The sequence below is a fragment of the Gymnodraco acuticeps genome, unplaced genomic scaffold (assembly GCF_902827175.1).
Source record: "Gymnodraco acuticeps unplaced genomic scaffold, fGymAcu1.1, whole genome shotgun sequence".
In the NCBI taxonomy this organism is placed as follows: Eukaryota; Metazoa; Chordata; class Actinopteri; order Perciformes; family Bathydraconidae; genus Gymnodraco; species Gymnodraco acuticeps.
In genome coordinates this window covers 1,693,829-1,827,581 of record NW_022992232.1, presented here as the reverse complement: position 1 = coordinate 1,827,581, position 133,753 = coordinate 1,693,829, and the positions used below count along the sequence as shown (strand labels likewise).

Genomic DNA, 133,753 nt, shown 5'->3' with positions numbered 1-133,753 from the left:
TTTCTAAAAAAATCATCTGTAATTGTTAATAACACAACAATACTTACATACGATGCGATCAAAGCATTAAGACGTATGCAGATGTAGCTGGATTTCTAACAAACAATAACACATTGCTCACAGAGCCATGCTTTGCCTATTTCCTCTCTAATTATCACCTGACACACCCATCTGATGATGTCATCCTGATTCTTAAAGGGACCACGACTAGGCACAATAGGCACACAAAGAATAGCCCAGAAAATGCAAACAAGAGTAAACTTAGCTGTAACAGAACAGTTTTGTTAAACTTCTTAAGATGTTTTTGATAACCTTCTTAAGATGTTTTTGATAACATTATGCCCTACTGTTCTTAAAACGTTTTCAGCGGGACGTTTTATTTTGGTTCCAGAATGTTCTTCTGAAAGGTAGGATAACGTTCTCTAAAAACATTCTTAACATTTGTGGTGATAACTTTCTTAAGATGTATGAGCGCATTGAGAAAATGAATAGGACGTATAAAAACGAATGTATGTGTAAAGGGTTAAACCAGTTCATTGTTAAAAAAAAATAAGTTAAGTTAAAAAAGTGTCACCCCCATATTGTTTATTGTTGTCTCTTTAGAAGTTGTCATTAAACTTACATTGCAACTGTGTGGCGGACTGATCACTAGAGGGCGATACCACTCGGGAGGATCTAAAACCCTGCAAGGGCAGAAACCTGCAGATGAAATCCTGCAGTTGAGCTACAAACAAGCTAACATTTCTGCCTCGTGTGTTTTTCATAATACAGGTGGGTTCTAAGTCCTTCAAATGACACCATAGTGTCCCAGTATAGGGGTATAATTGTTATGAGTGTGTTGTGATTGAGTGTGATATGTCTAATCGTTGTTTTAGGCAGTTATGTATAGTTATGTGCAATGTGACGCAAGTGGAACTAACGGCTAGCGGAGCTAACGCTAAGGTTACACAGTAGCCTACTATGTAGACACGTGTTGCTTGGTGTAGATAGAGGTAGATTGTGTTTATGCATATAGGTTGTATATGTTTCTTTGAAGTGTGTGTATTGTATTGGAATTTGAGTGTGAGGATAACAGTGAGTTCTGAGTGTGACGATTTTATTGTACATTTCTGTTGTATTTTTACCATGATGTCATCGTTGTTATGTGGATGCTGTTGCCTTATTGTTCTATTTTGTATATGGTTTCGCCCTCTAAGGCTATCGCTATTGGGTTATCCCTCTGCGCCCCCGCGCAGCACTGAAACACTTGTAGTCCACGCCCACCCGCTAGGTGGGCCCCACCCTCGGGCTTCCTTCCGGTATAAATAGGAAGGAGGCCCGGCAATCTGCTCCCTCTTTTCCTCAGCAAACCAGCACAGTTACTGAAGCACAGCCTACCTGGGTCAGAGCACGCATACGCGGCTTAATAAACCCATGAGCGCCGTTATAACGCCTCATGTGGGCAGCACTGCACACACCGCCGATCCATCCCCTGAGCGTGTACGCGCCTCATGATGAGAGTCGGAGTGAGACGCAGCGTGTGGAGGCCCCGCGCAGCCCTTTCGCTCTAGGTCCACCTTGGGTTGCCTCACGGGCAGCGGCGGCGAGGGCTCTGGCGTGGCTCGTCGTCATGACGACCACAACACATCTCGAGCATGTGCGCCCGCTCTCAGAGTGTTTCTCTCGGAGTGGCAGCGCGTGTGTCTGATGGACAGATGGAGGAGCAGGCTGATCAGCAGAGGGTACACCCTGCAGTTCGCCTCCCCCCCCCCCACAGTTCAACGGGATACAGGAGACACGCCTGTCATCCCGAGAACAGTGGCTTGCGCTCCAAGCAGAGCTACGGGAACTCCTGTTGAAAGAGGCTATTTCCAGGGTTCCCCAAGAGGAAGAAAATCAGGGCCAGCTGCCTCCAATCTGTTGATTAGTAGGCAGCAGGGTTCGCTGCAGAGGCCTGGTGGTTATGACTTTTCGGTTATTAAACCACAGACCTCGCGGCATTCCTCTGTCCGAGATACGCCACCTACACACGGTCACAATAAGCCCATGAGCGCCGTGGTAACGCCTCATGTGGATGTCACTGCACACACCTCCACTCATCCTCTGAGCGTGTACGTGTCTCATGATGAGAGTCGGAGTGAAATGCAGCGTGTGGAGGCCTCCTCACAGCCCTTTCGCTCTAGGCCAGGGGTGCCCAACCAGTCGATCGCGATCGACCGGTCGATCGCGGGGAGATTCCCAGTCGATCGCGAGATGTGTCTAAAAATAGAACAACAATATTCTGTTTTATCGTTAATGTCCTATAACATAATCTTCCTGTGCCAGAATAATGCACTTGAACGCATCAAAGCTTTGTGATTGGCCGGCGTGACTTGTCGGGGCGCGGCTGGTGGGCAGTGCACTAGTTCGCTAATGTTGTCCATGTCAACAGGAGTGACAGTCCGCACACAAGCAAAACATATATAATTCTCACTCCGAGTGGGAGGATGATTATGTTTGTATCTATTCCAATTCAAAGTCCATCTGTCTCATCTGCAATGCGAGCGTGGCTTTATCGAAGAAGGGTAATTTAGGAGCGGCATTTCAAAACAGTGCACAAACGCTACGAGACGGAATTCCTTCCTAATTCTGCCCTACGCTCCAAAAGGGGAGGGGCCTGAAAGGACAGCTAAATGCACAGCAGTCCATTTTCACCAGGCCCAACAACAAGAGCAAGGCTGCTACCATAGCATCTTATCGTGTCAGTCACGTTCTTGCGAAACACATGAAGTCTTTCAAAGATGGCGAAGTTGTGAAAGAAGCTTTCCTGGAGGCTGCCGATGCGTAATAAAAATAACAGTAGCATTTCAACAGGTTTTTGATATGATAAAAACTCAAGTTAGATACCGTTATTAATCAGCTGTAAGTTTGAGTTTGTTTGAACTTATTCATTATAATTATTGTACAAAATGGTATAATAATGCAAACTTAAATTGATTATAATCTATCAATTCAGGTTAAGAAACTAGTGTTGCTTGCATCCTATTTTAAATGCATTTATTTTTATACTCTACTAAAATGCAACAAAAAAAGGGTTTGATTCTATTAATTTAGTCTTTTTTATTGTACTTTGGCAGCAGATTCCTGTGTAGCTTCAGATCTGAGTTGTCTTATTAGTAAGCCTAATTTATACTTTTTTAGCAACACTAATTTTATATAAGGACAAAGAAAGGGTTCAGAGTCTTTTATTTTGTTCCTGTGTCATATGTGGCAGCACTGTTCAATGTTTCTTGAAAACATTACCCACTGTAGTGACGTGTGAATAAACTCCAACTCTGTATCAACAACACTGTTGTGTAACTTCAGTTAAATACTTGTATGTGTGTAGATTAGAAAGAGGTAAAATAAAGGATCTGCAGTATTTTATGGAGTATTAATCGTACAAAGGTCAGATTTATACAAGAAGAAGTGTGTATTTATCTGGTAGCAGGCTGTCAGTAATGGCTACGCCTCTCTATTTGGACTGGTAGATCTCGGCAGACTGGCAACTTTAAAAGTAGCTCTCGGTTCAAAAAAGGTTGGGCACCCCTGCTCTAGGCCCACCTTGGGTTGCCTCACGGGCAGCGGCGGCGAGGGCTCTGGCGTGGCTCGTCGTCATGACGACCACAACACATCTCGAGCATGTGCACCCGCTCTCAGAGTGTTTCTCGGGGTGGCAGCGCGTGTGTCTGATGGTCAGATGGCTGAGCAGGCTGATCAGCAGAGGGGACACCCTGCAGTTCGCCTCTCCCCCCCCCACAGTTCAATGGGATACAGGAAACACTCCTGTCCTCCCAGAAGCTATGTCTTGCGCTCCAATCCGAGCCGCTGGAACTCCTGTTGAAAGAGGATATTTCCAGGGTTCCTCAAAGGGAGGAAAATCAGGGGTTTTCACCCGTTAATTTTCTAATCCCGAAAAAGACTGGGGCAATGAGACATCCTCGATCTGTCAGTATTCCACATGCTGACGATCAAACAAGTGCTGGAATGTGTTCACCAGGACGACTGGTTCACTTCCACCTGAAGGATGCATACTTCCACGTACCCCTCATCCCAAAACACAGGAAATTCCTGCGGTTTCTCATTTCAGGGAATATCAGACCAGACAATCGTCTGCCGTTCGGATATTTCCTGGCTCCTCCCATTTTTGTGTAGAGAAGGCTGGAGCCGCTACACAGAGGAGGGATGAGAGGTGGTTTCCTCTGGACGACCTGCTATTTGCTGGCTCGCTCCAGGGAGGAAGTCGCTTTACAGACGGTACATCTCTTGTATCGCATCTGTCAAAGCCTGGGTTTCATAATAAATTGGAAGAAGAGCTGTCCTCTTCCCTCTCAGACAAACGGTTATCTGGAGTGGAATTAAACTCAGCCAGCAGAGCGCGGCTCTCGCGCAGCGAGTGGAGAAACTGACAGCTCTCCTCCGGCATGTCACAACCCACACAGCCCTCTCCGTGACGCAGCTGCTCGGCGTTGGCGTCAGCTGGTCACGTGGTGATCCCCTTGGGTCTCTTCCAAAAGGGGACACTCCAGAGGTGGTTCATTCGCTGCAGAAGCCTGCTGTTTTTAACCTATTGGTTTATAAACTGCAGAGTTCGCGGCATTCCTCTGTCCCAGATATGCCTCCTACACACGGTCATAATAAATCCACGAGCACCGTTATAACGCCTCGTGTGGACAGCATACACACACCTCTCATCCTCTGGGCGTGTACGCGCTCATGATGAGAGACGGAGTGAAATGCAGCGTGTGGAAACTCCCTCGCAGCCCTTTTGCCTCACAGGCAGCGATGGCGTGGCACGTCACCATGACGACCATTACGGCACATCACAGAGAAGCCTCTCCCCCAGCAGTTCCATGGGATACAAGAAACACCGTCTTCTTTTAGGTCAAGAGTGATCACCCTGGCTGGCTTATTCCCCCCTCCTTACAGGTCGGAGGAAGAAGCCACGTCTCATCTCCTCTGTCCTGTGCGCGCGCTGTCCTGCTATGTGGCGCGCACGGCGGCCTGGCGCCGTTCTCAGCGCCTGTTTGTGCACTATAGAGAGCGCTCGATCGGGCAACCTCTGTCTGCACAACGGCTGTCACACTGGCTGTGTGAGGCTGTGTCACAGGCATATGTCTCCTCTGGGGTGGAGCCCCCGGAGAGTATCAAGGCGCACTCCACCAGAGGACTTTCCTCCTCCACGGCGTTGCACGGAGGAATGTCAGTGGAAGATATTTGCACGGCTGCATCTTGGTCTTCCCCCTGTTCCTTTATTCAATTTTATTTGAGGGAGGTCTCCCATTCCTCTCTGACGCACCCTGTACTGGGTGTCCTGTCGGAGTGAGTGACGTCAGGGATTCAGCGGTGCGCCTCTCTCCTGCCTCTCGGCACGCGGAGAGCGGCCCTTTTCCCCTCGTATGAGAGGGATGTTCCCTTTACTCTGACACACTTCGTACGGAGTGCCTGGTCAGAGTGAGTGACGTCAGGGATCCAGCTGTGCGCTCTCCTACCTGTCTGACACGGAGAGAGCGGCTGTTCCCCCTCTATGATCGCAGGACAAGGTGGGACCTTCGTCTCTACTTTCTCACAGCGGCCGGTATGTATTGTTCCCAGCCTTCACCCCGTCGGGAAGATAGGCATGTTTTGCTATGTTCCAGGGACGGTGATGCGCCATTACGCATGGCACAACAGGCAGGGGGTGTTATTGAGCAGGTGTGTCTGTGCTTCTAGTGCTGGGCGGACCCAGTGGGTGCAGACTACATCATGCTTCGCCCTTAACCCAATAGCGATAGCCTTAGAGGGAGAAGCCATATGTGACCCGCTCTATCGAAATCAGTCGGAAGTCGCAACGGCTCATTTCAAAATAAACGTGGATTTGCGTAAAAAACTATTTTTTCGGGGTTCGGGTGTTTTGTTTGATTTTAAATAAACAAAGTCTTGGCTTTCAGAATATGAAACTTTTATTTCCAAATCACAAGATAAATACATTTTTGAAGCTTGTAAAGGGAAGATGACAGGCACCTCTCATTCACAATCTGCTCTTCCCAGCGCTGCCCCCCCTCCCTCCGGCTGACATTATGAATGTACGCGTATAGTAATCATAAATAACACGGCAGGGTCCGTTACAGTTTGTTTTCATCTGATTTCAATTAACCAAAGTCTTGGCTTTCAGAATATTAAACTTGTTTCGGCAAATTCAGATGATAAATACAACTTTGAAGCTTGTAACGGCATAATTACAAGCGGAGAACGGAGTAACTTAACGTCACAGCAGGCATAACAACAGCCGGTGTTTCTCGTGAGGTTTTCTCCGGGAAACAAACACAATACACACAAATGCAAAATTACCCAAACACACACACGCGTATACACACACACACACTCGCGAGCTTCCCCCAGACCAGTAATCCAAACGAAAATATCTTCCCTCCGTAGTATTTTGATCATTTGCTCCGCTAATAATCAATCAGATCGATGGATTCTAGGGCTGTCCCGAATACCATTTTTCGGGCTCCGGATATTCGGTAGTAATCAGCAGCAAATATTCTAATATTCGGTGCGGAGAGATTTTATTTTATTTTTTTAAATGTCCTAACACGCTCCGAGACAACTGACAACACGCCGTGAAGCAGAAGCGCAGAAAGAGCATACTATTACGATTTATATTTATTTATTGCCTCAGTACTCGCATACATTAAAACCACAGTCTATGATTAAAACTAAATGTGTCCTCTGCATTTAACCCAGCCGCAGTGCAGCGCTCTGGGACCAAATCTGGTTCCAAATTCCGTCTATATCGTTTTACAACCTGAAGATACAAAACACATATTTCTGTTATAACAACAATACTTTTAATAACATAGCCGTAACAGTAGGCCTAACAGTGTAATACTTGTTACAGATACAGTAAACAGTATTTAAATAAATGAATAACGAAAATAAATGAACAAACTGTATGCCAATAATTGCCTTAGCCCCAGATGTTCCCACATTGCTCCTATTATTTTCACTATTCGGATAAAATTGAAAAACTAATATAAAAAAACAATTCGGTTGCTTGCTTGCAACTATTTTCCAAGCAAAGTAAGTGCACGATTTTATCATGTGTAACGTTACTGTTTAAACGGCGGATAAAGCAGCTTCATCATGGCAACTTGACAACAGCTAAGCTAAGCTAGGCTACTACTTACAGCATCCGGTGACTTTTCAGAGTTGTTTGCCACCGTGGTAGGCCAGTTTCTTGTCGCATATTTGGCACACTGCCTTCTTCTTACCGTCGTCCAATTTAAAATGGTCCCACACAGCTGAAGTCTTCGGCATTTTGTGTTCAGGTGTGTGAAACGAGGTGAAGCGAGGTGAAGCGTGCCGTTTGCGTTCGTGACTGTGAGTGAACGCGATGTCAGGAGCACAGGCTGAGATTGTATATATTTCCGCATTTTAACAGTGCAATTCAAAAGTAAAAATATAGTATAAGAATATGGCAATTCGCCTTTATTGATAGCATACATTTAGGAAAATAAAAAATAAAAAATTTAAAAACGAATATCCGAATAATGAAATTGAAACCCGAATAGTTGGCCAACGAACGAATATTCGAATATTCGGGTACAGCCCTAATGGATTCCAGAGAAGAAAAAACTTTGAAGGCCTTTTTCTCAAAGTGATGACTCGGTGACAGTCATTATATAATGTGACATATTTCGCTTAATATTTGGAGTACAAAAACAATCCTGATATCATTAGAAAGCTAGGAATCTCCTCTTTCCAACATACAACTCAAAATGTGTCTTCGGGTCAATGCGACTGATTTCGATAGAGCAGGTCACATATACGAAATAGAACTGAGGTTACCTACTGTAACCCAGCTTCTATGAGTAAATGGCGCAGCCCTCTAAGCGCTGGGCCCCACTGGCTCTACGAATAGCTGAAGAAAAGTTATTTTGTATGGGAGCAGATTGCCGGGCCTCCTTCCTAATTATACCGGAAGGAAGCCCGAGGGTGGGGCCCACCTAGCGGGTGGGCGTGGACTACAAGTGTTTCCGTGCTGCGCGGGGGCGCAGAGGGATAACCCAATAGCGATAGCCTTAGAGGGCTGCGCCATTTACTCATAGAAGCTGGGTTACAGTAGGTAACCTCAGATCTCTGGTGTTGTTGCCTCATGGAAATGAGCATAGATAAATGCTTTTGTTGTGGATTGTTTCCAAATGAGCAGATTAAATCCTGCAGTTGAGCTACAAAAACAAGATAACATTTCTGCCTTGTGTTTTTCATATACAGAGGTAGAGTCTGCTGCTGGCCCAGGTACCCCTAGGCCTGAGGCCAGTAACATATGCATGCCAATATTCACTCACATGCACTTATCACACTAAGGTATGTAGGCCCACAGTATTCATAATATCATGTGTAAAATATCAGAAAATAATCACACTTTTTTCTGACTATAAAGGTTGTGTCTCGTATGTAGGTTCTAACTGTTAGATAAGCTATCTGGCTGTGTGTGGTTTGTGAGGGCTGTGTAAACAGTGTCCGCTGTTTATTACATTACATTACATTTAGCTGACGCTTTTATCCAAAGCGACTTACAATAAGTTTATGCATATTGGATACAAATCGTTATTGCACCCTTTAGATTTGAGACCGACAGACATATAGAGGAACGGACCAACTGTCACTGCCCGTCCCTGAAACCCCTATTAGTGTTTGTATGTGTTTGTTTCTACTGTCTCTTCTCTCTCTCTCTCTCTCTCTCTCTCTCTCTTCTCTCTCTCTCTCTCTCTCTCTCTCTCTCTCTCTCTCTCTCTCTCTCCCCCCCCCCCCTCTGCCTGCTGGTCTGCTCAACACTGCTGGGAGGAATCTCCAATCAACCACACCTGCAACCTGCTCATCAGCCACACTATGAAAGCCTGCAGCCTGCACTCATTCCCTGCCGGATTGTTACCGTGAACGGATTGTTGCTGTGAATGGTTTGTTGCGTGCAGCTCTAGCTTTTTACCAGCATATTCTTTGACAACTTTGCCTGCTTTTGCCTCACACTCATTTTGATGTCTCTCTCAGGAGGAATCCAAGGCCTTCCACACTCCCAAGACCAGCCAGGCCTCTCCACCCTGGAATAACTGTTTCCCACTGCTGCCATAACCAACCTCCACTCCCAGATCCCCTTTTCTAATAAACAAATGTTACTTTCACCAGCTGATTCCGATTCATCCTTTTACATGTGTTAATAGTCAAATTCCAATAATTAAGTAAACTATCAAAATCATCCTAATAACCACAGTGGTCAGTCCACTTACTCAGGAATTTTGAGTTGAACAATTACAGGAATATGATGTCTTTATGTTCTAATAATTTAAACATATGTTAGTAAATTGTTACCACAGAACATTTGCATAATATTTTAAACATAAAGCATGTTATCCTTCTCTAAAATAATAACATTCTGGCAACATAAACAAATCTAACTTGCAGCTGAAAACATTTTAAGAACAGTAGGGCATTACAATGTTATCAATAACATTTTACCAATGTTTTTAGAGAACGTTATCCTACCTTTCAGAAGAACGTTCTGGGAACCAAAAGAAAACTTCCCACTGAAAACATTCTTAGAACAATGAATGTAACATTCTCAGAATGTTTTTAGAACCAAACATTTCTAGCTGGGTAGCTACCTAGCTAGGAGCTAGCACGTTAGTTAGCATTACAGCCTTGTCATTTGTATTAGCCTTAATATGAAGTAACATTAAGTAACCCAAAATGTTAAACAGTAAGAGTAGTAGTCATATTTCGTAAACCCTTTGAAGTGTACTGTCACCGGTGTGATCATTCTATAATAAACAATTTAAGCCCGGGGGAGAAATCCTAACGCTAGCATCGCCGATATTTTCTACTTCATGCTATCTGCACAAATGGTTGACATTAAACATTAAAAAGAACAGGCAGTTCAGAGAGAATCAAAGGAAGGCAGGCAGGCAGCTTTGTATGACATTCTTCTGGACGTGTTTCATTGTGGTGATAGTGAGGGTAGTCAATCGTTTTGTTGACAAGACAGTAGTGTCGGCCATCTTGGTGACGTGTGTTGTTCTGCGAGACCAGAGATGTAGTTCATTGAGCGTTTCACACAAACAAATGTGTTACTTCACAATTTTACGACACATTTTTTTTTTTTTGACTTGCAAAATATCTTTTAAATTGACAAACATCATATGTGTAATTTGTGGCACAATTCAAACGGGATCGAAAGAAATCTTTCTCTCTCCATTGACTTCAATACATAATTTTTTCGAAATAAGGTCCCATGGAGGTCCACCGGTAGGGGAGGGACTTCGCCTCTCTATATATAAATGCACGTAGGGTCCGTGACGTCACCCATAGGATTCTGCAGAGTTTGCCGAGAAGCCCTTAGTAGGCGGAGTCAGCCACTAACGGCTCGACCAGTGACATCAGAGTTCAACTCCCGCCTGTTCCAAATAAGGGCAAAGAGGCGGAGCCGAGGCTGGACCTCCTGCCACGGAGCTGGAAGTTCCAGAGCTAGCTGAAGCTACCTAAGCTAAGCTAACATGCTCCCCATCTGCACACTGCCGTCGCATTTTTCGTTTCTCAGGTAAGCGGACATGAAACTATTCAGCAAAACTATGAATAATAATCTAAGTTATTTGAGTTTTTAGCATAATACTTCAGAATCTTAAAATCCCTTAACGTGTGTATGCAATTGTGCTAAATTCAACACTGGAATCAAGCAAATATTAATATGTTTGCATGACATTAGTTATTTATATTTTGATATCACTTAATTATACGTTTAATACATTTAAGTCAAGCTAAGGTACATGTGATGGAAGCTAGTTAGTGCTCTTACCTGTGAGGCCTCCTCCAAACAGCATAATAACCAGACTGTATCATTAAAACTTAGTACCAGTTCTAGATCCTTGACTTTAGACAAACAATTCAAAAGACAAAATGTATTTAAAGACCAATCTTTATTTGAATGTGCCTCTTAACCTGAGATATTAGTTATACAGTAATAGTATTGACAATCTAAAAAAACTGAGCAACTCAACAGTCAACTTTATATTTCTACTCTAAAGCATTTATTATTTTTCGTTTTCCCCCTCTCATATTCAGTGTGGACGGGTTTGAGACAGCGTGGTGTCCAGAGAGCTGCTGAGACTTCAGGGAGAAACCTCCGTGTGATGGACGTCCTGTCTGTTAGTTTGGAGAGGACTGAGGGGCTTTCCTCAGCGAGGAGGACCAGGCCTGATGGAGGAGCTGATACCATAGCTGATACCAACTGCACAGGCCTAGTCTGTCACTTTATTTGACTAAATGTGTTTACTTATACATTTAATAGGTTTACACCTTCTGTCCATTATGTGCTTTTTATTTAAAACATGTTTGATTAACTTTTGGTTCACATTTCAATACATTGTATTTGTATTTGCAATCCTTTCGTCCATTATTCTTACTGAAAATGTTAGATTACACATTCACATCTGACTGAAGATTGGCCCCATTTATTTGTGACGTTGCAAATGTTGCAGTACAAGGCACAAGTGATGTGAAGCTCATAAAGTGAGGGCAAATAGAAATAATCAGCTGATGGAGTGTAGATGTGGAAATAGGGGCATTCGATCAGCTGACTGTGTTTTCACAATAAAGTAGTTTCTTAGTGAATGTCCTGTACTGGTCTTACAATCTCATAACATCAGCTTTTAATGTTCCTCTTGGATGTTCTTCTTGACCCTCAGAGAAGGAGAAAAATGTTGTGTCTTTCAGGCATGTCCTTTCCTAACAAAATTACAGGAAACATAAATATATTATTGCAGAACAAGTGTGTTATTTATGAAAGCGGTGTTGTGTTTGTGTGTTTAGGGGCTGTAGATATAATTATTTTGTAATTGTAATGGTTTTTTTTTCAACAGTGAGCTACAAAGACAATCAGATTATGAATGAACAGTATGACATTCATCAACATTGAAATATATTTGATTATCAAAATAATATTTAACTGTTATAACGTAGTGCAACTGTAGAAGCTTGCTCTGTTGTCTCACTGAAAGAATAACTTTTACCACGTTTTTTACAGACAATATTACATTACATTGCATTTAGCTGACGCTTTTATCCAAAGCGACTTACAATAAGTACATTCGACCAGGAAGACACAACCTTGAAGAAAACAGAATCATATAAGTACATAAGGTTTCATAGAGCCAAACATTTCATGTGCTACTCAACTGGCTATAGATAAGCCAGTCCTTTATTAGTATATAAGTGCTCTGTTAGCAGTTTTTTTGTAGTAATTCTATCGCTCGAAGTGGAGTCGAAGAGATGAGTTTTCAGTCCTGCGCCGGAAGATGTGCAGGCCACCTGCGTGGCTTTCTGGGTCAGCTGATGTTGTAAAGTGTGTATCTGCAGCAGAGGGTTGTAGCAGCAATGTTTGCAGTGAAGGACAGGTTGTTATCTAGGATCACACCCAGATTCCTTGCAGTCTGAGTCGGGGAAACAACAGAGGTGCCGATGTTGATTGTCAGGTCAAGAGTGGGACAATCTTTTCCCGGAAGGAAAAGCAGTTCAATCTTGTCAAGGTTGAGCTTGAGGGTGATGAGCAGACATCCACTGAGAGATGTCAGCTAGACAAGCAGAGATGCGTGCGACGGACCTGGGTCTCTGAGCGGGGAAAGGACAGAATTAATTGGGTGTCGTCAGCGTAGCAGTGGTATGAAAAACCATGCGGGCTAATGACTTGATCCGAGCGAGTTTGTGTACAGGGAGAAGAGGAGGGGACCAAGAACAGAGCCCTAAGGGACCACTGTAGTTAATTGACAAGGGTCGGAACTCGGACCCTCTCCAAGTTACCCTGTAGGTACGGTCTTTGAGGTATGAGGTGAGGAGAAAAAGTGCAGAGCCTGAAACTCCAAGTTTTTGGAGAGTGCGAAGGAGGATCTGATGATTCACCGTGTCGAATGCAGCAGACAGGTCCAACAGGATGATGACAGAGGAGAGGGATGCTGCTTTGGCAGTGTGCAGTTCCTCAGAGACAGCAATGAGAGCAGTTTCTGTGGAGTGACCTGCCTTGAAAACCAGACTGGTGCGGATCGAGAAGGTTGTTCTGATGGAGATAACAGGAGAGTTGTTTAAAGACAGCGCGTTCAAGTGTTTTAGACAGGAACAGGAGGAGAGAGACAGGCCTGTAGTTTATAACATCAGACGGGTTGAGAGTGGGTTTCTTTAGGAGAGGGTTTACTCTTGCCTCCTTAAGGACTATTTGGAAAGTGACCAGAAGTTAGAGAAGTGTTGATTGAAATGGGTGAGAAACTGTAGAATATCAGGAGCGATAGTCTGAGGAGTTTGAGGGGATAGGGTCCAGAGGACAGGTGGTAGGGCGGGCCAGAGGTAATGAGGGTAAGAACCGCTCTTGGAGAGAGAGGGGGAAAGGAGGTTAGTGTGTGAGTGAAAGGAGGGTCTGGTGACCAGCGGTGAGTAAAGGTGAGTCAGAAAAAGAAGAGCGAATATCATCAACCTTTTTTTCAAAGTGGTTAACAAGTCGCTTGACAGAAGGGAGGGGGGGAAGGGGCTTTGGGGGGTCCAAGAGGGTGGAAAGATTGAAAATAGTTGTTTGGGATTGGAATAGGAAGATTGGATCTTATCTTGAAAGAAAGTGCTTTTTGCCTGAGAGATCGAATCAGAGAAAGAGGAGAGGAGAGCCTGATAGGTTAGGAGGTCGTCATGGTGTTTGGATTTCCACTGTTTCCGCTCTGCTGCCCTAAGGATGGTTCTATTAGCACGCAGTGCGTTATTTAGCCCGGGTGCAGGAGGGGACTTGACGAGGCCTGCCGAGATGTGAGAGGACAGAGAGAGTCCAGAGAGGATGAGAGAGTAGAGAGGAGAGTTTCTGCAGCAGAGTTTGGAGGCAGAAGTTGGAACGAGTAGAGGACGGGAGGGCTGAGAGCACCGATGAGGCAACAGGTAGAGGGGGAGAGGGAACGAATGTTACGGCGGACAGGTGCAGGATGAGAAGAGATTAGTTTGTTATGTTTGGAAAGGGGTAGAGAGAATGAAATGAAGAAGTGATCGGATGTGTGGAGCGGGTTTACAGAGAGGTTAGAAGTAGTGCAGTTCCTTGAGAATATGAGATCAAGGACATTGCCAGTTTATGAGTTGGTAGGGATGGAGACAGTGAGAAGCAAAGGTGGTTAACAGAGATGTTAGTATCTTCCTGTCTGGAGGTTGAAGTCTCCGAGAAGTACAGCGGGAGGACAGTTTCAGTGATGTGTGAGAGGAGATGATCCTAATTCCTCCAAGAAGTCCCCCCAAGATGCCTGGTGGACGGTAGCGAACAACAAGGTTAATTGTATAGGATGGGTTACTGTGACGGCATGGAAGTTCAAGGTGGAAGGATGTGAAGTTAGGTAGCTTGAAGAGGGAAAAGCTCCATTTGGGAGAGAGCAGGAGACCAGTGCCACCTCCTCTGCCAGTGGGTCTGGGTGTATGGGAGAAGGAATATGCTGTGGAGTGAGCTGCTGGGGTGGATGTGTTTGATGGAGTATCCAGGGGCCGTACTACGAAGCTGGTCAAACCTAACCTGGATATGTTTGAGTTAGCGGTTGGCCTAATCCAAAACATACGCGCTCTCGCTAAACGGTACTACAACGCGGGTTATCAAGTGGATCACTCAAGCCAGCCGTTGTCCTATCTAGTAGGTGCGCGTTCACATGAAAAGGGGTGGTATTTGGAGCATTCGACCAATCACAAACATGGAGAAGCATACTGACAGCGCAGCGTCATACTTCCTGAATGAAAAGTAAACTATAATATTAGACATATGAAGAAGTTAAACTTTAAACATCCATGACTTAAACACTTTATCCAGGATAAAAGCTACATACATGCTTCACCTGCAAGGTGAATGCAGCTGGTAAAAGAAAAAGTCTTTGAACGCGTACATTAACAGGTTTATGATATCACTGCCCCGTTCAAAACACGACTTGATCTGACTTTAATTACATTGTCTCGAGTGTTTCGTCAACTTAAGTGTTGCTTAAAATAATACTTCTGCATACAGTATGTGACACTGTGAGTGTTGCACGGCCAGATACGGCTTCAGCTGACTCAGATAAGGAATATATGATACATTATGAAGGTGATATGCCGCAGACTGTACTTAATGTTACTCTGATCCGGTTACTTATGTTGTGCAGATATTTAAGTAAGCTTTCTTAACGCTAATGTTATAATAGTCAGATTGCTCTGAAGATGGGAGGTGATTATTCTATTAATGTTCACGTTCACACAGTCGGTGATTTTTTGCCGGCCGTCTTTCCTGCAACGGCAGCTTTTCTGTATTTCCTTTCTCCTGTAATATGACTTGATCGCTTTAAACTCTGCACACTGAGCTCTGATTGGTCAGCAGGCAGTGCTTTCACTGAGTTGAACTCTTAGCCTGCAACCTAACCTGGTCCCGACCCAGGTTAGCCCGCACAGCATAAGTTACCATGGAGATCTAGCCTGCTAAAACGAGAACCAGCTTCGTAGGACCGGAAACCCCAAGTTTTCCCTGAAGTTAGCTGGCTAAGCGAAAAAATCCTGCCTCGTAGTATAACCCCAGGTCTCAGTGAGAGCAAGGAAATCCAGGGACTGCAGGGAGCGTAGCCAGAGATGAAGTCAGCCTTAGGATCAGCTGACTGGCAGTTCCACAGGCCACCTGAAACTAGATGTTGGATCTCAGTGGAGCATGTGGGATAGACGAGAGCAGGGCGTTTATAGCGATTAGGAGATACACAGGGCCAGTGATAATTGCGAGAAGACACATGAAACAGGAATGGAGAAATAACATGATTATAGCCTGAGGGGTTGAGAGATAAATAGTAGCAGTTCTCACTATGTGTTAAATATCTTTGCCTTCAATACATTAAATGAGAAAGCTGACAAAATCATATTGCTTGTTAACATCTAAATGTAACTTTTTGCATGGAAAAAACCCTCAACTTAACTGATGTGTAGGTGATCTAGTATTTAGTATTGTTTATGTTATGACCGGCCCGTTGGCCACAACAGAAAACCAGGAGAGACGCTCAAAGTTTCCAATAATCACAGCACTTATTCGGAAACACAAAAAAACAGCAGAGGGTGGACGAGGGGAAAGGATCACGGTGAGTTCCTCCGCAGCAGGCTTGGAGAGAGTCATGCCGGGCATGTGACTCCGGGCAGGCTGGGCTTAAGTAGCACCTCCGGCCAGGTTGTCCCCGATCTCGCTGATTGGCCTCTTCAGCTCCACCCCATCGCAGGACCTGCAACATTCACACCCTCACAGGCCCCAGGCTCTGGGGCCGTCACAGTTTAATGGAATGTATATCAGTGTATTCAAGTCAATACTTCATTCATTTAAACCAATATCTTTCTTGATTCTTTGTACAGTATGAAAAAGATGTCTTTATACCTGTGCTGAAGTTCACTGCTGTGAGGAGTCCAGTTCTGTCTCTCACTCTCTGGTCCAGCCTGTCTGCATCACCTGGACACTTTAAACAAACAGATATATATATATGTAAAGTACCATGTGTACAAACAATATAACTGATTATCTTCTGTTGAACATGTGGATTGTGTATTGTCCGAGTCAGGTCCTTTTTATTTTACTGTAACTTTGGAAGTTGTGTTACCAATGCTTACTGTTTATTTGATACCAATTTGGTAATGCAATTAATAAAACAACAAGGTTTGGGTTCGTTCTTCAGATGACTGTGACGTTAACGTTTAAGCTCAATAATGAACTCCAGCTCAACCAACCATATTGTAATATCTAAGTAATCATCTTGAAATATGACATTAATAATTGTAATATACACACATCTTATTGTGAGGTTGATTTCACATACACTACTTCGACATTAGCTTGTCTACATACTCGAGCATAGCGAATTTAAATTAACCTTAGCGATGCATACAGTTCCTACCTAAATAATAAAATATCTCTCTAAGTTACAAGGATTGTAACCTTATTTGATCAACCTCAACAGAAGCCGTTTGTTCTACAGTTTTATCCCACTTAACACTTAACACTTCGTTTCAACCTTTATATATACAGTCTATTATTTTAACTTCGAGGCTACGATTAGCATCGTTAGCACCGATGTAGCTACCACTCGCTTACACGCTAACCCAAGCCTTAACATTCATTACGTAGCTGATTAAAATCATTAACACATAAATAAGTACTCGAATTTCACTTACCGCAAAACCGCATTCATGCACCGTCTGTTTCAACCACAGAACGAGTCACAATAGTCCGATATATAAGCATGAAGAACAAACAAACACGGCCGGGGTCAAGTTGTGTTTCCTGGATGAGCTGAGCAGGCAGAGTCCCCGTAGCTTCACGGAGCAGCTAGCAGAGAGACAAGAAGCTAACAGCAGCAGTCACTTGAGAGAGCCGTCACTCAATGTGACCACGCCCTAATGTATGCAACAACTTTAAGACCTAATATAAATAAAAGGGTTGTGTTAGAAAACAATTCACTCACATATTCATAATCATGAAGGTGGAATCTAACTAAATTTATAATAATATGTATTGCAGCCAGGGTAGAAACATGTTTTTTTCTGCTGTAAAATTGGGCATTTTAACATGGGGGTCTATGGAAATTGCTCCTTTCTGCAGTCATCGCCTATCGGCCAATATATGCACTGCAATGTGTGGCACTTCCGTATAGAGAGGCGAAGTCCCTCCCCTTCCGAAAGCCTCCATGGGACCCCGGAAGCGGAAAATTATACATTGAAGTCAATGGAGAGAGAAAGGTTATCTTTTGATCCCGTTTGAATTGTGCCACGAATGACACATATGATGTTTGTCAATTTAAAAGAACATTTTGCAAGTCAAAAAAATAAAAATGTGTCGTAAAACTGTGAAGTTACACATTTTGGTCGTGTGAAACCGCTCAGTGAACTACAGGTCTCTCGTCTCGCACAATACGCGTCACCAACATAAAGATGGCCGTCACGTTAGCACATTTCACCACATTCTTTCAGAATGAGAATAAAAGTATTTTACGAGGTGAAAATCACTACAAGTCTGGGCACGTTGAGAGCTGTACCTATATGAAAGGGGAGTTAGTCGGTTCTGTAGAGCCAGCATGCGGGACCGGCTTTACAAGGTTTCGGTGAGTAATATGAGTGCAATGTGTAACGTTAATGTCAGCTAGCTAACATTAGCTAACAAGGTACACTAACGTGTTTTGTTTTAGCAACTAGTTTTCTCCTTAAGAACTTCGTGGTCTCTGTGTATGCTGTGGATAACATTAGTGTTCACAAGAACAAGGTACACTCCCGTGTTTTGTTTTAGTTGCTCTTCAGATTGAAGCGGCCAGTTTTATATCGACTATACTGTATGTGTGATCTCCTTTTTCTCGTTGTGTCATTTGAGTTTATTTGCTGTGTGTCGATTCAAGGATTTTGGTTATCTAGTCACAGCTGTGTGTGACTCCCTCTGGTACACCGGTATGTGTTTTCCTAATGTAGAGAGCATTGATTAATTAATAAACTACACACTGAGTCTAGATTCCTGACCAAATCCTTTTTTATTGTTGATCAAATGTTTTCAAAAATGTATTCATACACATTTAGAAAAATACAATGTACAATCACAACCAATACAACACAAATTACAAAAAATACAGAAAAAACAAACAATAACAACAGACAAGAGGACAAAACTATGGAAAAATAAACCCTCCACCCCCAGATCCGGACCATCCTTGTATTATTGCTCATTCAATCTATTATAGCATGCTAACAAATGGTACTTACTTTATTTTTACAGATCTGCATGGGAGACGCAGAGCGCTGTCTGTGATTGTGCACAGGAGATGTACAAATGCAGCCACGCTGCAGCATTGGCAATATTTGCCATGTGGCAGATCAGCTCCACAGATGTTGAGTGCCAGTGGAGGGAAGCCTGGCACTTCCAAAGTAGTCCAGCCGGTTGTCTCAACTTTACCATCAGCGAGAGGAGAATACAACCCACTGGCCAGAGACATCGCCAACTGTCAACTGGGGGGTTGTAAACGAGGCCGAAGGGGTGAAGGCTTTTGTGGAGGCCTATCAAGTGACAGTGTTCGAATCGAGTCTGGTCTCTTTGTGAGTGAGTCGGGTGTGTTCTGGGAGCATCACCCTTGTGCAGCCATCTGCCCTGCTGGAGGTGAAGTGTCCACACAGCCAGAGGAACATGACCATCACGGAGGCCAGTCCAGTTACCATCCTTCTGTCTCCGTGAGGAGGGTGGGTCATATATTCTCAAGGAGAATCACCCATACTGGCATCAGGTCCAAGGGCAGCTGCACATCACAGACCGGAGTCTCTGCTACTTTGTTGTGTGGACCACGAAGGAGGCGATCATCATCCCCATCCCCCAAAGACCCTGCATGGCATGGAAATCTCCTCCTCCTGGAACAATTCTACACCCCAGCATATGCTCCCTGTGTTGGCCAGTAGAGAGGAGGACATTTAAATAAACATACTCTTAACACCCTCGGACTCTGCGTTGTGTTTCGTATGTGTGATGGGGTGTTATGCAGAGGGGAGGAAAACAGGACACAGCAGATTGGGATTGTGGTGGAGATGCTGAGCAGTTATTTAATTGTTGCATGTAATTATTATTATACTGCGTGCTTCTTAGTTATTCCATCTTTTGCTGTAACATGGATCTGTATGTAACTCTATATTTACTTGTTATCTACCACACTTCCTTCTACATCATACACCATCATTATACATGATGGTGTATATAGGATATATATATTTGTATACATATCTGTAATTGTATAATTTTATTTAAACGTCTTTTTGATCTCTCAAACTGAGTAAGATTGACAATAAAGTTGACTTTGAAAAATATATATATTCTTTATGAAAATAGTTGACTGTTGTCAAATGAATCCAAATGAAACGTTGGACTGAACTACAACTACGCCTTTAAATCTCTACGGACTGTTTTTCAGTGGGATGGCAAGTTCCTATCTTTAAACATTTATTAGTTTTTCTCAGAACAGATTTGATTTTCTGAAGTTAATTTAACTTTGCCGACCATGTAAGGTCATCATTAAAAGGTACAATCAATTTGTTTAGGGTTGACTAAAATAATGAAAAACATTCATTTGGATAATTTACTGACAGAATAATAAACTCAATGATGCTCTACTCACCTGTTCCCTTTTTATAAAGTGAAACAGTTGAAACGATAGATTTTAGTAAACTTAAAAACAACCTTCTCCAAAAGCTATCAAGGAATATACCGAATACTTGTTTTAGAACTTTATTACATATTTTTATATAAATAGTTTGAATGATCCATAATTGACAGAAGCTTGTGTTTACACTGACCTGTTACTCATATATTAATGTCTTTGTAACTTCAGTAAACCACTACCTCACTAATTTTCTTTCATTCATCACGGTTCAGTAAACTAAGTGATACATGAACCAGTTTAATCATTATAATAACGTAGGATTGCAACTCTTTGAAAATGTATGTGGCTCTTAAAAGAGCTGTTGTGTTTGGGTGTGCTGGTCTCAGGTCAGTCTAAGCCCTCTCTCCGCGGATGCGGCGGGCCAGCTGGATGTCCTTGGGCATGATGGGGACCCTCTTTGCTTGGTTCATCTTACTGGGGGGCAGCTACATGGATGTCGGTGCAGTCCACAATCATTGCGCAGTTGAAGGCAGAATGAATTTATTATTGACTCCGAATGAAGCACAACTTCATGTCATACAATACAATGACTTTATTTGTAATTGTGTAAAAAATATGAGCATTGATTAGCAAGCAGGACCTGCAGGAACAGAGAATGGTGATGGAGCTGGGAAGAGAGAAGAATAAAGAAAACAGATCAACTTTATTATCGGATATTAAAAATTCAATTTCAAAACAAGTTGCCGCTCCTACAGTTTTCTAGTATGTAAAGATGATTTCACATGACCTATGCAACATATCACACTCAATACATGTGTGTCTCTGGGGGGTGCATTGTGCCTTTGATGTATATAAATAATATACCATAACCAAATACTATTACGTACAGTGGAAATCAGGTTGCCAGAGCAGGTCAGTGTGCATGTTCCTCAACGTCTCAGCAGTTACAGGTGAGGTAAAGAAAATAAAAGAGAAAAAGGTCAGTAACAACACTTTAAAGTAACAACACTTTGAATAATTATCTCTTCTAACAATTTTCTCTCAATAAGCACACAACGACTGTCTTTCCAACAAACAGATTGTCATCACAATGAAACACGTCCAGAAGAATGTCATGTAAAGCTCCATGCCTGCCTTCGACTCTCCCTGAACTGCTTCCTTAGTACCCGGTGGAGGGCGCAGTAGGCTACTCTTCAAAAGTTTCACGAAATACTTACCATCATGTTTGGTTACTGTTTAACATTTTGGTTTACTTCATGTAATAAAATAATAACTTCATGGTAAGGCTACTAAAAATGACAAGGCTAAGTAATGTAATGCTAACTAACGTGCTCGCTACTCGTCGCTACTAGCTAGGTAGCTAACTTGACTATGTTCCATGCACAACATGTATATTACCTATGATATTACCTGATATGTCTGATCCAGCGACTCCTGGTCCTTTCATCAGACGGGAATCGATAGAAGGAGCAAGTGGTATGATCACTTTTATGACTACAACCTGGTACAAAGCACAGAGGCATCTTGTAAAAGTGAATTTATTTTTAGCGATCTATAATTTATTGGAGGGAATAAATCAGTTATGAGATCTTCTTCTTCTTCGCTTTAATTACGAGTCTTATTATAAATCACCGAGCATGCCTGTGACATCACTTACGCGACCCAGAATGGGATTTGGGATTTGTAGTCTTTGTAGTAGCGTATTTTTCATAGTCTTATATTTCAGCAGTTTTACGACAAAATGTGACTTTTTTGACATGGAAATGATTGTTTAAGATTGACAAACATCATATCTGTAGTTCGTGGCACAATTCAAACGGGATCAAAAGATACGTGTTCTCTCTCCATTGAATTCAATGTAAATTTTTCGCTTCCGGGGTCCCATGGTCCGGAAGTAGATGGGCGTGACTTCGCCTCTCCATTGGCGTCCCGGCTCTTCCCCGAGTTTGCCGCTTGGTCGTAACTTGCTGCTGAACAATCAACCTATATGGTCGTTTTTTGTAGGAGGACAGGCTGAAAGAACATCCTATTGATATTTAATGTCTCTTGCATTTATTTGCATTGTATTTGACACTGTGGTAATCCAAAAGTAACAGAAAGTAATCAAGTGGCATTCCTTTTATATTTTTATAATCAGATTAGGCTACTGATTACATAATTTTACGGGTAGCTACTAGCTAGTAATTGTAACAGATTATATTTTTAAAGTTACCCTCCCAACCCTGCTTATCATGAAAAGAACGAACGCAGAAAAAGAGCAATCGCTGCGCCCAAGGATTATTCCTTTCATTACAGAGGTCCAAGGCTTCTGTTGAAAACAAACACTTGCCCCGGCATTCAATTTGAAGTTGGGTTGCAGCAGAGGTGGAATGAGTTTAGCACCACAATCTTAGCTAAACAAGACAAATGCACTGTTTTCGACAATTTACAGCCTTTAATGGAGTCTCCCCCCGATCATTAGTGCTGCACAAGTGAATGAAAAGGAGGAAATCATCAAGGCCTCCTCTCCTAATCTTTTATCACATCACTTTTTCCCTCAGAATCACACACACCAGCATGATAAGGATGCATCGTTACAAGTAGTTTCTCCTTTTTGCATGAATACAATCTTTTTAATGTTTTTTGATTCGACGTATAGAGCTCAAATACATCCGTTTGCTACGATGTCACTAAACTGCAATTTTATTTGACACCCATCTCTGATGGCCAGATGTCTCATAAATACTTGTTGTGCGTCAAAAACACCTGCGATGGTGTGATGTACTCACACACACACACACACACACACACACACACACACACACACACACACACACACACACACACACATACACACACACACACACACACACACACACACACACACACACACCAAAGTCTGCTTCTGTTTAATATTCACTTTGCAATTATTTATCTCCTCTGAGGAACTCTCTGCAACTTTTCCCTCCTTCCCTTCTGCATCAAGGTTGTTTACCATGAATTCAAACGTTTTGACAAATATGCTGAAAGTTTTAATTTCCCCTGACCCTCTTTGCATTCTTTAGGAATACATTTAGTATTTAAGGTGTAAATCATTCGGTCGCTCGGTTTCAAATTAAGAGCGAATCCAAAAACCCCCCTCTATGCATCAAAGAGCAGTGAGGTATGTGAAATAAAGACATATTCCAGGAATTAAGGCACCAAAAGGTCTCTGGCTGCTAAATAATTTCAGATTGAGCATCTTTATTCAAAAGTGAAGCTTTTATTAAGTTTCCCACATCAAAGCAACTCCATGTAACCACACACTGCAAGCATGACAAGTGCTATGGAAACAGGTAATAGTTGTTTTGAAAGATTAGACCCTCGTCTTTGATTTACGGGTTTATTTTTTTAAAGGATGCTGCGTCTTGAAAATAAAACCAACTGCACGGTACACAACTGCTAAAACATATGGTATCTGTATCTTTAAAGCAATGTGGAACACCTCCAAAAGAGGATGAAAAAGCAGTACACTTTGTTTTATTTAAGAGACATATTGGATTTATCAGCTGGCTTTTTGTTTCATTATTGATCCAAAAGGCTTGATAGGCAGGAATGCAGTGCATTGTTTGATTTTCAAAGTCAAGCATCTTGTTAGTGGATATTAGTCTCTACTAATGTCCTTGTCACCAATATGTCCCTGTTGTTTATTTCACTACGACCTCCAATGCATGCTGGGAGGTTTACAAAGGAGGTCAAGTGTGAAGCAGCAACATTAACCCTTCCCCTTTTTAATTTTCAAGCATCAATTTAACACATTTTATATACACTTGAAGAGGACATGTTATCCTTATTTTGAGGTTCATATTTACTGTGTGCGTCTACTGTGACATGTCTCCATGCTCTAATGTTCAAGAATCTCTTTATTTTGTGCTGCAGCACCTCTTTTCACCCTCTGTCTGAAACCAAAGACCAGTCTGCTCCGATTGGTGAGCTGGCCGACTATGTTGTGATTGGTCAATTGCTTAGAGATGTCTAAGATATTTAAGTCATTAATATACATGAATGTATATTGTTTGTACCAAATCAAGCAAACACTCCTTGGAAAGAAATATAAAGGGTTAATTGATGGTGTTAATTTATGGTATTAATATAACACGGTTTCCAGCTGCATCAAGAACACCAATAAAACTTCATCATTAGTCTCCTCAAATTGACAAAAACCCTCTAGGGTGTGAGGAGCACTCTCCATGAAAGAAATGGCAATAATTTACCATTTACATAATATTTGTTAAATAATTCAGGATCTCTCCCCGATGGGACTAAAAGTCGTGGTGACAGGTGAGTTAGTAGAGTTGAACAAGCTCTGTCAAAGTGCACCGACACCCTGTCATCATTCTGAATATAATCTGTAAACTGCAATATTTTGTTCTGCCTCAAGAGACTCTTGTAATTAATAAATAACATTTTGCAATTAAAATTGTCAATCAAAACCCATTTTTTTCTCTCCCCACTGTGCAAAAAGCTGTTGTAACTCTGTGCAAATGTTTTTGCATATTTCTCGGGAGAAGCCAACACTGAAATGCTATTTTTTTTAATAGTTAAAAAAATGGTTGATTAAAGATTAAATTAGTTCCTTCTCATTTTAAATACATACATGAAAACGCATTAAACATATGGATAAATTGTGTCAAATGAAAAATAAATGAACGAACTACATGGAGAATTGTTGGAGACATTTTCAGAATGTAATTATAATAATGAAATATATAATGACATTTTCGATTTCATAAATCTTATTGTTATCTTAGAGTGTTATTGGATATCATTTTATTTCATGATTTTATTGATCATTTAAAATAGTGTGAGCGTTGACGGACAGTAGCGCTGCAAGACACTCTGGGGCCCCCAGGCAGAAGACATGCCCCCCAACACGCGGAGCGGAGATTACGAAACTGAAATTATAAAGCAGCTTTTGAAGGCTTAAGGGGGTTTCCCGACATGTCACTGCGGTAAATTAAAGGGGGTTTCATGTTGTCGTTGCTGTGGACCAATTTAATCGACCTTCTTTGGGGGCCCCATTCTGGTCCGGGGCGCCGTTTGCCGGAAGGCAACACAGGCAACTCACAGCGGGAAAACTGTGGAGCACTACATTTGCGCACAAGATGTATTGCACCGCATTTGCGCACAAGATGAGGCCCCCTCCACAAGATGAGGCCCCACGCACTCCGCGTGATCTGCCTGTAGGGAGGGCCGGCCCTGCTTCACTGTAATGTTGAATATTAAAACGAGCTCACAAACTAGACTGGCTACTTGGCTAGCTAGCTAGATATAGAGCTGCTAAATACACAGTGAAATACAGTTATTTGTTCATTGTAGAATCATAGTTGGAACTTCCACCACAACTTCACCTTCTTACAATGTGCATGGATAAGATTGTGAATGGTTTAATAATGCAACAAGTGTATAGAGAACAACTTTGTGAGTGTTGACTGAAGCTTCTTAGACAAAGTAGTTTAAACTGATTTAGCGCAAATGGGATTCGAATATACAACAAAATATTGTACAAAATGGTTACATGCCAGCAAAACAATGACCCTCAGCCGAGTTTATATTGTGAAACAAGCCAACTTTTCCACAGGTCAACAAAGTTAAGCCGAACTCCTGTAGGCTTGTAGATCCACAGGTGCATAGGAGAATACAAAAAGTTGATAATTGTGGGACTTTAAGAGGACACTATCCAGGAGCCATGTTGTTAGACATAAACCAAACCAATTAATGATCCCACTTAAGAAAATATTTAACTTTATACAGTTTGACCTTCTACTGAAAAATGTTACTGCTTTGTAAGATCTGACGTGGACGATCTGAACAACTAAAACTGTTTTTATAATTTATTTTTGCCAAAAAAAGGAATCACTCTAATTAATGTGTGACTTTATAATTGATTTATTTAATATTAAACCCTTAGGGCTTACTGACTTTTTTGTTCCCAAATGAACCTCTCTCTTATTATTGGTCTGATGCTCATACCTTTTAACAACATAATATGTTTTATATTCTGTTTACTTCCCAATGGAGGCTTTTCTGCAGGCCTAATGTGAAGTAGCCTATAGAAGTATTTTATGTCCTGTATGTCTTTCAGTCTCGAGGCAAAGTATAGGGTATCGGAAGCAACAAGGCCCAGAGAATTCCAATAGTGCGGCCCCTTTATTGATTCACAGTCAAACCAAAATGGTGGTCAGATTCAATTTGCATGCAGTGGTGAGCTTTTGAAGCATGGCGAGACTGCCTGGCTCATTAACAAAGTCTATAGAAACGGACTCTTGAACAGGGCCCGGTGTCAGAGGAGAGCAATTCCCCTCTGCACCAGAACTGGGGCAGACATTTTGGTTGGTGCTCTGAGCTAAGCCAAATCAAGACCCACATAAAAGAATCCCTGATTGAAAGACAAAATATAGACCAACTAGATACTAGAGAGAGAATGTGGGGCAAATATCCTTGATGCTAATCAACGGGACAATTACAAGGCGAGGTGCGTTCAAGAGCTTTCCCACAGCGCTCTTAAGAGCTGTATTATCTTCCCCATGTGATTGTTTTGTGCTGTTGGCGTGGAAAGCCGCCTCTGAGCTCCAGATCTCTTTGCTTCATTCATTATTTCATTGTTCTGAGGAAATATGGTCTCATTATTCTTCAGCCAATGTCGACCCCGCCGTTACCTGTCAGCGCTTTTTGCTGAGGCCAGCTTTGCACACTCAGAGCTGTTAAACACTAATGGACAATCGCTCTTCCCTTTGTGCTCAACATGCCATCTGATGTGCCATTTTGACTGACAGAGGAACGGAGGGCCAATTTGCAAAGGCTGACTTCCAGAGCATCCAGTGTGGAAAGACATTCATCAAAACCTCCATGCCCTTTTTCTTGCCTCCTTGTCATATTATCTGTTCAGCGCTGTCAGAGGCACCGTGGAGTTGATCACACTTTATTTCTGAGGCCTGCGTGAGAAGATCACATGGCTGCGGTAAAGTATAGTTGGGCAATTAATGTCCACTTCCTCTTCTGTCTGGGGGTGTGAAATTAGCAGTGCGAGATAAAGTACAACTAAAGTCCAGAAGTAAAAGGATAAATCAGCCAGGAATCAGGATGACTTTTTAAACCATCTGTTTAATATAAAAAACGCTGTAATATCATAACTTTTAATGACCAATTTAAGTCGCTATAATCGTTCCTATGTCTGCAGTATTTGAGTCACAGTGGTATATTGGCTACAGAAGGACTTAAACAATCGTTCACAACTGTTTTGGAGAAAATAAGTAACCCTTAATACAAAATATGTTAACTTTTAACTCCTTATCAAAGTTGACACATTTATATTAGCTATCGTACTTCAAACTAGAAAAGAGATTTTATTAGAATGATGACTAACAATAAAAGATTCATAGTTATTGAGTATAATGTTTCACAAATGTATTCATCTTTTATGTATGATTGATAGTTGTCGTCATAGCTATTGGCAAGATTGCAGTTGTCATCTTCATTGTCGTTGGCATTGTCATCGCAGTCTCAGGGTAAGTGCTAAAGTGTCCAATTGGTGTTCCTTTTATACCTAATTCCCTTTGGATGACACATCTCCTCATCATCTCATCTGGGTGAGCTTTCTTTGTTGGTTGTATTTGTGCTCGCCAAACATAGTATAACTATCTACCAGTCAACATGCTTTAGGACATTTTGAACTCATGCTGTACAGCCTTGCGATTTAGTGATAGTACTAAAGCTTCTTAAAAAAAGAAGATATCTAAATTATAATAAGTGTCTTTTCCTGAAATAACCCACAAGATAAAATATGTTTTTGGGAATGGTGTAGTCATATCAAACATGAAGTATTGGGTTTTAATATTTCCCTCTGTGAAGACATCATGAGGCTTGAACAAGGAGGAGAAACAAGATAAAACTGAATATATATATATATATATATTTATATATATATATGTATATATGAAACTTTGAGACAGTCTGGAATTGGGGAAAAGATGGTTTTAAAAACTGTAAAGCTACTGAAGGGGAACATATATTCTGCAGAATATGTTCGGGTGTGAAGTACTGAGAGAACTCCTTATCTTTAAGACAATCACATGCAACCTGCCTCCAAAGCAAGCTCTGCCGCTGCCATCGGATTTCACTGTTGCAATGTTGGGTTATGTCTTGAGCTAGTTCTCGAGGCTACTTTTTTCTGTTTCCACAAAGGAAAAGTTAAGTTATATTACAATAAATAGGCTTTTCATACTATCAGTAACTTCGATAAGGTCGGTGTTGCAGAGAACAATACATATAATTACATTGTGCCAAGGGGGCTACATCAAACCTACGCGCCATAAAAATTAATAACAGCAGACCTTGGTCAAACAGCATTCACCTTGATCAAACAGCACTCAGGCCGGCTAAGACAAATACATCTGGGCAGTGGTTTGAGTCTGCACACCAGATGGATGAGCTTTGACACGTCGGGTAATAACTGAGTGAATGAGGACAGGGGAGCTGAAGCAATGAAAGCAAAGTATTTGAAAGTCAATTTGACATGGTTTCCTTTTTCACTGTCAAATTACCTGCCTGGTATTTTTAATGTTCTCATTTACACCATCTGGTACAACCAGATTTACCGGGTTCAAACTCATTTGTGAATACTATTAAACCTCTTTCAATATGAAAAATAACTATACCTCTCTTTCAATCCCAAGGTTCTCCTTCTAAATGCCCTTGTGAGATAGACCTTCAAATTAAGGAACAAACATACAAATGAATTGAATGTTGAGGTCGGATTAAACAAGAGGACGTGTTCAATGTACATTTATTTTGTACAGATAACCTGAGTTCTTCAATTAAACCCACGATTTGTGAATAACTTTGGAGATTCAAGTGACGTTTAAGATTAAAGTTTAGAGTTCTAGATATGGTGAAAATCTTAGAAAGAAATCGCAGGATGAAAACAAATCCTGTAAAAAGGTTAGAACATCATAAAGTTACTTCAAGGTGGGGTATGTAATTTATTTCAGAAACACTTTGTGTTATATTCCATGGAATGCTCAACATCCCGATAGCAATGAATATCTTAAGTGCTTTGACAACAAATCCATAAAAAAATGTAATCCGTGGAAGCCGTAGTAGCCTACTGTAAAAAGCACGACCAATCATCTGAGCCGGCCCGGCTAAAATAACTGGATGGCCTACCTGCCTGTCAGCCTTCCATCTGTGCACAAACTTATCTCGTGCCCTTATTGGTCATGTGCGCGTTTGTGTGTGTTGGAGGAGGGGCTCTGTAAGGAAGTTGGGAGGAAGTGGCACATTTTTTTCGGCTGCGTACTTTCAAATTCTAGCGCACCCGAGCTGCTTTCTCCGAAATGACATAGGCCTAACCCACTTTTAAATAATAATAATAATATAATAAAGTACAATTTCAAACTCAAGGTTATACATCTTAGACCAAAAACAGAGAATCGAGAGATGATGGGAACAACCTTTAATTGCAAAATAAATGACTCTGACCTTTAAATCAGACTTTTCAGAATAACTTTATTTTGATTGGATCCTTAAATATGTGACTGATTTCCAAAACCATGAAAAAAATATCAGCACTCATATCAGCACTTCTCCACTATTGCTCTTCATATAGTAACTTTTTACTTTGAATGTCACAAAGAAAAACAAAATGTGCACCATTACATTTTAAGCAACCAAATCCCTTGCAGCGCTCACTCTGCACTGCATGGCATTTGATGTATAGTTCTAAAAGTCAACCAATGTACACATTTGCCCACACATACACACGCACCGAGAACGTGATTGGTGACTTGTGAGTGGATGCAGCTTGTGTGCGCACTGATGCGTGAATGTACACCAACAGCAGGGCCTCGCCTCTTACAGACAACTTCTAATACACTGTTATCTTTCTGCTTTTTACCGCGAGTTATCGAGGGAAGCAGCACAAGACCAAAGCATGGTGGGGGGAGAGATGCCGATTGATAATTAACTGAGGTATCTGAATCTGTGACGTGCGTGGAGGGTAGAGGGCGACGATGGAGAGAGAGAGAGAGAGAGAGAGAGAGAGAGAGAGAGGAGAGAGAGAGAGAGAGAGAGAGAGAGAGAGAGAGAGAGAGGAGAGAGAGAGAGAGAGAGAGAGAGAGAGAGAGAGAGAGAGAGAGAGAGAGAGAGAGGCGGGCCGGAGAGGAGAGAGAGAGAGGCGGGCCGGAGAGGAGAGAGAGGTCTTGCCTCTTGTCTTGCCGAGGCTCTTTGATTCAGTGGCAGTGGCTGAGACAACCCCGTTACCGGCCACCGTCAACCCGGTAAGTCTTCTTCATATTCTCCCTTTCTCTCTTTTTTATTTGAGTATTTAATGTGTTATCTCTTAAGAAATTAAATAGAAGTTAATGCTCCGTTTCCACACTGGAAGTCGGATAAAAGAAAGTTGATGCGTACAATAAAGGCGAATGAGACGAAACAACGCTCCACGGCAGAATATGTGTAGTTCCTGTGCAAACCAGGAACCCTGACTGTGTCTATCACTTACTTAAACAACCTGTGTAATGTTTAAAGTCTAAATAAACTTGAAAATGATTTACTTTTTGACGCTGAAGCGCATCCAAAAAGCCACATGGAAACTCGGACGCTGTCCGAGGTGCTGAGTGTGCTTAGCTCTACAATGAGTCCAGTTTGTAGCAATTACGGATCCAAATTCGTATTTTTTTATAATGCCAGCTTGCTAAAAAAGTTCCTCATGGATACTTTACCTATCATATAGTCCTATTTGATCAACTAAATCCCTCTGTACATGCTTTTCTTCTCACAGGGTAACTACGACCCTCGATACTCAAGCTCAACAGCTCATGGTGAAGATTTCTCAGAGGACATTGCGTCTTCATCGCGTCTCTGCAGCCCCTATTTGAAGAGAACATTTGGCAATAGCGAACTTTTATTTAAGAAAACAGATTTACACTGGATGACAAAGTCAGAAGATGCTTTGTGTGTCTAAAGAGCGCAAATTATATCACATCAAAGCATATAAAAGCGTCAGTGACAGCTTGGCACATACAGGAGTACCTGCGATGAAGAAGCCCGCAAGAAGCTCCACGCGGTAAGAAGTGGAAGAGTGATACTGAGAGCAGACAGAAGTGCGTGGAGGCCAAAGAACAGACACCAGCGAGTCCTCAAATGATGGGGATAAAACACCTTCTGCTTCTTTTGATTTACTTAGACCCGCTGAATGTCCTGTGCACCGCCACCAACAACAAAAGAAGCAAAACCCCGACAAATAGGAAGCCAAAGGTGAAGGACCTGAACGGCAGCACCACCGCGGTCCCGCTGGCCGCGGCCGTCCCGGGGAAGATCACCCAGGTCCAGGCTCCCACGGTGCAGCACGACACCTGCCTGGGCTACTACGACGTGAGCGGGCAGTTAGACAAAGAGTTCAGCTGCAACAACACCGACCACCGCTTCTGTTGCGGCAGCTGCTTCTTACGCTTCTGCTGCGCGGACCGGGGGAAGCGGCTGGAGCAGAAAATCTGCACCAACATCAACACCCCGGACTGGATCAAAACCCAGCCCCCCTCCCCGGCGCCAACAGGTGATACCTACGACCCGGAGCTAGACCAGACCAACACCACGGTGTACATCACCTGCGGAGTCGTAGCGCTCATCATTGCGATTGGGATAACTGCTAAAGTTGCCTATGATAAAGCCACCAAGCCCCCTCAGGAAATGAACGTGCACAGGTAAGAATTTGCAATATTTATTGATTTTTGGAAAAAGCTGAAAAAAACCTTATACAAGGTCTATACAGAGCATGATGTCACAACATAAAGGTAACCAGTGTATTTGCACTTGTAATTATTTTTACAATAAAACGAAATGCTATTATCTGAGAAAAATACTGTCACACAATAGTGTATTTATATATTTATATATATATATATATATATATATATATATACTGTTCAGCACTCATTTGACCAGTGAGTTGATCCCATTTTGCTCTGAGTGTAAAAACAATAGCCATAAAGTAGAGATTCATCCTCAACTGCAGCCTAAATAACTTACAGCCTCAATATCATGGGTTCATTGAAGCTCATGACCTTTAACACATACCATTACTCTGCTCCCCAGAGCCTACCCATCAAAAATGTCAAGATACCTTTCCATGATACACAACCCACTCTGTGTCAATCCCAGGAGGGAGAGCGGGGGCTATTCTGTGTCCGTTCAACCCTAGAGGGATAGAGTAAATGCTACTGAAAGCCATATGAGTGATCACATTCATCCTGATGGGAGTGGTCTCTTCTGTCTATATATCTAAATCCTCAAGGCACCAGTAGTGGTCAGTGAATTGCTTGATAAGCGTTAAAGCAACATAAAAACCCATCCTGTGGCCATTTCAGGCACCAGCTGAACAAATTGCTACATAATGATGTAGAGAGCAGACTCCAGGCAACATATCTCCACCACCATCAGAACACAAAATGGTTTCTTAATGTTGGCAATTATATGCGTTATCTGCACTTGTGTCCTGAAACAAAACACCCGGGAGAGCCTTGTGAGTTAAGATTGGATTGTTTCTCTATAGATTTATGCTGCAACTTCATTGCTTGCCAAAGAAACATCAAATCACTGCTCTTCGAAGCTGTTGATAAGCTTCATGGAAGAATAAAGGATTTCATGACACTACAAATGATGCCAGGAGATTTCATGAGTTATTGCTGCATGCAGGCAGTTATTGTAAAACTTGGTATGAAATCCAAAGTAATTTCTTAAGAACTGTGTGGGCTTGGTTTGATTGACAGAAGGCTTACTGTACAATAAGCAAGCAACCGCCTAACTGTACATTTTTTTGATCGAAATGGTGCAGAATCTGATCGGTGTGCATAACTTTCCCATTTTAGCCACGCCCACTTCAAACCAGAGAAAAAAGCGCAAAAAACTTAAAATATTTTAGAGGCTTTAAAGGTGGATGAATATTGTCATTGAGCTATATCAAATACTTGTAATTTTTTCCACTAAAACCATTTGCTGGTTTTAAGTTCCCAAATGTGAGTATGTTATGCTTTTAATGTATCTTTTACAATAGCCGAAATGTATTAGGTCGACCAAAGCAATTCAAAGATGGCCAGCTTTCTTGTATCTTTTACAACAAATGCCAGTACCTTTTCTGGCATTGAGTTGTGTGTAATGTGTAGAAAAGCCTATGGCATGGTTTGTGTTTGGTTTATACCATTATTTGTGTGGGCTTATACATTTTCAGGGTGGCTCACATGTTTTCATCCTGTTGCCTTTGGTGTCTTCGTGCAGTTTAAAGACATGCACTGCTTCTCTATGCTGTACAACACTGGGCCTTAACTGCCCAGGCTGTCGTGTGTGTGATGCACGCTGGGATACGATCCACCCACACCAAAGCAGACATTGAAAATATTTAAAAGATTAAATGGGTTTTAGATTTTGATTATGTCTGACTCCAATTTGCCACCCGCTGGTAAAGGACAAAATCACAGTCACTTAGTCATTGCCCTTATCAAAGAGTCACTTGAGTCACCTGCCATTAGCCAGACTGTATTCTTGGCCAGAGGAGGACGTCTTGCGTAGATTTAAGGATATAAAGATAATTGAGCATTGTTATGCCGCGGTCATTATTTTGACACCTGCTGCTTTGAAAAAATGTCTAGAAGGATTACTCAGCTTTCTGAGAAACAAAATCACACGGTCCTGATGATAAGAAAGGAAAGCTGTCCAAATTCTAACCTAACACAAAGGAGCTCCTTTAGTAAATCACACATAGATTAAATTCAAGCTCCAGTGATCGCTCTGAGTGTCTTTTCAGAAGTTGGCACAGTCAACTTTTAATATCCTTATGGAAGCATGAGACTTTATAATACAGTATTTCATTTGAAACAATAAAAAAGAAACGACAAAGCTCATGATGCAGAGCTTTTTTAAATTCTGCTCTGAAGAGATGGTGAAGTTTATGACTTCTTACTGAGCTACAATCCTTGCAGGGCATACTTTCAAGTGGATCTGCTTATGATCCCGCTTCACTATGAGAAGAAGCCATAAGGGTTTGGAGAGAGGTTGTTTAAATGAGAAGGCATGGCTTGCTGAGTGTTCAATAGTGTTTATTATTTTTCCTTTTTATGATTATTTTTATATCACCTACCGTTTGGCACATAGAGCTGTCATAATGATTTCTGCTGGAATAGACCTCAGAGACATTCATGCTGTGACCAAGAAGAAGTAGTGGAACATGGGATTTGCTTTCTATTTGGCAAGGGTCTGCTCCTAAAAGTGGTTGCTTCTCCATTGTAATTTAGACTCTTACCTCTGCGTCTGAGTGAGGACTGTGAGCAGAATACTGAGCTGTTGGCAGACCTTTGCGGTTTCGGTCTGTGACCTTCACCGAGAACAAGAAATGCAGAGTGAGAGCTAAAACCAGTGGTTTGAACAGGCTCTATTGATCACTCTCCACAGATGCAATTTATGTGGGCTAGGTGGTGTGAATAATGCTTTGTTCTCTGATTGCAGGACTGAAAAACTGAGATAAAAGGCAAGACGAAAATGACTGAAAGTTCATTGCATAAGAGCAACAAAGCCCAAAGATTGTATTAGTACATTATGCTTTAATACCCGCTGATTTAAGCTTACATTGGTAGTACACCGGTATCACCAAAGGATAGATGTTAGAGCATCGATGTCTTCCATTTCATTAAATAATCTTTCCACAAAGTAAGGATAGGTTTTATTTTTCTGATCTTTTCATTAGATTGAATAATATGTTGGCCTTATCTTAAAAGGTTGGAAGTACATTTTTTTGGTCAATAAATCCCATAAAGGAACAAAACCAACAACGTCTGTCTGTGATTTCCCAACCCACAGTACCAAGCCATGGTCCCAACTCAGACATGAGAAATAAACCCTAGCAAACGTTTCATCAACATAGAATTCATTCACTCATTTCGAATTGCTTGGCACTGTCATGTAAGCGGATGTTAATCAAACAGGATGAGAGTGAATTTGTTTGGGGACTATTTTCAGCGGCTAATTAATCCACATTGGGTGCTTTTGAAACATTTGAATTGGCCATTATGCTGTCAAAGATGGTATAATAACTTTGAAAATATGTATTAGTGTTGACCCCAAAAATACAGTAGTGATCAGGATTATAAAGTTGTTTGTACTTATTTGGTTTCATTACTCGGCCAAATGAGTTGGTCCTGTTTCTGCAAACAACTGTAGCTCTTGCTGCACACGACGTAGCAGCCAACTGGGACGATGCTAAATCAGGTCGCCCCTGTCTGCGGAAAAGAAACGGCTAAAGTGAGCTCATCCTGGAAGGAAAATGCTATTTATATACTGCATATCTCCCAAAGTCACAGAGTTAAGGAAAACTATGTGTGGTTGCTTTAGGTTGACTTTGACACAGTTACATTATCCTTTCATTTCCTTTAAGAAAACTCAGAAACTCTATCACACAGGCTGACACTGTGCCTTCAAAAGTTGGAATTGGGATTGGTAAAATATTGCTTTTGCTGTATTTGCTGGCCCCAAAGAAGAGACACTGACTTGACTCCCAATAAATGTGCCCTGAGCGCGAGGCCGGCTCACATAATGGGACTCTCCTGTACCTTGTGTACCGCACTATTGAACATTTAACTCTCTTGTGACTCTGGTTATAATTAAGATGTTCTCTAAGCCTTTCTTCATTCCTCTATGATTCAAATTGGATCCGTAGCTAAATAAATTAGGAAGACCTTTAGGGGAACATGATGAAAAAAGTGTAAGGTAAATGGAAAAGGGAAACATTTCAGTGTACAAAGATTTTTTTTAAATTATAATTAAACATTTTATATTTGTTTGATTGCTTTCCAGAGCCCTGGCAGACATTCTGAGGCAACAAGGACCAGTTCCAATATCTCAGTATGAACACGAGAACATTGCAGCGATGGACGAGTCACCTAAAGACGAGACGCCGGTCAGAACCTCGAAGAATCACTACACACCTGTTCACGCCAAGGCACCGAACCACGGTAGGTGACCCTGCTCAGGTCTTATACAGATGTTTTAAAGGCCAAGTGACCTGTCTTGTATGTGGCTTTTACTGCATTCCCGTAAAAAAAGGAATCCAACTTTATTTTTTGCGATAATAAAGCCCCCCTTCGCTTTGATTGACATCCATGGATATAGCTGGACGGGCTGTCCTCTCAATCTTTTTTTAAAAGGAAACACATAAGGAAGTACTAGGAGAATTAAAGGCAAGGCTGTGGCTACATTCTCATCTCCTATAAGCCTACTCAGCACTGGCTCAAAATTTAGATGTAATCTTCTGCGGGAGACGCAAGCTTTTGTGCAATGCTAATTCTGTCCTGCGATGTTCCTCTTATTTTATCCGGTCGGGCTCCGGATCCCTGCTCTAGGAATCAAGTCGTTTGCTAAGTGCCCTAGTATGGTGTCCCAGATTCAACAGTGTTGTGTTTCACTCTTGTGTCACCCGGCCTGCCTCCACCCTCCTCTCCACCACCACCATGGAGGGAATGTGTCAGTGGAGAGCTACAGACTGTACTGAACTGCAGGATGTGAGACACTTTCCTCACTTTTCTGCAGCCGAGTGACTTTTAAAACATTTGTAATCAAGCTGCCCAATCCAGTAGATCACCTCATTCTTGGTCAACGATCTGTTTTTTTAACATTGCCCAGGTTCAAAATGTCAAATGAGAAATGGGAGGAACTATTTTGAGATTATGGGAAGTTTCTTTAAAACCTCTTATATCCAACCGTTATTGATGGTGAATGTAGGCAATTTAAGCGATGTGTTTTTTAGTGCACGCTGTATGGGCCGTGAAAGCTGTGCTCCGTTGCTCCTCCTGGTGGTAATGTATTGTTTTTATTGCACATTAGTTTTTGTAAGCCTGGACCATAATGCAAATGATGAACTAAAGTGATGGGGACCTCATAACATGTTGTATTACTTGTTGTTAAAGGCCGTCTTTGAGACTGGTGGGTCCTCGAGATATAACATCGAAATGACTCTATTTTGAGAGCATATGCTATAATACTAGATCAAGTTGTGGTGGGAGGCTTTGGGGGTGTCAATGAAGACCCACAGCTCATCGCTCCCCCCAACACATAAAAGAAGGACGATGTCAGCTTACTGCCCAAAGTGATTGGCAGCCAATTTAATGGAAAGACATTTGAAGAAACATCATATACGTAAATGTTCAGCAACCAAATGTAAATAGCCAATACCAAATAACATGTTACCAGTTTGCAATCACACCCCCTCCAAATCATCCACATATAAGCATGTAGAAAATACATTGTAATGAGCTGTAATTTGTCGCCTAGACTTTTAGTATTACAGCATATGGGGTTTCAGGAAAGGAACAGGCTATTTTATTCAAAGTGCATGGCCTTTTAGATTTGTGTAAACAGCGCTTTTGCCTGGTTCTCATTTCTGTGTAGTCTGTGTAACTTCAGTGTAATAATTAATTCCTTACATTTATTATAGCGCTTTTTCAATGACTCAAAGCGCTTTACATATACACACATTACACATATATCATACATGCAATGGTCAGATACTGTGGACAATACCCACAGGAGCAAGTTCAGGTGAAGTGTCTTGCCCAAGGACACACCGGCTCTACAGACGCAGCAGCGGCGGGTTTCACCCCTTGATCATTGCACAGCGCACTGCGCCACACCGTCCATCTTCACGCCTCGAGGTCATCGAGGCGCTTTTACAAGTACACATTAGTATCATACATGTACTGTGGACAATACCCACAGGAGCAAATCCGGGTGAAGTGTCTTGCCCAAGGACACAACGGCCTGACGCAGTGGCGGCAGGAGCGGGTTTTGAACTGGAGTTCCCCAGCACTCCCCCTTGATCTGATGATCGGATGCACAGACCACTGCGCCACCCGTCCCCCGAGCATGTAGTGTAGAGCATAGTGCCTGGAGAATAAGCAAACATCGTCACCCTGTGTGATTCACAAAGCCACACATCATTGTTTTGGATATAGCGCCCACAGAAAAGATGTCTTAATTGTCCAATCTTTGTCATGTCAGCCTGCTATTGTTTGCTGCATGCACAGTAGGATGTCACATTGCAGGGGTGAACGCTTTTGAACAGAGAACCCTTCAGAAAGGAAGGGATGGAGGCACTACAGGGAGGACGTGAGTCAGATTTTGTGACCAATTCCTGACTGTGATGTTCATTTAATAATGGAGATGACAGTTTCTTTCAGTGGGGAAATGGTTAAAGCATTCAAATGACAATGTATGGGTATTAAATAACCGTTGTTTTGGCTTCTCTTAGTAGATGTCAGTGTACTTCTAAAATGTTCTTACATTTAGTCAATCTTTCACTTTGAATGCCCATTCAGTTTAAACTCTGTTTTAAAACTAAGGTTGGAATCAAGGTAAGGTTAAGGTTAGGGGTGAGCAGTAGTGGAACAAGTTCAGAAAGATTCAGATTCTTTACTTGAGTAAAAGTACTAATACCACATTGTAAACATACTCAATTTCCAGCGAATTACTGCATCGAGAATGGTACTTAAGTATTAAGTATGATTAGGATAATGTATTTAAGAGTAAAAGTACTCATTGCAGACAAAACTAAAATAATATTTAAATATTTGAAAAAAAAGCAGCAAATCTTCACATTTAAGAAGCTGGAAACTTTTCAACCAAAAATTACTCCAATTAATTTTCTGTTAACCCACTCATGGTGTTAATGTCTTATATATAATGGTGGATGGTTAATCCATATCAAATAATCATATTTTCAAAGTTTACCCTTAGTATTGTGTGTTAAAATCTGGATTAATAAAGATACTACTAAATAATTATAGTTATTTTGCATAAAGTATTCTTAAATGAAAATACTCTGGTAAAGTATAAGTACCTTAAATGTGTACTTAAGTACAGTACTTGAGTGAATGTACTTTCTTCAACTGGTGGTAAGTGAAGAATGATGACAACATGTCCTATAGTCAAAGCAGAAGACTAACCCCCAGCCCTTCAGAGCAGGGAGTTACAATATGCAGAGGATGTCTCTTTTTTTCAAAGTAAGTACATTTTAAAAGCAGAATAGATGAATAGCACAATGTAGACGTTTCTGTTAAACAGCTTCTACTTTATTATGCAGTACCAATATTTTCGTGTTTTTGTTTTCAGCAACATAAATGAAGCACAGCTGGCCATAACAACAAAAAAAGTGTGGCATTTTGTAATTTAAGGCTCGAGGTGAATTTACCGTCAGTATTTTCTTTGCCCTCAAGGTTTTCATTAAATAGAAAGGTTTGGTAATAAAGGGATTAAATATATATTTAATAAATGTGTTTCCAATCAATATTTCATGTTTAAATCCTTTTGTGAAAGGTGCAGTTCACCTCGCTGGGTGGCCTTTATGAGGGGAGCCGGCGGCTACATTGATTCCTTGGTTTGAAAACACCTCTTGGGTCACACCAACAGATCCCATTTACTGTAATAGAAGAAAAATGTTAGATTTGAATAGATTTTTTAACATAGCAGAATAAAGCAAAATAAAATATATTGGTTCTGTCACAAGCTCACTTAATTGATGGTGTCCTATACAGTTAGTATCCTTTTTATTACTGAAAACTGAAGTGCTCCAGATTTAGCCAAAATGCTATTTTGTAACTGTAGTCCCTGGACAGTTCTCTAGTCACCCTAAAAACAAATTATTTAAAATAACAAGTCAATAAATTTATTATAAACCTGCAACATAGAGGTTCACACAACTGCAAAAAAAGAGTCTCACTCTTGAAGGGGAGAGAGACACTCCCTCTTCAATGGAATTATGGGATTTTAGATTTTGTATGCTATTTACATGCACAGAAATATAACACATAACAGGGAAGGGAAAACCCCCACAAGCTTAAAAGGGCCTCTTTAAAGATAAACCTTTTTATGTTTAATACACAAACACTTTCACATAAACTCCTTCCCTGCATGACTTTTGAGCAGATTTATCTCTTAACTGTTTACTTTCCCTAAAGGCCAATTCCAATATTACTTCATAAATTTAACTTTTATCCAGAGATTTGCGTTTTATCTCCCTTCGCCCTTCATGTGTGATGAAAAACTTTAATAGCGTGGTTATGCTCTATAAGAAAATGTGGGATATTCTTTCATTTTGAAGTGTGGATAATGCGATTTGGAGGAACATTTGCAGAGATAATAAGGGGGCAATAGGTTTATGTACGGCGGTGTAGGATCAATTTATATCACAATCAGTGTCTGCAGCTACCTGCTCTCAGCTCCACGCTACTGTCCTTGGAGTATGCAGAGGTTATATAGCATCTGTATTTCACACCGGGAGCCATCATACATACTGTATAAGCCCTATACTGCATCATGTACATAGATACTGCCCTGTACCGTTCTTCTCATGTTTCTTTCGAAGGTCCCGCATTAGCCGAGTTGAGTTCGTAGTCATCCCTTGGGTTTGATGAAAAGGAACAAATGAGCTGTGGGGCTCAGGCCTGAGTGCCAAACTGGGATGTGATGAAGACCATCTCTAATGGTCCCAGGTGTTTCTTCTCATTATGATAATTTGAAATGCTGTTCAATATCGGCTTCCCAAGGCCCACAGGTCTGAGTGATGTTATTGACTTTGAAGTGGTTCCTTTGAGAAAGAGGCATTTCACTGTTCACTAGTTAATGTAGAGAGGGGAAAACGGAGAGAAAGAGAGGAGAGGTTTGAAAGAGCAACCTTTCTTTGTTGCTGTTATCACCGACACTACATTCCTTCATTTCTTCGTAACACTTGTACCGTGATTGACAGGACAATTGAACGTTTTAGGGGTGCTAGCAGGCACCTTGTCTCCCTGCTTTGTGTTCAGACCACACTCTCAATTACCGCACTGGTTCAGAGTGGAGTTAGCAGTGATGTGGTACAAATTGCATTACGGAGTGGTCTTTTAACACAGGAGGAATCCAAAATGGTGTAGCGGCATCCTGAAAGACTTTGGGTTTAATCCTTTCTAAAACAAAGTGTATCGGACCACAATTATCTTGCCTTTGAGGAGACAAAGGCGCTGCTATTTTATTTTTCAATTATGTTTAATACTTTGCTTTCTGTGAGGAGAGGAGTGTTTGAGAAATTGGGTAATGAAAACCCTAAAACCTGCAGATTGCATCTCTTGCATCCTTAAGTGATAAATATTGACAAGAAGATCCCACAGGAGAGTCGCTCTGGTGCCATTTCAGCCCTGTTTAGTATTCTCCTCGTCGATGGCTACTCCTTTATATCATGGAAGATATGACCAGAGAATTGAGTACAGATTCTTGTCAGTGCTGAGGCCCAGTCATTCAAGATTATCAATTGGTGACATTTCTTTGTGAATTCCTTGTGACGAAACGATCATCATTGCTCATGTTGCTGAAGTGAATCCATCTTTACATTGAGTTTAACAATGCGTTGCGTGGTGTTTTTTACAAATTCTGTGTGACCACTTTTCTGTTAGAAAATATCTTTAATGATACAAAGAAACTTGGGGCTCTCCAGGACTTTGTTCAATCAAATAGCCTTCATGTTCTAGCTATCGGTTTTAATTACCTCAGTTTGCCTCTAACAGGGTTATTCCTAACCCTTACATATGAATGTATAGAAAGAGAACTGGATACAGCGTCGGAGACCGGTCCCCATTCATTCCAAGGAGAGTTAGTCAGTGGCGCATGAAGCCAAAATGGAAGCCTGACTCTCGAGAACTAAAATACCCGGGTCATCTCTTGATCTTCTGGCAATTGTCTTAAGTGGTTAATTCACCTAAAAACATGTATCCACTGATTTATAAGCATCTGTTTCCCAATGTAAGTCAATGTTAAAAAGTATTTTTCGGCCCAATGACAATTGGCTGACATGGAAGTTCTTGTACTACTGTTTTAGCTTCAACACGCAGCACTCTTCATCTTACGGCCCGTCCACACAGCGGCTTTGGAAAAAGCTTGTCGGCGGGCGTGTCTGAAGCTCGACCAACAACCAATCACATGAATCTCCCGCCCCTGACACACAAGCAGCGGTTTGATTGGCTAGAGCTTGTACTGGCATATGATTTGATTGGCTGACGCTTCCACCGAAAGCTTCAGAAGCTTCAAAAGTTGAACATTGCTCAACTTTTGCTGCCTGAAACGCCAGGAAAGCTCCGCTCTGCTTCCCACAATGCAGTTCGGCGAAAAGTGACGTCACCCCATTCAAAGTGAATGGGCAGAAGCGTTGGAAGAAGCTTCCCACGCCGCTGTGTGGACGGGCCGTTACTGGCTTGAATGTTAGCCATCTGCTTGCCAGATATGGTTCACTAACTATCCGATATTATAAATGTGTCACCAAGTCTCAAACACCAGTCATATCCCAAGGACACTTATGGTTTTCTCTGTCCTCGCAGTGTTGGGGAAGTTACTTTTAAAAAGTAGTGTTTGCTCCTTACTCATTACTTCTTTAAAAAAGTAATCCCTTACTTTACTTAGTTACCCTCCAAGAAAAGTAACTTTTTACGTTACTCGTTACTTTTACGTTACTTTTATGTTGCTCGACTTTGGGCAGAACCCCATCTCTGTTCCTAAATGTGTAGGCTTACATAAAGTTCTACTATGGAGGACATAACAGATATGTCTTTTGTGCTCTTTATTATAAAAAAATGCCACAGAGCACTTAACAAAACATTGGGCTATAGGCGTCAACACCACCACTAAACAATAATATCAAACAATATCAATATAAAATCATAATCATTAAGGGTTAGTTACAGGCTAGCCCCAAAATAGGTGCAAAGCTAGTGCAAATCATATCAATAGGCTACTAAATAGGCTTGGACTCGAAATATCATCATTTCCCCGGGGATCTTGAGCTACTAGCTTCATGCTAGCATGTTTTCCTTTCAAATGCTTGGTGAGGTTGGCAGTGGAGTTAACGGCAGTGGACTCAAGTTTCTGGCCAGGGCACAACGTACACCTTACACTCACATGTTTCCCCTTAGTTTCAACAAGTTCGAAGTAATGGGAATACCTCCATCCCTCGAATGTTAGCGTTGGCTGCGCCTGCTTCTCACTTGCCATCACTGCTCTTCAGTCTTCATGCCACCACCAGCGGCCAGCCTCTATCACGTACAGTGTGGAATGAGAGCTCGTGCCTAATGCGTAAGCACACAGCTGAGTAGGCAGTGTCACTGTCACTCATCCCAGGGAAAAGTAACGTTGCGGCGAATTGAAGAAGAAACTACGTTACGTTACCAAATGTTTCGTAGTAGCGCGTTACACTACTTTTTACCCGGCAAAACCCAACATTGTACTGCAGGCATCCTCAAAGTCCGGACTCCGGTCCGGATCCGGACCGAACCACAACTGTCTCTGGACTCTGAGCAAATTATACTTTTCACATGTATTATCTGTGTTATCTGCGAGACATCGCCACAACGCAACGAGTCAAAAATGATTCGCTATGTCCATAGACTGCAAACAGCGCTCTGCATGTCCTGTTCCACTGTCTGTGTGTGTCTGTCAACGCATTGGTCCAATCACATTCAGCATCCCGTCAGCGTTTCCCCCCCCCCAAACAATCTGCGAATCAGAGGCACAGTAGGGCGGGTCTTCGCGGATTGCGGGTGGGAAAAATGTGTGTCTCGTCTCTTTCAACCTGTCTGAGTCAGAGCGAGAGTTTAAAAAAAAAAAATTCAGAGCGAGAGTTAACGGCTCATCTAGTTCCACCTGTACTGTAGCCAGTAGCCTAGTTTCACCTACCGGGGTGGCAACTGACACCCTAAAAATAGGCCTTGCCACCCCAGCTGCCACCCCAGTTGGCAGCTTTGTTTTGAAAGAAAAGTTGTGGCTCATCGGACATTTATGAGAGAAAGTCTCTAATGTCCGAGTGCAAGTGAATGCAGCACAAGATGCACGTCATGTAACCCCTCCCCCGGTCCTGGCGCGAGCGTGGACAATGGCATATGATTGGCGGCGATTTCATTTGAACGGGACGGTGCAAAACGAGAAACATTCGGACCCAATTACTGAAGGAATGAGGTATATGCGGTCTACACTGACAGAGAAGAGACTGTCAGTTTGGCTGTACTCAGCATTGAATCAAAACGCACTAAAGCTGTTGATCTTAATACGTTTGTGAGGCGTTTTGCTGAACAAAATGGTAATCGCCGCATTCAGCTGTAATAGACATGTCAACTTGATGCTCTGCTCACGGATGAGCATACACAACTATTAAGATGATGACCTTATGTGTGTAAATATATGTTTTTCTTTGAGGGGGTCTGCCCCCAAAAAACAGTTTTATGTCCTGAGAAAGTCAAATAAGACGGTGTGTAAAACTACACTGCCCAGCCAAAAAAAAGTAACCACTTTGATTGAACTAGGCCAGTAGGTAAGGACTTTCCACTGGATAATAACTGAAGTATAAAATAATGCATGACTGAAGTGATGGAGACCATGTTGAAGGCAAACAAAAAGAGGAAATAACAGGTCAAATCAAGCAAATCCCCTCTCAGATTCCACAGCAACCAGAAGAACATAAATACTGGCTGGTGATTTGATTCATCAGCTTTGTGATGGAATAGAAAATGCACAGTGCATTTCCTTAGCTGTGGGTGAGTCCACTGACACCACTGACAATGCTCAGTTGCTGGTGTTTGTGAGTTTTTATGACGAGGCAAAGGGGGAGTTTGTTGAAGATGTGTTGGGCCTGACTAACCTCAGTGGACACACAAGGGGGCAAGACATTTATAAAGCAATAATGGGAATGCTGAATGAAAGAGGTAAGGGTGCAGCTGCCTTTATTCATAACTGTGCAGCTCTTACACTGCGACTCTGAGGGGTCAAGCACAGACACAATAACAATGAAAACTGCTGCATATAGATTATTTTTGTTTTTGCAACCTCGTGTTAAGAATCTTGTTGCAATTGTTTAAAAGTTTGAATGACCGTAATAAACGGACCTTTGTCTTATTGAAACATTTATTTTGGACCTTTAAGATTTGTATTTGAGTACCCCTGCTGTACTGTAGTATACCCCAGCGGTTCTCAAACTGTGGTCCGCGAGGGTACTGCAGGTGGTCCGTGGAAAAAAGCTAAATAAAATCCACTTTTTATTATCAAGGATTTTCGGGGACCACCCGAATATTATAATTTATATATACAGTCTATGGGACCACCTCATATGTGACTAGCTCTATCAAAATCAGTCGCATTGACCTGAAGACACATTTGGAGTTGTATACACTGTCAGGAAAGAGGAGATTCCTAGCTTTCTAATGATACCAGACAGTGGGGTAGTGGTCGTTGGGCTCATCGGACATTTATGAGCGAAAATCTCTAATGTCCGAGTGCAAGTGAATGCACCACAAGAGGACACGAGCCTTGTCACCCCTCCCCCGGCCCTGGCGCGAGCGTGGAAATATGATTGGCGGCGATTTCATTTGAACAGGACGGCGCAAAACGAGAAGCATCCGGACCCAAGTACTGTAGACGGAAGTCTACAGTACTTGGGTCCGCAGTTAAAATGCATTCAATTATGTCTGCCATCTTATATATTTCTATTTAAGGCTTTACTGATGTGCCACAATAATGTCACCTAATGTTATTCAGTTAAAATATCAATATTTTGGCTTTCCAAATTAACATTGATTGATATGACTGCGATTAAATCAGCATATACTTCTGCCAGGGGTTCTGCCGCTTAATAAGTTAATTTCAGGACAACTTTGGGAATTTGGGAGTTTGTTTTGAGATTTAAATAGATTTTGAAAGTAGAGGAGAGAGAGAGAGAGAGAGAGAGAGAGAGAGAGAGAGAGAGAGAGAGAGAGAGAGAGAGAGGAGAGAGAGAGAGGAGAGAGAGAGAGAGAGAGAGAGAGAGAGAGAGAGAGAATGCCTGTGTGTCCATTGTTTTGAGTCTGTGTGTGTTGAGCGCAGCACCGTCTGCTTTTTGCAGCACAGTAACTAAAGCATACCGGTAGTTTTTTTGTAGACCTGTCTGCCCGTTTTGTGCACGTGCGTGCGCACTTGTGGCATTGTTTGGGATGACCCAATTACAATACCGTCCGCCGTCTTCTTTGAGAAACATACACAACGCAGACAGACACCGGTCACAAAAGTATCAGATAGGCTTCAATTTACTTTTGATTGTCTATGATTAACTATAAAAAAATATCGGCGTTTTAACACTACGTTTATATATGTATAAATAGTGGTCCGCATAAACAAAACGTTTGAGAACCCCTGCCCTATGCCATCTTGCTGAAATATTCATTTTCCGCTTTTGCTCTGTCTCACCAGGACACTATGGAAAAGAAAATCTACGCAGCGGAGGCCAAGACATGCACAACTTCATCTCCTCTGGGTTTGTGACACTGGGACGTGGCCACTTGAAAGGTAATAGCTATAAACTCTCTGTGCAGCTCATCAGTTTCATGCTCTGTATTGGAACTATATTACACTGCATGGTCCCTATCGTATAAAGATACATTACAATTCCAAGCCCATCCTCAACCTCATCCTCCTCACTTCACAGTGTCCTGAAAACCAAGTTCAGAATAACAATCATTTAACTCACAAAGCCACTGTGTCATGCTGTCGTTCTCCCTCTGCCAAATGGATGTAGTAAAAAAACAATAACGTGACTGTGACTTTTGTTTCAGCTCAGTGGAAGTTGAACATAACAATACATAATGGCTTGAAGTGACATCTTGCAAAGTCCACACGCACACATTTATTATCTGTGATTAAATCCACACTTCCAATGACAAAGTAACACTTCCGCCAGTGTGAACGCAGCATGGCACGGTAGTAGTGCTCTCCGCTCTTGTCTTCCTTTGGACTTTTAATGAATCCGAAGCGGCATTGGGGTGAGAACGAGCTGTAAACAAGAGGCCTGTTGTTGTGTTTTTACAGCGCAGCACTCCATAGACGAATCGGGGCAGATGTCCTGGCAGGGCGATCTGGACATCCCCCTCTCCTACGGTAAGATCCACTTTCTGACCAAGAAAAAGACTCGCAACCTGCTTTCTGCTCTCACCTGATAAGAAAAAGTCACACACCCCCACACACACACAGTCGAGTGTCTTTGACCGATTATCCCAGCGCAGTCATTGGGTTCAGACTGTAAGAGTTGTAATATTACTTTCTTTTCTGTTGGTGGTTGTATGAGCAAAACGTATTTTTACCGGTGGAGTCTGACAGCAGGTTTCAATGAAAACAATGGCAGTCATATTGATTATTTATGGCTTTTATGGACGGGTCATAAACAGTTTTACAGTTCTGACGTGTGCGCAAGGTAAGTGAAAGTCTGATTTAAACGCTCAACTTGAAAGATTCTGCTGTGTTTGAGAGCCACCATCCCAATATGTATTAGTTTATGGTAGTGTATTTAGCAGAAATTGTAAATCACAGTATGAGTTTTAGATATTGAGGTTTTTATTGGGCTGAACAAAATCTTTTACATACATTTGAGGTCATGTTTCACAATATTTACACTTATAAGCTTAAATGGTTGACAAAAGAGCAATTCATTTTTTCAAAAACTGAAATATTAGGACATGTTTTTCTAAAAAATATTAATTAATCAAACTTCCCTCAGGACTCTTTATTGTTTTTGAATTATATTTTTTCCCGTCAGGTTTGTGTAGCTTTTCTGAGTTCTATACTGTTATGACAGTTTGTTGCCCACAAGTTACAGTTGCTGCTGTAAGTGACATAAATATCCAGAGAATGCTTCGCCCCAAAAGGGTTGTTGGAAGAAGTGGATTTTATTAAACTGATGACAGCTTTATTTTACAGTATCAGGATCTGTGGCAACAATCATTGTAAGTGGAAGTTTTGCAGGGGAAAAGGGGTTTGCCATAAAATACTTGATGTCGTAAAGAAAAAGGCGTGCACACATTTGATCCATTTTGCTTTAACTACAATCTCTTCAGCACATAAAACTTGTAGTTAACATACGTGACTTTAACTGACCAAACAGTTCCCAGACCGCTACGTTACATTTAGTATTTGTCAACTTTGTTGCAATGCTTTAACCTCCTAAAGCATAAATGAAGTATATATTTTCACCTCACAACAGCAAAGAGGTGTTGTCTCCATTGAGTTGAAAACACTTCTTGGTTAAAACCTTGGTTATATTTAGGTGAAAATGCAATAAAAGATACATACATCCAACAGCATGCTTGCTAATATTTACAAATATTTCGGAAAGTTAAATAATGTGTGCTGCAGCACCTCTTCTCACCCTCTGATTGGTTAGCTGGTTGTGATTGGTCAACCGCTTAGAGATGTCCCGCCCCTTAGCCTATCACGTACAATGTGTTGTAGCGCTAGCCAATATAAGCATGATTGTCTATGTTACGGAAGTAAACAAAGGAGTCAAATGGAAGTGTTTCAGGCAGGGGGGGAGTGAGAGAAACTCACTCTGGATGGAACTTTGGGATTTTAGCATTTGCAAGACAAGGCTAGTTTATTTATAGCACATTTCAACAAAAGGCAATTCAAAGTGCTTTACAAAAATACATTCAGAGCATTAAGAAATAGTGCAGCAGAAACATATTATACAATGGCATTTTGAAACACTCATTTAAAAGCAAAGATAATAAAACATGAATAAAAGTTACAGTGCCGTTTAAGATATGAATAGTTATTTGATTAAATCAAATGCAGTGGCAAAAAGAAAAGTCTTTAGCCTGGATTTAAAAGTAGTAAGAGTTGCTGCGGACCTGCAGGTTTCTGGGAGTTTGATCCAGATATTTGGAGCATAATAACTGAACGCTGCTTCTCCATGTTTAGTTCTGACTCTGGGGACAGAAAGCAGACCTGTCCCTGAAGACCTGAGAGATCTGGATGGTTCATAATTTAGCAGGAGGTCAGAAATATATGTTGCTTTATAAACCGGCAGCAGTATTTTGAAATCAACTCTTTGACAGACAGGAACCCAGACGGTGAACTGGAGTGACTGCAGACCATTTATATGCACCAAAACCTGTATAACACATAACAGGAAAGGAAACCCCCTCCCCAAATCCTAATAAGGCCTCTTTGGCTCTGATGAGGCATATCTGAAAACACTATCTTTACTGAAAATACCCGCTTTCCGTCTGGTGATTAATCGACTGACGTTCACTGATGGTGACATGTTAAAATGACTCCACCCTGAAGCATAATTACTGCACACTTAAAAGGCATGACTGAAACATCTGTGGTTTTTGTATTCCTCTTAAAACTGGAAAAGCAGTGAAAAGATAAAATGACCAACAAGTTTGAAAAGGTACATCCTCTTTCATCAATACATATATTTTCACTTGGCAATCTATACAATTAGATGTTGTCTTTTCATTTTGTACGGACTACATGGGTGTTTAAACAGTGCTTAACTAATATTAAAATAGGGCGCCTGAGGCAGCGACCCTCCCCCGACTGAACCCCGCCCCCGACCCTCTCCCTGCACCTATAGGTGACCCGCCTTAACTGCCTGAAGGTGGTAGCTGTCACCTCGAAACGGAGGTCCTGTCAGCCTCCGCCGTACGTGTCTAAGTTAAACAGCTGCGCTATCGGCGGGCCGTCTCTGATAAATCCAGCAAAATGGCACAAAAAACTGGTAGTGGCCTGGCTAGGTGTATAATTCCCGGCCTGACTTATTGTCCCAGTCCGGCCCTGCTGACAGATGTTCATCATGTCGGCTCCAGAGCTCCGTATAGACGCCTCATATCTCATTCCTGGATGAGATTACAGCTACAGCTCACATATCTGCACAGGGCATCCCCTGCCCCCCAGGTGCACTCCCTGGGTTTATGTTCAGAGGTGGTTAATGGTTAACTGCAAGGCAATATCTGAGAAAATGTGTTCAACCTGTTTTCCCATTGACCATGCAACTGTTGTCCTCCCGAGTCAAAATTGAAGAGGACAGACAGAAGGTTAAGTACTATTTTTCGGACTCTGCTTTTTTATTTGAATGAAATATTGGAACCTTCATTTCATTTGGACTTTTCTTAATTTTGTTTCCTCCTTTACTCCCTCTTACTTGATAACTGATTTATTTATTTCTGTTCTTATACATATTCTATCGTATGCCTTTTCTTCTTGCTTGTCTTAGTTTTTTTTTTGCTTCATTCCTTTCTTTGCTGTCTCGTATCCGTTCATTTAGTTCAGCTTTCTTTTTTGCTTTGTTTCTTGCCTTTCCTTTATTCTGTACATTATTTATTTCCTTCATTCCCTGTCTTTGCCTCCTCTCCTTTGCTTCTTCCTCTCCTTTCTATCTTTCCTATATATGTTTCCTTTCTGTGCCTCCTCCTCTCCTTTCTTTCTTTCCTTTGTTTAGTCCCTTTGGTTCTTCCTCTTATTCATATACATTTGCTTCCTACTCTTCTTCTTTACTCCCTCCCCCCTTGATCCTCTTTACTTCCTTTTTCCAATAGCTTTTTAGCATCTTCCTCTTTATGGTTTGCTTGTTCCCCCCCCCCCCCACTGCCTTGCATTATTTCTTTCCTTCTCTCTTTTTACCCTCCCTTCTTTTTTGCTTCTTACATACTTTCCTGATTGTGTCTATTCACTCGTCCTCTTTTCTTCCTCTCTTCTACCTTCCCCTTTATTAATCCTTTATCCATACCATCCCTCATGCCCCCTTCTTCCTTCTTTCCTGATAGTCTTTGCTTTCTTTTCTTCTTTTTCTGCTCGGAAACAAAGGGCAAAACCAGACAACACTCTTGATAATCAGCCCTTTCATTCGGTTCAGGAACCCCTTTTACTGCTATTTGTCTATTTAATATTTGATTAAGCAAAAAGGGTATTTTCATATTGCAGTCCATGTACTTACATTAAAAGCTTTGTGTAGCAGCCTGCTCTGGCGGCTCTTATTTGCATTTCAAAGGTTGGACGCTTTATAGAAACAAAACATTTGCAATAATTCCTTGAAAATCCACTGTTTCCTTAGACAAAGCACGTCTGAGCGTGAACCCCAAACCCAACTGCGTGTTACATTTAATTGTTTGCGTGGGAGCGTCGTAGTGAAATGAACAGTACAAACAGTGCACATTTGAATGTACGTCAGAGCTAACAAGCTGCTTAAGAAAGCTCCAAGTAATGTCATTAATATTCATGCATCCCTGATATAACATGGCACTCGGAGCCTTTTGTGGAGCCACACACACAAGTCTACCTGCTGGGGTTTGTGTGAGGCCACTGGCAAGGATTTAAGTCTGATATCAGTGAGTGTGGGGGGAGAATGGTGTGTTCACTGCCTGTCCGTGTCTATTCCCAGTGATGGATTGTCTGTAGTGATGCAGCCATTTAACTGCTGCAGAACCTTGGTGGGTGTGTTCTGATGGAAGTGGCTGTCTCACAGGGGATGTTCAAATAGAATGAGATTCCTAAACCTGGATGAGAAACTGTACATCGATCAAAAGTGGTTGAGATACTTTATGTTCAGGGTTGCCCGGTGGGAAAGTGTCAGATGTGTCAAATATTTTTCCTTTTTGGCTTGTTTACGTTTATTGGATAGACTGGAATGGGGACGAAAGACGGGGGCGACAAGTAGCAAGGGCCAAGAGTTAATGAAGGAACATTTTCCTCAGATTATGATTATTTCTTGGCCAGTTTGTGTACCATTTCAACAGCCTGTCCTCCTCCAAAAAACAACCAAATAGGTAGATTGTTCAGCAGCTTTTTACGACCTACAGTCACATTTTAAAGTTTAGCACCTCTAGTCGTCGTGTAAGAAACAACAATTTGCGGCATTTTTTCCAGTTTGTCCTGCAGTCTTCTCATCAGGGCAAATAGAGAACCACGGCAGATGTGTAATATTTAATGCAGCCAAACTGTGTATTACAATGCTGTTATGTGATACTTTCAAAGAGAAAAGCAGGCACACTCGGAATAAAGTATTATATTGGGTTTTTAAAAAAAAATGTTTTCGGATTTCACATCGCATAAACACCATATCCCAACGTGCATTGCGGCTAAAACATCCAATCACCGAGCTTCAACGATAGCTGAGGATTATGGGTAGTTCGATGTTTTAGCCTATCAAAAGAAATGTGTCTCTCAGAATCGAAAGGGAAAAACCTATGGGAAAAACACAAAAGTATTGTACACAATTTAATCCAATTAATGTTGTGTAATTAACAAGGATAAACTGATGTTTTTAGTGTATGAGTACTGCAGATATAGCTTTAAATTCATTTGACAGTGAGGGGAATACGGTTTTATTATGAAAACTTCAAGACCGGAAATACTGTTTTCACCCCGTGAGGGTTGACGCTAACTTTACATGGAAGCTGCCGCATATACACGTTTTCCTGGCGAGACCTCAAATCATCTTCGTAATATCTATCAAACTATAGATCCTACACATCCACTGGACGTGGATTCTAAGAGTACAATATACTGTACACTTCTCGCTAGAAATCTAATCAAAAAGCATTTTAATGGCCAAACTATCCTACAATTTAGGATTTTCCAGAGAGGGTTATTTGTGAATAAACGACCCTCCGGAGCGTTTGCAGTCAACAGGAGCACTAGAGGTCGAAAACTTTAATACGTGATTATAGGTCGTAATAAGCGCTTGAACAATCGACCTACATCTATTTGGTCGTATGAGTTGGAGGACTTGTTGCATTTGAACTATTTGGAGCCCCAAAATGATTGAATTTGAAAGAAAATCCTAGTAAAAACCGTGAAAAACTGTAAAACAGTGTTTCTTTGTTATTTTGTTTCTTTTTAAAGCCGACTATTAATGAATTACAAAACAGAACAGGGATGCCTCTCTATTTTCTGCATGAATTCAGTTAAAGCCATAATCTACAATTACTGAATAAATTGGTTTACTGGTGCATTCAAAGCTGTCTCTCATGCAAGCTCACTTCAAATGAGCGTCGAGCGGCTTGAGAGAGAAGGACAGCCGTGATAGTGAGTCATTTTCATTTAAATCACAGCATACAACAAGCATGACTGACTGGAACAGGTCACATGAGAAGAGATGCTTGAATACAACATCATCTAGAAATGATTTTAAATGAAATTGTAAGAATGAATGAATTATGGTTTATGGCTGCTGTTGGCATTGTTGATTTTACAGAGGGCAAAATTATCGCACAAATACATTTTTATCGTAATATGTCAGCATTTATGTTGGAAATACATTTCTGTCTTTGGCAAAAAAGTATTATTTTACCCACGTTCAAGATGTTTCCCTAACCTTTACCAAGAGGTATTCATTGTTAAAACAGAAGTAAATCCTTACGCTTGCCTACTGTATAGGTAGAAGATCCTTAAAACACCCATATTAATGATTTTTTAAAGCAATATATTGACAAGAAAGAGTGAAAATAGCACATTGCCCCTGTCAAGGTGACATTCTCCTGGAGCCTTTTTTAGTCTTATTAGACAAGGCTCAGAGATGGAACAATACATTTGCTTAATTTGGAGAAAACCAGCTTAAATTGTGGATCCTTAAGATGTCCGTCTAGTTTAATTTAGAATTGTATTATCAGAAAAGAATGGACTTAACACAGCATTTTTCCGGAATGACACCACTGGCCTACACTTATGCTGCAAATGCATAAATATTGCAATACTTTCATCAATGCGCCATATGCTCGATCACCATTGTGTTACCTCATTCAGCGATAGATAATGACTTAATAGAGATTAACTTCAATTCAAATCATCGAGATTGCCACTTTAACTTTAATGGACTTGTATAACCTCACACTGATCTGCACCTCAGGTTAATTTAGGTGAAGTCAATTTGATTTCAATAGCCCAAAAGTCTGTTTCAATTGGTGTGTTTACTTCTTAAAAGTAAAACCCAAAAATGCACAAAGAAGAGAAAAACTAATCTTACCATTGAAAATAATAGACAGATCATTCTTTCCTTTTAATAGCAAGCACTCCCGGAAAATGTCCGAGGTTAAACGCTCCCGTGGTGTGCTCTTAGCGAACATCTCCCAGAAATGTTGTGTACCAACATTCCCCTCGTCCTCCAGGCCTTCTTCATCTCTCTCCTTGCCTTCTCCGCCTGTGGCATCCACTGATGTGCATCCTGCTTAATTACTTTTTCATGAGTTGCTCCCTGTTTTTTGTCCCGAGGGAATTGCTTTCCAGCCGTCATCCCAATCCACTTAAGGTGACCTTGTCTTATTTGGACGCACTGCTGCAGTGCTCCCAACCCCACCCCCCCCCCCCCCCACCCCCCACTGTAATCCCTGCAGGCCTACAGAGTGTCTGTGCATGGTTGTGTAGCTGAGTGCAAATAGAGAGGAGTAAAAGCGTGCCAAGTAGGTATCTCTTGCCCAGTTTGCCTCCATTACCGAGTCCTTATGTGCCTCCATCTTTAAGGCTGCTGTCAGTGGCTCTGAACACGAGCAGCGGCAACTTGAAATGTTGATATTGAGAATTATAGATCAATAAATCATGTAATGTGACATCAGCACCACACTGCACACTCATGTTTACCAACCTCACTGTAATGTTTGATATTGATTTAAAGAGATCGAAAGGTGGTGAGTCAGTCTTTTTCTGGATCATGCTGCTACTTAAAATCCCGTCTAAAGTTTCAGCATATCATGGTGTGCGGAGCGTAGACTATGAAATATGGTCGTCCTTGAAGGTACCCATGCGACGGAAGGTATGCAGACTTTCAGCTGTCCTGATATCAATGGGGAGCTGGTTCACTATTTTTGGAGCCAGGATAGCAAATGGTGTGTTTAGGCTGAAAAAGAAAAAGCGAATTTTCCCTGCTTTCTGCTGTTTCTTTGGATGTCTCAAACTGAAGTTATTCTTTTCCTTGTGTTTTATATTGATGTGGGGGACTTTGGCTCAGCAGTGGGGTTCTCCACTTAATTTTTCGGGTTGGAGGTTGGATCCCCAGGCTCAAATGCTATTTAAGTCCATTAATACCTGTGGGGTTTGGGCTTTTTAATGCTTGATTAAATGCTTTGGAGCGACCTCCAAACAGAGTGGGATGAACTGGACTGTAACTAAAGCAAATAATCAAACCACCTACATCTTTTTTCATATCGGTGCCAACCCACTAATTCTGTATTTTACAATAGTAAAATCAATTGTTTCACTGGATAATAAACTAAAAGTGAAGCCTTAACTAAACTTATAAACCACAGTTCACCTGACAGCTGACCACATCCATGCAGCACAACCTCCAATAACAAAGAATAGGGCAACAATGGGGTATAGCTTTATATTCTGAGACGATGAAACAGACTCAACAGTCAAGGCATCAGACAGTGAAACAGCAGTGAAAGCTTTAGCCCCTCAGATCACCACCAAGCTGTGAACTCTTCATCCAGACACACACACAAATCTAGTCAAGCCGGGCATTTTGACCAAACTCTCTATCAGATGTGACTACAGAAGAAGTTTTTCTTTTCAAAAAGAGTGAAAAGCAAGCAGGAGTGACTTGAAGAACTTTTTCACTGAGATTGAAGGAACAGATGACGACAAGGTTAAATGAACCACTTATTTTATTTGTGCCACTGCACAAAAAAATTATGTATATTTATTCCAAGCACTAATTGGTGTATTTGCATAAAGGTTTTTGGGCAACTGTGAAATTACATTTCCATAGGAAATCCACTTATTAAAGAAGAATATATTAAAAATATTTGTCTCTGAGCAAAAGATAGCGTCTTTACCCATGCACACTACCAAAATATCGCCCGAAACAGCTCGAACAGCAAATCATGTTCCCTCGGAACACCTTATGAATAAATGCATACATTTGCTACATTTAAGTGGATTTAAGGGAAATCAAATAAGGGACACAATCCATTCAGTTACTCATGGGTCGAATTGAAATCAAGAATTATCAAAGAAGGTCATGTTGATGCAGGGCTGACCGATACTGCTAAAGCAAATCTTATATCGATAATAACTGATCTAATCAAGAAATATATTGCACATAATCAACATTACTTAAGAGGGGTCAGGCACAACTGCACATGTTTTACGTTTTTGTTGCTGTTTTGAGGTCTAATGCTGCATTCTAGACATCTACATATTTTTCATAATCTCGTCAATTTAAAATGTCCAACCTCCAAGCTGTTTGGGAGCCATATATAAACCAAAACCATGGCAAACTGAATTTTATTAAAGTTATTTTTGGGCCAGCGAGTGACTTTTTGATAGATACAGTGCTAAAAAGCGGTCTATAGATGGGATGACATTTCCGTAAATGTTCCGGAGTCTCAGGTGTCAAACCAGAGTACTTAGCAGACAACACCGCATATCTGGCAAATTTGTAACTGACTTACTTGAACGCAGCACAATTGAGTGGGTGAACCATGTGTGTATGATCTTTAAACATTTATGTCATCATTAATAGTAGCATCATTTAATAATACAAATACAAAGCAATTCTTGTTTGCACTGATTCTTTTAAAAATCTATTTTGACAAATGAATGATCTTCTCGTTTCTCGTCATAGACATATGATTCATGCCTCATGTATCTTATGGGCTAAGCATGTAATATTGTTTTTGAGCCTAAGGTGATTCAAAAACGGATTATATATATATATGCTGTTGGTGATCCATGACAACTCCAAACCTTCATTCTGTCGCCGGGCGGTTTTCAGGCAGCTTCCAGACTCTGATTGGTCTTTATCAGGTCATTTTGAGTCAGCACAGCGGTCACCAAAGTGTTAATTTCCGCTTCTTTCTCAATGAGCGTTATTCAGAGCAGCAGGGCGACCGTTCTCTCGCACCGCGCAGATCTGCGACCGCCAAAAGCACAATATGAATGGATTCCTCTACTTATCTCGCCTGTCCTTTAAATAGGAGGCTAATGAACGTCATGAGGTTGGTTAGATGAAACTCACACTCTAAGAATCCCACAAGCCATCCTGCCTCATGGCAAAGAGTGAATACTAAGATTTAAACATTATAACACACACACACAAATACAGAATCTTAGCACCTCTTCATATCTTCCCATCCCTCATGCATTATGTAGCCTATTGATATTTGTACTCTGAAATCACGTCTGAATAGCTGACCGGATGACACGTCAACCTTTGCTATCTCACGTTAAATCACCACTTACCTCTTCCAAACATTCTTTATCTGAAATTGGAAATAAATATTGTCCTTCTTCCACTTTCCTATCAAGGCGACCACATATAGTATCCGTATATATTTGTGTCAAGCTTTTCAGAATATATTTGAATATCCCAGTGAATTCAAATATCACGTAGCAGTGGTGAATATGATTTGACTCCTGACTAAAATGGAAAAAGCCATGCCATTTGTTCCATGTAAGCTTCCATGGGTTTTTTTCCCTGGAAAATGTTTTTACTTTTTCTGTTTGTTTTCGTTCCATTAGATTTTGGTATATTGTATTTCTTCATTGAACTTACCATTCCTCTGACGCAGTGTAAACAAACTAACACATGGCAGGCAAAGCAATGCAAATGTATTTATACTGCACAAGCAGGTGTGCAGGTTGGGGTGGAGGTTGGGTCAGGAAACACTGAGGGCTAGTGATTCTCAAATGGCAGGACATATTATTAGCTGGCAGGTTGCAGCAACAGAGCACATCAAGTCAAAAGCGTATTAAAGAGGACCGTTTATGCTACTTTTCAGGTTTAGGACTTGTATCTTTCTTGAGCCTCTACTGTGACTCTATGTTTCCATGCTTTAATGTTCAAAAATATTTATATTGTTATCATACAAACCTGTGCTGCAGCTCCTCTTTTCACCCTCTGTCTGAAACCAGAGCCCAGTCTGCTCTGATTGGTTAGGTGGTCGGCTCTGGTGTGATTGGTCAACTGTGTGGGAGATGTGTTGGAAATGTCCCGTCCATTAGCATATCACGTACAATCTGTTGGAGCTCTAGCCATATAAGTGCGAGTGTGACATAGTGATGTTATTTAGGATAGACTTTTGTAACCTATGTGTAGTCTTCAAACCCAAACTGTAAATGTTTTTGCAACCTTTAACTAAATCTATTACTGCTGCATTTTAGTGATATATTTTCCTCTCATCATGCCAATAAGCGTTCTCCCCTTCACATCCTCCCCTGTGAAGGCCGGGGGTTGGGCCTCCGTGAAACCTTATTAGCATCGTAACAAAGTTGTGAATTGAATGCGGCGGCGATGAGAAAGCACTTTATGGCATGTGAAATCCTGTTAGGATGCAGATTAGCGTTATCTGCACTGCACCTGTCAATAGCAATTATGAGTTGAGGGCAAGGACAGGGCAGGGCTGGACATGGAAATGCTTGTCACCAAAGAGGCCACAACCAAATACCAATATTTAAAATAGGACAGCTTGTATTTGTATGCAAGGAGTTAGCTCTGTTACAGTAGGCAGGCCGGCCCCAGGCAGTGTTGTTTTGTCATAAGGGAAGTATTCTCCCTTTACAATGAGGAATGATTGCATTAAAAATAGAAAGCTGCCAGGAGGATTGAATAATTCAAGAAAAATAGCTGACAACCGAGGACGAGAAACATCCTTAGTTGCGGGAAGAGGCTGAATGTTAATGGAAGTGTTGTGAAGGACAATGTCCTCATTTGCAAAACAATGCAGGCTCAATCTCTGAACGCTTGCACTCGCTTAGACGCAGAAGACCTACATACTGTATGCACACTGATCGTTTGTCATCTAAAAGTTTAAACCAAAGGTTACTCACCGGAAAGACAACAGAAAATATTTGAAGGGAAATTTAAGACCCTGTTTTAGCTTTTTACCTAACACCCGCTCTAACCTTAATTTAAGTTTAGCAAAGCTTCATCACAAGCCAAGAAGAAACAAATGAGTACTGAAGATGTATATTTTTCATCAACACTGAACTGCATGCAGATATTAAAGGTAGTATTGCTATGACTATAGTATTTATACTACTGCTACTATGAGTTGCATTCTAAAAGTTCATTTTTTACTAAAAACAATTAATTTTCATGAACTGAAAAGACACATTAAAAGACTTAACATTGTAAGGCTAAAACATAAAAACCTCCAATCCGGACAACATCGTGGTACCCACATGTCAATCAGAAGGTAGCCCCGCCCTAATGCATATCCTGCTTAATTATGTATTTGACCTTAAAGTGGAAAACCATTTACTAAATGAAGCTCATGCTGTATGGAAAAACTAGTGATTTAGATAATAAACTGATCCACAAAATGTTAACTGAGGTAGAAAATCAAGTGAGAAATATGATCATTTTTCATAGACTTCTATACAATTAGACTTCTCTTTGCTACCAGTGGAGTCAGACCCTGCTATGCATGCGACATAATTAAGGTTGAATTCACTTTTTATACCTAGAGGAGGATGCCTACTTGGTGTATACACAACGACAACAATCTAATCTTTACTGCTCATAAATCTACAATCAGAATGCATTCACACACACCACACAAAGGACTTTGCAAAGGCACAATGAGCTCATCATAGAGACAGAAAACTGCCGTGAAGACAAATGAGCGCCCAGTTGGGAAGAGATGTGGTTTTCGTTCCACGTCAAGCCTCCCACTCTCCTCCACTCCTTTCGTCTCCTGCTCGAGTGTCAAATTGCCAGCGGCTCTCACTACAGGCACAAATGTCTGGTAATTGTATGTAAAATGGCATCAGAAATTACAAATGCAACTTATCTGCAGGTGGACGACACCGCCGGAGTCTTCTCCAGTAACTGCGTGGTTAGTCACTGTCTCTGAATGTTTTCTGTAAACAGAAAATCTTACTCCCACGAGTTATGTGCCCCTTCAGGCAGAACTGCAATCGCTCGAGTGATGCATCCTACACACACCAAGCTTCATTCATAAATCTAGCTCTTTAAAAGCCAAAGATGTAAAGGAGCCCTTGCATGTACCAATACAACATTCTGCATCCGTACAGCACCATGCTGTGAAGGAAAGATCAGAGATTGCAGGCTTACTGATGTGCAGATCTGTGACAAGGAGTAAGACATAGGTGTAAAAGCTGAGTGATCCTCTGATTAGTGCCTTCCCGTGTGTGTTCTCTTTGTAAAAACACTGCCCTATCCGATACAGTGTCAAAAAGAATATGGTGAAAAGAAAATATAGAAAAGGGGAGGGGTAGCTAGTTGAATTGGGATCTTTGGATGTTTTAATGGGGGCCTTTTTCGTCCCATAATGTGTAACATCTCTCAGAGATGTTTCAACAAGCAGTGTGGCCACTTTTCTTTGGCGCTCATTAAGAGCCGACGCCAGCTGAGTGCCTGCAGGAATGCATCATGGTTCATTATAATATTTACCCTTTTCCCTGTCATTCATCACAGAGTGTAATGTGGTTTGCAGAGCGCCATCAGCATTAGGTATTATTATAAGTGCGTTCCGCAGAGCTCCGTCTGCAGCCCACAGCTGCTCTTTTGCCTCACAGTAGAAAAGGTTTTGGATGGAGATGTCAGCTCTCTGTAGGCTTTCTCTGGGCTCTGGTATTGAATTGAGACACCCACCACTTTACTTCATGCCCCACCGCTCACCTAATTCCTGTGTTTGTGTTAGATTTTGGCATTATTAACAAATATTTCAGTCGACCGATGTTTAATCCACTGGAAATGTTATATTTTGATATCCCCTTTTTTTTTGCAATTATGAAGCTAATCAGTGGCTAAATCTGGAATAAATGTGTCTCACTAGTCAGTGTTTCTATTTTAAATATTCTCCTCACTTTCTGCAATGTGCTGACGACACATTGGCAGAGTTATTCAAAGATTTCATTTGTTGCACTTTTGTCAGTAGTTTGTTGCCACTGGGTATGACCAACAGCTGTGGCTTGTCAGTTTTGATGACATTGGAGGGTACATATTTAAAAAAAGTCCAGCAGTATAATAAGATTAGGAGTTTTTAAAACTTTTGCCAAATTGCTAAAATACCTAATCAGGTCAGTGAATCTGACAGATCCAGGATACAATTGAGCTCTCTAACTTCTAAATATATGTATAAATAACATCATTGACAATCTGGAAAACAAAGCCTGACATGATTTAATTCATGACAAAGATTGTAAAGTGGTGTTTAAAGTAGTTTGTTTAACTGCATGTATATTAGAACATTCATTTTGCAATGTTTAGTTTACTGATATAACGCACAATTGTACTCCCTTCACTGAAAAACTGGTGTTGTGGTTTAAATCTGTCATTGTAAGTCAGTACCTCACCCACGCACCTGTGGATGATTGCCTAATCAGAGGGTGTACCACCCCTGCGGTGCCTCAATTCTGAGCTCATAAAAAACATAAGCTTGTGAAATAAAATGCTAAACTGAGACCGGAGTATTGAGTTGTTTTGGGCTTTTGGAGTGCTGCCATTCCAGTTTATGAGTTGGAAAATGTTCCCATCACAAGTCGGCATCAGACTCAGCCAATATCAAGGGAAGATTTTATTAATTTTACTCAGTCATGTGGAGCTGTAATTGACTTTGGGTCATGTCTGAAATAACTTACCGTTTTATTTATTCGAGACGACGTCCACCGATCGATCTACAGACAGTCAATTAACAGTCTTTAATGAATTCAGATAAATCTTTAACTTCTTTCTGTTGAACGAGATGGAAAAGAGATGTCTTTATGGAGCAGTAATGATGCATGCGGCCGTCTCATCTCTGCCTTATTATTATGATGTGAGCTTTAATATGCTGCAGAGCTGTGGCCCTATCAGATCAAATGTGGCTCCGGGCGAGTGGAGCCTTCATGGGTGGAAGGGGGATGGAGGAGAGGAGGAAATGGAGCGTCTGTGGCTCGGGATGCATCATATTCTTCCCATTTCACTCCAGTTCCAGACAACAGGCTCTGGCGAAATGACTGTGGGTGCTGCCAACTGTGAAATTAATTGAACTTGTGATCCGAGGGGTAGAGACCAGCATCCGGCCCGAGGAGGCGAGTGTGCATCCGCGTTTACATTAGCTCACAACAAAGAAACAGCCGAGCCCTGAGGCACTGACTGGATCTGTGGTCAGCTGCCTCGACAAGATGTCTCCGGACGTGGCTGAGCTTCACTTGACTGGCGGGTCATTGCTGCAGAGTGTGTGAATACGTGCTGTCACGCTTTTGGCTATTGTTAGAGGCATTATTTTGTAGAGATTTGTTCGGATTTGTTCACAGATTCATCCTGATGCTGTCGTTTTTGATTCTGTGTTCAAGATACGTTTTCTGGCCAGGGTTTAAGCCGAGTTAGCCAAGATCCAGAACGAGTTCCATCCAGTTTGTCTATTTTTCGACAATTAGGTCAATTGTTCTAAAAGTAGTTTGGCCATCATTTCTCTCTTAATAATAATATGTTGAATTAACAAGGTATTATGTACAGTATACATACATATATACATAAATACTAATTGGAAGACAAAACTGAAGTGAAATTGTATTGTCCGAACTTTATCCTACTTGGTGTAGTTATGCATAGGTTCCGGACTTTTGCTTTCAAGGACACACTGGTGTACCTGTACATGTTTACCATTAGACATGTCTCAAGTATATTGAATGCCTCAGATGTATCAACCCTAAAGCATTTGGTCAGATCCACCTAATGAAGATCAGAGTTACTCAGGGTATAAATAATGGTTTAAATCCCCCCAGCAGGCAGGTTTAACCTCGGATTAATGCTTAATGCCTGTTAGTTTAGTTATCATAGATTATTTGGAATAATGAAGATTTTAAGAAAAATATACACAGACTGAGGCTATGCAAGCACCTTATATTGCTATTTGGTTTCTGCACATTCAAAAACAATGCAGTGAAGATCATTTCTACTTCTGGAGCACGTATACTTTCTTATGTGCTTATTATAGTAAGGCTTTTGATAGTGTTTTTATACTCCTCTAATTCTACCAAATGATGTGTTTTTTGTGAGTTATTCCCAGACCGCCTCAGGGCAGCGCCAAGTGCAGATACTCAGTATCGAGGACCAACACAGGTGGAGAGAATACATTTTGTTTAACAGAGTCAAAAGTAACATTTTACTCTAAGACTAACTAATTACAGGTGCTTTTAAAGTGTTTTACTCATTGCCATAGAGGGTAAAGCAAAGGGCTATCATTCCGACTAGGCAACATATGGCTCCCTGCTTCAAAGTCTTGTCATCTAAGAGTCTCAGTCTGATGAAATGTAATCAGTAGGGAGTAGATTAATCAATTACTTTCCTCTCATTTTCCTTTTGGCCTCCGACCAGAGGCAGAGCCGAACAGACCGGAGGCTCTCAGAGTGAGGAGAGTAGGCCATCTCTATCTTCTTAAAGCAGATTGAGTCCCTGAAGTTTCTCAGCACTGCGCTCCCCGGCCCCGTGGATACAATGCAATCTGCGCTGCCCCACATTAGATAAGGATCCTCCAGCTCTCATCCAGGTCACACTGCACCACAGAGAGCAGCAGGGCTTCCAAGACTCTGCTCCTGCTGCTGCTCAGGTGGAGGAAACACTGCGTACGTGACAAAGAGCCTGTTGGTAAAGTGGTTCAGGTCAGCTCAATTATAACGCTGCTCCAAAAAGATAGGAATCCATTGGTTTGCTACCAAAAGGTTGTCACAAATGTATATTTTATTACAAATGTTATACAAGCCTGGCATTATGTCCACTCCACCTTCCACTGCTCAGAGATACTGTCAGCATTTCTAAAACATTTTAAATGTATTTTCTTTTACAAAGATGAAAACAGTTATAACAATTATATTCTGAATGTTAGGGAATCATTTGCTTAGGTATTCAACCTTTGTCACAGTTCATAGTTTTCTCCTCTCACTGTCTCCTTTCCCACGGCATAGGTCTACGGCCTTGGGTATTGCTGCTATCTCTCTTAAGGAGGAGCAGCTTGGGTGCATTGTTGAGGCTATGACAGAGCACAAGCCGCCATGAGGTAGTTTATTGTTCAGGAACGTAGGTTCCCTGGCGCACATTATTTTCTATGGACGAGAGCTCTAGTTAGATTCAGGGTCCATATTTGTTTAGTCTCGCTGATGAAGAATGCTGATTATTACACTCCGAGCAAGTTAAAACCTCGAACTACAGAAGAGTTCTTTAGAATTGGTTTGGCATCCACTGTGTCATCTCGTGGCACACGACATGTCTTGTGAATTCTCCGGCCGAAGCTCCAAATAAACCATCAGTGTTTGCCATCAAAGTTCCTGCTCTCCTCGTGTGTCTCTGAGTCCTGTCTCCATTGCTTCAGAAGTTTCCATCACACTGATATGGATTCATACTCAAATGTAATACAAAAGGTTGTGCAGCAAGTCCTTGTCAAGTCTCAAGTCATTTCCAAAGAAGCACTAATCCAAGTCTCAAAGTCTTCCGAGGAATAGTCGTTACTAATGTCCAAATCAAGTCTCAAAACATATATCCAAATAAAGTCTCAAGTATTTAGGTACAAGTTGCAAGTCATGTCCAAAATGAAACAAGTCTTTTGGGTTTGCGAATGTTGACAATAAACATTAGTGTTTGACAATTTAGCGTGTACAACTTTGCATTAAAAACAATTGTGCACTGTCCACAAAATGATGTTACCATTCAATCAAACTGCACTCTAAATTACACTTGGATTAGGGATGCTGACATGGCTATGGAAGGATTACATGGGGGGTAAATATAGCAAAACAACATGGTTACAACAAGAGTAGTTGTTAATGTTTATAAGAAGATCATGGTTTTGCTTAAAATAAGTATGTTATGTTATGTATCTCACAGAAGGAAACTAAAATGACCGTCCTGTGTTTCACCCAACCATTCACCCCAACAACCTTCCTCAGTGGATTTGCACGGGCTGATAAGAAATGCATTTGTGATATGCCAAAAACAGATAATCTGGAAGAAATATGTTGTGTTATATCTCATAAAACCCAAACTATTGAATAACGGGAAGAAATCTAAATGACTTGAAAGATTTGATATTGCTGTTGAAGTGATACATAATGTTTTTGGCATAAATAGTGAGACACTTAATGCATCTGACATTATTGGGATTTATGTTATGCCACAAATGATCTGCAGTTTGTCCTCAAACTCAGTTTTTATCGTTTTTTTCAGCTGTCAAACAACACCATGTAGCCGGGTTAAACCTCAGCATGACGTTCATTTATTTATAGACGTCAGATTATAGTGATATTTAATTAGAACTCTTTGAGTATGTCCCTCAAATACGGAAAAACAGCCTTCTTTGTAACAAAGCGCTGTGGCTGCCTGCTGGCCTTAATCAATTAAACGTGTAAGCTTTTAAGCTCATTCCTCTTGATATCTGTGATATGCATAATAATGACCTCATTACTGGAGGCGGCTGCATTGTATTGGGGAGATAGGATGCAAAACGCACCTTTATCGGTTTGTAATTTATCCTTCAGAAGGGCTGAGGATGAAAACAAACAAATGGTAGAGCAGACTCGGAGGCAGCGGCAGAGAAACCAGACACTGTGCAAATTGAAACCAGTCATGAAAACACATCCAACCATCTGCAGCATCTGTGCTATCTGCCCATGTGCTATCGGTCGATTGCAAGGTGACGATTCAAAGGCACGTTCTCCGTATAAAACATGTCATCTGCCGTGTTTGGACAAAGCCAGCTGCCAAAATGGAAAAGAAACGATGACCTTTGTTTAATAGAAATCAGGCCTTGGACGTTTTTTTTCTTTCAACCTCCGCCATTTCCTTACACTCAGACTTGAAGGATTTTGCTCTGTTGTCAAGGTTTCAGCGTGATGTTTAGAGGACAACTGTTCTGTTTTTATTTGATAATTGGATGGCCTGAGCAGAGCCTTGATACAGCTCAGAGTGCTTGTCTTGTTTTATAGTTCTTCCAAGAAACACATCCAGATTTAAGTACCCCAAAAGAATGAATGGATTCACAAAAAATGAGCTGAGTTTGTCATAAAACTAATTACTTATGATATCTATAGAGGGTGCTTTTTATTTGGAGCCATTTTGCCGATAAGTAATTCATCCCTTTTGTTATTTATTCAACAGACTGTCTGAATGTCAAACAGGGGTGTGAAAAGCACTGAGAACAGAGTGGATAAGAAAGGAGAAGGAAAACTCTGCATTTAATCCAGTCTTCTGTTTTCCTAAAGAGACAGTTTGTTCTGGTCCTAAAGTGCCCTTCAATCTATCGGCAAATACATTTTCACACAAATGGAAAAGTCCTTGATTTATTATTGCGCTGAATTGTATGATTTCTTAAAAGAAGATTAGAGTTAATTTCAGTCTAATCTGTCAGTGGAGAAAAGTGGATTATTTGGACAGTTTAATTGAAGTGTAAAATACATTATAACACAAATGACAGAGACTTATGTCAGAAACAAAAGCAAACACCAAAAATGAACACATTTTTTGCTAGAGATTGGCAGTTTTGTATGATTTGTTTAAAATGTTTGTGACATTAAGACGGGTGTATTAAACATTAGACAAATGCTGAATATTTCTGCACAATTATTTATGATTATTATTTATGATTATTATTTATGATAATTTGATTTGATTGAATATGATGATTTACATTTATTATTTATTTTATTTATTTTTATCTTGACACTATCTTGTGAAAGGGGAGTCCAGATACTCATGATGCCCTATTATCATATGTTAAAGATTGTGTGAAATGTATAATAATCAGCACTACCTTCCAATTTGAGATAAGATATGAAAGTAGGTCTCTGTTGCCAATTGTTCTATTAAGTTTTTCCTTTCATTGTCTTTGTTTTGTTTATTTTCCTCCTTTTTTCCTTCCCAGTGAGAGCTTAATGTGCTGCAGCCTGTAGGAGCCGTGTGCGGGTCCTCTCACTAACGAGGGCCAGCCCAGGTGTTTGAGATTAATCTCGTTTAGTTTAGTTCAGGACTCCTTTGTGAAGACAAGTGTATTTATACATCCAGAGCCGTCAGTCCCAGAGGGCATCTGTACAACCTGTGGCACTTCCTGTCCTTTCACTCTTGATGCAAACGTTAATCAGGACAAAATGTTCTAAGAGACAAAAACAAGCAGTGAGTTAAAGAGGACATATTCTGCTCATGTTTAGGTTAATTTGTTGTATTTTGTGTCTCTACTGTGACATGTTTACATGCTTTAATGTTCAAAAAGGGATTTTTTTGTCTTATACCGCACCTCTTTTCACCCTCTGTCAGAAACCAGAGCCCAGTCTGCTCTCAGTGGTTAGCTGGCAAGCTCTGTTGTGATTGGATAACCACTTAAAGATGGCTTGACATATAAACATCATGTAGAACGGTAGCAAATTGAAACACAAGTGTTACATTGTGATGTCACTATTGCCCCTTTCACACCAAGGCTTTTCCCGTTCTAGCTCCGTGCTAGAGTTGTTCTGGTTCGGAACCGGTTCTTCGGTTCAGCTCCCGCTCTGTTCACACTGCTCAGAGCCCGACTGGTGCTGCGTCATTGCATCATCATTTGCGTCATGGCGTAACCGTTTGCGTGCCGGCTTCATAAAGCCAAACCGCGCGGAAACCCCTCACATCGACAACAACAACAACAATGACAATATTGAAGTGCTACTCGTTTTGGTTTTGCTCTGTCGAAACGAAATGGAAGAAATGGGACGACTATACTATAAACTTTACAGTCGTTACATGCTACATTCAAAAGTTCTTCACAATCATCATCACCCAACTTCAACGAGGATTCCGTCGGAGAAAGAAGGTAAATATACGTCCTATTCTAACAGGTCTCTGGACTGTTTGACCTGAGTGGCACGAGGTCACAGAGGGGCAGCTTAACAGCGTCCATACGTTATTAGCCGCCTTTTAACTCATCAAGTTTTCCCACTGAGATCATTAGCAAGCTGCCACTCCACACAGCAGCAATAACTCCTCCTCAGGGTTTCACAGCACCTTTAATCACCAAGAGATTGACCCAGGAGAAGTTTGCCACAACATATGACAGGATATCTGGCACCTTAATCATCTTTACTGGGTGGACAGTTCTATGAAATTCTCTTGGGAGGACTTGGATGGCATTTTGGTGGGTTTTTTTGTCAGCAAAGAAGCTTAGTTTTAAAATGGGTTTAGTCAAAATAACTTAATTTGTCATTTCTGCACTTTTATTTAGAAACTGCATCATTACTGGGGGACAACACTATCAATCATAAAGCCAAGAGGTGAAACAAGTCTGACAGATTTGATGATTTTTCCAATAACTTTTCATTATGTAGAAAGATGTCTAGCAGCACCTTGAGTCAGTCATATTATTCAATAACATACATTACATTGTTTAATATCTAAACTGATGATGATATTAGCTCTGATGTGTGCTGAAAATATCTTCTGTCTGGTGCAACATTTGAAAGTTTCGCAACAAAGTCTTTAATAACAAATGGCCACTTTGTTTTATGCAGCATTTTTGTATGGACACCTTTGATGCCACTGTCAAACATGTCCTCAGTTGAGTTTTCTAGAGCGCCTCAAGTTTAAAGCACAATCAAAATACTTTAGATTTTCTGTTAAGTTAAAATAAAGTACCACAACTTGCTTATGCAGACAAGTGTTCAAACGTTTCACCAGTATCAGGCTTACAACTGGGCGATAATGTATTATATATCTTCAAAAAGATTTCTTGTATATATTTTTCAGTTTTTATCCCAATATAGGCTAACTATATCCATTTATTTTATATGTATAATAATGTGCATGTGTACTTGTGTGGAGTATTAAAAACAGGCATTACCATGTGATTATTTCATATAGACTTTTATTTTCGTATTAATTGAATCATAATTAAACATGCTTTATTAGGATAAATGAAGATATTGTAATATTTAAATTTCGGCCATATCGCCCAGTCCTATAACCAGACTTATCCTTCAGTGTTTCTCTCCCCCTGTTATTGCTGTTGCTTCTATGAATCAGAGTGTTCCTCCACTGTTGCTTCCATTATGTTTTGTTTAAAGAATGTTTTCTCCCTGAACATCCCAGCAGTCCTTCGGGGCTCGTACGCTGTGCACAGATGCTGTTTCCTCTCGTTAACATCGTCACTTTGTATTTTGCGATGTTAGATAATCTGAATTGCTCTTCCTGCTGCAGCCTGGTTAAATGCAGATGATCACTGTGGCTCTTTGTTAAATGACTTTCATTCATGAGGGGGAGAATAGGGGGCAGCACGCTGGGTAATGAGTGTTTTTTTTAAAGAAATAAGACGTGATGTTGGACTTCACCAACTTTTGACTGGTGACAAGTGGGAACTTTAGTGAAGTTTAAATTATACTTAAATTAGTACGGCTGTTGCTTTAAATTCAGCTCACTGGTGTTGAACATTGACAGCTTAAATGAGATGGTGCACAACAAAAACCACCATGTCATTCTGGCTTTAAAACTCTAAAACCACACCAATGCAGGTTGAACATTCCTGGTAATCTTTTTGAAAATGTTCTAATAATCATAATGATTATAGTGGATTTCTTATTTTTTTATTTGATCACATATTCGTTTTTTGGATTGGAATTGTTTACCAAGTACCTGGTGTAATGATTGAGTCCCTCCATCTGTTATTATACTCCATTTGGGAAGGAACATTTTTTTTACAATAAGGAAAAACATCCAGTAATGCAGTAGATAGGATTATTAAAAAGGCATAATATAGCTGACTCATGATCCTTAAACTATGTAAACCTTCTGCAAGATACATGAAAAAAGACTCTGCAGAACGATTATGCATGTTTTGTGTCTCCTGTAGCCACGAGAGTAAGAGTTTCAAACACCAACTGCGTGTCTTTCAGGTGACACATGTTTCTTTCTTACTACGTCAAATGTTGTTGTGTAGACTTCTTTGCTTAAAAGGGACCTATCATGCAAAATGCACTTTTGTACGTCTTTTATACATGAATATGTGTCCCCGGTGTGTCAGGGAACTCACCAAGTGTCAGAAAACACAACCCTCTCTCTTTTCCTCCATACCCAAATCTCTAAAAACGGGGCTGCAACGGATCTGATACAGACTGATCCAGATTTGAAATTGTTCTGAGGTCAGAAACGGGGAGCTCCGCCTATATGGCAAACTCTCCACCTATCAGGGAAATGTGGGGTTGGGCCACGGCCGGCCATTGCTGCTCGAAAGCGTTGGAGACACTGAAGTACATATGCCAGGCCTGTAAGTGGCGCTGTAGTCTGCCACAAAAGCAGCGAAGAAGACTTCCTGCATATGGTTTCCATGGTTGCCCTTCTGTTTATTCTCCGCTGTGGCTCTTTTTCTCCCTCTCCGAGGCGAGCATTTGCTCCTGTAATTCAATGCAATCCCTCCCCGTCGAGGCAAGCGCTGTAATTCTCTCCGGTAGTCCACCAGCAGATGACAAACATCCACCTCTCCGCCTCTTCCAAGAAACGAGGGGACCGTGCGGCAGAGTTTCAGTTAGATTTTTTTTCGCTGGTCAACATGTCCGTTAAAGTTGAAATCTTCCGGACAAAATTAGAAAAGTGCCGGTCAGAGGTCTTCTTTGTTATTTATTGAGCTTTAAAACAAATGAATAATGACTCTATATAATCATATAAGAATAAAACACGGAGGATGGAGATCTCTTTTTCTCCCCCTCTTCTGAGAGCCCAGCAGCTGATCAGAGCACCTCCCCTCTCCTGCAGGGGGGCGTGGTCAGCTGCAGCTCACAGAATCAGCCCCCTGCAAAAACAGGGCTGGAAAGAGCAAATAGAGCGAAATGAGGCATGGCTAAAATGCAGGACCTGTTTGGTATTTTGAAAAAAAAACTATATTTATATACTTTATATAGGTATTGCCCTACAATATATTGTTCAAATATATCATGATAGGTCCACTTTCAAATGACTTTGTGCTACTTAAATGAGGAGAAATGATGCATTGAACCAAGCTCTGTACTTGAATTTCCTTCATGTTAACCCTTTATATGAAACTGTGGGGACAATCTAGACACAGCTCCATAAATAGACTCTATTCCTTGTAGTATTTCATTTTTCAAGATATACCATTAGAAATTAGTGTTCATGCACATTTAATCAAACTGTATGGTCTTATAGTTACTGTTAAATCAGTTGTTGTATCACCCTAGGCTCTCTAATGTGCATTTGAAACAAATCTCACTAGCTTTTAATGAGATGCAAAGTGATTTCACTCTTTGTGATCGAGGCATTTCTAATAACACATTCACAGAGGTTTCCTTAACCCCCACGTCACACAATAGTTTCACTGTTTGCAGCAGATGTGTTTGCAGGGAAATGCAATTAGCTGAGCAGTCAACGGGATCTAAATGAAAAGTCACATTTATGACGAGTTCATTAGATTTCAGTGGAGGAACACTTTGGCAAACAACTGGTATACACACAGCTCAAAACAAAAGTGGCACCGAATGATTACATTATATTTGAATAGGGATTAGAGAAGTTAACAGAGTCTCTGCTGGGTTTTAAATGATCAGCTAAACACTAATTTTGCGTTAGAGACTCACGTGTGTGCAAGAAACATTTCCTCCACCTGCAGCTTTTAATTGTCTTTCATTCCTTTAAATCTTAGAATACACAACACCTGCTGCTATAATGTCTAGATTCATTCATATTTAGTGTAAAGATGACTTTGATGTTCTTGCGTTCATGATTAAAATGAGTTGTGACATGTGCTAACTGATTTTGCACTGGCAATATTTGTCCTCTGCAATTAAAATGTCACAGGAAGGGAAAAAAGGCTTAATAACACAGACAGGCATAGCGATGCTGAGTAGATCAGAGAGAGGGGAAGACAGGGAAATGAAATTAACTCAGAGAGGCAGCATATTTAACACTTGACCTCCTTGACATTATGCAGAGTGAGCACAGAGGTGTGTCCCTGCTTTGCTGGCCTTTGCACTGACGATGTTAATTTCAGAAAATGACATGATCATTAGTTGGGATTCATGGCCTACTTTTAGCTCGGATAACCAAACTGAATTTATAACTCAGATCCTTATTGTACGTGTATTCTCTGCTGTTTCTTGTATTAAATGTTTCATTTCCCAATATCGAATTATTTTTCATCATTATCTCTAAATGTAGCCTCAACTTTCTAGTTTGTTCAAAACTATTTCTAGCTTATGCCTCCTATTATATTCTTTAAAACAATAACATGGAAATCAATCAAAATGTATTTATTTAGCACCTTTCTAGGAAACCAAATTCACTTCAAAGTGCTTTACAAACAAAGATTTGGATGTTCAAATGTTGTGAAATGTGGAAAATAAAATGGAATGAAACATTATGCTCATTTTCAAGTTTCATATTTGTATTTTGTGCCCCTACTGTGACTTTAATGTTCAAAAAGTGCTTTCACAGAGCCCGACTCTGTTGTGATTGGTTGATCGCGTAGAGCACTGAGACTGCTCTTGTAAAGGTCTTCAATGACATCCACTTAAACACAGACAGTGGCAGAACTTCAGTGTTAGTATTATTAGATCTCAGTGCTGCGTTTGACACTGTTGACCACAACATATTACTAGACCGACTATAAAACTGGGTGGGACTTTTAGAAACAGTTCTAAATTGGTTTGAATCCTACTTAAAGGACAGAAACAACTTTGTTTCTATAGGTAAATACACATCTGAGTTGACAAATATGACATGTGGGGTTCCTCAAGGCTCCATCTTGGGGCCTCTTCTCTTTAACATCTACATGCTACCACTGGCTCAGATAACGAAAAACAACAAAATAAGTTACCATATCTATGCGGATGACACACATATTGACATAACCATTTCACCAGGAGACTATTCTCCAGATAAAACACTGAGTAAGTGCATTGAACAAATCAATGACTGGATGCGTCAGAACTTTCTCCAATTAAATAAAGATAAAACTGAGGTAATGGTTTTTGGAGCCAAGGCAGAACGTATAAAAGTTAGCGCTGAGCTTCAGTCTGCAATGTTCAAAACAACAGATAAAGCCAGAAATCTAGGTGTAGTCATGGACTCTGACCTGAGTTTCAACAGTCACATTAAAACAGTTACTAAATCAGCCTACTATCACCTAAAGAACATATCTAGGATTAAAAGACTAATGTCACAGCAGGATTTGGAAAAACCTGTTCATGCTTTTATCTTCAGTAGACTGGACTACTGCAATGGTGTCTTTACAGGTCTCACTAAAAAATATATTCAGAACGCCGCTGCTCGAGTCCTCACTAACACTAAAAAGTGGATCACATCACAAAACGCAGTTCTGGAGTCTTTAAACTGGCTTCCTGTCTGTCAAATAATTGATTTCAAAATACTGCTGCTGGTCTATAAAGCACTGAATGGTTTAGGCCCAAAATACATTTCTGATCTATTGCTAAATTATGAACCATCCAGAACTCTCAGGTCTTCTGGTCTGCTTTCCGTCCCCAGAGTCAGAACTAAACATAGAGAAGCAGATTTTAGTTATTGTGCTCCAAATATCTGGAACAAAAATGCTTGCACAACATGATATGCATCAGTATGGGTAAACCCAAGGATGAAGACCACATACAGTAATAATCAAACACAGCTTTACACTTCATGAGAAGAGTTGCTATGCTGGTCTGTATGTGGTTGCCATGGCAACATAACTCTTGTACATCTTGTAGCCTGTGGTGCTAGGAGCTGGAGGGAGGTTAGATATGATGCTCGTACACAGTGTGAGTGTGGACATAAGCCTCGTTCGTCCTGCGCATGCTAATTCTCCAGACCCCGCTGCAGATGCTGAGCGCCCCCTCGGCGTTCGCCCTCAGTCTGTTGACAAGCTTCCTGTCAGGAGTGGCTGTCACATTCTTATGAAGCCGAAGCATACAAGAGTGGGGATATACAAATTTAAAAAACAGGTTGGGAGGTTAGGACGGTTCCCTGAACACTGCAGGAGAAAATAAATGCTTCACGCTCAGATAGTTTCAGGTTGTTTGTGACTGGATTTTCCCGGTCAGGGGGAAATAAATCAAAAGTTACAGTGTGAATCACTGAGCAAGTTGTTGTCCTCTGAGTCTCAGCTGGCTGAAAGGGTTTAGTATGTGAAAACATTCTCATTACCTCTGGGCTAAGGGGCATTACATGTTCTTGACTTGTGAAACCCAAGTAAAGTACACTCATGAATAAAAGCTGAGTTGATCCCAATCTGGGGGTTGAAGCTGGACCAAACCTGAAGTGAGGGCTGCTTATTGGAGCTTTCTTTTTTTGACCCTATCTGGAAATAAGGAGCCTGATTGTATAGAAGTCTATGAAAAAACTACACCACTTCTCATTTTTATTTTATTATCTTAAACATTTTCCTGATGACTTTTTGTCTCAATAGACAATAAAGCAGTGTTGGATTTAGGGCGTGGCTACCTTGTGATTGACAGGTCACTACCAGTATATTGTCCTGTCTGTTGTTCGTGTTTTTCGTCTTAGAGCTATAAATGTATTCACAATTTGTTTTAGTTCCTGAAAGATATTTGTAACATTTCCGACTCATTTACTTTAGTTTGGTTGTACATTGCTCCACCGTCTTTTATTTCTGGTACCAAAGATAGATGCAGCCAAAAACAGCTAAATCAAGACTCCATCAACAATTCAATGGATGAGACAATAGCCATCTCTCTTACACGGTCTATTCACAAAGCCAACTTAGCTAGTCAACATCAAAGTGGAGCAATGTCAATAATTAAATTGCACTTTTGACTTCTGTGTTTCCAAAGAAATGCTGCATGAGTTCATACTTCTATCTGATTCAAACAGAGGTTTAAATACATATTTCAGTCTTAATATAATCATACAGCTTTCAGAGAAAAAGCAGGCTGATACTCAGTGAGTTAAGCCTTCATATAATTTGTATAGCAATCTCTTATGGGGAGATTAAATAAACACAAAAATGCTTTATTACACCAGCCTGTAAAACATGTTCTGCTGTATAGTTGGGCATTTTAACATGCTGGTCTATGGTGAAGGCTCCGTCTGAGGGGCCATTCGATGAATTTCAGTTTTCAAGATTACTAATAGGTGCCCTTCCTTTCCCTTAGAGAACCGTCTTTGCAATGTAACCAAAGGCACCCAGCTTATACATTTAGGGTAATATTAAGTTAATTGAAGACATAATTCTATCATTTGTTTTTAGTTGGCTGAACACCTTTGGAAATGATTCGGTTACCGAATAAAAACAATTGCATTACTGATTAAGAATAATCACATTTAAAGTCGCAATTATTTGAATTGATTCCATATTAAGCCCATTCACCAGAGTTATCCAGGACAAATAAAAGGAGCTGCTATTGTCTTTAATATTTGGGTGAGTCATGCCTTTGAAATATTAAACTAAACTCAAAAGTAAGAACTCAATTGGAGCACAATCATCTTTTTGTTGTGTTATTGCCTTAGTTGTTTGATTGTTGTTCTTCTTAAAGTATATTAATGCTTTAACAGCGGTCCAGCAATGGTGTTTCAGTGTTTAGTGCAGACCATTAGCGGGGCGTATTAAAGCCACATAGACCATCATGACTCATGTTAGATTACACCAGGCTTCTTTCATGTTCCCCAGAGCCACATTTATCTTGTGGCACCAAATATTGACTGTAATGGTGACAAATGTGGACTGCATTGTACAACACTTTTGTATTGTGCTCTCTTTTATAAAGCCAGTTCATTACTGGAATTCATTATAAGGTGCAGGACAGACTGGTAATGCTGTGAGAATTGAAAGGCACCAATTTACTTTTAACAATATGCAGACTCCCCTAATCCCTCACTATAGACCTCATCAGTGAAGCGGATGGCTGTGAATATGCAGCCCATGAATCTTTAACCAATGTCGCTCCATTGGGTTGTTTTAAAGCACCCCGGTTGAAGAAGTTTCTTCGCTGGCAGTGCAAAAATTTAAAGTAGAAGCTCCGCAGTTAATCCCCATGCAGTTATTGCAGTCGCCGTGCAGCAGGTGAGATGATGACATTTCAATCCTAATCACTTGCAGGCCCTCACTTTGCCTTTTCAGTATCAGAGCCTCCAGTTAGTGTATCCTGCAGTGTGTCGCATGTTGCTTTATGTAACTTGTGTCCCGTCTGCATGAACAGGTTTGCCGTGCATCGTGTGGCACCCCCGAGCCTTGTGTGCTGCCCTAGTTAAAGGCATATTTTAAGAGTTCCCACATGGGTCCATTTGCCCTCTTCTCTTTCTCAAGTTCAGGCTTCTTTCTGAAGTATCTTTTAGTGTCAAATGGAGCCAGATGAAAAATATTGGTACACTTTATCCTTGTTCTAGTGAATACATGACACAAATGTATTGGTATATTGTGATAACAACAAAGGCCTTTAAGCTCTAATGAGTTGTTTAATACCAGTTTCCTGCTGAAAAGAGCAACAAGATGTGCAATTTGACCAGATTGTATGTCAAATCCTCCAACAGCGCCACCAGTGGCCAATTGTATATACTGCCATTACGTAGGGCTATTCACATTTACATGAGTCATCAGAGGATAAGAGGACCTTAGTTCATTGAATTCACATTCAAACAGACTTCTAAAACCTCTTCAGAATAAAATATGAAATTTAAAAGAACATTACATTAAAAATAGACTTTTGTCCACTTTTGACAGCCATTATCTTCAAAGCCCATCTGGTCTCTGTGTCATGCTCACAGGTGCAGATCAGAACCCAATAACACGACACAGATACAACCAGTGTTCAGAATGTTCAGTTTAATCAGGTCAGGGACAGGCAGGGTCAAAACCAGGAAATCCAGCAGTCAGGCAAACAAATCCGAGAATGGGCAGGCAGAACAGGGCTCAGAACCAGGCGATCCGTCAACAGGCAAACAAATCCAAACAGGGGGCAGGCAGGAAACTCGAGGTCCGATAACATTGGTCAAAACTGGGCAGGACAGGTAACTAGGCTAGAGATAATCAAACGCTGGAGAGCTTGGCAGAATAGACAAGACAATCTGGCAGAGGACAAGTGAGAGTGAGGTGGTATAAATACTGTGGAGTGATGAGGGAATGAGTAACAGGTAAGGGGAAGGGCTGGGGAGACCAGCTGAGGGGAGTGAGCTGATTGTAAGAGCCTGGAGGAAGGCGGGATCTGAAAAGACAGGAGAGTTAAGATGTGCCAAACCAAAAAACAACAATAATATGTGTCTAACTTGTGACACTCTGACTATTCTTACTGCCCCATATCCCACTGTGGGACCTGTGAGTGTACATGCACTAAACATTGGCTAGCCAATAAGGTCGCCAGCAGGAACCGTTCTAAAAAATAGCACAACAATTGACCTTTTAAGTTGTGTCCACTTAAGCGTATTTCCTGTGGCCAGCATGAGCGCTCGGATGAACGAACCTACGATAATTTGGCTCTGTTAAACTTCAGTTTATGAACCAAGATGTATTATTTAGCTATATAGTCTGCCTAATTTCATTAATGCATAAACATGAAATAGGCCTGCAAAACTATGCCAATCCATGTGAAATACAGTTTTACTTGTTTAGGGATGTATAGGGATTTTGCGGTTCATAGACTTATATTCTGGAAAACGTGTAACAATGTTTGAAATGTTAACTTTGAAAAATGTATGAATTGGCACCTATTCCGATAATAGCTTTTAGACCGTGCACTGTATAAAGATGAATTCATTCAGATCTATGGGGGTGAGCTGTGATTTAATGATGTGACCCAGCAGCGGCTCACAGCTACGTTAATTCTCTTATTGCCAGTTTTTATCTTTTGATGTGCTTCAGATGAATGACATTTCAGCAGCGCTCCACTCAAACGGCACTGGAGTCATTTGAATGGCTCTAGCCCAACTTTGGAAGAAATGTAATTATCAGGATATTATTTGGAATCGTCTCTCCCGCTGCTCTTTGTTTTATTTTGCTTTTTGTCTATGACCTGACGTAACGACTTCTGCTCCTCGCTTCTTTCAAATGACAACCTCCGGTGTGGTTCCATTCATCATGCTGGAAATGAATTATGAATTTGAAATGTTTGTGCACGATTATTTTAATCTGCCAAGGTGATGACAGGTTTCTCACCATGTCAGCAGTAAAGGAGAAGCACCCCTGTTCATAATAGAGCCTCATTACTTCACTAACTGCTGATCAGCATTTCTGGGAAGTTGGTGGAGACCTTTTGTGATTACATTTAAATCTCCTCCTCCTTCAATTACTTTAAGATCTTCGATCTTGATGATTTGTCAGCCAGATCATTTTGAAGTTAATCTATGACCCTCTATATAACCTCTACAATACTAATTACAACATGGCTGACAGAGCCAACTAATTATTTCACCAGTCTAGAAGACAAAAATAAGTGAATTGGACAGAAGAGCTCCAAAATAAGACATTTTCTCCCTAGTGCTAATTTGTAATCTTATTATTTAATATCAGTTATCAAACCCAAAACCAAGCTTACAACCCACACACGAGTGTGTATACGTATAACAACCTATCTGCAATCTTGCAACAATCATTTGTGAAATATGAACCTTAAGGTCTTGGTGCATTTAAATGGTCTCTAAAATTCCAAAGTTGCCTCTGGAGGGATGTCACAACCGAGACACAAAATACACAGATATAAACTTGAAAATGTGCATAATATATCGTCTTTAAAACTTAGACCATTTTACCCCTGTTACTAGCCTTCAACTGTCGTATTTGTAGTCACTGATTTGACAAAACAATTGTATTAAATATATGTGTATGCCCTTGGATAGATATCGTATCCTATGGCTGAAATCAAAGCACCGCACCACTCACTTATAGTGCGGCCCTACATCACTGAGCAGTTGAAAATGCAAGACGTTGGCAGGGAACCATTAGTATCAGAAACTTGTTTACAGACTATATATTAAGCTCTGTGGTGCAGGACATTTTGTCCAATTTAAAAGCACTAGCACACCTATCTTCAGCAGCTCTATGCTATCCTCCAATGCTCCTGTTTTGACACCATGTTTCCCTGTCAGGAGCAACAGCGGACATAGACAGCAGGCAGAATCGCTACATGGATCCCAGTCATGCAATGCTCACAAACATTTCATCTCGGAGCAGTCATAACTCTCGCTAAACCCACAGACAGATGCAGCTGGCAGCCAAAATGAACACACACACAGCGAGAGGTGGAAAAACGACGCACTCTGAGGGCTTGTTAGTGCATCACTCTGTCTTGTGAGAAGTGTCTGGATGTTGTTTGTTCCAGCAGTCGCAGAGGTGTGTCTCTTAACTCCCCTGCGTCCTTATTCCCGCAGCATTTTCATCTCACTTTTGCCTAGATTCAGTTTTTATTTAGTTTTCATCTATCAGGTCCTAGAATTCCAATTTCCTGTTTTTCTTTCTTCAATATATATAAAGCGCTGTCTGTGTGATCGTCACGCTGTACTAGCCACAGGCTCATATTTGCAGTAAACACTGTGAATTCTTGCCTCAGTTAACGCAATCTCTTTTCACATTGAATAATATATTTTAGGTTTGGAGAAAAAAAGGGATGCAGGCTCTTCCTGGGTCTAATTAAAAAGCGGAATGTTTGGTTAGAGGGGGAGAAGAGAGTGAGAGGCATGAAAGCGAAGATCAAAATGTGACTCACTGACAGCAGGAGTCTTCAGATGGAAGACAAGAGGTAGCAGGAACTCCATTTACTCCACTGTGTGAGACACTTGGAGGCACAATGCATCTCTGAGCAAATCAATCTGGCAAATTGTTGTTTGATTTCTCCTCATCTCCAACTGTAAATTAACGCCCTAAAGTCTCCCAGTCAACATCCTCTACTAACAGAGGAATGCAAATCACAAAGTGTTTTTTTTTGTGTAGCTTTTGTTCAATTGTAAGGCTGTGCATGGAGCAACAGCACGGGAGCATTTTGAGGGGCTTTTAAAAAGCTGAAACGTTGCCATTGACTCCACACATCAGGTACTTAAATTAAAGAAAGAAAGCTAAGGCGAGAAAAGTGGAGGTAGCAAGACTTAGTAATGGTGTTTACAAATGTCATCACAGCAGGAGGCAAAACAAGCCTTCACAGAGGGATCTAGTGTTTGATCTGTGGAACCATTTTAGAGTGACTTCAAATGGGAAAAGGTATCGAGAGAGGTTAAAGGGAGACAGGTTTCTTTCATGCATTTGTTTGTCAGGGAAGAAAAGCTACATTAAGATAATTATTGCTTGCATCTGAGCTACATTTGTCACTTTTTATGGGGTTATTTATAGAGAAAAGGATGCTAAACATGTATTATTCAGGGTGCTCAGCTTTGATTGTTTTCATCTTTTCTCTTTCTCATATAATTGTGGAATGAATATCCATGGGAGGCTGGTTGAATAAGTTGATACATTCTCCTTGTGCTTACTGAAACAGGACATGTTCACTATTGTATAGCCCATAATTATCAGATGAATCAGTGGATAAAGGAATTAGCATGAGGATACATTTTTGATCATGAAAATAGTAGTTTGATAAAAGCATTCGTGGCTCAAGGGCCACTTACTAGCTTTTTTGGCTTTTTTCTTCATACTTCTCTACAACTATGAACTGATACAGACTGAAATTAGGTTTAAATATGCAGAACTATTGACCTTAAGTTATAATTGTTCATGTCAAAATAAGTGTCCTTTATGGTAGAAGCCATTATTCGATTAGTGGATTGACAGCTGGACTTTTTTTTATCGTTTTTGTATCGGACTGACAAATTGAGACCTTATACAACTTAAGAGTTAGACGAACTGCCATTCTATAGACCAAACATTTAATTGATTATTTGAGAAAATTAGCACTGGATTAATCAATGATGAAAATAGTCATTGATGCCCTACTCTAACTCAATCCCACAAAGACTGCCTGCAGCCCTATTACTCACTAGGGCATGACATGTGGATTAATACGCGAATGAACATAGGCCCCAACAAATGCTCACTATTTACCAATTTACTCATAAAAGTACATCATTTTTGTGCAACTGTTTTTTACCTTTGAGTAACAATTACAGTAGTCACATGAATCTCAAATATTAGAAACAAACACTTTGGTGGCAACAAGAAAATGATGATTCTTATTTTTTAAAGAGGCCCTATTACGCTTTTTGAGGTGTTACCTTTCCTGTAGTGTGTAATATAGGTTTCTGTGCATGTAAATGGTCTGCAAAGGCTGGAATCATCCAAAAATAGCATAATAGGGCCCCTTTAATGCAAACTATTTAGACATTTCTCATTGTATATCCATAATGGTATTATTAAAGAAAAACACTTACAATGCCCTGCTATACCTTTTTTGCTTAAATAAGACATGGCCTTTTTGAAAGATCTCTTACTTATTCATAAGCCAAGGCTTGTACTTCACTTTTTCTCGATTTTCATCATCACGTCTTTGATGTTGCTTGGGTCAGAAAATGCCTTGCACCCTCTTCTCTCACCTGTGTTTCCAATTCTCTTTGTTTGGCAGTGTGGGATTTCTTCACCTGTATCCTGCCCTTATCTGCTTAGTGACCTCTCCTTTTGTACAAACCAGACACCTCTTCAAAAGCTTGGATACAAAAGCCCAGCAATCATTTCACTGTTTCATACACATTCTCTTTCAGTCTTCTCTTTCATCTTCAGCCTCCCTTGCTCCTTATCTCCCCCAGTTTTCCCTTGAATCAGAAAAGGTTGCGATCAGATAGGATTCAGATTTTGGATGGAAAGTCTTTTTTTACAGCAATGTCCCAAAAACATATTCTCACTTGTTTTGATCGAAATAAATCCTTCCACCTGTCGGGATAATCTGATCTCACCTGACTTCTTTGCCGGCAGGCTACATAAAAACAACATAGTATCAGATCATTTGTTTCATATCTTCAACACACACCTGCCTAAAGTCAATATCATATTTCAAGCAGCAGAAAAATCATTTTCAAAGAGTAAGTTCTTCATGCTGAATCAAGCAAGTTGCATTTCCACAGTGCGCTCCCCCGCTGATGTATCATTTGTGGTCACTCCTGCAGTTAGGACAATGGGGGGGTGGGGGGCTTTCAGCCCCAGGGAAACTTCCAAACTGTGGACACACATGGAGTACAAATAGACCCCCCTGAGAGACCAGTCAATTAGTTGGCTTTCTAAAAGGACTGCTGTGCGGTTTCTTGTCACCATGAATGATTGGTTGTTCATTTAATACATATGTTACCTTTAGTAGTGGGAAGTCACAAGGGGCTGGTGTGCAAATACTGAGCATACTGAGAAAAAGGCACGTGTACAACAGCATCGTAATTATATTCATGCTTCTCACACAGTTCTACATTATTCATTTGTGGAATTTACCCTATAAAATGTAGACCTGCGACATAACTTGGGGAAATTTAAAGGGGTCCCTATTATGTTTTGGGGGGTTTCCTGTGTGTAATATAGGTATTTGTGCATGTAAATGGTCTGCCAAGGCTAAAACCCATGTTTCCTCCATAGGGAGTTTCTCTCCCACACACCCTGCCTGAAACGCCTCCATTGGTCATTGGACTTCCCTAAAGGCCCTGTCACACTGTCCCGAAATTGACACCCGATGGACACACGATAAAGGAAATGTTCAAATTCGGCTGTGATCGTAGCAACATCGGGCCATTCGTGAGGGTATCTTAAGCCATCGTATGACCGCCGGTGGAGTTTCTCAGGCTCCGGCAGCAACTTCGTGAGCGGCAACTTCGTAAGGCACTCGTGAGGGCATCTTGTCAAATCGTGTCATCTTCGTGTTATCATCGGTGCATTCACCCTCATTCTGATCGGGCGAATGCCCGATGGCACTGATGATAACACGATGCCCTCACGATGGCCTTACGAAGGGCACAATTGACACACGAATTCAACCCGAAAATGAACCTTCGCAAGGTCCTTCGGCAATTTTTTGGCATGCCAAAGATTTTGCCACTGCTCACGAAGTTGCTGCCGGAGCCCGAGAAACTCCACCGGCGGTCATACGATGGCTTAAGATGCCCTCACGAATGGCCCGATGTTGCTACGATCACAGCCGAATTTGAACATTTCCTTTATCGTGTGTCCATCGGGTTGTTTTATTGCACAACAAAATCATGTAAATATATTATGTAAATAACCCAATTTGTGTTCTGTGAAACTAAAAAGGATATAATATATTATTTTGAAGGACAGTTGACAGGAAGTTGTTGTTGTTATGGAAACAACATTACGGAGAAAACGTAATATTTTCTACATATAACGACGGATAAAGTAAAGAACAAAGTCTGAAGATATCAGTACAGTATCATAGTACTGTAACATAATTATTTTTGGTACTTTCATTGCAGTTGTATGTCTTAAATGTAATGTAAATGTTGCCTTCGTGTGTGGTTCGGGGCCATCTTCGTGCGAAATTCACAATTCCATATTCGTGTGTCCATCGGGTGTCAATTTCGGGACAGTGTGACAGGGCCTTAACAGAGTGACTTCACTATGTAACACTCACGCTTCTATTGGCTAGCGCTCCAACACATTGTAAGAGAAAAGATAACACAACTGTGAAATAAGACTAAGTCCAAATACAGTATCTTCCTATGTCACACGCCAGTCCACCTGTTAAATAACTGTCATGTAATATTAAACACATTTAAACGCATAACCTGGGATTTACGTGACAATTTATAGACCAATAATCGATAAAATAATGATTTGCTGCCCTAATGTAAACTATCACAGGATGTCTCAGCGACGTGGAGCAGACTTGTCTTTATTGGAACACAATAGGTATAGGTTTCACCAGTGCAGAGATGAAACTACTGTGGAAGGTAATTAGACTACAGGACAGCATACAAACACTGAAGACAGCATGGGGTAAAGGACTGACCTTTAGGGGACAGCAGGTGTCCACATCCTGTTAGAATCGCGTTACTGAAACCACTGTAGGGGGACAGCATACACAGTCCATCAGAAGTCAGGAGAAGGTCATTAATTATTAAACTACAGCTTCTGTTCAGATGTAAACTCCAATAAATGTTGCTCAGAAAATCAAAGTTATGGCTTAAAATATGCAAAGTAAGCAGCCTCAGAAGTTTGTTCAATGGCGTCCTAAAACATGATTCAGAAAACCATTCATTTAAAATGTCAAGAAGACAGTGTTGCACAGTGATGGGAGGCAGTTCGTCAAAGGTCACATTGGCACTTGAGTGAAAGAGTGAAAAAGTGTCAGGACTATTACCGTGTGCCAATAGAAAAAGTGGCTCAATATGACCCGGGTCAAATCTCCAACCAGCGACCTTTTGGATGAAGTCTTTGTACCAACAGCCCATCAGAAAGCTTCAGGCACTTTGCAGTTAAAAAAAACCCGGAGGCCTTTTGGGCTTAAAGCCAACGTTTTAATAAGCACACTGACTGTGGACCTGTTGAGGCGAAACCTGACCAAAGGGCATGTTTGACACAAGGCCACACAGGATGAGCAAATGTTCGTCACAAATTCACCCTAGAGGCTTCAGGCAGGGCCGATCAAAAATTAAAAAACTCACCAGGGAACAAGAACTTGACTGTATCTTAAAAGTATAAATACATAATCCAGACGAAGGTGCTAGTTGTTATGAAAAGGATTAGTGGCATCTATTTAAAAATGTCTCCCCTGTTTGGAAGCCATTTGTGCTCATCTTGACATTTCCAAAAGACCTGCTGCGCTCCAATTTTAACGAGTGCTGGCATTATCACTGGAGTGTTCATTTGAGATTCTTATGAGGGCGGTTGGATATTGAAGATGACAACACCTAATCAATTAGACCCGCGGCCTCTCAGATATTGCCACGCAGCAGTCGCTCCATCTCTGCTACCGAAAAATAACACGTCGGACTCCGTCCCTTTTATGACGGCGCATTAATCTTAACCCTCCTCATAAACACCATTAGACGAACGCACACGTCTCTCAACACGTACCGCCGCACATTGTTCAGCCAGCGTTAATTAGCGTCATCATACCCAATTGTTTACTTGTGGCGAATGATCATTTAATTAGGTGACTTCAGATGGAGGATGCAAATATTATGGATAGATTATAACGTGATCAGTTGCAAACGGCTCCTGCAGCGGCTTAAGGTAGCTTAACTCTGTAGGACAAGTATCAATCACATTTATATGTAAATAGATGTAATTATCTGTTCTAATCATCACACATTACTCATGAGGCAGGGAGGAGAAGGGCGCTTGTTGCTCTGCTTCTTTGAAAGCTGCACAAGTGTGAAGGAGACAAAGCCACTCAAAACCGTGCAGCGCCGAGCCAAGAAATGTTTCACGGCTGTAAAATAACACCCACTTACTCAAAAGCCTCCTCATAAAAGATTCTGTGAGCAGTCACTAAACGGCGAGACACTGATGCTATTTTTTATCAAGGAACACAAAGGTTAGGTTAGCCTAGTTTTAGAAATATCATGTTTCATACAAGCGGCCGAGATGGGATTTCTCCGCAGGGTGGCTGGTGTCTCCCTTAGGGATAAGGTGAGAAGTTCGGTCATCAGGGAGGGACTCGGAGTTGAGCCGCTCCTCCTTCGCGTCGAAAGGAGCCAGTTGAGGTGGTTCGGGCACCTAGTTAGGATGCCACCTGGGCGCCTCCCTAGGGAGGTGTTCCAGGCACGTCCAGCTGGGAAGAGACCAAGGGGTAGACCTAGGACCAGGTGGAGGGATTATATCTCTTCGCTGGCCTGGGAGCGCCTTGGGATCCCCCAGTCAGAGCTGGTTGATGTCGCCAGGGAAAAGAAAGTTTGGGGCTCTCTGCTGGAACTGCTACCCCCGCGACCCGACCACGGATAAGCGGAAGAAGATGGATGGATGTTTCAAGAATTTCAAGTCACCAATATTCAAGCACTGCAAAGATACCATCTCAAAGAGTCATTTTGTGCACACAGTGAGGCATTTGGAAGGCGTTTTATCTCAAAACAAGTGGAAAATGAACACACCTACCAAAAACCAACATTAGGGTACATTTATTTTGTTTTCAAGCCTTCTCCAAACTGCCCAAAATGACGGCTTAGGAATACAGAATCCATTGTTTAAATATATTTTCTACCTAAAAATGCTGAAATCACCTACAAAATGTGTAAACTAGGGTAAAAACTTCCTTAGGTCTCTGAAATCCATAAATTATTAAATAAAAACTACCTTCCCCTGTGTTTTAGATTTTTCAATAACACACCCTTCACCTTCAGGCTGATGTATCTCTTCTCCATTGGCCTTCACACTCTGGAGAGAACAAGGGTTTATCTGCAAGAATGTTGGATTTCTGTGAAGAAATCACAAGGTCAGCCTGAGGGTGGAAAAACAAGCGGCTGTGCATTCTCTTGACTGGAAAAGCATGTCAGGAGTGCATGATGCGCCCAGGAGCTGTGACACACAATCCCTAATCGATAGAGGAGAAACAGAGATGTCGTCATGTGTAATGCCTAGCCGGTGGCCTCGGTCTCTGTTTTCTGTGGACAGGAGGGAGGGCTGTCTGAAGATCACACACGGATCCGTCAGAATTATAGATGGGGCTGAAAGACATGGTGAGAAACTCTAAGCAGCTAACTCTATGGAAAAAGCTGCATCGAGTAAATGGAAATGTACAGTACCTTAGTGCAGTGGTGAAAGTTTACTGCATTTTTCTCATACTGCCTGTGCTGCAACACCTCTTTTCACCCTCTGTCTGAAACCAGAGCTAATTCTGCTCTGATTGGTTAGCTGGCTGGCTCTAGCAAGGTAATAAGGTATTTGAACACTGCAGTATTATTACTTTTATTTAAGTATAAGATCTGAGTACCACCTCTGCTAAAGTGCATATCAGTAGCAACAAGTGTTCTTCAGTTGTTTGTTCAGGGTGACTTTCCTCTGAATTCTACATGCTGCATGACCGCGCAGTCGTGTCTGATCAGTGTAAGCTTTTGTGAACTCAAAGAAGCGTCTCAACTGTAATGCTTTGCTTAACTTTTTGTGAAAGATGTAAACATTTAGATTTAGCATTATGTAGATACGCTGATAAATGACAGCAAGCAGCCGAGCTCGGGCTCTTAATTGCAAAGTCATTAAAAGATCTCAGATGTAATTTTCCAGTTTGCGGTGTCTTCACAAAGCCTGCCTTTTTCTCCTTCATTTAATCATTTCATCAGCCTGCTCATCAACAGTTGCTTTGTGCCAAACTATCAACGTAATTACGGGGAAAACATAGAGCATAATTATGGAAAATGGATAATTCATTTTTGGAACACTATGCTGCCTTTCCTTTACACCAAACCTGATAAGAAAGTCTGAAAATGCTCAGTGTGTCTTCTCTTAATTACTTTCGACACATATTGTCTTGTGTTCGTGCCTTGAATTTTATTTAATTCTGCTTTGAACCATTGAAGTTTCATCATGAAACTATTTCCAACAAAAAGCCCCATTCTATAGATGTTCTCTAAGAACAGATGCCAGTTAAAAACTAATTTCACTTTCTCTTTGCCACATGAGTTCAATGAATAGAAAAGGAGCTAAAACTTTTCTTTAATTACCTTAAGAATCACTGAAACAGTGTTTTCTTTGTTACAGGGTTTAAAGAGGTGGGACTTTTTGATTTATTTGGCGTTTTTCAAATACAATTTATTACACTGTGTGGACAAAAGTATGTGGACCCTTACATGTTATAGCCGTTAATGATGCTTGAACACCCAAAACCAGAAACTACTAAAGATAGCTGCAGATTGTATTGCTCCACCTCTTACTTCTATTTTTAACCTCTCCCTCAGCACAAATGCAATTCCAAAAGTATGGAAGTCAGCTTATGGGTTAGGGTTTTTATGTAAAAATGACATCCTGTCTAAACATCAGTCAGGCTTCAGAAAGAAACATAGCACCATCACTGCCACAATGAAAGTGGTGAATGACATTACGAGTATTTTAGATAATAAGCAGAGTTGTGCAGCTCTATTTATTGACCTTTCCAAAGCGTTTGATACCGTCGATCATCGCATCTTAAAGCAGAGGCTACTCAGAACTCCCTTTTGAATAATATGTCTTGGGCTTTTTTTATGAAAAGTAAAAATGAAATCTGCTATGCATGCCTTGTCAATGTTGAAAGGAGTACAGTTTGTTGTCTATGGAGCTTATGTTTTAAAATTCCTTATGAAGTTAAAAAATGACATTGTATTGTTTGACAGTTAAGCGGTAAACAAGGTTAAACTGAAATAGCGTAAATGTCGGGCACAGTGCTCGGCAACGATTTCAAGATCTGTACTACACTGAGGATAGCGCTTTCACCTTGGTAGGCCTCACTGCTTCCTCCATCGGAACACAACAGCAACATCAGTGCAGACTCATTTTACCACGTTTCATGTGAATGCAGCATTAGGGTTAGGCAGTGTCGTTTTTATATGTACAAAAGTGGTGGGGCACAAAAAACTTAGATATATAACTTCTATATATAAGCGGGAGGGGGGGCATGATCGGGTTTTGTCCCACATGCCTCTAAACAGCTCAATAGGCACACACTGTAGACACTAATTAGAAGAACACAGACTAAAACAGCAATGTACAGACGAATCAGATGATTAAACATGATCTTAAAATATATTTTATATATTTTTTTTGGATTTTTTTGTAATCATTATTTTGAATACTTTCTGCTGACACTAGGTGGGGCTGTGCCCAAAAGAGTGTGCGAGCTGACCGCTCTGTCGGTGCACCCGAGTTGCCATTTGAATCGGGGTGACCGTAGCGGGGTGACACTCAGACCGAACCCCTCCTTTGTTCCCAAGAACCTAAGAAGTTCGTTCAGGTCGAGGGCTATACAGTTAGACGGCTTTAGTCCACATTAGGCGCGTTCACACCAGGTACCACAATAGTTCATGAGAACTCAGTTAATGAGAACTCTTTTAGTTCTGATGAACTAAAGCAGATCGCGTTCACACCGCAATGAGTTCCTGGGGGTGGATTAAGCCAATTAAGCCGCTGACGTCACTTCTTCTTCTTCTGCTTTGGGTTTACTGGCAGGCCGCAAACCACTTCACGGCGTATACTGCCACCCGGAGTCCCCAGCCGGAAGTCTCCGGAATTGGGGACTGGCTTCAGTAGAAGCTGCTGGGAGTCCCAGCAGCTTCCGAGTAAATCGCCAGAACGGCGACACCTGCGCTGGGCTAATGCTAATAATGCTAATGCGAGGATAATAAAATGGCGGCTTCACAAAACTTTTTGGGAGTTTTACGGGCCGTGGTTTGCATTCCACCCTGGCAATCAGACATAGGAACCTTTTTCTCCCACGAAAGTCCCTGCTCTCTAGCATGGACTGAAAACGGGGTAAAAATGGTTCTGATGAACTAATTTAGTTCCTGGGTCTTTTTGGTGTGAACGCAAATATATCGTAGTTCTGATGAACTATTGTGGGAAAAGTACTCCGGTGTATTGGGGACAGGGAGGTTAATTGCGCTGGCATGTGAGAGAAGACGGAGAGGAGAGTGAACAGGCGTGTTAGCGGCAGACAGGGAGAGACAAATAATTACACATGGCGCTCTCCAAGAAGAGGAAAGTGGAAGGTGAGAACAGAGCTTTTAACCCTGAGTGGACGGACTCATTCATGTTCATCCTGCCCACTGGGATCCCAGAACCAGTGTGTCTCATTTGTTCAGAGACCGTGGTGCTCATTAAAAGTGCTAAAACGCCACTATGAGACAAAACACAAAGTGTTTGACCAAACATTCCCTCTCAAGTCAGAACTGAGGTCACAAAAAATAAGCAGTCTCAGAGCCCGATATGATCAGTCCACCAGGATAAAACTAAATATCGTTCCAGGGCAGGCTAACCGAGGCTAACCAATGAGCATCTGCATGTGTGTATGAGAATGGCCCTGACACCATTTCAGCCCAGATTTACAAACTCCTGGCAGGACAAGCTCCAGCTCAATTCTCGCACTGAATTTAAAAAAAGTGAGTGAGGGACTGCAATATAAGAGGGAAAGAAAGAGAAACTTTAAACTGAATTGTTATGATGTGTAAAGACTGATATTGTTCTATAATCGGCTGAAACTGTTAAGTCATGATGTGAAACGGTTAACAAAGAAAAAGGGAAACTCAAGCTGCTGCTACACTTTATTTTATTTATCTAAAATTAAGCACTTTTAAGATGCACATATTTTCAAAAGCTATTTTATTTATTTGCTCTATTTTATTTTTAAAAGCAGCCCGAGAGGAACATTACACATATCCACAGTATTTACTGTATATCTGTATAGTTCAATGTTACTTTACAATAAATATTGTTGTTTTTTAATTGTACTTTCTTTATTTGATTGGCAGTCAGTTGTTGATTACATGCAGACGTTGATAAAGCTACAGGTCACTTCAATATATATCACACTAATTCATAAAGCAAGTTAGACATTTTGATGTTCCGGACCTTTGCACGGGGACATTTTCTCTAACTGGACCTCGTTGAATTGTAGTTGAATACCCCTGCTCTAGATCTAGTCTCTAGTAATTCTGCTCAAAGTGCAACAGATTGAAGCATTTTACTTTAAAATCTTAAAACAAATCTTTCCGGGGGGGCATACCCCCGGACCCCTAGAGGATGTGACGTCCACCCACCAATTAAAACATGTTCATACAATAATTAATACATTTGAAACCTTCTTTATGTATATAACCAACATGTCAATACGTTTCAGTTTTTGTAGTGTATCGGTCTTTTGTAGAGATTTTTCATTTATTCTTTATATATGCTATTGTGTACTGCTTGGAGGGTGGCGGCACCAAATCATAATCTCGCCTAGGGCACCAAAATGTCTAGGACCGGCCCTGGTTATAATGGGTTTGTTCTGGTGCGTGGTATAAAAACTGCCTTTTATTTTGATACATTTCTGGTTTCTGAAGCGTCACGCCAATACAGCCTCAGGACTTTAATGCATTGCTGTTCTTGGGATGAATAACAAGGGAAACCTGACTCACGGTTGATGTTGCTCATCATCCAAATGTGTTAGGCTGTTGAGGTCAAAGCTCAGTAGAGACCAGTGAGGTTCCTACTTCGTTCTTATGAAAAAAACGTTCTTATGGACCTGGTTGGTTGCTTTGTGCATGTGGACAATATGTTTATCCATCTCCCGCTTTAAGATCTCACTAAATGTCTCGTCTCCATTCTTTTGGTCATATTATGTTTTAGAATCCACAGGTTTCTCTCTCAAGACCTCGACATCATCCCAGCCTCAGCTGTCAACGTTGATCACTGGCCTCTTTGTTCACGAGTCCCATATACCACGGCAAGGATAACGGCAGCTTTGTATGATGTTACTTCTGACATATCGGAGAAGACATCAGATAAATCTGTGCTTATCCTTGTTTGTAAATCACAGACTCCCTGAGGCCCAGCTCATGACACAGTATAGGTGAGACCTTGGTGTTCGTGTGGACCGATGATTTCTGTTTTGCACATCTGACAACACTTATTTTGAATAAATATGTTTTAAAATACTTTTGTATCCTGTTTTTTTCTTTGTTTGATTTGTAGAAAATATGTCAAATGTCAAATTAATTTAAAATAGTTTGAAATAAAAAAGCCTGAAAAATATTTAAAAGCATATGTATTCAAAATAAGTGTTGTGTAACAACAACATGACCATTGATGTGTTAAGAGATTTTGGTAGCACTACATCTTAAAAAAATTAAGTTATTGTATTTTCCTATGAATATATGTTTTCGGCGTTGCAGTTTGCTGACTAAGCACTCCTCTCTCCTCCAGCTGCAGATTGTGACCAATTATTGATGTTTAGCTCGGATGACGGCGCGTATCGAACTGTTCTGATAAAAATGACTCTGTAGCTCGTTGTCTACCTTGTAAAGTCATGTTGTTTGTATTTTTACAACGAATGTTGTTCATGAATTATTGATCCTTGAAATTCGAATCTGTCAATAACTCAGCTCAGAGTATGCTTTGCGACGTGCATGTCCCCTCGCTCTGTTCTCTTGAGGTGTCTTTCACTTAAAGGTGGGGTAGGTAAGTTTGAGAAACCGGCTCGAGATACCCTTTTTGTTATATTCCATGGAATGCTCTTAGCATCCCGATAGCAATGAATATCTTAAGTGCTTTGACAAAAAATCCATTACAAAATGTCATCTGTGGAAGCCGTGGCGCTGTAAAAAGTACGACCAATCATTTTAGCCGGCCCGGCTAAAGTAACTGGATGGCCTACCTGCCTGTCAGCCTTCCATCTGTGCACAAACTTATCTCGTGCCCTCATTGGTCATGTGCGCGTGCGTGTGTGTTGGAGGAGGGGCTCTGTAAGGAAGTGGCAGATTTTTTCCGGCTGTGTATTTTCAAATTCTAGCGCACTCGAGCTGGTTTCTCCAAAATTACCTACACCACCTTTAAGTGAAAACCGTGCCTATTGCCAAGCACTGATGTTATATCTTTATATTTAAGGCCAAGCTCAAAGTAAAATCAATGAACCGCTCCATTGTTGTGGTTTCTGTGTTGCCGAACTGACCAGGAAGTACATTGAGCTAAATGTAAAGTTTTGCGAGAGCTCTCAAAGGGGTTTTGCGAGATCTCGCACAACATTTTTTTTCTTTTTCAAATCATTTTTTTCCCTTCTCCATGTCCCTATAGGGGCTCTGTAGAAATGACTGAGTGAAGTGCACTGTGCAAGTATATACTTTTTAAATCCCCAGCATACTGAAATGTGCAATTATCTTGGGTATTACATTGACGAAAAGATGACAGATGTGTTGTCAACAAGTTGGCGACATGTCATCAAAGATGAGTTACAGCCCATAGATTAGCTTCATGCATGGCATACATCCAGCTCTCTTTGTTTTGCAGTGGGACTCTAACACTTGTCTAAAACACAACATCCACAACAAATGACATGATTTATTGTTGTTTGTATCAAATATTTGCCATTTAGATGGGAAGTTTAGTAAAAATCAGTTCACAAACAAATAAAAGGGAGGATGTCCTGACTTTCAAGGGAATATTTGTTTAAATAGCACAACTTGCCATTAAAGAGGACATTATATGCTCATTTTCAGGTTCTTATTTGTATTTTGTGTGTCTTTTCAGGTTTTAACAACTGCACTGAATTATTACAATGTTATTCCTTCAGATCATGAGATTGTAAATTGTTTTGATCCCATTGTAACTTCAGATGTTGGTACTTCATGAACATCACAGGTCCATTAGAGGTTAAATCCTGGGTAGTTAGAAGGTTAAGACGCTTGAAATGAAAGATCTTGAAGTCACGTTGCCTCTCCATCACACACATGCGTGTACATACACAAGGGCAGTGCAAGGTGATCTGTCCCACCAGGTCCACATGGTGCACTCTGCCAGCATAATGACATTGCGTGGGCTCTCTCCTCTGCCAGCGTCTGTCCATCAGCTTCCCCAGAGTGAGCCGTTTAAAATGGATCTGGGTCACAGTGGGATCCCCTCTGTCCACCCACTGGAACTTGGAAGCATTCGATTCATTTGTGACAGAGCTGCCAGCATTACTACAGCCAATCCTTGTGACACTCTTCACTGTCAGCAAGAGCTGCAGCATTATCTATTAATACTTAGCAGGTACTATGTGCTCTCGTATACAATGCACATAGTCCTAAACTGGATCCAGAGTGTCAGTGTGAATGGAAAAACTGAAATCTATTAGGAAAAGAAGAAATCTTCAGACCTTTGCTCGACATTCTTAGTCGTGGTAAGGCTGCTACTGATGCTCAGTATTGCCATTACACTTTCCTATTGAGATTATTTAATTATTGCTGTCAAAAAAAAAGTTTGCTCATAAATATTTAGAAATGTCTGAGGAAAACAAATGTCACTTTAACAGTACTTTAGTTATCTATATATCCATCTTTTGCAATGGTAAATATGCCATAAATATATAAAGTATTAACTTGTATTTATCACAAGATGCTGAAAAACGGATTAATGCCTTAATTTCAAGCCAACTTTACTGCAACTGTAATGCAAAATGTAAACACACTACAATGTGAAAATATATTAGATCATCCTGTGTAGTTTTTAAATACTGCATTTTTCATGGAGTGGTGCAGAAATTAATCCTAGAACACGGAAATGAGTTAGCCTTAAACAACTTTCGGATCCATCTGTGTCTGTGGTTAACACGAGCTGAAGAGATTTCCGCGTTTTGTTCTACAACATAAAATATGTCAGAAAACACCGCACTCGTGAATGTCCAAAGCTTCTATGTTTCATGTTTTCATGTTACACGTGTCATCTCCTCTATCTTCCTCTTTAAACACTGTCCTATGGTTTGAAAAAAAATCAAAAATGTTCCTTCAATATATTCACTGTAGTTTATTTTGACTCAATCCCACATACAGTACATCCTCCTGCTGCTAACTAGATGTGCACTACTTGTGGATTATTCCCCAACATATTTACATGTTCCTCTTCTTTGTTACATGTAAAGTATTGTGTGTTTCCAATGTCTTAAAGGGGACCTATCATGCAAAATGCACTTTTTGATGTATTTTATACATAAATATGTGTCCCCGGCATGTCAGGGAACTCACAAAGTGTCAGAAAGTAAAACCCTCTCTCTTTTCCTCCGTGCGCAAATCTGTGAAAAACGGGGCTACAACGAGCTGATCTAGATTTGCCATCCGATATGACGTTATTTATGTCATATCGGATGGCACCCACGTGGTGGACCCACGGCCCTATCAGAAAGTTGCAATCAGAATCAATGCCTGACGTGTTTTGGACATAATATGGTCTTTGTTTACATTAGCAAGCATCGCTAACACTCAGAGCTAACCAGTACTGGAGAGAGCACATGTGTGAAGAAGCAGGAAATAAAAAGGAACTCACCTTGTGGTAAACCAGCAAGAGAGAAAGCCTTTGAGCTCCATAGTGTTTCAGAAATAATCCTTGATGTGGTTTTGGAGTTTCATCACCGCAGCATTTATTTTAGACAGTATCTGCCGGGTCCCGCATGAGCAGGCATAAGCTTTTCCCCCCTCTTTCTTTTTTTTGTAAAGCTTTATACCCCGAATCAGCACTTTAGTAACAGGAAGTGAAATAGAGGGATATGAGGCATAGCTAGAATGGGTGATCTGTTTGGTATTTTGAGCAAAACATGGACATGTTTTTTATACATGTTTATATATCTGAGACCTATGCTATTGCCTAAATATTGCATGATAGGTGAACTTTAAAATGTTATTAATGATGTAGCTCTTTTTGAGATGTTAATGCTAGCCAGAGGTCGCGTTAACCGAATATTTTCCGTCTATGACGGATTTTTTTAAACAATGACGGAAAACTCTGAAAGCAGTCCGTCATTTTGACGGATTAGAACAAACTCGGAACAGCGCCAAAGTTTCCCCGCAGCAAGTCTCTGGTGATATGCATGCCTGCCAAAAAGGAAATTATACCGTTTCCAAACCCAACTTTGCCATACAAATCATTGAAATGTCCGTGAGTTTTGGCTTTACGCTGTGCGCACTCCTGCGAGATGCAGTGGGCATGCATAACACGGCGCTAACAGTTCACGAGCGTGCGCCCCGCCCCCCGTTGACAGTTCACGACCGTGCTCTTCCCCCCCCCCCCCCCCCCCAGAGTGTAAAGGCCGACGGGTAATACTGAATTTTGACAGAAATGTTACGATCCTGTCCGTCAAAATGACGGGCAGTGAAAAAGTCTAGCGCAACCTCTGATGCTAGCATGTCATTTTGACAACAGTGTGTTTTTGTGGCAACACTTTGGTGAAGACTCTTTCAAGTCTCAACTTTACAAAGCCAAAAGAAATATTTCATCCGGTTGCAATGTCTTTCCCTCCTCTCACCTTTGCTCCTGTCTGCCGCTCTACTGTCAGCTATCTAATACAAGGGAAAATGGCCCAAAGATTCAGTGAAAAATAAGCGTTTGCCCACTTCAAAACATGACTGCACCGAGCCCTGACCTCAACCCCTTCCAACAGCTCTGGGATGAAGTCGCTTGCCAACTGTGAGCCAGATATTATCACTACCGTCAGTGTTGGCCCTCACTAATGCTCTCTTCGCTGAATGTGAACAAATCCCTGCAGCCAGGTTCAAAAATCTGTTGGGAAAAAATAACCAGCACATTGGAATGACACTTCCAATAATCACATATGGCTGTAAGGCTCCAGTGTCCACATACTTTTTTATAGAGTTTTCCACAAATTGCTCTGTCAGAGTTTCTGCACATGTCAAGTATGTGCATAAGGTGCAAATGGAGAGTGACAAACGATGGGAGGGACCCCATCCATTATTGCTGTTTCAGTTTATTGCAACAGCCGTGTACTCAATTTTATTGACTAACCTGTCATTTTTGATGGAAGAGAATGTCTAAACTAATCAGATCTAGTGCCTGTGAAATGATGATCCTGTCTTTGTCTCTTGGTGTAATATCCTGTCTTGCTAAGAATACCAGTTATAATAATTTCCTAACATTGACCTCCTTACACCAATAACTCGTTCAGATATTTTTTGTTGAAAACACTTACATTCTCAGGCATTTTCCTGCAGTTTTTCTCGATTGACCAAAGTAAACTAAAGCAGCCAACCATCCAGCCTTTATAAATGACAGCATCTAGTGTGAGTGCGTTCAAGCTATGTGCTTTGTGTTGAGTGCTTTCCTACTTTGCCAGGGCTCATTCATGCCCGGATACATCTATCAAGTGCTGGGACTATATTCCTTATAAACAAATTACATATTAGTTTTTAAATGTGAGCTTTGTTTTGTGGCTGAGTTGCTGCAAACTAGTAGCAATAACAGTCTAATACCTCACATAAAGGGGATAATTGGATCACACGCACCCTGAACTTTAGATTACCGCAAAGAAAAACCATCGTCACAGGGTGATAAACTCTTGAACCTCTGTTAAACACACATTGTAATATGTGAAATGTATGTGGCGGTGGTGAAGAAAAAAAGCCTTTTTTCCTGCAATTACACAGATAGTAAAGGTTGTTATTTATTTGGCGCTTTCATTTTTAGGTTCATGGCAGGGTAATTTAAATGAGCTCACAGTAGCCGCTATAATTGGTCCCTTGATCAAACCTGTGATTGGGAAGCGCAAAAAAATACTTGTTTTATGATTATGGTACACAGATACTTAAATCCATTTAAACTAGAGTGTTTTACATTCCTTCTTTTACCTTAACTGAATATCAATTTCAGTTGAGATTAGCTAGCAATTCCAAAACCACATTTCAATATGTGAGACTCATCTTTATACTGGCTTAGATCTACAGATAAAAAACATTTGTCAGAAATGTCACATCCTCCCGCTGGGGGAAGCAGTATCATTGAAATACAGGCACTGAACTTTAACAAAAGCAGAACACATCCCCCCTGTCGTCTGTTCAAAGCTCGCTAAAGGGCTCATGTGTATTAGAGGCGGGTTTTTATTGTCTTTAGCACTCTTATAGGATGATAAATGAACATATTTAAATGCAAATAAGGTACAACTATCATATATCCATGTTTTGTTTGTTCTGCTGTTCAGAAACACAAAGCGTAATTGAATCAAGGCAATATTTTCTCTCAGCTAAATGATTTCCCATAGCTGCTGGTGATGGAGGTCTCGGATGATGTTGCTTTTTTCTTAACCCACTCAAACAACCCATAACAATATTAACGCAACATCAAATTGACTCACTTACAGCTAAGATGGATCACCATGAGCTGTGGCTGCGTCCATGTTACCATGTAAAGAGGCCGTAATCAATCATTTTTGGCAAAGTAGCACTACACCGTGGGTTCTGTCAACTGGAAGAAACACTCACAGTCCCATAACTGAGCTGTGACAGTTCTCCACTCACTTGAGACGCACTGAACAAATCAAAGCTCTCATATCTGGGGAAACGGCAAACAGTGAGGAGACTGGGAGGGAGAGCCGGCTGATACTCACTCTTACACCATGGATAACATTTGTTACACTGCTTGTTGGGGGGAATAAAAAATTCTATACACTTTTTTTCAACACAAGGTTATTTATACAACGCATTACAGCACCTAAATTTGCATCATTTAGTTCTTCAACAAAGGGACCGTCACCCACATGGGGTCTTCAAAATTGCTACACAGGGGCCGGCAAAGTGTTTGATAAGTTATACTTAAGTGATGTCTGAAAATGCACATTAGGTTCATGAATCCAACATAAAACACACAACAACAAAAAGAACCCATTTAATTTACACAACATTGACTCATTGTTAGTTGAAGCGTCAATATATCGAAATGTGATATAATGATTGTCCAACTGCTGAACAATAACAACAAAAAGCCGACGTTTTATCCAGTTTGTACACAACGATGGAGAAACTTAACAAGCAGCAGTGGTCCACTGAAGAGACCAGCTATCTGGTCTTCCGAAGAGGTACAGAGGAAGCTGGAGCACAATCGGCCATTGTTGTTGTTGTCTGTTTCATTTGTGAGGGGTTTCCGCGCGGTTTGGCTTTATGAAGCAGGCACGCAAACGGTTACGTCATGACGCTAACAATGACGCAATGACGCAGCACCAGTCGGACTCTGGGAGGTGTGAAAAGAGCCGGAGCTAAACCGAAGAACCGGTTCTGAACCTGAAAAGCTCTAGCACGGAGCTTGAACTGGAGTTGCGTTGGTGTGAATGAGGTATTAGAGATCTCCCGCCCCTTAGCCTATCACGTACAATGTGTTGGAGTGCTAGCCAAAATGAACGTGAGTGTTACTTGATGATGTCACTAGTTACGGAAGTAAACAAAGGAGTCCAATGGAGGAGATTAACATGCACATAACCTATATAACACACTACAGGAAATGGATATCTCAACAAGCATAAAAGGGCCCCTTTAAACATACGAAGAGTGCTCTTTAAACTAAGGGGTCATGAAAAACATTGAAGACCCCTGCATTATGTCTTGAATTGGAGATACAGAAGAGAAGAGGGAGATACCACAAAGGTTAAAAGGGAAACTATGTGTTTATGTCATTTCATCACTCTCCCTTTAACATCAAGGGCAATGACTGTCATTTCTGATGTTCTTCTTGTCACTTGAATCTAGCGTTTTCAAAATAATATTTGACTCTGTTTGTCCTAAAATAGGAAACCATCACCATGACTACCAACACAGCCACCTGGATTTGACAGCACTCACACCTAAACTGGGTAAGAAAACACATTAATGTCCTTAACTGGAGATGTGACATCACATGCGGTGCAAAGATCCCTATGTAGATCAGAACAATTACATTTGGAATGCGTGCCAGGAAAAGACACCCAAATTGATTTCTCATAATCGGACCCGACTTGACTTTCCCAAATGACATGGATCGTTATCTGTCTCTATATGAAAGTCAGCCAAACAATTTTTCTAATAGATTATTTCCAATTTCAAGGACAATAGTATATCTTTGATGGGGAAATTAAAATCTGAAGGACTGACAAAGAAGTCTTCGGAGAAAATGAAAAGCCGAACATTTATGATAATTAAAGTATCATCTGTGGATGTTGCTGCAGTTATTGGAAACTCAATTACTTTTATTGCCTCCCATCTATTTCTCTTAATGTGATTTTCTGTGAAAGGAGAGCAGCTTTTAGCGTGGAATTACCGAATGTTCCTGCTTCCAAACGTCAATGAAATGACGAGAGGGAGTCTGGCCCTACTCGTGATAAAATATCTCCCTGACATTCTAAAAACTGCAGAGACCGACTTTGAGTCATTATTCAAACTTTTCCGCCGTTAATGGAGCGCTGTGGTCCACATTCCACTTGTGCTTGTGTGCCTCTTAAACAGGACAGCCTTTTTGCTTGGGAAATGGCTTTGAAAAGTACCGTTAGTACCAAATAAAACTCTTCAAACAGTCCTTTTGAAGCCTATATAGCTCCTGATGAGGGAGGGTAGCTTTTAGGAATAATTCCAGAGTTGCTGGGTTGGATTCGATGTGTTAACTCGGGACAGAATTCTAGCAATATTAGCTTTAAACAAGGGAAACCCTTCGCTGTGGTCGTTTGGTTGAAGCATCTGTGCACTTTGATTCTTATTGATCCTTTCTTTCTCACTTGGATTTGGTAGCCCACAGACAAATGCGACACGGTAAGTAATACACATACACTTGGTGTTTATGTGTATTCTTTCTTCACCTTTTCTTACACGTATCATGTAGAGATCAAAACTCTTTACCCGCACACTGGGGGTCATTTTCTATTCTCCTTTCTCGTTCTTTTTTAAGCGCTTGTTTATATTTTGCCTTCACGCTGCATTACAGTCCATGACCTTTAGTCCAGTCTGAGAGATTTCTTCTTCACACATTATTTTCACTCTTTCACTCCACCTAACTGGCTCTTCAAAAACCCTCACACATGCCGGCACACTCTTTTTCCAACTCAGTGAATGTCTCTCCTCTATACGCCATATGTTACTCGGTGTTGTGTGTCCTTGTCCTCCTTGCTGCAGTAGACACCCAGTCCTATTTTTAAATCCAGCAACAGCGTCCCTGCCCGTATCCCAGCCCCCCCACCCACCCACTGCGCCACCTGACCCACGACTGAGCGTCCCAAATACTGAAGCCTAAGGAGCTCTGTGCAGTGCAGGGAGCCTTCATGGTGCCACATCATATCACTGATAGCAAAACAGAAATGTTTACGGCATTTCACACCAGCCGTCACTTGAGCCGCCTGGACATAGTTCACACATTCACAGTTAGCTCAGAATGTGTAAAGGCAAAGAAGAACAGATTGGTACATGGTATTGATGTTACAAGTCAACACGTAGCATATCACGCCCTTGAAATGCTTGAAGGGAAAGTCACCAGACCACTTTTCCAAAATCCAAAAGTTTATTTGATGTACACAATATAGTGTACCTGGATAAAAATAGTCAGTTGTTGTGCTATTTCCACCCCCAACCGACCATATTCAAGGTGGCATCTCACTTTGTAAATGTTTGATGGGTTACAAGGATAAAAGGCAGGATGTATGACACAAATTACTCTCTCTAAAGCAACGTTGTTTTCTCACAATTAGTATAATATAAATAAAATGGTCCAATATGAAAACTTGGCTAGCTAAGCCAAGTTGAATGCTACTCATAGGTAAAGTAAAAACTGTTACATACACCCGAGCGTAAATAACTGCAGTGCTGAAAAAAACAAAAAAAAGTACTTTTATTGATCCACTAAAAATACCTATATATTCAAAACAGAACTGAATGTGGGCCTGGGTGTACATAGCTTTTCTGACTATAGACGCCTGGGTGCATGTTTTAGGCATTATTATATATACACACAGGTGTAAATAGCCACATTCGCTATGACAACCCGTATAGCATCTGCCTTTTTCTAAAACACTGTCTATTTCTAATATTTAACGGTTGGGGTCTAGACTCCATTATTAGTTTATCTTCCAAGCATATTAACCGTTCAGTGGTACATTTTGTAGAGAAAGAGAACAGAGATCTGCCATGCAGGAATGGTACCCAATCTCTATAAGTGGATCTATTTATATGCAGATGACACATACTTATACATGTACAAACAGAAGAGGAAAATGTACAAGCGCAATAGAAAAATTTACTTTAACCAATGTTATAACACGAAAACAAGTATCTAAATTAGCTATAGCACATTATGTACAAAGTTACTTTAGTAAAAATGTGATTATTCATTAGCCAATGCAGATGGAATTAAGTGGCTCCCTGCCTGCGGCTGTAGGTTAAATGACCAAACATCGCACATGGGTAAAGCTAAATCAGTCCGTTGTACATCTCAAAATGCAAGCAGAACTTTTCAACATGTTGTTTCCTACACGCTAAAGACCTCCAGCACAAGTATTTCTCCCCCCACACTTCTCACAACCCCGGCCTCTTTATCTGCCTCCCTTTCTCTCCTCCAGTAAAGACTCCCAGTTGATTTCCCTTCTTTCTGACTGAGTTTACTCTGACTGCACCGCACCGCTTCCTTCCCTGTCCCCTGTAGAGAGACCACAGCGGATGAACAACATCCTGACCTCGGCCACCGAGCCCTACGACCTGTCCCTGTCCAGATCCTTCCAGAACCTCAGCCATCTGCCGCCCTCCTACGAGCTGGCCCTCAAGTCTGACTTAAGTAAATACTCCTCCTCTCTCCACAGATTAAGTAGGTGGTCCTTCATTTATCCTTCCTCGTCGTGTTTTTGCCTGATGCACTGAAAAGAGACAGGGAATGAAGTCAACCTCATGCCCTGTGCATTAAAGGGCTCACTGTGATGAAACATTTGAATGTGCACTACAGAGACTTGCCTCATGATAAGTATCTCCAGATGTTTGGTGGCTCATCATGCAGATAAACCTCTCACTGTTTCACCTTTGTATGGAAAAAAAACCCACTTAAAATGCATGACAATGCTCTATAGCCTCCATACTCATTCCCATCCACTTGCATCCAATTGGCGTGTAATTTGGCTCCATCTGCAGCCTACAGTATGTCATGTTGCCAATGTCTCTTAATGATATATTAAAAGCTTCTTTTTTTCAGCTGAATGGCTTCTATACGCTAACAAGATGGCGCTTCAATGTTGCACTGTGACATTTTCAGCTGGATGATGACCAGTTCATTCCCAGTGCTCTCACATTGGTTGCATGTTTCCGGTTTTGATCTAGATTTTCTTTAACTGATCTGTATTGTATTAAACAAGGGAATAACATGTTCACTTTTACAAAGCTTACCTCGCCAAAAGTGTTTTTTAAACGTGACAGCCGCAAAACATTTAGAAATTTGTAAAATGCACAAAGCAAGTACAAACTCAAATTGAACTGGCCTCAAAACCCTTCACTTAAAGGTGGGGTAGGTAAGTTTCAGAAACCGGCTTGAGTGCACTAAAGAGATGCAAGGCTGACAGACAGGGCGGCAATCCAATGCCGGGCCGGCTAAACGGATTGGTTGTACTTTTTACAGTATTACGAGTTCCACAGATGATTTTTTGTCAAAGCACTTAAGATATTCATTGCTATCGGGATGTTACGAGCATTCCATGGAATATAACAAAAAGTGTATCTCGAGCCGGTTTCTGAAACTTACCTACCCCACCTTTAATGTTGAAAGCTCTAATCTTTAATCCTACCATCAACACGTTGCGCAGTAAGATAGCTTGACTGCTGATTCTTCATAATCATGTTTTGAATGTAGCTTTGCCTCATACAAAGACAGATTCCAATTTACTTTTATCTTGTGAAAGATTCCATACCTAGGGTGCTCGGTATTTAAAAACAGTTTTCAGAACAGACTGAATATAATAAGATAAGATACAATATTCTCTATTATCCCCCAGGCGATTTCTGCTTGCTCACTACTGTAACCAACTTAATACAATATGTAGCCAACAGGACATTACAGTGGTACACCAAAGACATAATAAAAATGATTAAAATGAGGAGAGAAATCATACAAGCCATACCACAGTACATAATGTAACTTATTGCAAGATACACATGCATTATGAGAACCTTCTTCCAATGGTTAAATTGTTTTTCTAGAGCAGTGTTGTTGGATGAAAAGAAAGATGAAAGCTTATTTTGTGCATTTCCTGGCTCTGTAAATTCTACCTGAAGGTAATAGTTTGCATTTGCAATGCAGAACGTGTGACAGGTCCTTCACAATTATGTGCGCATATCTTGACAACAGTTACTTCATAGATAGCATGAAGGGGACGTGTGTGTACTTTCTTTTAGTGTTGTTCAAAAACGTTAAGGATACTTTTACACCAAACCTGTTTGGTGCAGTTCAGATGAACTTCAGGGCATTAAGCTGTTTGGTTTTGTTTGGGCTAATTTAAAAGCTGTCAAACTAACTTTGGGACAGAACAAACACCCAAGACTAATATCGCCATGAAACATTTGAGAACTGACAGCAAAAACAGTCCAACAACAGGATTTTACGATATTGCAATTTTAGAATGACCTTAAACTTATTTTGAACTGTGAAGAGAGCCTTCTGTATGTGCTTGATGCATATTTATGCATGATGCAATAATTGCATCATGGCAAGTTACCATTGGTACTATAACATTAAATATTGTAATACATTTATAGAAAGGATTTATTCAGTCATGTTAAAAAGCCTTCTTCTGATACAGAATGGGATTTAGAAAGCTCTTGATAACTTGTTGGTGGTATTCAAGGTTAGATTGAATTGGTGATATGATAACTGAAGTATGTTAAAGGGATTGGATATCAGTAGCAGATGCAGTGGGCCTGATGTTCTTCTATAAACAGATCTATTTTCTTAAAGCTGAATATTTAAATAAAACCAAGGTTTATTAAAGAAGACTTCTGCATGCGCATCTCTCTTCTGTTTCAACCTGATGCAGAACGCTAGAGGATCTTGAGTTTGAACAGAAGATTCAGAGTGCAAGGAACAAACATATTTTATGGATTCTAAATCATTTTGTGGACTACTTACCCTATATCCTCCGCTTGAGACTATCATACGTCAGTTCTTGAGATTTTGGAGATCAGCTAAGAATGCTATATTTGAGCGTTAAAATAATCGGGTGGACCAATGACTCATTTGTCTAAAAATAAAAACTTGTTTGAGTACTTGATATGTTTAGCAATACACTGTTTTAAAATACACCAAAGTAAACAGCTATTGAATATGAGCTGCTAAATAAGCCATGACGCTGCCTGGTGTTCAGTGCATCCATTATGTATTTCCAAAAGCACAACCATTGGCAACATACGGTTTTCTTTAGAGTGCATTCTATTGTGAATAACCACATTTAACCAATTTGTTGACAGTAGATATTTTTTTTTTTTTTTTTTTAAAAACATCCTCATCATTTTGCCTCAAGAAGCTTCTCTGTGTTTAAAGGGATTTGCTAGTTAAAAACACACTGGAGCATTACTCTTGATGTACTTTTACCCCTAACCTTATTTCCAGGAACAAATTCATTGAAGAGCACATTTTCCAAGCACTTGTGAGTTGTAACAAACACACAATATGCACCATTCACTGTCCTTGAATTATAATAGATGTTACAGACTTGGAAAGCCATTTGAATGTGCCATTGGTCCTGCGATAGAACAACATGCGTTGGTACAATCTCCTTTCAGCGCATTTAAAATGTGTCTTTTATACGTTTTACTCCTCTCTCCCTTATCAACTCTGGGCTTTGCTCTTATCTCGCTGAAGCTTGTACACACACAGAAAATCACAGACATGAATCACCACAAAAAGGCTTGAATTTGAGACAGGAGCCCTGAAAAATGTGTCAAAAGAGCGAGCAAAGTCGTCCCTTAAACAAAGCCCTTCCACTTGGAAAAATTAATTACGGGTTCTATCGCGGGTGAGGCTTTTTGGAAACAAGCCTAAAAGTAATATAATTAGTTGCTTTTTTAATTAAACCATCTGGAGGGATAATGATTATGACTAAATTAAATTAGCATGGTTTATTTGATATTTTAAATGATGTGTGTGAGCGCAGTGTGTGTTCTTCAGTGATGTCAATGAGGCAGGCTGCTGCTCTAAGGTAACCTGCTTGTTTGGCTCTGTTGTTCACCTTAATCACCCCAAAATGGATTAAAACACCTCAAAGAACAAACAAGCTACCTTTAATCCTCACCAAAGAACAAAAGGAATGAAATTGCTTCCCTTCCCCCCTTTTAATTTCACATGTTCCTTCTCCAAAACTCTCTAAAGATCACTTTATAATTGATGTTCCACCAGTTTCACGAGTGTTAGCGCATTATATGATTACAGTTTTCTGTGATCAATAGCTGACACATAAATATACTGCTTGTATTGAATCTAATCTCGCAGAGTGGGAGCTGGGGTTCAATTAACCGTTGTTAGCTATTTCCTGTGTTTGCAGCTCTGCGCCACGTTTGGTACCCTTTAGCCTCTCGCAATCATCTTAATTGTAAAGTGCTACATTTTATTGGCGCTGCAGAAATTAGATGGAGCAGTTTGCATCGCCCCTCTTATATCATTCTAGTCACTTAAAGTGTAAATGGTGCAACATGTGTGCGCTCATAAAAGGCAAGTCTTAAATCAAGTGTTAGGAGAGGAATTCCATTTGTGGCATTTTGAAGTTCCCCAGAAACCTTCTACTGAAATTAATATTATATTTCATTCTCAAACACTGGCCAAAGTCTTTATCCACCTTAACAACAGTGAGAGGCCTAATTACTTTTGATTCAATACATATAGGTTATTATATTTGAGTGAGAAGCCTCCCTGATTAGATTTTCTGTTGATTCTTATTACTGAAAAATACTTCCCCCAATGTTAACATGTTGTTAAAGCAAATTCAGAATGTTTTTTATTTGCATAAGTTTTGTCAATCACTGTAATGTTACCATCGATAGATATGACAATTTTTTTGTGCAGACTTTTTACATTAAAGCGTTTGAGAGACTGAATGAGAAAGCCCCTCCCACATTCCTGATAAGCGTTTATTTAAAAAGAAATGGAAAGGACATCAAAAAAATCATGATTAAAGTTCCTATCAATATGGTTTGACCAAGTGCCCAAAAGTGTGCAGACTGCCTAGGGTTAGGGTTAGGGTATGTTTTCTTCTTGGGGTGGATGAGCACATCATTTACCATGTTGCAAATGTTTCAAATGCAATGCTTGGAAAGTCAGAGTTTTATTGGCAGTAACTTTTTGGTGGCCAACTAAATATCAAAATATTGAAGCACCTGGAAAAGTTGGTCCTTATTGGTTGGTTGTCACGGCTCTGTCTGTTATCGAAGACCCGCCCTTTATTTGAGAATTTATGTTAGATGTATTTTCTTTTGATAGCAGGACATAATACACTCCTGCCACATTAACATTTGAGTTTATAATCACTACAAATCTGTGACACTGGCTGCAGTTTGACCTATCAAAGGAGCTATGGGGCATAACTTCTCAATTGTCTTTATATTTGTAGCCTCTGGTTGAGTTTGGTTGACATTTTCTGCCATAATGTCACATCTAAACCAAGTCTTTAGGGAAAAAATGCTGGAGCACATTGCCATGAGCCAAAGTTGGCCCTCCTTCATTAAGAATGCACAGAGCAGTGGACATGAAACCCCTGATAGCGGGACAAAAGGTGACCTTCTGTATCCAGGCGTGACATCTATTCCAGAGAGCCGAGCATCCACATCCACAATTCCCATCATCCCTCTTTTCCACGACCCAGTGAAGCGTGACACGGTCCTAAAACGGCCATTCAACCTCAGGGTTCTGCAATAATTAACTGCTGAAGAGGTAACGACCCCTCAGCACCAATAGTTCATCAGAGAGCTTCTGTGGTAGCGTCCCAATGTGTGCCAGCAATGACAAAAACAGGTAGATACACAGCTGAGAGCTAATTGCCTCCCATGTTTAATAGAGCCGAGCATGACTGTAACGGAACACCCAGTGGACAAACCAACCTGCTTTCTGGTAGAGGCCTGTTCAGGCACAACCAGCTCATGAACTGTTGAGTATTGTTGCGTTGAGTATAAATGATGAGTCCTCTTCACACTAATGGAAAATTACATTGATAAGAGTCTACTGTTGTTCTGTTTTTTATGAAAAAAAAGGCCATGTTTGAAAGGACTCTCCAATTACTGTGTTGGTTACCATTATCACCTCATCCGTTCAACAGCAGCCAGAATGTGCGGGACAGATATAATGGAGACTAATGTGTCTACACTTGTGGTCCTCTGGGCCGTTTCAAACGTGATTTGTGAGCACTGCTTATATGCAGATTTCATTGTGAAAGCATTACTTTTCTCAAATGATTGTAACTTGCAAATTGCATATACATCTGCAAGTCCTAGAGGGCTTTTGCATGCTCCTGCATGGTTTGCAATAATTTGTTGTCTTGATGAATGAAATCTGTAAAAAAGAAAAGGTTATTTGTTTGTTATTTATGGTCTTGCTGCCCCTGCCCTGCGAATAAAAACGTCCCCATATGTGTACTATAGCAAATATCCTGTAAATATAGGTTTGTTCTGAATAAACCAACGTTGAAAGGACTTCTAGGAAATGTGCTAACCACGAACAACAGTAGAATACACCTTCGGCAAGACATTTGTTTGAGCTAAACATTGTAAAAAGATTAATCCTGGAACCCATTGGCTATGCTTCTGACATCAATAACCTTTTGGGGGCTTGGGGCTATATTTCAAGGGGGTTCCCATGTAGCCAGTGAATGTTCAAGCCAAAACTTCCTTTTCTGTTTGCTGTTCATTGTTTAAAGTCCAATTAGCAACTTGAGACAATGAATGGAGCTGGATTTGCTATTCAATGTCTATGACCAGGTGTTTTGAAGAAGCCAATTTAAAATAAAATAAAAAGCGAATAAAAGGCCGTATGATCGTCAGACAATATCCCCATGGGTTCTGATATTTCGTTTTGGCAAATGGGTTCCAATGTTCTCTCTGTTCTTCTCCATACAACCAATGCCTGTTCAGAAGTGATTGATCAATACTACTCGGACTAGAAACTAATACCAACATTCAAAATAGTATGCCATTGCCCATAGTGTTCTGCATTCATATCCAGACATCTGTTTAAAAAGATGATCAAATATGTAATTTTAGACTCCAAATTACTGTTCTGTAAAGTACTGGTATTGTGTAAAGCTGCCGTCACATTATCTGCGGTAAAACTGCAGAGCCCGAAACAGTGGTGGTACTGCCAGCTCGACCTTTCAAAGCATAACCAAGAGTAAAATCTATGTGAAGCCGCACGCGGAGACAAGGGAGTCAACCATAGAAGAAGAACTAATCAGCCGTTCTCTGTACCCTACTATGTGGTAAGCATAGAGCTAATCGCTTATCATGTGAAGGCAGCTTAAGGTTGTATTTGTTCCAAGCAAGGCCAGGAGTCTTGATGCTGTTGTCTCTCTCTGATAATCTCCATATTCTTTCTCCTCAGGTGATAAGGATGTAGATGAGTACTACACGAGGAAGCATCATCATCCTGACTTTGGCGGCCGGGGACCAACCCACATGGTGAAGCTAAACTCAGAACCCCAGCAGCACCAACAGCACCAACAGCACCAACAGCACCAACAGCACCAACAGCACCAACAGCACCAACAGCGGCAGCGTCCCCGCCGAGTCCAGAGGGCCATGTCCCAGGATCACGTCCTGTCCCCTCCCAGGACGCCACGTCGTGGGGACTATGGCTTATCGTCCTACGGCGTCATGGCAGCTGCATCATACAGCAGCAGCCGGCACCTCTCAGAGGAGCAGCTGCTGTCAGCAGACCGCCTCCAATCCCAGGATCCTTTGCTGTCCCCCGCTATGAGGCGCGACAAGTTCCGGGAGAAGGCGATGGCGCGGGCGATGTCTCACGCCGACATGCTGATGCCCGTCACGCCCACCATGGACCGCCACAAGATGACCAAGATGCACTCTCAACCCACTGCCTCTACCGACTCCTACAACACGCTGACGGTCAACCACCAAGCGCCGACATCTAAAAGGCAGGCGTTTGCCTCCCGACGAACACACACCGTGGACCAACTACAGTACATTCCCGGCCACCACCACACATACCGCACTGCCAGCAAGAACGAAGTAACTGTTTAACCACAGAGTGGAAGGATTCCTGAGACACAGACGTCAACAGAAATCTTCAAAATCAGCAAATCTCTTGTGCAGAGGTCTTCTTATTATAACAACCTCCTACATTAAAAAAACTCTTCCAGCTTTTTAGCACAAGCTTCCTGTGTCATCAATAATCAACCCCAGCAAAGACATCTCTCTCTTAGAGCATCATAAGGGCTTTGCGTGTTGACACAAAGAGGGATCCTTCATGTCAGACGTTTGACGGCCTGAAGAAAATATTTTTTAAACTGGACATGGGACTGGATAGGAATTGTATCAACTTTATAAATATATAAATATACTATATTTACTATTTGTATTCTCAGTCCTTGTTATAGCTTTAGAGATTCTCATTGACTGATGTAAGCACTTCAAGTGGTGCAAGATCTTGAACTCGTCCCCTTTCAGTGAAGAAGTGGATTTATGGGTTAAAAAGCACAATTACTGAATTCCCTTTTTTGTTTGATTTAATTGACTCTTCTTCTTTGGTAAACGGCCAGGACATATCACCTTAATAGTTAAAACAGAGGCTATTTCTGTTGCATACAATAGATGATTGTAAATAGGCTATATTAGCAGCATTAGAACAAGAAAAGCTGGCCCTTTGACTATATTGTTTGGTTTGGTTTTCTCCCACCTGGAATATTTCTTAGATTCCCAATTAATACTTTTAGTTTTAGATAAGGCAAAGATCCCAAATGAATATTATTTCCACAGATGTCCGCAAAATATGTGGATGTAATATGTATATGGGAAGTATTTTTTTCTTTCTACTGTGCTTGTAGCATAGAATGATTGCGTATGAAATAACCTTTTACCACCGTCGGCTGGCAGCTTAAGTCTGCAGGTGGAAATGAAGCTTGATGGTTGTTTGACCTGATTAATTTGTGTTCACACATCTTTTGTCATCCACGAAGATGACGCTCCACCGCCCTTTCTGCTCGGTTTGTGATTGGCCAGCTGCTTTCATCTCTACATATCAGGTACTCGTTGTGTCGGAGCGCATGGGTCGAGCCGTAGTTTTGCATCGATGTGTTGACTGAAACAATCAGTACTAATGAGGACATCATAATCAAGCATTACTTAAAACTGTGACCTGTTTGTCCAGATGTTTTCATTAAAGCAATGCCTTATTGTATGGAATCCCATGTGCTCTTAATTGAACAATCATGCTTTTGTCAAATGTCACGTGTTTGTGCAATATTATTGATTATAGTTTACCAGCAGAACCAGCAGTAAAATTCCGTTCAGTGATAGATGATACAGTATACCTCACAAAACATTCAAATAAAAGAGTCGCAAACTTTAAAAGGAAAACTATAAATATATACTAGAGGGTATTTCTATTTAAAATCTGTCAAAGTATCTCTAAACTATTTTAGCTTTATTGGAGGTCTGTTGGCTCATACAGTGCTTCTTTTTCCCGCTGTTTAGTCAGATGAATTAGAGATAAGAGGTCTTCATGGGTTCACTTAGGTCCTTGTGTTCAAGACTAACTGGAACCACAGTTGGACTGGGTCTCTAATGTGATCTTAACCATACTTGTCATTAATTATATTGATTTCAGTTGGTTCTGGCCAAGGTGGTCTTTTGCATTTTTATCTATGCGCAGAAGGTTTGTGCACGGTAAACGTTGAACGGTGATATTGTGTTTGTAAACTACCTGATTCATTTGATTGGCTCTTTTGTACAAAAGAAGGGAACTGACCCTTCATTTGGTAACAGTTTTTTTACAGTCATTTTCTAAATAATCTGCCCGCCCTAGATATGCAGCTTATATCTTGTTTTCTAACAACGTGGATGATTTTAAATTAGAGTCAGTTAGGGCCTGGTATTTCTCATGCAGATTCCTTGTGTTTGAGGGCATCAATGTCCAGAGGGAGTAAGACTTTGCATTGGTCCTGGAATTATACTCCATAAAATCGGGTCGGGGTAGGGTTTCAGTTATGAGTGGATCCTCTCTAATGCCCATTTCACACCAACGCGTTTTCAGCTCCGGCTCGGAGCTGGAGCCTGAAAAGTGCCGGTTTTTCCTGTTCACACCGCAGCGGCGCCGCCTCTTAGCTCCGGAATCCAGTTCACTTCCAGCTCCAAAAAAATGGTCGGTCTAGGGGCAAGAGCTTCGGAGCTAAGAGGTCGCGTCGCTTACGTCTCTCTTACGTCGAGGCGTGCAGGAAACTAAACCCACCTCCCCTGAACATGGGTCGACTGTCATGCCTGCCTACAAGCAGTAGTGCTTATAAACACACTTTATAAAGTCAGGCAACACTAACCAGGCTTCGTGTGATTCTGTTTATTTGTACCTTACTTTGACCATCCGTTCACTGTTATTGATCATTGTGGAGAGAGGCAGACGTGTTGTTTTGTATTATAGCAGCTATCGGATGGAATCAATACATGGGCTGCACAGGTTGTCGCGTCCGACTATCACAAGTAGAATCATAATAAAAATACGCCGGTAAAATGTGCCTGTAGAAAACGGTTTATGCCACAATAGGATAGCAATAGCAAGTAGTCAGTTTAGCTTCGGTTGCTATGCTAACATCACCCATTTTATACCAGAGAAACTTTCATAACAGCGTTGTGATACCAAACAGCGTCAATTCAGACTGACACACATTCACTTAGGCTAAGGGGAACTGGGGATATGTATCAGCTGCTTGTGTGAGTCGGACAGTGAATACTTTAGAGCGGCCGCTGCAATGTGAGCTAACCGGGAGCTAACGGAGGAGAATAAACTCCCGTAGAAGAGCAGCCAACAGTGCAGCGGTCGGTAAATGCTGCAGAAACACATTAATAAACAATGAACCACGGCACTCTGGAGCAAAGTATAAGGTTGGAGAAGTCGTTATTCAATTTAATCTGGCTTCGTGTGATTAAAAGCAACACGATCATCGACCCGACGCAGTTCCCCGTTGTTGTTGTTGTGAGCGCCGTAACGCCGTGGGGGAGCAAATCAGCAATGTAAACGATGACGTCATGACGCAGCAGCGGCAGCACCAGTCGGGCTCTGGGCGGTGTGAACAGAGCGGGAGCAGAAAAGGGAAACCGGAACTGAACCAGAAAAGCTCTAGCTCGGAGCTAGAAAGGGAAAAGCGCTGGTGTGAAAGCCGCATGACATCTCTTATTCAACAATGGTTCATAATCACTGAAGGCCCAACTATAAAGGAAACATACAAAGATCATCACAGTTATTCCCCCCTGCAACGATGCTATGGGTGCGACTGTTTTGGCTTTTAGAAGGCCTACTTCTCTAGGTTCTTAATTACGATTTACGTCCCAAAACCAAATGATAAAAATGCAAGTGCCATGTGAAGACATTGAAGACCCACCATTTTTGAAAAAAATACTTGATCTATTTTTGGAGGGTTTTCCTTATGTCCATTTCAAATAATGTCATTTTGGACTCATGAAGATCTCTACTGTAAAGTCCAATAGCCTTGACATATTTTCAAATATCTTGAATAGTCCAAAACAGTCTGCTGTAGGAAAAGCTATATATTTCCTGCTCTGTTCATTTCTAGAATTGCAAGAATGATGACATGTGTGAGTATGTCATAGGGATAACATTAATTAAAACTTGACCTTATTGTGAAATAAAACATCAGTATCATTGCTGTTTCTATGATCAGATATTTTAGTTGTACTTTACTGTATATAAAGACTTGAATACAATGTTATCTGTGATTGGAATTGTATTTTTCAAATGGCAGAAAATCAACATCTCATTACCCATAAATCCATTATTTTGTTTAAATATGCTCATGTCTTGTTTCACATGTTTTTTAAATGGCTGTCTTTACGATGTTGTTTTTTTTAACATTGAGCTTGTAGGGATGTAGAAAGTTGGCCAAATTAATTCCAAAAAATAATTTCCTTAACTTATTTAAATGTAATATGCTACTTTTCAATGTATGCCAATATGATGTCAATTAGAGATTGTCTTTTTTTCAAAAGGTTTGTCTTTGTACATATTAAATGATTTTATTATTTCCTTTTTTCTGAGACTGCTTGCAGGTTATGAAGTATATTTGATAGATATGGGTGTGGGGGGAGAACAATTAATTGTTCTGTAGACAGCTTCAGACAGATATCTGTACACTTCCACCTCGCTCAACTAACCTTCACAAACTTCTGTTCACTTATTTAATAATGATGTCATCCCAAGAGCCTTTTTATCTATGTGCAATATTTCTTAATCATGCAGCATAACTCTATAGCCACTTTTACAATGTTGTGAGGTTCATTTGCTGCCATAAAGGCTATGTGTCTTTTTCATTTAGGGCTGTTGTCTTTTCATAGTCAAAGAGGAGTTTTTTTTATTATACAGCTCAATGTGGTATGAATGAAAAAATATTTCTGTGTAATTGCACAAATAACTGGAGACTAATTTAAAGGCTTCAAAACAACAAAATATGACTGTTCTCGTGCATTCTTTTGTTTGTTTACAAACTATTAAAGCAAATAATCTGTTGTATACAGCAATGTAATCGCTTTTTATTCATGAAATATAGTAATGATATCACAAATGTATAACACATTTATTTGACAAACTGTGTGCTAAAACATCAGTAAAATCAACTAGCTTGCCAAGTTACTATTAGCCTGGCTATGCTATGCTAATCGTGCTACTTCCACATAGGAAAGCTGAGTTTGGATTAAACCAATTCAAGAGTTGTGAAAAAATAACTGGAACAAGGACAAATATTACAGTGGTAACAGTAGAATGACATATTTCTCATAGTGACCCAGGAGAGATCCTGGTTATTTTTTGCAAAACACGTTGACTACAGACCTAGATTCATGAGATAAGACCTCATTTTCTGAGCTGGCATGTACTCATTTTGTTCCATTTTTTAATGATGTACTAAAATGGCAATGTGATACAGTGGGAACATTTAGAAATGTCCAAGATATCCATCCTGCTGGGACACATTAGCATTACCACTAGCTAGCTAGCTTTGCACTTACTTTCATCTCAGATTGAATAACACTTTGATTAGCGATGTAGAAATAATGCAGATACAACAAATGAGATGACCCAGTTTGAGTTGTGAATTCTGATAGGTGTAGAGTTTGCTATTTGGTGTTGGAATAAAATAAAGGTCTGGATATCTATGGTGACCGACCCGTGCATACGTGCTACGACGATCCAAAACATTTCCATAAGAAGATACGTGCTCCACTTTAAAAAATGATGCAAATATAAAAACACAAATGTGCCAAAACACATGAAAAAGAAGAATCATCTTCACCAACTTGACGACACATGCATCAACTTCATGAAACATGTGCAGGGTTTACTTAAAGATTTGCATAAAATAAACGCTGCAGGAAACTCAAATCACAACAGAAATTGGGACACTAAAAAGTGATACACAGCTGGGACCGGAGCGCTTGTTAACGTTCGGGAATTATATATCACTGTCGCAGAGTTAGCTTGTTTCATACTTGTAAGTGTTTTGTCAGTATGTTTGAAATACCTAGGTTAACTACGTTAGCTAGCTATTTTACAGTAGATTTGGAGAAATATCAGAAGATTATGCGCTCAACTAAAATAAGCTATCAATGGTAACGCGTTCGGAGCTGGCGGCCACCGTACAATAGCTGCTATTCAACTTTCATCAACAAGAAAATAAATGCCACAAATGTGATATTAGGGAGTAAAGCAGTGTGATTACATTTATCACTGTCAAAAGAACAATATTAAAGTGCAATGTAGATGAAATGGTTTCCTTTGCCGTCATAAATCTTTACCTCTCCATCATGATCATAAAGACGTCTACATACGTAATATTTAGTGTGAATGCTGTGTGAATGCTGTGCCACTATAGTTCTTCGAATCTTATCTCTTCCCCTTCTTATTTCAGCTAATACTTTGGCTCTCCATAACTTCAGCATACTTTCAGCTACAGAAACCATTCAAATATTAAACCATTCAGCCTTTTCAGCAATCGATGGGAAACTTTCTCAAAATATTTCATACTTTTTCAAATATTCAGCTTTTTAAACTCTTTTTTAAAAATGGAACTCAATGGGAGGAACCTTCAAATCCTCTTTCACCTAGACCTTGCGCCAAATGCTTACCTTCCACATACTTTCAGCTAGAGACTTCATTCCAACTTTAAAATGATCACAAGACCTTCAGCTATAAAACTTATTCTTCAGATTTTTGATATCTTTGGAGCTTGGTAAAGAGGCTTTCTTCAGATTGTAACATTAATGTGTGTATTGGGCAGCTTGTTAAGGCTAGATTGCTTTGATCTCAAAACAGAGTGGAGGAGTGCTTGAAATTCCCCCAAACCCTACACTCCTCAGACATCATTTTTCATGAAAAACGTAGGAAAACCTCTCCTAGGTTGGAACATTTTAAAAGATTAAGAAATTATTTTAAACAAAATGCCTCTTGAGGGCATGAAGAGACAAAAACTTGTCAAAAATTCCACCTACTCCCATGTAAACAATTTCTGGATCTTTCTTCAGAACAGAGAGAAGTACACTTTAGACAAACTGCTCCCATCTTCACATTTACCACACAAAACCCAAAAAAAAAACATATATCAGTTCATTGGGGTTCCCTGAACCTGCTCACAAATCAGTGACTTTAACAGACTGTCTCAGCCTATTATTTTCTGTCTGATGGAGACTTCATACTGACTTCAACATGTTCCACATATGTTATACATTATTGGTGATAATATCACCAATAATGTATAACATATGTGGAACATGGTTTTAGTCAAAAAGTTTGCAGTCAAAATATTCTGCTGCTTTCCCAAGCCTTTTTACTTTATTTTCTCTTCTTAATACACATTCATTCACTACTACTTACATCTGATATGTAACTTCTTCAGCCTATTTTCAGCTGCAGAAACCATTCAACTATTACATTATTCAGCTATTTCAGGACATCAAGGCTATACATGTTGTTGTTTATACCTTTTTTAAACCTTTTCTTTTAAATATTAAGCTTCTTCACTATTTTTCCTACTCTTCCAGTTTAACATTTCACTTTCAAGTTTTCAACAAAGTCATTGCAATGCATTTGAGCTGTAACAATGTGATTCAAATCATTTCACTTTTCTGCATTTCTCCGCTAAGTTCAGCAACACACTTACTTGGTTGTTGTATCTAAAAGCAGCTACAGAGACCATTCAACTAATAAAATATTCAGCTTTTTCTGCATTTTCAGCTAAATTCGGCCTCAAATGTTCACAGTTTACAGCATTCACAGACATTTTCTGCAGGAAATGCATTTTCTAGTTCCCACTAGCTTCCGAAACTCATTAAAACCTCTCAGCATTTATTTTATCTAAGAGGTTTACTTACGTTTTACTGTCCATTTTTCACCATTAGCTTGATATCATACATACAGCCGTATCATACATACAGCCGTTACTATACGTAGCCATCATGATTTAAAAAAAGTTAAACAACGAGTGCGTTGTGAGTAGCCATCAAACAGTGGGATTCTTTATGAGGTTTTCCTACATATGAAACAAAAGCCTGAAATACTAGTTTTTCCTATATCATGCAGAGGTTTATCCAACAAAATGTTTCAATCTTCCTAATGTTTTGCCTCTTTCATCCAGTTTATGTTTGCATTTCATTGAAGAGAGCACATATGTTTGCAGTTCTGTTTTTCAGCTGTTCTACGCCTCTGGCTTTCTTACCACAGTTAATTATTTACAAACGTGCTCAGCAACACAGAACAAATACAAAGAAACAGATGGAAAAGCCAAGTGACTACTGTTGGTTTCAGGTTCGTGCAACAATAAACGTGCAATTGAATGTGGCGCTTGAAAAGTGGTGCTTTTCAGGTCTCACACTATCAATAGAATGGCAGAGTGAAAGCAATTCCAGAATGTGATTGAACAAGCATTTACTTTACTGCAGTCTTTGTAAGGTTCACCTTTTAATCCCGTTTATCTTCGCGTAGGTTAAAAGATTTGGTCAAAAGGCGACTTCTATTCCCATTTGCTTATTGAGCACAAAAAAGGCAAGTCAATAAATGTGACCTTGTGTGGAGAAAGTTTTTACCAAGTTTCCTTGGAGAGCAGCTGTTTGGAGAGAACTACTTTCTTACAGTTTTTACACAGACTGTGTGCTTGGCATTGTGCTCAATCAATAAAAACAGAGCTCTTTAGTTTCCTAGATGGTCACCATAGAATTGTTCCCATAGGATGTGTTAGCCGTGTATTGAATACATACCTATCTTTACCTGTTATGTAACCTCATCCATCTCTCTGTCCTCTTGAGGGGAGAACAGGGTGTACTGTCACACTAACTAGATCTCGCTCCCTAGAATTCGCTGTTCTGTAGTAATGATATGGGCGACACAGAGGTGAGAGGACTTGTGTTTTTTAATGGTAAGATTAAAATGTTGCAGTTCTGTGTTTTCTCTCTTGGCTTTTACACAATTACTTTTAAACAAAACGAATATCAGTTCAAATCTAAATTAGTCATAGTTTTTTTCTTTTCTTAGCTAGGCTACAAACAGTGCTGGTCACATTCTCTATAGGGGTTTGTTGGGTGACAGTCATAAGAATGATGAATTCATTTTAAGAATTGCCTCCATTTTCTATTTCTCCCCATTAAAATAACATAGGGACAACCAACCAGGAAGTGTGCGCATAAGACGTAACTGACAGTGCATATATTTTGGTCAGAATACGCTTAATGAGATGAGAACAGGCAGCTTGTACAAAAACAGTACCAGTTTCTTCAGTGCTATCTACCTTAGTTATTGGATCATTAAACACATCCTTTCTTTTTTACAAATACTTTTTAAAAAAACAGCAATAATAAAACTATCCAACCTGCCTTTCCCTCACAATTAAAACTTTTGTTGTACCCCTGCTCACTGACACATCAACACAAAGCATTGAGACTTTGACTAAACTGAGGCCACATGTATTACCTACTGTCCATCACATCCTGAAACCCATCTGAAACCTCCTTGAAATTCATAGAAGATCGAGCAGCCAATGCATTTCTCACAATAGCAGAACACAACTTATGGTTACAACATTCCAGACACAACTGGTTATAGGTAGCTATAGTGGAAGTGGTTTCCACTTTCTTCAATGCCCACCATTTGCATTTAGATGGAAAAAATGGGGCAAGGTTATCTGGACAACTATGGCTCAAATGGAGGGGCAATGGTCAAATGTTTGGCCATAAAACAATTGAAATCCTTTCTCCGAGTGTCATGAATTAATTCAGTATCCTTCTTGAATGATTCTGATCTTGAGAAACGATCATTGTCATTTTTGTATCTGAAAAGGTGACATTGTAACATGCCTTATCAGTGATTATGTGCCACCAGATAATATACTGTGTCTATTCAAAACAAATGTCGGTGCCAACATTGTAAAATATCCCATACTGTAAATCTTCCTGTCCAGTCATTTTGTATCACTGATGTCTTGCTGTGATGGGTTGACCTTTCAGTTTTGTATAAAATAAAACAAATGCAGACCACCGGGATGAAGTCTGAACCTTTCGTCTTTATTTATTTTTTATTTTATTATTCCTGAGATTCGTTAGGTGCGTAGACTGGCAGAGTGAAGGGTTTCAAAAGGGCTGCAGTTGACCTTTTATATCAACGCCAACTGATCCGATCAGAAACCACAACATGGCGAGGGACAAGTCCTGCTCCGAGTGATTGATGGGCCAAACAAAGGACTGCGGGACAGAGCTGTAACCAAGGCAAACACAGTGTGAGCGGCTAAAGACTTGTCCAGATCCTTTATCCGCAATAATCAATGTTGTTAAGTTAAAAAAGGAGTCAATTGACCTTTTGCTAAGCCCCTCCTTCTTAAGTTGCTGTTGCTAGGCCTGTCAATCTAATGCAACCCGCATGTCAATATGACATTTTCAACATAGTCATTGCAAGATACTCCAAAGGAAATACCTAAGATGTATGGAATAGCTCTGAAATCCCTGACAAACATTCACAGGAAAAACATTAATCTTGCACAGCTTGGTACGTCAATATATGGTTTTCAGTAAACATTTAGGTATGACTCATCAGAGCTCTAAATATTTAACATAATAATTTATTATCACCATTTCACTTTGAACGCTCCAGGATATTGCTTGAACATCATGGTCTTGGTCAATACCCTGGATTTCATTAATAGTTAATAATTCATAAATTAACAATAAACGTAAAGATACACTAAAAAAACATAGACCTGCTGCCCTTGTGTTTCTGCCTGCCCTCTCCAGCTGTGTCTTCTCTTTGTGATAAGTCTTCAGAGTACAAAGGCCTCTCTCCGCTTGTGTTCTTTTGTCGTCATCATTCTGCATATCCTGATTTGTTTTACCCTTTGACAATCAACATGCAAGTTTCTTCAACAATGCTTGGGGGTACAATGCAATGTTTTGTATGTTTAATCTAAAAAGATAATTGGTACCTATTGTTTGAAGATGAATGCATTGGACTGAAAAGAAAACAATTTCCTCATTAAAAAGGAAAACACTGAAATAATAAATGTGCTAGGTTTCTTCCCTCTGCTGAACCACCTGGGCTGAAACAGGGACCATTATCTGAGCTGCAATTACACCAACAGCATCCAACCTGAGCAGAAATTGGAAGATTCATGTTATTTATGGTCCACAGCTCGACCTCCACACCTCCAGGGAGAAACCAGTGTGTGTGTGCATCATGTAAATGCAGCGAGTTAATAGAGCTACGAAGCCGTGTGTAAACACCACGGCATTCACCGGTGACCATGCCACCATGGGAGTCTGATGATGGATGCATCTAATAGGCAGAGGAGGCTCTCATTGCACCACACACTCACACACTCACACACACACACACACACACACACACCCACACACACACACACACACACACACACACATGCGTAGCTCTCATAGGCGGCTGTTATCGATCCCCTCCCAACACACTGCTTCACCACTGCTTAAATGAGAGCAGTCAATAGTAGAGCTGTCTGTGAGATGGCCCACAGTGTCTCTGCAGGGGAATGGATAGTTTCTGAATAAGGGTGAAAAGATTGTTTTCTTTTTAAAGAGGAAAATCCACAAAAATCGATTGTTTGTCTGTTCTTTTTTTTTTAGTAGAGATTTTTTTATTGTTGTATTTTTTATTTCCTCAAGCTTTTATGAGTTTTACGAATGTAAAGAAATCAGTATTCTCGGGAGACCTTCTATTTTTTTCACAATTCTTGATCATCATGATGGAGAGGTAAATATGTATGACTGGCAAAGGAAACCATTTCATCTGGTTAAATCAGACATTGCACTTTTAAAATTGTTCTTTTGACAGTGATAAATGTAACCAGGCTGCTTTACTGCCTAATGTCAAATTTGTGGCATTTCATTTCTTGTTGTCTCTTTGAGCTGCAACTACGGTGGCCATCATGTGCAAACGCGTTACCATTGCTAGCTTAACTTAACATTAGCTAACCTAGGTATTTCAAACATACTGACAAAACACTTACAAGTATGAAACAATCACTCACAGTGATATAATCCCCGAACATTAACAAGCGTTTATTTTATGTAGCACTTTAAGTAAACCCTGCACATGTTCCATGAAGTTGGTGAATGTTTCCTAAATACTGTGCATGTGTTGTCAAGTTGGTGAAGATGGTTCTTAATTTGCATGTGTTATTGCACATTTGTGTTTTTATATTTGCATTATTTTTTAAAGTGGAGCACGTTTCTTCTTATGGAAACGTGTTGGAACGTTGTAGCATGTTAGCACGGGTCGGCCACCGCAGTATCCAGGGTTGCGTTCCAATAGTCAATTTAGCTTAGGAACCTTCCTAACGGAGTGAAATGACCCGGAAGTACGTCAGTGGCAGCCATGATAAGTGCCGTTCCAATTCTCCAAATGAAAGGAAAGGAGGTTTCAAACTTCCTTTATAACCTCCGTTAGCTTAGGAACCACTGGACCTCCCTTGACGAAAGGAGAGGAGAAAATGCTGCCCCACAATGCATTGCAGCCGCAGCATTTGCCGTCACTCAACAGTCGGCCGTTCACGGAAACAACCGATTATGACCGAGAAATGATATCATGATAGTTACGGTGCTTATTAAGCATTTTAAAACGTATGTGGTAAGTTGCCAAAGTGCTTTGTTTTGAACGTTCATCAGTATTATAATCAAAAAGAGAAATATGAACGTTAGTTTTTACTGAAATGATCAAATAAAGTCAACATTTCACAGTCTTTACTGAGCTGTGTGGGGTTTAAAAGACGTTTGAATGGTGATACAGTATACACAGTGATAGATGTTAAGGACTAACGTTTATAATAAATACATGTGTATTGATTTTAACCCTTGTGTGGTGTTCGGGTCAAATTGACCCGATTTCCATTTTCAATGAATACAAAATAATATAAGGATATTTTCGTTCAACCTGAAACTCAATAGTCAATTATTTATTGTGAAGGACATGTGGAAATGTTTTTATTTTTTTCCACTTATGAAAAATAGCCCACCCGCATTTATGTCCTTCATAAGAGGTTCGGGTCAATCTGACCCGGATACAATACCAGGACAGAGAGACAGAGAAAAACACACAGAAACACACAAACTAAAGACACACACACACACAGAAACACACAAACTAAAAGACACGCACACACAGAAACACACAAACTAAAGACACACACACATACATACACACACACACAATTGTATGCATAGAGAAGCTGTTTGATCCTGTTTTCCCTTGATCTTTACCCTTTGTATAGTGTGTACACAAAACTATCCTAGAACATTATAAACATTTAGATCTTCCAGAAATGTATAAACATTTTACATTTTCTCGCACTGTCCCCCCTCGCATCTGCACGCCGGAGGAGGGACTAAACAGAGACATAACCTCAGTGTAGTAACAGTGTAGTGCAGAACTACAATTATCTACCAACAAAATGGCCAAAAGATATTCTGCTCAGTGAGCCTTGGAGCTAATAATGGAGGAGAGTGAGTGGAATGCATTAGAGGAACACGGTGACCCTAACCCAGTGGGACAGGAAGACATTTCTGAAGATGAGGATAATGTGGAGGTAAACTCAGAATTTGACAGCAAATTGGAAGATGAACTTGACTCATAGCCAGCTGCTGGAAGACCCCCACAGCCAGCCGCAAGAAGACCCCCACAGTCAGCTTCTGGAAGACCCCCACAGCCAGCTGTGAGGTCTGTGGACCCTCAAAGGACTCCAAGACACAGACTACATGCAGCAACTGCAACAAGTACATCTGTGCTAGACACACGAAGAAGTTCTGCACATCATGTGTTTCCTAAACGGACTTGCCCATTGACTCACATGATGTTCTGCAGCGTCACTTCTTCAATATAGTTTTCGGATATACTGTATTTTATGAATAGTGACTGTTAATTGTTTTTATTTCATTTGTGTTTATATCTGTTCTATGTCATTTATATGGATGTTTCATTCTCTCTATATTTCACAGCCAAATACTTTTGGATGTGTGGTTCTTGTGTTCCAATTGCTGATAAATTGCTTTATTTCCTTCAGGGCTTTGATTATTATATGACAGATTACAAATAATAAACATTAATGAAAAAATGTTTCATTTACATTAGTCCAAGAAAAGCATGAGCAAAATGTAAACTTAGTTTTTATTACAGTGTATTTTTGTTTAACATAAATTACATTTTTATCACAAAAAACGATGGACACTTCCATTGTTACATTTGATCCAGCAAAGAGTATTTTCAAAAACTAATCATATATTTCATTTATATTGTTGGGGAATGAGTTAAAGACAATATATATAAGGAATTGTGCATGTTGAATTTAGTTCTGTATTTTTTTTAAACCCTGAAATATGTCCCGGGTCAATTTGACCCGAACATTACCAAAGGGTGCGAAATGTGAACATAACACAAGGGTTGATCTTTTCATAGTTCATACAATCATACGTATTGGGATCATTTGTATTAATGTGGACCGGAGGGAGAGGGTGACGAGCATAAGTTTCACTTTCCTTTTTAATTTCAATTCCAACTTTGGTCATGAAGAATATGTTTCTCTGTTGTCCACGTTCATAAAGCATAAAGCAACAGCATCAGAGCACGGTGCAGAGTCTCTAGATGAGTTTACAGTAGTCCCTCGTTCTTATTAAACATCCATGTTGTAGTCCGCTGTATAGAAAACTGTAGTTTCCATAGTTTCCCCACAGCAGCAGACGCACATTCATGACGTCCGCTGGCGCATCATAAACACGTCGGATAGTGAAAGTGCATTCGGATTCTCTAAAGTACCGCAGTCTCTTCTCCTAAATCCTTTTGAATTCTCCTATCCACTATCCCTTAACCCGTGACGTTTCACTCAGAGGTCAAGGAATAGGAGATAGGGTTAGAATTTAGGAGCTGATTTTTGGATTATCGGAACGCAACCCAGATATTTATTTTATTCCAACACCAAATCGTAAACTTTATCCCCAAAGGGTCTTTTTACCAGTGAGTTCCTTAACCAGATGCTGGGGGTTTGGGGAGCAATCACTAATTGGAATATTATTCAAGGTATAAAATTGCAGTCACACTAGTGAACTCTCCTGTTTTCATAACGCAGATCCTTTACAGATTAAGATGGTGATGAGTATAAAGTAACCACTTGCAGGCAGGTAATAATCCATAACCTGGGTATGATTTGAGTAATTTCTTAATGAGGCTTAGCAAAGCACCGCTGTATAGCCCTCAATGTGCTCAGGTTTCATCACCTCAGTTAAAGTGAAGTTACTGGACTGTTGATGATTACCATCATCACCGTAATCATAACAATTAGGGGAATCGTTATTGTATTCCTCTTCAGAAAGAAGGTGAAAAGAGGTGCTGCAGCACAGGCAGTATGAGAAAAATAAATAACTTTCTGAACATTGAAGCATGTAAACATCTCCCAGTAGTGTTATGAACTGAGACACAGGACCCAAAAGCAGGACTCGGAGACAGTTGTCCAAAAATAGAATGTTAACAATGTTAACAAAAACTAAGTCGTACTTTCCAAAAATAGAAAGTAGTTAAATAACAAAAACTAAGTCGTACTTCAAAACAAAACTCACTTGACAAAAGGTATATTTCTCAAAGTAAAGTTTCAGGAGTCAAAAGGCCCAGGTTCTCACGACATGAAACATAACGAACTGACAAGGGAACAAAGAAACACAAGGGCTATTTATAGGTGAGGAGGATGGGCACAGGTGAAAACTATCAGGGCAGGGCCAAGCAAGGGCGGGAAACACAGAAACACAGAAAGGCAGGAAATGTGGGATCTGGAATGAGAGGGAAGGATTACTTTCAAAATAAAAACAGGAAGTGACAAGATCAAAACACAAGACTAGAGTAAAAAACATAACTTAACCTAACATAACTGTCGAGTCACAACAAGTAGAGGCACAAAATACAAATATGAACCTGAAAATGAGCCTAATATGTCCTCTTTAAAAAGAAAAATGTACACTAGAGCCAGGAAAGTGAACAAATTAAACTCCTGAAGAATTGACTTACAAAATTAAAAAAATAGAAACTAGGTTAAGTAAAACTTTTAAATGGAATTTACGATTTTAAATGATGACGTTGGTCCCAGCTATCAGCTCTGTTTCCTTCGAAAAAAGTCCTTCCTATTTCTATGTGCTCCACATCCCGAGAAAACAATCTTCAATTATAGTCAGAGCCTCCTGCCAGACTGATGAATAATATCCCGCCTGCTTCGTCTTATTGACAAACACCTTCATTAATCACAGAACATGCACACAATTCAGTCTCCATCTGCTACCAAGATAACAATGGCCCTGGTTTGCTAAATTCTCCACACACTGGCTTCTTACTGCTCTCTGTCATTCCTCCCTCTCTTCACCTTGAGCTTTTCTTTGTTTTTTTCATCTCTTATTCAAAGTCACTTTGAGGTTTTTTTCCCCCTCCCCAATCTGGAGAAGAGATTCCAGACTTCTGACTGGTCCGGGCCACAGAGCGGATCAATGTGCAGCACACCCAAGATCAGGCTCTCTCCAGAGGCTGAGACTGACTCATATATAACTCATATGTCCATTTGATCAAACGCCAGCAGAATATATATAGATATATCAATATAAAGAGCAATCTGAAAGGAACACCTTTTACACCCTGTGACAGTATGAAATAGCTCAGGGGGTTTTACCAAACTGCTCAGAATTTGCTGTAAAAACATCAGCTCCATGTTGAACAGACTTGTTGTCGCCTCTAAATGTAAACCAGTAAAGGACTGTCAACGTCTTGAACTCAAACTTTTCTGATGAGGGAATGCGGCACAACTTCTGCAGTGAAATACACTGCAGTAACTCAGCAAAAAGTGTCCACAAGTTATTATCAACAAATCAGCAACTTGGAAGGCCCTTTAAGCAAATTATTTTGATTTTATATTCTGGAACTTAACTGTAACTGCACTTAAAACCCTGTTCCAGACACAGCAGGCGGCTGCTTTCAGAAAACAAGCTCTGATAAACTGACTGTACACAACATGCTGAGCAGCACACAGTGAGAAATCAGATGGTAAAGAAAGTGACAGCTGCTAACAGCCAGATCATTCTCAGGAGCTGCTGGTGCAACGCATCCTCACTCCCAGGTCGGCCTATGTTGACGTTATGTCAAGTCCCCTGTGTCAGCTTTTTCCAACGCAAGAGGGGGGCGGCCGTGTCGGCTTTTTCCAACGCAAGGGGGGGGACCCTTTAGCGTACATTTTCAACTTTCCGGGATGTCCATAGGCTTCTATATAGCTCCCTAAACGTATGTTATAGACGACTTGAAATCGCGAGCGAATGCTACCCGCAGATCCATTCTCACAGCGTTTATCAACCTTTTTCTTACTCAATATCAAGCCACACTTATTGTTTTTACTTCTTTATTTTCTCATTCTCATTAAGGCTAGAGTTCTTGATGTCATAGCTAGAGTGGGGGACAGCTTGAAATCCGCCTTCATATTTTCTTTAAAACCTGCCATAATTCCCAAACCACTCCTGAGACATCATTTTTCATGAAAAACATAGGAAAACCTCTCCTAGGTTGGAAAATAAAAAAATATTAAGAAAAATAATTAAACAAATATATCATACATTATGCTGTATGTTATATGGGCACCACTTTACAATAAGACTACCCTTATAAAGGATTCATAAAGGGTTTATAATTAGGTTATTAATTAGGTTGTAAACACTTTATTAATCATTAAGAACCATTTATAAACCAGTTCTAACATAGTTTTCATACATCAACACAGGCTCACTATTTGGCAAGATGACTAAGTCTTATATTGGCTACCTAGCTTACTTCGTCTTCTTCATCAGCCAACATCCTTGGTATCTGTTATTCACTGAGTTGATTCTCCCCCCATCCATCTTGATGTTTCTTGACAATTCTTTATGACCATTTATTTATGAGTTACTAACATTTATAACTGCCAAAAGGGAGCCTTGTAAAGTGTAAAACACATTCCCATTTTTTAACGAGTTACTACCATTTATAATTTGTTTAAGTTATATTAAGCCTTAACGTTTTTGCATAAATGAGGGCGTGGTCACATTGAGTGACAGGTCATTCTGCTGTTGTTAGCTTTCTGTCTCTCTGCTAGCAGCTCCGTGATGCTACAGGGGCTCTACCTGCTCAACTCATCCGGGGAACATAATTTGAACTCGGCCGTGTTTGTTGTGCTGGTGCCTTGTGTAACTTGTTAATAAATGGTGATTTATTTAACACTTTACAATAAGACTCCCTTTTACCAATTATAAATGGTTGTAACTCATTAATAAATGGGAATGTGTTTCGCACTTTACAATAAGGCTCCCTTTTGGCAGTTATAAATGTTAGTAACTCATTCATAAATGGTCATAAGAGATGCCAAGAAACATCAAGATGGAAGGGGGAGAATCAACTCAGTGAACAGATACCAACGTAGCTGGCTGATGATAGAAGACAAAGTAAGCTAAGTAGCCAATATAAGGCTTAGCAGTACAGATAAATGTGGGCTCACTATTTGGCAAGGAACCGGTCACAGTTTCCCTGTTTATCTCATGTCTTACAAAAGCTTATTAATGATTTATAAAGTGTTCACAACCTAATTAATAAATTAATTACAAACTTTTCGTAAACCCTTTATAAGAGTAGTCTTATTGTGAAGTGGTACCGTTATATGTGTGTATTGACTGAATGTGACATACACAGGTCTCATCTGCTTTCTGGTGGCAACACAGGAACCTGATGTGGGACCTCCTGTTTCCTCTGTGTGAGGTGAGGTGTGAGGCCTCCTACTGTTTGAACATGATGAACTGAGGATGTTTGCAAGCCGTCAACAAGATGCTGCTGATCAGACTGTATCCTGCTGAGAACTATCTGACAGAGAGGGCCTCCAACAGAGACCAGTGCTTGTTTACAGAGGCTTTTGTGTGTTTTTCACACTACTATCAAGTATTGGATGTAAAGCTCTGTAAGTGAGGGGTTTAGAAACGTCTATACTGCCTGAACATTATTAAGAAGTGTTTGCAGCGAGGTCGACTTCCTTTTCTACTTGCATGGCAGCTCAGACCGACCACTTACAGGCAGAGATATTTAATCTGGGCAACTAGGCTGACGTCTCTCAGAGGGAATTACTGGAGGGCACAAAGTAAGCACACAAAGAAAATAAAATACTCACCACGGTCCATCAATTTCTCAGCAGTAAACTGCTCTGAGAGACCTCCAGCAGGTTGGCTGTTCACACCACAAATTCATCAGAGTGTGCAATGTAATGCCCAAGATACTTCAATTGTTTCCTGTTAGTTCAGATATGTGTACATTTGATTTGTTTCATGAGATTAACTTGTATGAAAGGTTACATACAGTTGTACAATAAATCTCCCCTGCTCTTCTGACATTTCTACTGGTGGTGCACATGGTGGTGCAGTTATGTAGCGGTTGCTCTGCCACCCTGGTAACACGAGGTGGATGAGCAGCTCGTCTCATGAGGAGAACTGTCCTAGATTTGAAAGACACTGTATGACCTTGATTTCTACAGGAGAGAAACCTACAGAGCGCTGATTTATTTCCTCACGCCTAAAGGCAACGCTGCACCCTGTGTTTGAGCGGTGTGATCGGGTGCAGCCTACTTCAGCATGGAGGCTACAGAAGGAGGAGTGATTTTGTAGCACACATGTCGGATACTGAAAATGGAGTATTGCTGTCTCATCCAGTGAGGAAACTTAGGGTAAGAGTTGCGGAAGCTACTTTGGAAGCATATCTTTGCAATTACTGTACACATGAATAAGTTGAACTACAGCAAAGTATAAGGATTATTGTAATTTGGTTGCTAAAGTAATAGTGTTAAAAAAATCGAATTGACAAGGTACATATGATTCTAAAACAAATAAAAGGCAGAAATGCATGTTAACTCAGTCTATTTGATGTGTTCCCACTTGTTCACAGATCATACAGTACATCACAAAAAAATACCCCACTTGCACCTCTATGACCTTTGACCTTGAGAAACGGTCTAAAAACAGTGTCTATCTTGTCAATTTGTAATATATGACTTGTAAAATGTAAAGAAAATAGGACACATTTTCAAAACAACTTTTTAAACTGTTGGTACAACAACGGCTTGGATCAGCAGGTTGTGTTCTGAAGTATAGCTCAACATAAGGAAGTATTTTATTTCTTGTAGTTAACTTTGCAAAAAGTATTGTGTTCTCCTACAAACGCCAGCAACACAAGCAGTCATTAAGCCTATGCAGGCACTTGAACCATATGTTAAAGTATGTCATAGTGGGGCACAACCAGACTGTATGAATTGCTAAATGGGAAGTGCCACATTTGAATCCTTGGATGTAAAAACCAGGCTAACTGGTAACCTGATTAACGGGGCTTCCCTCCTGTGTTTTGCCAAATCAGAGAGTTCTCATTTCACCCAGCACTGCATAAGCTACCTAAAGAAGAAGTCTGTCTTCACTTGTCCAGTTCAACTGAGCACATAACACTTTAAAAGATAAGTTAAGTGTGCCAATTCAGAGGTTCATTGACCTATGGGCAGTCGTTTTTGTATTCTGAGGTTACATTTTGACCAGGTAAACAGTGGTGGACGGAAACCCCTTAGGCTAGAACGACAGCCTTACAATTGCTAAATTGACTCATTATCGCCTCTCGAGGAACATTTGGTGTGGCATGCTAATTTAACCGACATCTCTAGTACACAATACATTGATGTTTTCAACACTGTGACACATTTGTTTGATTATGTAAATAAAAAATTGTTATTGTTTAAACTAAACTTCAGTCTCAATTTTACACATTAGAAATGTAAAGTATGCCACCAAGTTCATACAAACAAATGAAAGGAAGACTTTGTGACTCTCTTTGTTCTTTGTTTCTCAGGCTTAAATTCCTGTGCTTCACTCTTTAGTTCAGTGACCATCAACTGGCGGCCCGCGGGCCACATCCGGCTTGCCAGACATTCGGCTTGCCAGACATTCGGCTTGCCAGACATTCTCATCGTGCCCGCACGGCAGGGGAGACTGTGGCGTTGGCGGAGTGGTTAGTGCCTTCGCCTCCCTCTCATGTCACTTCGAGTTACACGGGTTCGAGCCCTAAGCTCGTCAAAAAAACTTTGTTGTGTCCTTGATCAAGACACTACATTCCCAAAGGTGCTGTATGGATGATATATGATATATATATATATATATATATAAAGATGATGATTACTTTTCTAAAAAAATCATTTAGAAAAATACGAGGAGAAGTTTATGTTTAATCCGTGTAGGCTATGGTTCGTTCTTTGGTTCTTCCGTTTCAAAACCGAATAGGAAAAACTATAAACCGGTGTTGTTTTTCTGTTTTAAAATCAAAACGGAAAAACAGAAAAACGGAAAACCAAAAAACGAACCTTATTCTCTTTTTTAAACCAAAACGGGTTAACAAGAAAGTTACCGGTTCGCCAAGGAGGAAGTGAAGCACACAGGAGACAACCGTTTCATTGCAGACTGTTATGTTTATGTGGGGGAATGGCAGCGCATGCATTATTTGATATATGTGTGCCTGGAAAACAATTTTCTTATATCCTGCAACCGTTTCCCACCAATCAGGACACGGTATTAATACAAAAGTTGATTCCATTCCCTGCCAATCAGGACTGCTTTCAGTTGTATTACCCCGGATACAGGCTTATAAAAAAAATGATTATTTTTTCAATAAAGTGAACATATTAATCATGTAATTTATTATGATTTAAATATATTTATATAAATATATAAAAAATCTCTGGCCCCCAAAAGTGTCTCTTGGATTAATTTTGGCCCTTGGACAAATGCAGTTGGTGACCCCTGCTTTAGTTGCATTGTCAGCTGTTATATCAGCAGAAAAAAATCTCTGGAAGCCCCACCACTTAACTCCACAATCTTTTCTAATTCACTGCCTATGGACCTGCTCTGGTTTTTGTTTCGGGAGCATCACTCAGTCATATGTATCGATTTAAGTGTAAGAGAGCGCAGGAATAACATCAAGACATTTTTAAACGTGGATTTATGGCCGGTTCTCACTGAGCCTGATAAAAAAAAACTGTTGACCTTAACTGGTGTGTACTGAAGAAAGAAGGAAACAGTGAGATAATAAACAGTTGTTTTTCTGTGACTTTTCTCAACTGTCCTGCCAACTTCTGCAAGTAATCTGCTGAAGAGAAAGTAAAGAAAATCTTAAGTGTTTTGATCTCAAATGGCAAAAAGATTGCTCCTTTAAGGTCAAATCTCTTTGTTTTTCCACTATAAATCTGGGCAGGCAGCCGAATAATTAAAATGCGGTGTGACAGTTTGGAGCAAACAAAACCAGATCCAGGAGAAAAAAAGAGTATGCTCATGAATAATTCATAATGTTAGTCTTTAAGCAAACACCACTTTATAATGAACTATGAGTGTAAGAAAATAAAGCTGCCAAGAACGTGTGGATACTGACAATGTTTGAGTCAATTACAAAGTATGAATGTGCAGAAATTAGATATACAGTTTAAGTAACTTTGCCCGATAAACATTTTCTGACAAGCAGGCCTTTCTGGGGGCTTGTTTTGAAATGTAATCATATTCTTGTTCCTCTTTTGAAATGAAGCAAGCCAAGACACACCATCGGCTGTCTAAATAGAGAGAAATGAAGGAGGAGATAATCAATTGTCTCAAAATAATCTGAAGGAGTTAGTGTGCGCTGAATGAAATCTTTAGAGCTCAAACAGCAAAGAGGAAGTGAGGCTTTCATCATCAGAGAGAAACTTCATCAATAAATCGCATCATCAAAATATCGGACGCAGCAAATTAATCCAATGTTATGTTTTGAAAGGCACACAAATACACCCCATGGCGTGGTTAGTTAATACATGGAAAAATTCGATTTTAAGCTATTTAAACATCAGAGGACTCAAATGTTTAAGTATGCTATTCTATATTTTTGTTTGTGTCAACTTATCCCATTGCAAGACCATCCCCAATAATGAGTTGATCCTTCTAACAACTTGTCTGATATATATTATTTTTCCATGCCAAACAGCTCCATTGTTGTCCGAAATGTATTATAACCACATCACTGAGCCACACTGTTGCACTCCGTGACATGTTGCTTCTTTACCATCAACACACTAGTTTATTTTGACACACATACACCGTCCTGCTGCCCGAGATACTCAATAGAAAACCAAATGTGGATTCATTAGCCACTGAAAATAGTCCCTAACAAATGCAGTTTCTCATCCTGTTGACCAAGTGTTAGGATATTATAGGATATCAATCATTTGTGATATTGGGTTATATAAATAAACTTTGATTGATTGATTGATTGATTGATTGGTTGGTTGGTTGGTTGGTTGGTTGGTTGGTTGGTTGGTTGGTTGGTTGGTTGGTTGGTTGGTTGCTATAGAAGTGCCACAGACAATTGGGGATTAGGAAATGATGGAGCAATGTTGCTCTTTTAGTGAGACTTTTTACATTAAGTAATATCTTTTTTTTGTTTTATTGTTTATCTATCATTTACAGTGCACAGTACATATTGTACCAAATAGTCAAAACCCTTTTTTTCATCTTAAAATAATTGAATTGTTCGAGATTAGGATTCTGACCAAGTTAGTCAGAACATTAGACGTAGGATTATCAACCAACCACTTACTAGATTTATTTTATAGGTTACAGTCTGGGCGCTACATTTTATTATAAAATGTTCACCTAAAAGCTATCGATAAAATAGTGTTATATAAGTAGGACTCAAACTGTTATATCGTAAGGCCAAGAATTACATTTCAGGTGCCGCCATGATATTATATCAATAAATTGTACTGGACTGACATTTAATGCATTGCTCTTCTCACATAAATCTCATAAATGCCTCCCTTTATGAGTCCACAATAGGAATTATAATGATATTATGTTTTATAGCCTTTCTGGAGAAGAAATGGTTAAAACAAATCCAGAGTGCTTGTAATTATGATCAAATGCGGTTCGGGACTCAAAGTGACTCACTGCATCTCTGCTTTGTCCTAATGTCACCGTGCATAGCAAGCAATGCAAAAATAACAATACAATCAGCAAAAGTGCATAAAATCAATTAATACTTTCCTCAGACTGACATATAAATAGAGCGAGTTGAACAGGTGGTCTGACTTCATCTAACACTGTGTCATCTCCTCGCTGAGCAAAAATTAATGAAATCACAGCGTAGAGGCACAAGAGGCCGGAGCAGCTCGTCATGCTGAGTGTTTGTGAGAGCTGCTCCCTGGGGTCACACCAGCACATTGGGATGTATGTCAAGGCTTCAAAACTCAGGATACTGTGACATATGAGATGGACCCTGGTTCAAGAAATCATTACAAAATAAATACACAGACATAGTTGTTTGGACACGTGTTATAAAAGCTGTTTAAAGTTGAAAGGTGTTAAAAGGCTTTGACCTTAACCACTCGTTTATGTCAGAATACAATGTTACACACATTGTAAATTACATTGTAGTATTATATTGCAGCTTTTCCCTGCTGTATATGTTTAAAGTGGCAATCCGTAGTTATTTTAACCATCTAAATCACAGACGTATGAATGATTTGGGTTCCTCAGCTGATCATAGTTTTTAAATGCAAGCTTTGTTTTCAGCCACAAGCTGTCATAAAGAAGTACTTTTCATCCAGTTTTAAGTCAAATTTGTACGATACACTTTTAGATTTTGGTATTTCGTTACTATATATTTGAGCAGATGGAATATTTTAGTGATCACATGTCTGGATCTCACGTTTTTAGAGAAACCAGCTAAGCTAACATTAGCCTTTAGCTCGTAGCCAGTAGGTAT

General features: G+C 40.4%; 1 protein-coding gene and 1 long non-coding RNA gene across 6 annotated transcripts; both read left to right on the top strand.

The window, feature by feature from the left end:
* The first annotated feature begins 644 nt into the window (after nucleotides 1-644).
* LOC117539881 lies at nucleotides 645-9,167 on the top strand. 2 transcript variants are annotated; one of them, XR_004568086.1, is made up of 3 exons: nucleotides 645-771; nucleotides 8,257-8,942; nucleotides 9,034-9,167. It is a non-coding gene; the product is annotated as an uncharacterized LOC117539881 (long non-coding RNA). The 2 variants fall into 2 exon arrangements; XR_004568085.1 differs by lacking the exon at nucleotides 645-771 and having other exon boundaries at nucleotides 8,223-8,942.
* Nucleotides 9,168-30,337: 21,170 nt separating this feature from the next.
* Nucleotides 30,338-111,640, top strand: LOC117539865 (protein shisa-6). Of its 4 annotated transcripts, none has more exons than XM_034206216.1 (9): nucleotides 30,338-30,448; nucleotides 30,952-31,873; nucleotides 36,012-36,169; nucleotides 46,443-46,538; nucleotides 47,058-47,126; nucleotides 98,988-99,050; nucleotides 99,958-99,978; nucleotides 101,858-102,016; nucleotides 108,770-111,639. In XM_034206216.1, exons 2-9 carry the CDS (start codon nucleotides 31,314-31,316, stop codon nucleotides 109,426-109,428), a joined length of 1,785 nt encoding a protein of 594 aa, XP_034062107.1. In that variant the 5' UTR covers nucleotides 30,338-30,448; nucleotides 30,952-31,313; the 3' UTR covers nucleotides 109,429-111,639. The 4 variants fall into 4 exon arrangements, with proteins under 4 accessions (XP_034062107.1, XP_034062109.1, XP_034062108.1 ...); XM_034206218.1 differs by having other exon boundaries at nucleotides 101,858-101,986; nucleotides 108,770-111,638; XM_034206217.1 differs by lacking the exon at nucleotides 99,958-99,978 and having other exon boundaries at nucleotides 108,770-111,640.
* Nucleotides 111,641-133,753: the final 22,113 nt, after the last annotated feature.

Coding starts and splice junctions, on each gene's coding strand:
- LOC117539865 (XM_034206216.1), top strand. CDS start 31,314: ATGATGGGGATAAAACACCTTCTGCTTCTTTTGATTTACTTAGACCCG. Junction 99,979..101,857: donor CCACAGACAAATGCGACACG/GTAAGTAATACA, acceptor TGTCCCCTGTAG/AGAGACCACAGCGGATGAAC. Junction 102,017..108,769: donor CTCCTCTCTCCACAGATTAA/GTAGGTGGTCCT, acceptor CTTTCTCCTCAG/GTGATAAGGATGTAGATGAG.